Below are 144,179 nucleotides of genomic sequence, written 5' to 3'. Positions count from 1 at the left end.
GTTGTTTTTTTTTTGTTTTTTTTGACATAAAATTAAATACAGGTTGCTAAGAACTTTCACAACTTTTTGCACAGTCCTTTACTCACAAATTCATTTTCTGTTGCAAGGGTTTTTTTTTCTTTTTCTTTTTTTTATTTCATTACTTAATCAGTGACTTTTCAGTGAGTTTTTTGTGGTTCCTAGAAGATCAAAATTCTTCTGACAAAACAATAAAAAGCACAAAATAAAATAAAATACAAAATGACATCGTCTAGTTCATCATCTAGTTCTTTTTCTGGAAAAAAAGTTTACTTCCCTTTTCACAATTTTAAAGAAAATATTTTTGGATCAACACCAAAGAGAATGAATGATTGCCCACATTCCACCTCTCTTTTTTTTTTTTTTTTTTTTGCCTGTCCCGTTTGGTTCTTTTGCCATCAGAGTTATTGTCTAAAGGTGAGGAAAGATGCCCAACGGATTTACTTTACCAAATTGACCATCCCAGCCTTGCCGTAATGGTCTATTTGATTCACCTTTTATTGTTTATTTATTTATTTATTTTTATTTTCACTTGCTAGATACGGGACAGACTTGAATGAGGAAAAGAAAAGGGAGAAAGGAAGAGGGGGGAAAACAGCGGAGAAGAGGGACGGGGATAAAGGGCAAAAAAAACAAAAACCAACTAAATAAGCAGACAAAAAAAACATATATCAATCACCTGGATCACCTGTTGAGTACCACCACATTCCACCTCTCAACAAAAAAGGGGGACATCTGCTATCCAAATATGGTTGGGTAATTTTTGCATATTCTTAATGACAACTAAGTGATAATCATTAATGATCACATTCTTCCATCTTGGTTCTTAATCTATTTAAATATTTATTCAGTTAAATCTCAACCACTTTCTTATTTTATTACATTGTTTAAAATAAGACTTTGAATGCTGTTTAGTAGCTCACAATATGAACTTAATTATAGCTGAGTGACTTCATCATAATACACTTTGAATTACATTCAGCATAAATACGGAGTCCTGCTGTGGAATAGGACCTGATCATCTTGATCGGAATAGGTTCATTTTTAAACTGCTACCTTGGGTTTACTTGTGCCTCTATAAGGTATTTAGGTTTGTCAAGCACAACCCTAAAGAACAGTCACTTTGTGTATCCAATCAGTTCTCACTCCAACTTGTCACATACTAATGCGTGCACAGGACCCAGAGGCAACACATTTGAACACACTGGGTATGCCTTTAGCTTCATTTTTCACTTCGCAGGGTAGGCAAATAGACTTGAATAGCTCCCACAATGTCTAAAATAGATGCCACGAGACAGGAGGCAAATGTGCTCGGCTGGTGTTGTCACGTTGGCTCGATGTATATCTGTGTTACAAAGGAAGTAGTGAAAAAGCCTGCCTTGTAATATGTGTTTTGTATAGTGAGAGGGTGTATTTTCACACAAACTGTGATCTTTCCATAGGCTTAGCCATGTAGATAGGGTACCTGATAACAACGCTCGAATAAAAGATTTATATAGAAGCTGCGTAACTACTTGAAGAATATTTTGGTGATTAATAAATAAATGTAAACATGACATGATCATGTGCGCTGTAACATTAAATTATTAAGTTAATGTTAATTAAGGTTCACATTCATGTTTTACGGAGCCCCGCAGGGGACATGGGAGAAAAAAAAATTAAGATGGACTTTTGCGAGATCTCGCAAAACAAACTCGGGATCTCGCAAAACTTTTGCGAGATCCCGAGTTTGTTTTGCTCAACCTTAGGACCTCAACCATACAAAACACATATTGTATGGTTAGTGTTTATTTTAACATAAACACTAACCATTTTCTGGAAGATCAATGCTGATCGTAGTTACCAGAAGTTACATGTGTGTTTGGCCCCATCTCATCTTAAAAAAATGTTAAAAATTTAGGGTAGAGGAAAAAATAGCAGACAGATATAGGACTGGGTACTGCTAGATTTGGTATTATAACATGTTACTTGCTCTCTGCACACTTTTTTGAGGTGGGGCAAATATAATCGCAACATTGTAGGCGTGAGACTCCTGAAGGTGAAATAAATGAATATTTCATCCAAAGCATTCCATCAAAAAACAAACAGGTTGCATTGGAATTGATTAGGTTTGAAACATTTATACTGATGCAATACTTTATCTACACCTTTGCTAAAGGGATTTGAATTTTCCGTAACTGGAGTTATACTACTTTTGAAAACCTGTTAGATGCAGGCATTGCCATCATTCTCAAACAGCTTGTGTTCATTTTTATTGGAAGTGATAAGAGAAGCCCAGAAACACGATACTAGTCTTTTGAAAAGTAAAGTCACCGTATAGAAGTCAGTGTGATTCATTTCCACAGCAATTTGAGTGGAATCTTTGTTATGTTGGGTGTCTGCTCTTTAGTGCAACGCTGTCTGCTATTTATTTTGCTTTCACTTGTGTACATGTCAATGGATTATGTCTGTTTTCCACAAGCCTTGGGATACAGTTTATTCACTTAGGCTTGCTCTAACTGCCGATGAAGGGCTTTTGATTCAACTGCACTCTCTTGCTACACCCCACAAGCTGTTTGCTATGGTTCATTAGCTTTCTGTTGAGTTGACTGCTAACAGTTGATATTGTTGCAGGCTGTTCATTCCACAAATTTCCTGCCCACTAGCAGAGAATGATTGGAAAAAGAGAGTGCCTGCCATTAAAATGGGACAAATGTTGTATATAAAGTGCCAACAGAGCCAACAGTTCATCATGATGAGTGTTTTTAGTTTGGCTGATTGAGTATTCTGGTTTAAGATGGTCCACGAATCACAGATGAAACTGTACTAACCAGATGTTAGCAAAAGAATAGCTCTTGAAACATTATTTTTAAAATAAACAAGTGTACCCTAACTGTATAATTATAGAAGAATACCCTTGTTAGATGTGATAAGCCACAGATCTTGATAAGTCTATTAGGACTCTTTCTTTGTTTTTTTTAAAGCTCCACTGGCAGTTAGATGGATTGATTAATCTAAGGAAGAAGACACTGCTAGCAATGCTTTAAAATGCTATTGTAGAATAATTTGCATGTAACAAAGAAAACTGCCTTGGCCTCTGTTATATTAGGCTTAATATTTCATGAAAGTTAAAATATCAAACCAGCCTGCCTTTCTTAGTTGCCACAAAGGGTGAATGAGAATGTATTGCAGTGTGTGTGAGCTCAAACTGCTGATTTAACAACAGGAAATGCCCAGAATACAACACGTCACCTAGCAAACTGTGGTTAGGCAGCGGCATATGGACATCAGCGGCACCAGGAACAGATATCTGACCTGGCACCAGACGTAAACACACACAGGGAGGACAGTTGGATGGATCAATACGGTTTCTCGGAATAAGAAGTCCCGGGCTTTTAAAACAGATTGCACTCCTAAATGGATGTGAATGCCTGCTCAAATGCCTTCCAGTGTTAGTCAGCTTAGTTGGAATCAGAGCTGGGAGGGTGTTTTTTTGTGATTTCTTTTCTTTGCCATTATCTCTGACTTGTATTAAATCCTCACTACTATACTGCCCCTCAGGTGCATTAATATTTGGGATAAACAGATAAAATTGTCTCATTTTACTAATATGAGTTTGAAAAACAAAACAAAATTGGAGTTTTAATTTTTGTTTTTAAGCCAAATCTCTTTGTTTTTTTCAGCCAAGTCTTTTGTTTAAAACACATTATACCCCTCTAACCTGTTTATGTATCTGGCTTTAACTGACTGCAGTTCAGCTGTGTGTGAGTCAGTGATGGGAGAGGTTGGAGTATCAGTATCCCTTTTTTTTCTGCAATTCCTGTGATCAGTTTCTCTGCAGACTTAGGAGCGTTCACCTTAAAAAGAGAAAAGACAAACACCAGTCACAGTAGAATGAAAAGAGAGAAAAAACACTGTAAAGTTAAAACAGGATGTATTGCAAATGTTTTAATGAGTCTGCTCTTAATTAGTGCCACACGAAATCGATGGTTAGCCCAAATGCTTGTCATTAACAAACCAGCAGACAGCTAACCCGTGGGACCTGTGCTGAATAACTTTTTCTGTCACGTGCTGCAGCTGAGGACCAGAAGGAAAGTGGAATTGTCGGTAAGTGTGTGCATGCTTGTGCTTATGTGCCGAATGCCTGCTGAGTGAAGCAGAGCATTGACGTTTCTAATAGCTTGAGGTGACAGAAGAATAGTTGATGTATTTTAGCCAAAGACCTATAGTGAATTTTACTTGACTCATCATTTCTGGTTCAAGCTGAAATTTGTGTATCTCTGATTTTTTTTTTTTACTATCCGGTTACAATTTATCCCTAAACAAAAGAACAATGGATCCTTTGTTTTTAACCCCAGGCTATATCAAATCAAACACACCTAAAAATGAGGAAAACTTACTTTAGTTGTTTCAAAAATACTTTAGCTCCAAAAATGTGTCACTTACACTTCAACACATCATTCAGAGTAGAGGTTCATTCATTCAGAGGTTCATGAATTACAGTTTTACTTGTTAATTGCTGAGTTACATTTTTCTCCATTTGTATTTTTCACAACTTCTGTCCAGCTTTGTCCTGGCTGTTAATTCTCATTTGACAGGAAATTTCCCATTTTTTAATACTTAATGTCTGAAATAATTACATGATGTTAAATGCTCATTCACAGTGCTCCTGGGTCTTTTCCATGCTGTGTTGCAAATCCATAGAACACAGTGATTTTAAGCAGCCTTTGAATATGTAATGTGTTCACACTGGGCAAGTCACAAAATGAAATATACAGTATGCATACTGAATACAATACATTTCTGAGTATGCAGTTCGTGTACCCTACTGTCTGAAAGGTTTTAGACAAAGAAAATCTGTTTTCCACAGCTGGAAAACAAATAAAATAAAATGTATGAAATGAGCGATGAACCAGTCAGTAAAAAGTCAATTACTGATTAATTGTAGTTGTTCCAGAAATACGTTCAATCACAATAGATAACGATAGGTTAATGGAAAGCATACTGGGGATACTGCTTTAATAAATAATGAAGTAATTATTCATTCAGAAATATCTGAGATGACATACAGACTACTTTTTTTCCTGACAAAGTCTGTTTAAAGCAGCAATTTACTTTAGTATACAAAAAGTAACTAATCTAAAATAATTTGTTACTGTAAAAAAGAATGACATCACAGCATGCTTACAGAAACTGTGATATAATAGTCAAACTGAACGACAGAAGATATTTGTTGTGCCTTAAATCAAAGCTCTTGAGACATGGAAAGCATCTTAACTTTTTTATTTAGGGATATTAAACCAGCAACGAAAACTGCATTACGCTATAGGAGCGCTTTGAAGATTAAACTTAACTGTCGTCTCATTCGACATTACAGTAGGTACTCCCGTGCTCCGAGACAGCATAATATATTTTCATCAGGATCTGTCAGCGTCAGTCGCAGGAGGAGTATGGCCTCTGTTTGTGATGGCTTTGACACGCTGAGCGTTTGATTGGAACACACAAGTTTTAAAAGGGGGACAAGACCTCTGACTTTGATGGATTTCCGGGCAATATTAGTCAGCGAGCATGTATCCCCCTAAGCTGTGGTGGAACTGATCGAGGTTGACCAAATAATCTGCCAATTCCCTCCCAAGAAATGCAGAGACGACAAAAAAAAACGTCTAAGTCTCTCAAGCTCTCATCCCCGAGAGCTGGATCAGCAGTTGTGTCAAAAACTCCCGTTAAGAGCACTACATTTCAACTTTAGAGAAGGTGGTGGGAGGACTTGCAATTTCATGGCTTCACTTTTAATCCGTGTTTAATCACACAATCATTTACGGTATCACAGAGTGAGTACCGATGGGGTGTGACAGTATCTTTAAAAGAATCGTGATCAAATGTCACAGCATCGGTATTGTTATGCAGCCTGAAATTAACTGTCACAACATTCCCTTAAACCTCTTATTTATTTCTCAGGTAATGAGTCAATACGTGATAAGATTTCAGTGTTTGTCTGTTTGTGAGTCGTGTCAGGGGATGGCCTTGAAACTCCCAGCACTCTCTCATTCATCTCACTTCATAAAGCTTCAGGCTTCCGAGCCCCATAAGTGCTGGAATAGATTGTGTCAGTCTGTGTGTGTGTGTGTGTGTGTTTTCTTTTCTTTTTTTTTCCAGGCAATATAGTCAGTATGGTTTATGAAGCTGAGGTCTCCCCAGGTCACATGAGAGCAGGACATGAAAGCCAAGCGCTCTGCCTCCACTTCACAAACAAGCTGTCCCTACTTCAAACGGGTGGCAAAGCTGCCCCACATTTCTTCTCTTTTCACTTCCAATAGCCAGCGCTGCTAATGGCCGGCGGCTCTCTCCATCTCCCCTTTCCACCTGGCAACAGCAATGTGCTCGCAGCCACGGCCAAAGGTAGCCTGAACCGTGACAGCACATGGCAGAGCAAAGAGCATTTAATCCCAGCGCTGTGAACACCCAAGTAAAAATTAGGGTCATTGTTATTATTTCCTTATTTTTTGAGTGTTAAAAAATATCACAGGTTGTTTTTATTCATGTTTTCTCACTCAATCATCTCTTTTTTTTCTCCTTGCTGATAAAGCACCGTATGCAACAAACCAAGTCAGAAGGCATTACGCTAACAGAAAGTGAAGAGAGAGATTCAACTATAATTAAACCACTATTGATTTTTTTTTCACTCAGGTCCAAAATTGGTCATTCAGGTTTAAAAATAATGGAAAAGAAAATCTGATAAGGCCTTGTTTTTCTATCTACTAATTCAGTACTTTTTACTGCATTTTCTATTCATCCTACCATTTTTGCCATTACCCAGTGTCTCTCTCTCTCACACCTTTTTTTTTTTTTGCATCTCAGGAATGTGTTTCATTTGGTCTTCAAACACATTTTCTTCATTTTCAAGGGAAATACACAAAAATGTCTCTGCGGAGAAAGGTGCCAAAACATGTAGCACGGACCTGCACACCTATATACAGCACCCGACTGTTTCATGTAATACCTGGTTGTAAAATGTCCTTATATTAATTAGCATTTAAGGGAAATATTTCAAATTAGTGAAATCATTGCTTATATGAAAATGAATTCCTCATTTTCTCTTCCTCACACTGGGTTGAGTTATTTCACTGTCCTAATATTGTCTTTGTTTACTTTATTTTGAGACTGCTAAATGTCATGCTGCCTCATTGTGCCATGTAGAGTTTAGTGTGGATAGAACATGAGAATAACACTTATTTTAATGGCTGTACATATGACATTTTCTAATTCTATGCGGACCAGACATTTGTATTTTTGTTTTTTTACTCCAGACTAACTAACACTACCAAATCTTCTTTTTTTTCCTGATTACAATTCCCCAGAAGAAACAAACAAGCACAGGAGAACAGGCTGTTTTTGCTCCTCTAGTCAACTGACAGTGTAGCTGGTCAGTGAGGACAGAAAGCACATTTGCCAGGTTCATCATTTTAAGAGTTAGTAAGTCACAATAGCAGGAAAATAGTAGAATTTTTAGAAGATAATGTGGCTTTTTGTACTTTCCCACATTTCTTTTATTTTCTTTTTTTTGAGTAAAAGACATTCAACTGTCATTAAACCATATTTTCTTGGATTTGTGACATTTGGGCCCCTAATCCTTAAACAGATTTCAACTGATAACCCTGGATTATATACTCCTCCATAGCTAATAATCAAAATGATTAACTAATGCACCTTCTTTCGGTGGTCTGTGTGTGTGAGAAAGAACAGGTAACATGTACCTAAAATATACTGTACTTGTTTGCTTTCACAGCAGATTGACAGTTTGCTGCCTCACTAATGTGACACTGTCCACATCTATGTGTATGCAAAAACTATTTATGAATTGCTTTCTGCTCATTTGCCAGAGGAGCACACAGGCACCGTGTCTCCCCTGCATGTCTGCAAGCCCAGTCATCTCCACTGACCCCCCCTCACACCCAACTTCCCCACTTCAGCCCGGTGATTTGGACCCCTCCCTCCACCCCCACCTTGCTGCCAATTTGACTGGAACAGCGAGTGCGGGCTGGGCAGCCTTCCAGGAGCCTTTCTAAAGCAGCTGAATATTCATCTTCATTAGGGGGTATCACCACCCCCGCTCCGTCCAGGGTTGGATCCTTTTAACAAGGAGCAAGTGCTCTAAATGCACTTGGGGAAGGGTTGGGGGGTTAGGCGGCAAGGGGTTGGTGAGATGTGAAGACAAGTTTTTTCCTTCTTTATTTTTTGTCTGGAGGCTGTGTGGGCAGTCTGCCCTTGTCAACATATTTTTAGTATTTTCCCAGTCTTGTTGTTTTGACACAGCAGGTAGAAGACTGGGAACAAGATGGCTGCAAATAGTTTTGGAGCTGGTGCCACTGATTTGTCACTGCCTGTTGAACATCAACAAGAGAACATATACAGAAACATCAAAGATCTGACAAATCCTCCATAGATGTTCCATTTAAATTACAAATTCCATGGTTTAGGTGCAGAATTCAAAATCCATGTTTGTCTCCAAAAAAGCAGATTGCTTAGCATTCTGGTTAGGCACAATACTTTCTTTATTTTTCAGTTTGTTATTGGTTGATTTGTTTGTTTGTTTTTTCTCGGTAGGGGTTCTGATTTCAGATGGACATGGAAATCTATATGAAAAGGGCAAAACACCACTTGAATTGCTGCACATGTTACCTGCAGTCAACTAATTATCTTTTTAGTGCATACCTGCAGGAAGAGACATCTGACCTATTATTTATCATTCCCAGTTACTGCTATGGAAATGTCTGCCTTGTGAGCATGCATGGGTAAAATTTGCAGCTATAAAAGCTTTGATTTTTTTAATGTAAAGTTGGAGATGACATCTAAACTTTTATTTAACTTTTATTATACATTTTTGCAAGCTAGTGAAATCAGTTGTCATTTTGTCTAGTTTTTTAGTATAGTTTTTCTTTTTATTGTATTGTTTTCTTCTCACTTCATAGCCTTCTATAAGTCTGGAATAGATCCCCAGAGTTCTTCACATGGTTCTGTGGTTTTCTGAAGATATGTGGAGATAAGACCGTGCAACTTTTGTTGCACCATAAACAAATTGCTCCAGGTGTAGTGAAGTGCAAGTTTTATTTGTGTAAAAAAGGTAACAGATTTGTCCAAATATGTTCAGAGCTGCTCTCTATTATTTTAAAATATGGTCTTTCTGATAACTTCCAAGTATTAAAAGTGATATATTCAGCCACTAACAGTTCTGCAACTGATTGCCTGAAATGAATAATCTTGGGCTCTCGGGGGAATTCTGATAAATTACTTTTAGTTCCGTCACACTGCCAGTTTGAGATTTGACATTTTTACTTCTGTCCCACCAAATCTGTAAGTTAGAGATGGTTAAACACACATATAACAAACAGTAAAGTAAAGACTGCATTTTGACAACTCAGCCAAGTCAACAGAAAAGGGTGCGCTTGCACAATGCCATGTCAATATGAGTCATAGCGCATTAGTGCATCATTTCCCCCCCCCCCCCCCCCAAGATTCAATGTTTTTTCTTTCTTTATTTCATTTCAAATGATTAAAATTTCAAGAAAACAAACACAGGAAAAGGAAAACATACATAAAAAATGTCCAACAAAATGGTCGGTACAACAAAAACAAAAAGTGTGCGAAAGGGAGCAGGAAGAAGCCGTGGATTATCCAGTGCTGTTGCCTACAAATTCTTAATCAAAATGGTAATGGTTCATATATATATATATATATATATATATATATATATATATATATATATATATATACACACCATATATATATACACACATTGATGGCAAAGCAACATGTAATGTAACGTTAATGTAAATGTATGTAGGGGTTAATTTCTGCCCTTTGGTGCAGTATAAATAGCTATGTATTATTATTATTATTATTATTATTATTATTATTAATATTTACCATCTTGCTTTATCTTTCAAAAAAAATGGTTCAGAAAATCAAAAACTGGAGAACTTCAGTATGTTATTCATCCATCGTTAATTTTAATTATCCATACATCCATCCATACATACATACATCCATTCGCTTCCACTTGTTCGTTTCAGGGTCTCGAGGGGCACTGGAGCCTATCCCAGCTGTCTTAGAGTGAGAGGCAGTGTACGCCCTGGACAGGCCGCCAGTCTGTCGCAGGGCTTAATTTTAATTATCAAGAGCTCAAATTTAATTAGGAATGTTTTTTGTTTACAAAAAATATTTAGTATTAAATTTGATGTGGACACTCCTCCAAACTACCCAGTGATACCTGCTAAGTTATGGATTTCATTTCTTGGGTGGGGTGATATAGTGTCTAAAGTTTGGAAGCTTGTGCATCAAACTTTTCTGTTGTTTTCCCTTTTTTTACAATCAGAAGAAAGGTATTCGTCTATTTTCATACAGCTTGACAAGAAAAGAGAAAATAATGACAGAAGAGTAGCATTCTTTTCTACCGGGAGCACGTCAAGAGTTGGATCATTTTCAGCTCTGGGGTGCTTCCTCAAAACTGCCAGAAGCAGGTGAATGCACAGTGCCTGTGGTGCAAACCAGGATGCTATGTTTCAAATTCAATAGAAAAAATATTACTGCACAAAAAAGGGTGCATAGCTCTACATAAAATGTCTCATGTGTGATCATGTCAACCCCTTTAAAACAATGCGACAATAGAGCATTCACAATAAGAGTGATGCACTGAATAACGTAAGCAGTGGGCTGCCACTAAGCTACCAGGCAAAAATGGTTAAAACATATAGGAGTAGTTGTCTTTTCAGTATGGTATCTCGTAAGGCTCATCTTGGACCTGAGGGCAAAGAGCCTCATGCACACGGTAGAGTTCCAGAGTTTGGGTGATTTCTTAGTTATTGCAGTATGTGTATATATTTTACTCTTTTGCCAAAGTGAATGAAGAACTTCTGCAGAACACAAAGCTTCAGACCCAAGACATTTTCTGCCAATTACATCATTTATTTCTCCCAGTTCTGAGTCTAAAAGGGATTTGCCAATTTTTGCTGCAATTCCCTGATGCTTGTCAGATTGTGCGTTGAGTCCCTGCCTAAACCCTTCCACCAAACACTAAAATATGCATTACTGCTTTGTTTAGGATTTGTTTTACCTACCTGCCAATTACGCACATGATATGTCTAGCTATGATGTTTTATTGATACTTCTAAGCTTTGTTTGTCTTCCTACTACTGAATGTGCTACACGATTACAGGTGAAATGTAAAAATGATTTGGAATCACTTGCAGCTTATGACATTTATATGTCGTATTTTAGTTTTATATAATCCAGGATGTATTTCTTTCTGTCCTCATGGGAGTAGCCACCTAACAATACATAAATCATAGAATTTAAGCAATCTAAACAAGTTCAGAATAGCTGCAGGTTATTAAATCTTTTTCCCCTTCTTTTTTTTCATTCTAACATGAAATAATTTGCTTTGATATTAAAAAAAGAAAAAGAAAAGTTACCTGAGCACTGAAGACCTTTGGGAAATCTAGAATATTCATGCCTTTTACAATTACTTACAAAATAGATCAGCATTAGTTGTGCCAAATTTTCTTCCAACTAAGACTTTACCTCCTCAAAGGGAATTTTCTACTCCGTGGTAAACAGTCTTTTTCTATAAAAGTATGATAGAAATTGTCTGTGACAACCGCCACTCAAACTGAGCGGCCCATAACGACAAGAGAGCCAAGAACAGGCTTAATACTATTTATAAATCTCTGAAATGGCAGGGTTTGCAGGAAAGTGTGAAGGAATAAGGGATGGAGGGTAGGAGGTGGTATTTTTTTTTTTTTTTTACCCCAAAGCTTCTTATGACCTTAGTGTTCCTCCAGTCTAAACATAGCCCCACTCTACACACAATAGAGCCTTCCAATCCAATGCACCCTTTAGACAAGCATGCATTTTAATCACCATCACTGCAACACTGCAACATTTCCGTTTTTGTTTATTGGGAATAATTTGAAATTGTTTTCTTTTCTATTTCAGTCCTTAATCATTTGGGGTTGTGATCATGTGTTAATCATCTGTACTCAGGCACAGACATTTTCTAGGTTTCTGAGGAGTATTAATTTTCCAAGTGAAATATTCTTAATACCAGAAATAGTTTTGTCCTGCACACCATAATTTCAACTCTTGACTCTAAGTCTCCTTACTTTTCCAAGAGCACAGCAAGTGTTCAGTCCTACAACATCCAGTTCTAAGAAGTCCCAAAGGATTAGCCAGATTATTGAATCACGGCTTTAGATAATACCATCAGTTACAGTTTACTTCTGAGAACAGATGCAAAAAGGGGCAATATGGCAATGTTGTGAATGTGCTAATGATAGCAGCAGACTTTTCCTCCAAATAAGCAGATGCAGCGAAGTTTGAACAGCTGTCAAACGTGATGAGCGTGACACAAGCGCCTGCAGTGGAAACTGTGGGACTTCCTATGATATAGCAGCCTACACACCGACAGAACATACCAGATGACAAATCACGCTATCTGTGAAACACCTGGCGCTTCTCTTTGAGAGAAGATTCAGAGTGCAGAGGAAATATAATTTAATCAAATGCAGCATGAACAGGTAAAGTAAGTATAACAACCCAAAGATTACTCAAAATGACACCACAAGAGCAAAGCATGTGCAGCTTTATGTCAGCTTACTATATATTGAGTAAGGAGTAGAAATTCTGTTATCGTTAGAAGCAAATCTGCAGTGCTCTACTGTACGAGAATACATTCACTGGCCTTCAAACTTGACAAATTTTATGAGACTGCTTTCATCTATTTACGTAATAGAAAACAACTGGTGCAATAATCAGTTTAACAAGTATCACTTACCCTTTGTGGTGTCTACACATGCCAATTATTTTGGTTTTGTGTCCTATTTGTGTGTGTGTGTGTGTGCATGTGTGGTACGACAGTGGTACTTACACTGCCCAAAGTCATGGGAAATTACATTTAAAAGACAATCTGTCCTCATAGCAACATTGGTCCGTTTACTCAAGGTAACCCATGGAGGACAAGTTTTCAGGTGGAACTAGTTCCCCCCTTCCAAGAAGCTGCTCCTTTCACTTACCTTGAGCCTTACAAACTGTGTTATAACAAAACTTTTTTTGCATTTGCAATTTAAATGTACATATACATATGAGCTACTGTTCTAGAACATAAAAAAATCCAGTTTGTTATTTCAGAAGACCATTTCACTGGATTTTTTCCAAGGTAGCCAAAAATCTGTGATTTTGAGGTCTGAAATCTGCAATATCATCTGTTGCAGAACAAATGCTTCAAGCTTTTGGACATTAGTGTAGGAAATTTTGCTAAAATAATTGTAAGCAGCTAGACTCTATAATATTGTGATTTTAGCATCTGGCTTTCAAAAAATCAACATACTTAAGCATGTTATACTAACAAAACAATACCAGTTAGATGTCATCTGCAACCTTGGAATGTCAGTGCTGAAGCAAAAAAGAAAGCGAAATGTCGTTAGAATGACAGAATGTTTGTTTTGTTTTCCCAAATCTTTTGAAGCTAATTTATTTTACATTTTGCCACTGTGAGAGGCCTGTGGCTTGCCACAAGAATACTTTTGGAACTAAATCTTGTTGGTGTTCATGAAGAATTGATTAATTCTATGTTTTTCCAGTGTGATTGCTACATACACCAGCCTCCTTTTAAATATAGAATAGGAGCATTATGCTGTCTCATAAAAATAAATAAGCACCCCAGGCATCTTTGCAATGAAATTTCACCTGTGGTAGTCATCCTCATGACAAATAGTTAAATAAATTATCATATGGGTCAGTGTTCATGATTTAACAATAAGAAGGATACCAGGTAAAGTTCCAAGGTGAAAACCACAGCTGACTAAAATGAACATAATGGCTCGTTTCACATGTGCCAAAAAAAAATCAAAAAAAAATCTTGATGATCCCCAAGACTTTTGGGAAAATATTCTGTCGACTGACAAGATAAAAGGTGAACTTTCTGAAAGATTTGATTCCCATTATATCTGGCATAAAACTAACATAGCAATTCATAAAAAGAACATCACACAAAGAGTCACACATGATGAAGTATGTATTTCTTTTATTTTTCTACGATCAGCACAAGTGATGCACCCCAACTAATACTTATATGTTCCTTAGCAAATTGCACCCTACCAGACACTTTTGTTACCCATCGACGAGAATCAGGCATAATTTTGGCTGGATGATTGAACACTGTTCTTGGTAGAATTAAAGTTCTACCAAGTAAATTTAAATTAACTGCTTTTCTTGCATAGACCCAGCTTTTAAGCATAGTTATCCAGTGTCCATGTTTTCCAAAAAGAATTTTACATTTTTCATGTGGCCACTTTGGCCGAGAGAAAGTGATGGGATTTTTCAAACATATTCACATATGGCTTCTTCTTTGCATGATGGAGCTTATATCCAATTACATAGCTTACCTGAACTAATTAGTTGCAAAAGGTTCCTATTTTTTTTAGCCTTTTGTTGCCATCCCAACTTTCTTGTAAAATGTTGTTTTCATCAAATTTAAATTTGATTTTTTTTATGAAATAGTATATACCAATCTAGTACAACATTATGACTGACTGTCAAATATTTTGAGAGTCTCTAGCAAAACAGCAAAACAGCTCTGAGGCACGGATTCATCTAGACTTGTCTAGAGGTATCCGGCACCAAGATGTAGACAAAAGATCCTTTACATCTTCTAAGTTGTGTGATCTCCATGGATCAGGCTTGTTTGTCCAGCACATCCCACAAATGCTTGATTGGACTGAGAATTTGGGAATGGAGGCCAAGTCAACACCTCAAACATGGTACTCCTAAACCATCATTAAACCATTGCTGCTTTGTGGTAGGGCACATCATCTTGCTGAAAGAGACCACAGCCATAGGGCAATGCCATTTCTATGGAAGCTTTTACACAGCCTGCAACAAGCTTAGTTAGTTGGTAAATGTCAAAGTGACATCCACATTGTTGGCAGTACCCAAGATTTCACTGCAGAATATTGCCCATAGCATCGCACTGTCCCTGCCAATTTCCCTTCTTTCCATCCTGTGCCAGATGTTTCCCTGGCAAGTGATGCATTGTACCTGGCCATCCTCTTGATGTAAACAAATGTGATTCATCAGGCCAGGCCACCTTCTTCCTTTGCTCGGTGGTCCAGTTCTAATCCTCACATGGGTGTACCTGCCTGTCATATAAGCTCAATAGTAATTGTCCATGTACCTTCCTTTATAACCAAAGTGTACACATTTTCAGATAGTTCCTTTCAGCAGGATAGAAAATCATTTCACAAAGCTCAAATTATCTCAAACCCATTCACTGTACTTAAATGGCCTCACAATCATAAGATTTCCATGTAACAGAGCACCTTTGGGTTGTATTGTAATGGGAGATTCACATAATGAATGTGCAATCAATAGATGTGCAACTGTATGACATTATCGTGTCAATACGAAACAAAATCTCTGAGCAAAGTGTCAGCACTAAATCTGTCTTTTTAGACTATCTTGGAATTAAGTTAGTTCCAAAACCAAAAGTGGGTACCATATTTCTTGCACCGGATTATAAGGCACACTGTCGATGAACTGGGATGTTTTCATATACAAGGCGCACTGGATTATAAGGCGCATTAAGCGAAACAAAACAGTCAGAAAAGTGTAACTTTACTTCTGTACCATGGCTTCATTAATGTTGAATTCTCTTGCAGCTGCTCTATTACCGTGTTGTTGCAGTATATTAATGACTAACCTCATATTGTGGATAGATTATCTCAGTTGTTCTCCTGACTGAAGTTTGGTCCGTTTACATCATCCTGCATTGCCATTGCATTTGTCCCTAACCATTGGCAAACCTCCCGTTAACAGTAGAAAAAACTTAGCATTCATCCTCCAGCTTCACTGTGTTTATGTTATGCTAACATAGCTGTGTCGGTAGCAATCACGTAGCACATCATTATATACCAGCTAGTCCAACTTCAGTAACCCTGCAAAAGTCACTGCTGTTCAGTTTTGTCTTTATTTATGTTGGAAGTGATAGCACAGCTATACCTTTTATTTTTCTCAGAAATCCCTTAATCAGAACATGGTATATCATGTATATCATGTTTAGGTGGAAACTAGCGAGCTAACTTATGCTAACTCTAACTCCATTAAATTTAATAAATTCTGTTTTCATGGATGCCTGGATGTTAAACTTAATTGTTACACCTGGTAAAACAGCAACACTGATCATTTTATTAAAGATGGTATGGTAGAGTAATGCTCCCACAATCATTCAAGCGGTCCGGCTTTGTAGCTTACCAAAGTCATACTCAAACATTTTTTGACAGATTTTTGAGCGCCGGGTATCATATAAAATCGGTTTGAGGTTAGTAAGCACAACTAGAATTCATATGTAAGGCACACTGGATTATAAAGCGCACTGTCAATTTTTGAGAAAATTAAAGGATTTTAACTGCTCCTTATAGTGCAGAAAATACCATATAAAAATAGTGTCCATTGAGTGTATCTTTCTCTGGTCAAAACAAACTAATTCATGTTTTAAACCTATGTAGGTAGAACTGGTTTGTGATGCTATGCACTACTTTTAGAAATTTTATGGACAAAGCATTTAGTTTAATACTGCATAACTGTCAGTTAAATGCAGTCTTATATATGAATATTTCATCAGTAATGTGTTAAATTCTTTGTGATCAATTTAGAGAATGACTAAATCTCCTTCACCTCACTCTCCCCACTTGACAAGCTGCCACCACTGCCTACACTTCTCTGTTCTGTTACAATTACAAGATTAATGGACAGGGTGGATTTTGGTTCACAGGAATTAATTGTGTCTCATTTTATTCCCATGCCCCGACAGACGAAACAATCAGGGCAGTAAACCTGGTGGTGATTCTTGTCAACACGAGCGCAGATGCAAATTAATAGATGCTCAACAGGCCATAACTTCCCACAGCAGTCTGGGCAGGTTCAGGATATAGTGGATGTACAAAAACGCTCTTGGCGTGACACCACTAAAACATTGTTTTGGTGGTTTTCTCCTTCAACTGTTCTCTCAGCTAGGGTCAAAATGTTGTGTACAGCTCATGCATCAACTAAATATTTCTATTTAAACTGTAACCTCTAAAAACTATTCTGGCCATTCATTTCAATAAAACATTTACTGCTGAATCTGTAAATGTTAACACATGTTTTTGGATTAGACACCATACACTAGACACAAGCCTTTAATCCAGTGACTACTTATTTAACTTACGTTGACTTTAACCTGGCAGATCATTTGAAATGTGATGCTTAGTAGTAGATTTCTTGTAAGTAATGATTACATTTTTTTTCTTTCCTTCTTCTTCTTTTTTTTCCGTTTTTACAAAGTCCCAAAAGAAAAATAAAAAATAAAACATAATAATATAGACAGACATGCACTTAAATATATAGTATAGTGAATGTTTTCCAGAGAAGAAAAAAAATATTGTGACATTCAGGCGGCCCACTGTTAAACATGCTCTGCATGACTGATTTTTCTTCCCCCAAAAGGAGGGAGTATGTAATCGGTTTGTTTGTCCGTCTGCCTTTTTGTTAACAGCCTAGTGTCCACAGTTTTCAGGACATCATTTTCAAACGTTGCGCGATAGAGGATACCAATAAGAGCTTGAGCTTTTATTTTTTGTCATAAATTGGTCAAGGTCAAACTCGCATCAAATGTGAAAAATCAGTAAAAACTATATTAGCCACAATTTTTTACGGAACATTTTCAAACTTCACATTAGTTAATAAGCTGGCCTAAGTATTTGACCATGACTTTCATTGTTAGTGTTACATGTCAAAATTGACCTTGGAAAGAAAAATTCAAGAAACCATATTGAGTTATATATCATATAAAAGGGAAAGGAGAGAGCTGTAAAACACCCAGTTTTATTTCTCAATATGACACCCTATGATTTGAAAATGATGCTGTGAAGTTTCACAAAGTCACACACTGGAAAAATACATCTTAGAGTCTTTAGTTTTTACAGCTTACACAAGCCAGAGCTTTCAGTCAGTTTTGCTTCAATCATAAAGATAATCAAAAGCTCAATTTTAGTATGCATTCTTTCAAGGTTATAGGTCAAAGTTCAGGGTCACACAATGTTGGAAAAAGTTCTCTTTTCCATTGGATCATCTCCAAACTTTAAAGTGATCTATTAATAATTGGGGAAATGAGCACTTTCTTTGTTTAGTGCTTTAAAAACATTTTTTTTAATATGTCTGCACAATGACACAAAGACACTAATATGCTACACTAGACGCTAGGGATGGAAATAGACCCTGTACATGAGAAAATGATCAATTTTGACATTTGAAGAGTGTAGATCGATTGGTTGTTTACATCACTCAACACAAGCAGAACTGCGTTACAAAATTAGAAGACACATCGTCCACATTCAGAAGCACATCTCTGTATAGTGATAGTTCTCGTGATTTAAAAAGGCAAATGTTCAGCATTCAAACTACAGGTGAACAATAGTCAAAGCCAGATGTTTCATCCGTTATATCAATATCAGCTAGTCAACAAACTGTGAAATAAAAGCCAGAAAAAAATGAATGAATGATTGCTGGTAAGGGTCTCGATATATAAAAGGTATATAAAGTATATAAAGTTTTGAACTTTGAGAGTGTTTAAACAAGAGAGTAAAGTGTGGAAATGTCCATGCCTGTCTGAGAAAAGTGTATAAAGTGTGTAGTGAGGGGTTTTACAGCCTTAAAACATTTATAATAACTGTAAAAAATAAAGTTGGCTACTTAGCGGATTTTACCTATCGCTGGTTATTCTTAGAACGTAACTCCCGCGATAAACGAGGGACCACTGTATACGAATTACTGAGAAATATATATTTTGAATCCTTTCTCTCTTTTGCTCTGAGGTGTGGGGGAAAAAATATCGACAAGTCGATGAACATTATCTACAGATATATTTGGTAAATGCCCAAGACATCTTGAGAAATGTAAATCGCCACTTGATTCATCCATTTGGTTGACTTGTTTTGGAATACCTGACTGTAAACAAGGAGCGAATATCACACGGGAAACGAAGCGCTATACAGTAGTTTCCCCACTGGAAGTAGCATATGCTAACGCACACATAGTCTATAGATTAGATTCTTTATTGATTCTCTTATCGATTGTTATTGGGTCCTCATTGGCTCTGTTTCAAGAGTCACCACCATTGCCAAGCAGCAATAAAGAAATTAGATTAATGCAAATGAATTGTATGCGGTGGGTCAAATGTTTGTGCATGTCTACTGAGATATTTCCCCACTTTGTTGTCATCAGTATTGGAGTCATTACTCAAAAAAGTAATTATTACACATATTACACAAAGAACCTTTCTTAAAAGTAATGCAGTAATTTATTATACTACTCATTACATTACTTTAATGTTACTCTGTAAAATAGCTGAAAAACATTGTCTCATAATCAACATTTAACAAGGGCTACAACCCCACACACCATCACAAATCCCTAACGATGACACACATCTCTAAGATCTTTCTCTTAGTAGAATACAAAGCTGACAGCACAAAGCAAAGACGAAAACCAGCACAAAAAGGCAATCGCCACGGTGATTCTGCTTCCAGAACATGAACAGGTAGAAAGGGAGGCTGCAGCCTGACTGCTCATCTGCTTGTTACCTGGTGAAGTTAAGGCTCTGGCTGCTAGGGTTGGCGTTCACTCAGTTTTCAATCTGGATTCTTGCTAGCTTAGTGTTAGCATGTCGTCTAGCAGCATAATACAGTTGTTTCTGTCCCGGATGCAGTTTTCCGCTTTACCATTCATCTTGTCCTGTTGTCCAATAAAAATAAATGTCCATATCCATGCTCCAGACAACGTAGGTTTTTTTTTTTTCTCCTTTGACACTCGAACTGAAAACAGCTGATTGTAGTGTGAGTTCAAGAACCAATAACCAGGATCGACAGGCAGGCAGACTAATAATTCCAAGGAATTGGGCTACTGAGAACCAGTTTTCAATAAGAACCGGTTCTTGATTCCCATCCCTACTAGACTGCTTGCCCCCTTATAGGGGATTTATGGTTCAGCAGGAAATCTTTGTCACAACTACACTAACGTTTATGCTGTAACCTACAGCTATTGTGACTGGCCTGTTCAGTACTATCCATTGCCGCGTCTTCTTTTTCATTTTATAAGTGAGATTATATTATATACAACATACAGTAATCAACACATAACCTACATTGACCACCTATGGGGGTTATGTTGTAGATGCTACAAACATTCCCAGGAGTCTAAATCAGGTCTAAGGAATCGAGTACTGGGCTGAACACTTGAAATATCAAATCTGTGGGATATAACTTGTTGGCAGCAGGCGGGGCTTACAGGTAAGCTAAAACAAACAAAAAGAGAAAAACATGTAGGGTATATTTAATGGTGCACTGACTCTCTCTCTCTGTTTTATCTTCACAAAGAATGGTGTGCAGTCTTTCAGTCAGTGTGACGTCTAAAACAATTCCTTTTCACACAGAGAATCTCAACTTGGCCTATTACTGGCTCTACAGTGTTGAAGAATGTCAAGGATCCTTTGAGCCATTGTGAGTTGCCAGTGATAGATATTGGCAAACAGCTTGCCTATGTGAGTAAGGATAACCTTCCATTTGATCAATTTTGCACCCGTCTCTAAGACTATACCCTCCAATAAATCAATAGCCTAGATGTGTTTGTCCTGGTGCTTTTCATTCTCCTCAAGCCCCTTGCATACGCTCCTGTCCTGAAGTACCTTTCTTCCCCTTTGCTACTCTCAACACACTGCCTTTGATATCCGTTTCCCTTTGTTCTTTTGCATCTTGGTTTTAAGCTTATTTGTTAGATGTGATCTAGAAGCTGTTGCAAATTCCATTTTCGTGATTTGCCATGATACAGTATTTCACAGTATTTCCCACTGTTTGTCATCAAACAGTACTTCAGACTTAGCTGCTTGTTTTGGTTATTTTTTTAGGGAACAAAGGAAACTTTCTGTAAGCTGCAGCAAAGGAGAAGGAGTTTTGGACTGAGAAAGCAACAAACAGAAGGAATTAGATTGAGAGTCAGGACAAGTGACAATTTATTATCAAACAATCAAGTAAGGCACTGAAAACAACAAGACTTGGGGTGTTAGTGTATTAATATGAGTCATTATTTTTGTAATAGTCACAGGAACAAGTTTGTAGATGCTGCAATTACATTTCCCGAACAAAATACTCAGCCATGCAATTCCCCCAGGATGTCTCGTCCCTTTTTTATCTCTACTGAGATTCCAAAGAAGGGGGTGTTGTCTAATGACTTCAAATAATCTCATAGAGCTTCAGCCACATATACCAATTATTAATTAGAAACTAGAAGCTCCACTGGGAGCTTTCCTTGTTGAAAGTAAAGAAAACAAAAAAAAGACAAACGAGGCGTACATCGTCCAATAGTTCAAACTTCAAGTCATTTAAATGTAAGATGTACAAGAGGTGTATAGCTAGATAAATTAAGGCATCTTCACTCAGATTGTGTAGTGTCTTACAGTGACACAATTTCATGAGATTCTTGTCCTGTGTTTCAGTAGCGTCTTATTTAAATGCTTATTACTGCATTTGTATATATATTAAAAATCCACTTTAAAAATGTAAGTGCTTTGAGAGCATGAATCAGTACGTATATTAACAGGACATTTCCCAATGAAGTTAATAAACACACAAACAGTACTAAGTAATGTACAAAACAATTTTTTCAATATATCTTGTGTTTTGGCATGTATTGTTGCAGATTAGCAATTTGGGAGATCAAAGGATGTAATTAACATTTTGCGGGGGGAGGGGGGGGGATCCGACATGCCCTAAAAACCTAGTAGTTGCCCTTATCAGATGACTAAATAGCCTCCTGGCACCTTTCAATGTGCAGGAATAGTGGTTTTACTCTGAGTCCCTCTCTATGACCAACTCTTCCCCCTAAACCGAAAGGCGGGTCCAGTTAACCTTCACAGGAAGCTAATTTCCACTGTTTGTATCAGCAGTTTCATTCTTTTGGGTACTACCCAGTGCTTGTGGCCATATAGATCAAATATAGGAAGAACTTGTCAATTGTTCTTTTTTTCTCCATAGGGTTTTTCTGAATTACTCGTTGTCTGGCCCCTTACCCAGTACCAATTTGTCTCGAGAGTCCCTACCAGGAGCAAACCCCTTAACTACAGTCGCTTGCAAAATTACTTTTGCACATGTTGTCACATAACAGCCACAAACATGAATCAATTTTATTGGAATTCCACGTGAAAGACCAACACAAAGTGGTGTACACTTGAGAAGTGGAATGAAAATCATACATGATTCCAAACATTTTTTACAAATAAATAACTGCAAAGTGGGGTGTGTGTAATTATTCAGCCCCCTTTGGTCTGAGTGCAGTCAGTTGCCCATAGACATTGCCTGATGAGTGCTAATGACTAAATAGAGTGCACCTGTGTGTAATCTAATGTCAGTACAAATACAGCTGCTCTGTGACGGCCTCAGAGGTTGTCTAAGAGAATATTGGGAGCAACAACACCATAAAGTCCAAAGAACACACCAGACAGGTCAGGGATGAAGTTACTGAGAAATTTAAAGCAGGCTTAGGCTACAAAACGATTTCCCAAGTCTTGAACATCCCACGGAGCACTGTTCAAGCCATCATTCAGAAATGGAAGGAGTATGGCACAACTGTAAACCTACCAAGACAAGGCCGTCCACCTAAACTCACAGGCCGAACAAGGAGAGCGCTGATCAGAAGAGTGAGTGGCAAGAAGAAAGCCATTGTTAACAGAAAACCATAAGAAGTCCCGTTTGCAGTTTGCCACAAGCCATGTGGGGGACACAGCAAACATGTGAAGAAGCTGCTCTGGTCAGATGAGACCAAAATGGAACTTTTTGGCCAAAATGCAAAACGCTATGTGTGGCGGAAAACTAACACTGCACATCACTCTGAACACACCATCCCCACTGTCAAATATGGTGGTGGCAGCATCATGCTCTGGGGGTGCTTCTCTTCAGCAGGGACGGGAAAGCTGGTCAGAGTTGATGGGAAGATGGATGGAGCCAAATACAGGGCAACCTTGGAAGAAAACCTCTTGGAGTCTGCAAAAGACTTGAGACTGGGGCGGAGGTTCACCTTCCAGCAGGACAACGACCCTAAACATAAAGCCAGGGCAACAATGGAATGGTTTAAAACAAAACATATCCATGTGTTAGAATGGCCCAGTCAAAGTCCAGATCTAAATCCAATCTGTGGCAAGATCTGAAAACTGCTGTTCACAAACGCTGTCCATCTAATCTGACTGAGCTGGAGCTGTTTTGCAAAGAATGGGCAAAGATTTCAGTCTCTAGATGTGCAAAGCTGGTAGAGACAGACCCTAAAAGACTGGCAGCTGTAATTGCAGCAAAAGGTGGTTCTACAAAGTATTGACTCAGGGGGCTGAATAATTACGCACACCCCACTTTTCAGTTATTTTTTGTAAAAAATGTTTGGAATCATGTATGATTTTTGTTCCACTTCTCACGTGTACACCACTTTGTGTTGGTCTTTCACGTGGAATTCCTATAAAATTGATTCATGTTTGTGGCTGTAATGTGACAAAATGTGGAAAAGTTCAAGGGGAACGAATACTTTTGCAGGCCACTGTACTTCAACACACAACCCTCTCACAGAGGCTTAGATTTGTGATGTAATGAAAGTTTTAATTTTGCTGCTAACCCGTAATTATTGAGCATCATTGTAATGAAAGAAGCATGTACTCTGATAATTCCAGTTAAATACTGTACCTACTACTACACCATTGTAGCTGTTGACCGTTTGTTTGCAGTTTGGCTAACACATTTTATTCACCACAAATCAAACTAATTATATAGCCAAAAATATTAGCTCATCTTTCTTCATGCACATATGAACTTGAGTGACGTTCCATTCTCAACTCATGGGGTTTAATGTGGTGTTGACTCACCCTTTGCAGGTATAACAGCTTTAAGTCTTATGGGAAGCCTTTCCACAATGTTTAGAAAAGTGTTTACAGGATTTTTTGACCATTCTTTCAGAACTATATTTGTGAGGTCAGACACTGATGTTAATGGCAAGACCTGGCTCACAGCTCATTAGTAAGTGAAAGTTGGCGACCTCTTCTTAGTATTTGTCCAAGCAACCAGTGACTCCACTTTGGGATTTTACGTGGCCTACTTCTTGGCTGAGTGGCTGTCATTCCCAGTCACTTCCACTTTTTAATACTACCATTAACAGTCTGCTTGCCGAGGTGTTTAACTTTCTGTATCTGAAATCTTTAACTATGGAAGCGATTAGAAAACCTGAATTCAATGATTTGGGTGGGTGAGTGAATACTTTTGGCAATATGTTGTATTTTAAATGAAGCCCTACGAACACATAGTTTCAGCTACATGTATGAAATCTGACACACATGTGTACCATGCCAAGATGAACAAAAAAGTCTGTGGGCCCATTGACGCAAACCCAACAGGAAGTCCGCAATTTAGAAGTGAATGTGACATTTTGGCTCTAATTTTGCCAATCTAATTTGTCCTCCTTGGGATTTGGTCGTATAAGCTTCATATTTGGTCAGTGTCAACTACACACCCGGGCCATGTTAAATTGCGGAGCTTTTGACTTTTCGCGATACGGTGAGGCCGTGGCGCCATGGCGAATTTCGACGACTCGCCATGATCTTATCTTATTCTTATAAGATAAGATCATGGCATTATCTTATTGCCTCTCATTCCCTCATACATTGTCCGACCTTGACTAAAGTGGACACATATGATAAGGCTCCAGCCCTGAACATATTTCAACTGCCGCATTTGACATCAGGGAGAGCGCCACCTAGTGGGAACAGGAAATGTCATGTTTTACATTTTGGGGTACAGTATTGTGATGGGTGACATCTGCAGCCTCAGATTTCTCCAGGAAAGCCTTAAGGAGTTGGTCTTGGGTTACAGTGAAGACTGTGACTTTTCGCAAAAGGGTGTGACCACAGCAGCATGGCGAATATTGATGTCTCGCCATGAAGAAACAAATTAGTATAACTCAATGAAATCCAGTCTGATCAGTACGAGACTTTACAGGCATGATGTCATACCTTCCCTGAACACATTGATATGCCCATTGTCAGGAATATGCAGAGCGAACAGGAAATGTCATATCGTTCACTTTGTTGTACAGATTTTCACACGTTCATCATGGCCACCTCAATATATATATATATATAGATAGATAGATAGATATATAAGCAAACAGTTCTGCCGATATTTTATCTATATATGCTTGAAATTAGACAGCGGTTGCTGTAATTTATTCAATTTTTAATCGTTGTTGATCTCATATCAGTTTTGTACAAAAAGAATCAGGTTCAGGTATGTATTCTGCTGAAAAGAGAATTCAAATCATTACTGCTACCATTAACCAGAGAGAAAATTAAAGAAAAAAAAATGTGGGTTGCAAGAACTATTTACTAACGGCTGCACCAGCAATAGACACAGACAGAAGCAGGAAAGCCAGGCTGCAGGAAAGGGACGGAGATCTGAAGAAGTTCCCAATTTATCATTCACTACGACTGCCAAAAGTTCATAAACAAAAAGTGCATATTTCAAAATATGAACCACATATGTAGAATAGTAGATTTAAAATTACAAAGGAATAAATGGTTAAGATTGCGTTTAATAAATGATATAGCCGCTGGTGAGGAAAGTAAGTTGTTTCAAAGGACTTCATAAATTTGGATTTGTTTATTCAAGATGTGGACAGAACTGCGCAGCAGGCTATCTCTGACTGAGTATTGTTGTTTAATGAGAAGGAATGAAATAAGCATATATAGCTCTCACGAAAGAATAAAATCTAAATCATTTGTATTTGTGCTACAGCCACATATGAGACACTATTACTATGTTGTAAATAGTGCAAATATAGTATAGTCAGACAAAAGCCTGCTGTACTGTGAACACATGCAGACTAAGTTGGACAACAGTTCCAGTTTTTTGGAAGAAAGAATGTGATTTTTGACATTTCTTACATCAATTTGTTTCCTAAGTTTGGCTCAGTGTAGATGTTTGAGTGTATACCACAGCCCAGTCTGTGTAGAATCTCAGTCATCCAGCTCATGGTAGTCTGCGCATATGAAATGAAAAACCTGCATTTCATTTCAGTTTATAAAGATGTTTCACCTCTCATCCAATAGGTTTCTTCAGTTTTGCACAAAGAAGTACAGTTGCTGTCATTTCAGCTGCTTAAAACCACAAACTGGGCCCTATTGAAATTTTTCTAGACCAGAAAATGCTTGCATTTGACTACAAGAGCCTTCTCATCTCTGTTATTATCCCTCAAAAAATTCATAGTACCTGTGTCCATGATCTTCTTCTGTACAGGGCCTGATGACAAATGGCAAAGTGCATCTCTCATTCTTGTTAACCAAGTGGCTAGTGCTCTTAATGAGAACTATTAAAGGTAAAGTGTCATTACTGGAGTACTGTGTCTATTCATTACAGCCATCAATGTCTATTGATGTCTTTCTTCATCTAATCATAGAACTTGTCTGTGAGCACTTGTCTTCATCTATAACCTCTGCCTCACATAACTCCAGATTAATGTCAAATGACTTCCTTTTTCCTGCATTTAGTTTTGCGAGCACTGTGCTCGCAAAACATGACTGTTAGACGAGCTAGACAGATGGAAAGATACTCATGTTAATAACCTGAGATGGTTTACATGAAGTTCTGATACAACTTTCTCTTGAAAGTTCTGTCGCTAACGCCTCTAAGGTCAACTGAGAAAAGAGATACTTAGAACTACCTCTTTTCTCAGTTGACTACAACTATATATCAGGTTAATACAACTATACACATGCTCTGTATGCTCACATTGAGTGTGAATACACACATTAGCCAGACCACTGAAACCACAGCAACACTAAATGATGAAATGAGCATCTTATAACAAAGTGTGTATAACAATGCAATGTTCTCTTGGAAAACTTGGTAGTGACATTCATGTAAATGTTACCTTGACAATACCACTTATGTAAAGATTTCTTGCAAACAGAGCACACTGAAGAAGTCACTTGGATGAGTGACAAAACATTTCTCCAACTAAAAACACTATGCCCAGATGAACAGAATCAACTTTTTGGGAAAGCACACCACACCATAGCAACACTCATGTTGTCAGTAGCAGCATGGCTTCATCAGTGTCCCCCAATCAGTCAAATCAAACATCCACATAGGCACCAAACTGCAACATGCAAGACTCCACTGCCAACCTGGTGCCATATACTGCTTGTATGATAAACCACAAGGACCTACGCAATATTAGGCAAGTGGTTTCAATGTTGTTGCAGAACTAGTTTGAAATAAAACCAATTTCCTAGACATGCTTTAAGCCTAGACCAGCAGAAACATGTATGGCATTATGTCCATCTATTCATCCATCCATTTTCTTAAATGAAACTCAGGTCACAGTGGAGCTGGAAGGGTTCCAGCTATATCTTCAACCATTTTAGATAGCAAGGCGATTGCACAGATCAACTGGTGGGAGATGACCTGTCTCCAAACAATCTCAATGCGAGGAGAATCCTTGGAGAGATTGGTGAAGGTTTGCCCTCTCTCTCTCTATCTCTCTCTCTCTCTCTCTCTCTCTCTATATATATATATATATATATATATATATATATATATATATATATATATGTATATATATATATATATATATATATATATATATATATATATATAGGTCTGCATTTCTGATTCCAAGCAGTATTCCCCAGTGCAGAAATGTTTGTACGGCTGTGTTGAGGATACTTGCATAGCTCTAACTGTCTAACTGTGCATGCCCCTCTCTAAACTCGACAAAATACTTCCCTGAGAACCCTTGCAGGTCAAGTGCAATTTGTCAGCCACACCCCTTAACAGCAGTTCTCCTCAGTATGCTTGCTCTTGGTAATTTGGATGGTTACTACTTCATTGGCCAGGAAAATAATAGGCCCCAAGAGATCTGCTAATTTTTAAGGGCTTGAGTGACTGGTAACAACCATGGAAGGCACAAACTATTACCTTTAGTGTTACACAAAGAGTTCGATTCTTCAGCTGTAGTTGTCCACTCACACATGGGAAACTAGAGGAAGAACCCCAAACCTTCTTTTATATCCTTTTCGTGGGCCCATGCCATACTCTGTCCCTCTCTTAAGTAAGTGGAAGATATAGCCTACTTCCTATGAGGAGGTTACTATGCCAGTGCCCACTCCTATATGTTGTTAATGAATTAAATCAGATTTTTCTATCAAGGTATGTTTAAAGTTGAAATTACTCAATAATCAATGTATATTTATGAGTATAACATTAATATTTCTGATTAATAACCTAAAAAAAATACTTACTGTACCTTTAAAAAAAGAAAAATAAATAAGTAGCATGTTCTTGAGCACCACAGGCTTTTTATGGTTGTTTTCAATGTTCTTTTCTGTGTAATCATAGTTCATTTCATTTATGTTAATCTGTTTGGCAAGGACCTTGGGCAAGATTTAGAAACCATAAAAGTGTGGCACTGTCATGAGTAACACATCTGTGCTGTTTCGCCCTGAATAATGATGAATACTAATGACTTCAGAGACTAATGTCTTTTTATTTTGGCTAATGTAATGATATGGTGCCGTCAAAAAGTGATTCACAATGCTGCATGGACCATACGGCAGCAACAGTATATTAGGAGCCCCTCAAGAGAAAATAAACGTATTGCCTTTGTTCACAGTAAAATATAAAACACGGTGACCTCATTAGTGATTTCATAGAATGCAACGAAGCCACTGAGTTATTTGTTATTAAGATGGCTAAAATGAATTGCAGGTCCTTGTCTGTTAAAGAATAAATATTTACAACTTAAAAATGAAATTCCAGTTTAATCTGGACTTTCCAACAGTTGTATAGTGGCAAATGAAAGGTAGTATAGTGGAAAACAGCTATGTACTACTGATTGAATCACCTTGCGATTTTAATTATGTATGGTGTAGGCTGTTGGATGATGTGGAGTTAATTTATTTGCATTAGTAGAGATAAAAGTTGAGCCTCCTCCTTACACATGTCATTACCCCCTCCAGTAGGCGCAGTATATATAGATATGCAGTGTTGGGGAGTAACGGAATACATGTGCCGCCGTTACGTATTTAAAATACAAAATATGAGTAACTGTATTCCGTTACAGTTACCGTTTAAAAAGGTGGTATTTAGAATACAGTTACTTTGTTGAAATAAATGGATTACACGGCGCTACTTCCCTGTTTCATATTGTGGCGGGTCAGGACTGTTTGGGTTTTGTTTGACAGCTACGTTCTGTTGTTCCAGGCGGCAGCGTTACGGTTGCCATGGTTACATGGTGATGCTCTCTCTCTGCGTGTTTCCTGGGTGAGAGAGGCCTTTTTGTTGTTGTTGTGCTAAGCTAATAGGCAGAATGCTACCGGTATAGCTCTAAAGAATGTAGCATCATAGGCAGTGTAGTCCGTGCTGCAGGGAGAATGGACTGCCATACTCGTTATGTGTCTGTGAGCGAGGGAGGGAGAAAAAGGAAAAGTACGAGCTGTCATCGAGCAAAAACGGGAGCTGGAAGCATGTAAATATAATAATAACCACTGCAGCCAAGAAGAGTGCCTGACGAGCCCAGTTGTAAGTAAGCTATTAAGACTCGACTGTACACCGTGTTCGTGTTTTCCTCTGAAACAATAAGTTCCGTTGGAGCAGCCTTTCAACGCCTCTCTCTGTCTCTCGCTAGCAAAGTTGACCCAGAAAACAAAGTAAAGCTAGTTTTCGGCTACGAGCCCGACACAGAACCCACCGTATTAGTCAGAGGTCCCTTTACTACGGTTCGGAGCCGCGGACCTTCAGTAACAGTAATAAATCACAGCAATAGTACATTCACGTAGTTGTAAACAGCATGATAATATATTAAGTAATCCAAAGTATTCAGAATACGTTACTCTCATCGAGTAACGTAACGGAATACGTTACAGAATACATTTTGGGGCATGTATTCTGTAATCTGTAGTGGAATACATTTTAAAAGTAACCTGAGTAACACTGTAGATATGTGACTATTAAGGCAATCTATCAGTCATTGCAGATGCTTTGGATTCTTGTTGTCTACTGCTTTTCAACCTTGGATGCTCATTTGTCCCTCCATCCCCTCGGCGTCCTATTACATGCATCCTCTAATGAAGCAGGAATGGAATCACTGTTTGTTATATCAGCAGGGGTCTGAGGACTGTCCTGCATAATTGGGAAGTAAGTGGAATAGATATGTGAATATGAATAAATAAGCCCAATGTAATTAATGAGGACCAATGATTCGACCGGTGATAATTAAATCTGCCGTGTTTTTCAATTTGCATGATTAAGATGTTAGTTAACGTTATGTTGTACCCACACGTTACAGGTTGTTCATTCTCAAAATGTCAACATATCAGAATTCTCAGCACTGCACTTAATTATCTTCAGGAGCTTTAAAACTATCAGCTAAATCAATTAACTTTAATCTGTAACCAATTAAAGTGTGACTTTTAGGAATGCTAATGCGCCACATGTTGTACTTACAGTATGTATCGGTCTGCTCGAGCACATACATCGCCAACAAATTTTGCAGTGACTTGAAGCGTGGGGGACTGGTTGCTTACTGCTCACTGAGTGTTTAAGCAAGAGACGTATTTTTTTTCAGATGTTTTTCTCATACTCAAATTTAAGTTGGATTTTTATGCTGTGTTTTATGATTCAAAAGAGGTCAGAAGTGATTTGCATATTTTGACATTTTAAACAATTCACGGTAGCTGTAAAAAGGATTTTAAAAAACTGCCTGAAATGAGCCAGAGTGGTTTTGAAGGAGTCGAATGGAAGGAACCAGCCTGAGTACTCAATTGTGCTGTTAATATCATACTGTCAAATGGAGAGGGCAGCACTTGACAATGAAGAACAATGAGTATTTCCAAGCCTTTCATGTCTACCCGCCACATGCCTATTGAGTCGAGCTCTTTTACTGATATGCTATTTTAATGTTCCATTGACCAAGACAGCAAGAGAAGGTGAAGAGGAGGAAGAAGAGGAAGAAATAAAGGAGAAGAAAATGTTGTCACTTTTAATGCAGAGTTCTTCCACCCACTGCCATTTTGCAGACCAGCCCAGCTTCCAGAGTGCATTGTAACACACTGATATCCTATTGTAACCCTTCTATTAGCCTACAGGTTGTGTAAATAGCACAAAGATTAGCTAGAAAAGTTTGTGACTGAAGGAAAACCATGGTACTTTTGATCTTTCAATCATTTGGGAAATCCTGGGAGGAGAGTGATTAAGCACTGGTCCCAATAGTCCCACTTCCTTTAAAGCTTTTTTTTTTTTTTTTTTTTACAGTAAAATAGTACCGTGTCTTTTTCACTGTTTACAAACTTAACATGACCATTGCAGTGTTGATACCTTAGTAACTGAAGTGACAGTGACTTACAGGGTTCACTTTAAACTTTATTTATATAAGAACTACAAAAAAATGACCTAATCTGATAATCAGTTAATAGTAGGAATAATTTTCTAAGCTAAATGCCTTAAATTGTTTCACTCTAGTTTCTGTAATGTGTGGATTTACTGCCTTTCTCTGTTGTATTTAGTTAAAATGAAAATCACACATACACAAACTCCTAGACCCACACAGGTACATACGCACATTTCCAGATGTACATTTTTGGTACAGTATATAAGTACAAAAGTACAAGAGTTTATACAGTGCTAATAAGTTTAAAAGTACATTTATTTGAGTGTCTTCATAAGTTTATTTTAAGATACACACATTTTTAAAAACTGCAGCAAAAACAAAAATAGATATTATTGTGCACAATTTGCAAAAAAAACAGCATGTGCAACAAAATAAACTATTTTCAAAAGTATAATCAAAGTTCTAAGTGTCTCAGGAACTATATAGAACGGCACAAAGTCAAACATGACTTTCAATAGCACCAGTGGAGCTTTGAAAGGCCCCAGAGAAAACTGTATTTCCAGCGAAAATGGCATCACTTCTGGTTTCCGCAGGTAATGGCGCACATTAAACCATGTGATAGTTTGTGTTGATAAGGTGATGACATTTATTCCAACACAGGAAGTCCTATGAAATTGAATGCATGATATATAAGTAAAGCTCCTCCCTTTTCACATGCAAAAAGAATTATTGCTCTAACTTATTTAGTTGCCATTCTACTGGGAATTTAAAAAATATATATATATGCAAATGGGATTGTGGGGGCTCCCTTCAACTTTTAAGGGTTAAGCAAGCTTTCTTTAAGTAGTTTCTTTTAGTAGTCTTCAGGAATAGTCCATGGCCAGGCTTCTTGGAGGTCATTTAAAAGGTCTTCTTTGGCTTCCCTTTGTTCCATTTTTTTTAAGATGATCTCACATTGATTCAGTACTGATGAGGTCCTAGATCTTATAGGAGGCCAATCGATAGTTAAAAGTGTTCCATGATTGCTAGGATTTTCTTTTTGCCCCTTTGTTTCCTTTGTTTTTTTAATACAGGTGTGTTTCACTGCATTGGCGATGTGTTTTGGATTACAGTAATGCTGCAAAATGAGGCTGTTATCAGTCAGAGGATTTCCACATGGTATTGCGTAATGGATTCGAATCAGACTCTACTTTTCTATGTTAATAATTCAATTAATTCCCCAACACTGTTGGCTGAAATGTAGCCACAAACTATGGCAGAGCCTCCACTGTGTTTTATTATTGGCTGTGAGCACTCACTGTAGTCTCCTGGCTGCATAGAGAGGAGCTAGAAACAATGTGGAAGGAGAAAACAACAATGGTTACCATGGTAATCAGACAACTCAGTGCACTGACCCTCAAATTTGATGAGTAGCTCCAACAGACCCCAGAAATGACATCAGATATCGCTATCCAGAAAAACCCAGTCCTAGGGACCGCACAGATATTACAGAGGAACCTCAAGCTCCCAGGCCTCTGGTAGAGGACCCAAACTTGAAGGATAAAGACTGCCCACAGAGCAAGTGGGGACGTGTGTTTGAGTCATCATTGCAAGGCACAACAATAGTGATCAAAGTACTAAGTAAAATGTAGGATGATCAGGTGATCAGGATCATATTTTTATCAGGACGATTACAATTTTCAAGAGATAACACAGCAGGGAACATAGAGGTTCACTTAGAAGCTATTAGCAATAACACCAATAAAGTCGAGCAGAGCACAGGAGGGATGTCAAGCTAATGGGCTAGTTTAAAGTTTCTAGTTATCTCAATCTTAGCCCAGTGCTGTTTCAAGGCTCACTGCTTATTAAAATGAGTTCTAGGTGTTGGGTTGGAGACTCTGTGAAATTAGTGGGGGCAGCAAAATTATGCCTACTCATGAACTCCTAAACAGAGAATACCCTGGAATGACTATCCATAAGTGTGGACAAGCTTGTGCTTTAGATGTCGAACAGTCAAGAAATAGCAGAAGAAAACAAACAACAAACTTTATATATGCTAACAATCCCTGTGGTGATGACTTGTTATGTGGAGTCTGAGACGTGGAAATGTGGCACACGCTGCAACAGCTCTGTGATTAATAGTACTGACAAAGCAGTAACTAATGATCGATTGAGGATGCTTGGGTTCCAAAGACCATTTCCCCTTCACTTACTTTGCCTTTTTCAAAGCCATCTGATATTTTGATCACTGGCAGGGGCCATGTCAGTGGAATTAATCACTAATTTAAAGCTGAAACCTTCTAATTTGCACAAAACGCTGCTCACAGAAGACGATTTTTGAATGATTAGTTCGTTTCAGATTCACCTGATGTCAGTGGAGCTGTTACCCTACGTTTGAAAGAACGTGCAATGAATAACGACAATGCAAGTTTTATGAAAGTGTATATTCTTGTATTAAACATGAATTAGGGCTTGCGCTTTGAAGTTTGACATCTTGTGTTAGGCAGTGTTTGTGTGTGTGTGTGTGCGTGTGTGTGACAGAGAGAGGAAGATTAGACTGCATCTAAGAAATATTAGCTTCAGCTACTGTAATATGCCTTTTGGCTGTTTTATTTACTTTGGAGTATTTCTCTGTTTTTTAAATGCACAGCCCCTCCCAAGCAGTCATTCTTATACATTTATCTCTGTCCACACATATCTGCCACGCTTCAAGTGTCAGTCGGTGAAATCTTCATTCATATCGAGAAAGGGTAACATAGCTCAAGATTTACAGCCTTATGCATTATGCAGTAGGAGCTTTTAAAAAAGATGATTGGAGAATTCCCATCTGAAATGCAGCTGCAACATCAAAGCACGAGTGGGAGGGAAATTAAATGGTACAAAAAATATATAATGGTAGACTTGATGTCTTTGCTAATTGGGATGTCTGGCACTTGGGTCAAAAGGGCTCCACCAGGAAAAACCTAAGAGGAACAACTCTCGTGTGTTAGGGTAGTAAGGTGCAACAACTTCTTGTGTTGAAGTGATGGGAACGTGACTTATCATTGCAACAAAGAGAAGGCAAATAAGTACTCGGTGCTCAGTGGAAGGGAGTGAGTTTCACAAAGAGATTCGGGGGAAAAGACAGCAAGAACGACAGTATGCTGACATTCTTTTCCCGCTGCGCTAATGAAGCCCCCCACCCCCCGTGACTGCTGCTAAGTAGCTATACAAACACTAGAGGGCTCTCTATGTGGACAGCAGCACGGGCCTCTGTTGTCACTCATGCACTTTTCTGCACTCACACACACGCGCATTCAGGCATGCAATGATGAGCGTAACCTTTTCACTAACAGTCTTAATAAAGACCTGTTTAACCTCTTCCTTTCTCCTTGTTTTCTAAAACTCTGGGATTTACGCCCTTTTTTTATGCTTTTCGTTTCCTTTCTTCTTCTTTTTTTTTTACACAAACTTTAGTTTCGAAAAATGTAAATAAATGTGACCATTGTATTCTGTGTTCTTTGCTTACCATTGCTTTCCATGGTAGCCCCGCAGTGTGTGTGTCCATCTGTTTATTGTTTAACCATATCAAATGGCATTGTAAATGAGCAACTCGGCTTCGTTTCACCCATCGTCTGGCCTATTTAATTTCATTATTAACCCGGAGAACCGAAGGCCAACGCATGCGTCACTTACTAAAAGAAAAAAAAAAAGAGAGAGTAGAGAAAACACACACACTGCGATAAGAACCGTTTTACCTGCACACATCTAGATAATACCTACAGCTGCAGCCGGCAATGTGAGACGATAACCTTTGCGCGTCCGTGCCTGGGCAGAGCGGCATGCATTCATTTGTGCGCCTGTTGACCCGACTCCTCATCAACCCAATGAGCGCAGTGGAGGGGAGGCTCTCTTCGCCACCGTGCATCTCTCCTCCATCTCTTCCTCACTTTTCCAGTCGGCCAGCAAGCCTGTAGGAGCTCTTAACTACAACACCAACACTGTCACTCCGCACTGACAAACTGCGGGAAGGATTTCTAGCCGTTTGACTCTCCGGCTTTTGCTTATTTATCCACCGCCTCGAATGAAACGCATTGGAGTTTTTGGCGTTTTAAGGGGAGAAATAATGCAGCAGTGGAAAAGGATGCAAGTCTCACTAGTAAGTACAGCCCACCACCATAATATATAAACCTAACAGGTATTATTGAGGTAAATTGGTGTTTTGTGGAGAGGTTGAACAGGACTTCTTATAACCCCTTTTCTCCAACGTGGCTTCAGCGCATTTTGCCGGGCTCGTTTACAGGAGCGAGGTGACTCGGAGCGACAGAGCAAGTCTACAGAGAGCTCAGCAACTTAGACTACCTCTTTTGTAATTCATGCTTCCGTCACCAGTATAAGCCGGTCGTGTATGTCTGAATGCTTTTTTTGTTTTGATTTTTTGAATTATGCACGTTTAATGCAATGACACGGAGTGACTGTCTCCTCAAAGGGTAAAACTTCAGATAGAGAGCAAATTTGGGTGATCGGGATACTGCCTCAGACTATTTTAGAGCCATGAAAGGCGAGTAGTAAGCTCAAACTTTGGGGGTTTATCCTTTCATTTTGCTCGTTGACTAGCAATTAAAATCTCCCTATGTGGGAATTTCCTACCTTGGACAGCTCTTCTTCTTCTTCGCCGCTCTGTTCGCGGCTGAGCTGTCTGGACCGGCTGCTTTCTGGCGGGGAGCTGTTCCGTCTTCGTGGTGCTGAAATCGCTTGCTCTGTCACGCACCACAGAGATTTAAAATGCCGAAGAAATGATGTCAGTGATTTAATGTGACTGACTCGGAGAGAAGATTTTTAAGTTGGCTACGATTTGGCATTTTACCAGTTTCACTTGCTCTCTCATCTGTATGCAATTCCGTTTTTCTTCTTCTTCTTCTTCTTCTTTAATCTTTTTTTTCCTTAACCTGGTCCTGGATCTTTTAGTCTCCGGGTCGGTGTCACAGTAATTCGGATCTCTTCACACTTTGTTATAGTGCAGCTTCAGGTGGAATTCATCGTTACTGTCCTTCGGAATGCGACGCTGTAATCACGCAGCATATGACCACAGTGACATTCGGTGTAAAGTAAAAGTTACCAAAACTAAGACTGAAACCGCGCTGAAAGTAAGCCGTTCTGTGCTCCGGTAGCATCTCCACCTCCATCAGTTTTAGCTGAGGACAACTCAAAGCCAACCCTTTGTACCTATGCCTGTTTTACCCTCTGATTTTGCATTCAGCTGATCACTGCCCGTCAGACTGAGCGAAGCATTTAAAGAGCCGAAACTGTTCTTGATTGAAGGGCAAAATTTACATTAATTTACTCCGGAAACATCAGTCTGTTGTATCCAATTTTGCGTGTTTGTGTTCCTGTGTTTACGGAAACAACTTTATGTTCACGCTTATCAGAAAACAGCAGTTCAAGTGTAATATTACGCATTTGTTTCAGTGAGTAAACATGGCTTTAAATACCACAGCAATTATTTCATCTGGATTACTTGGATATCAGTGAGCTGCAGTGCTGTTGACATGGCTCACCTGCTGCCAGCTTCTCTATTTAAACCTGGTGCTATTGCATGCATGCACGCACCAATATCTAAGGAATATGACCGCAGGCTCTAACAATGCTTAACCCGAAATGTATTGTCAAAACATTAATCACAAGGAACGTGTAATTTCTCAAAATCTATCAGGATAATCCCCAGAACAACAGATTAAAGCAAAGCAATCTGATATTTCAGGATGAATAGCCTCAGAGTGGAGACATAGCCATTTGTTCTGTTGTAGCAGAATAATATGAAAACAAGATTGGAGCAAAGGGTCAGGCTGCTACAGATAGATCATTTGTAAAGATGAAGTGACATCCAGACTTCTTATCCTAAAATGAGAATTTATTTTCGTATTAAAAACATCTTTGTTGTATCATTTTGCTACTCTAGAAACATTTTTTCTTGCCTCTCGTGCTATCTGTGTCATCTGATTTCTTCAAATGTTAATTTGACTCTGTTTTTTAGTTTGTTTTTGTTTTTGTTTTTTTCTGCCTCTCTCTGCCTTCATCATCTTCTGACAGCTCCCCACAAAACCAAGAGACAACTAACAAACTGTGATTCCTTCGTTGCAGGTCCCCCCCTCGGAATAATGCCAAATGGATGCTGTGCTAAGAGAGTTACCCCCTCACCAAATGCTATGGAGGTATGCCAAGGTGTGCAAGTGACCTTTACCACACCATGAATGCAAGCAGTGCTGTTAAAGGAGGACACAAGTAACCTTTTCTTGTTATCTAAGAAGGAGCGGTTGATCTGAAGAGAGGAGGGGGCAAACAAGGCGGAGAGAAGAATCCCGTAAAACAAACAAACAAGCAAACAAACAAACAAAACACACAGCGACAGGATGCCAAAGCGGTCTGAGGAGATGCTCACGGATCTGTGGCTGTCCTTGCTGCTGGTGTGGATTACTTGTGTTCTGTCCGTGTCTATGACTCCTATCATAGGCCAGTCCAAAAGTACACAAACTGGTGGGTCCGCAGTGGTGGCGAGCGGTGTTGGCGAAGGACAAAGATTACTAAGCCGCGCCAAGAGAGGATGGGTTTGGAATCAAATGTTTGTGCTGGAGGAATTTTCTGGACCAGATCCAATTCTAGTTGGCAGGGTGAGTGCTGTGATTGTCAGCATTATATTAAGCTCGCTTATCGTGTGGAAACATTAATTCGGCCATTTGAATGCTCCCTCCATTTTTTTTGTTCTTCCCATGGGCAGTGGGAGGGTTGTGGTTGTCAAGGGGAAGCAGAGATATGGGGACGAGAGCGGAAGGCAGCGAGAGAGGGTCAGAAAATGCTTATGGAAATAATTAAGCTCCCATCAAATAATGGTGGCACATTTCTTGCTTTTACATTTGGATGTTCTTGCAACTCAAGTTAGTCAGAAACAGAGAAACAAACACAACTGTTAGTTCTTAACTTTTACTCTTTTTTGCAAAAAGTAAAGGTACACGATGAGGTTGCAGTCCCTGATTTTTTTCTTTTCATTTTAAAATGTTAGTATTGTATTTTGTCATGTAAATGCATTCTTTAGACACAGTTTATAGCATCGATAAAATCCTTTGAAATGATAGGTCTGTTTTAGCACCATTGCGGCTGTGTAATGGACAGAATTGCAGGCTAATCCTGCAGCTAAAGGCCACCTGCTCCCTGGCCTGTGTGGAAGTGTCAGGCAGGTTTCAGGGGAGGGGAAGGCTGCTGGCCAGCCCAGCCAAAGCAGCTTGTTCACAGCTCATTGCTGGGATTCACCTGGGGAGAGTAAGGCTGGCAGCCACGCTCACATCCCTCCCTCAGAATATCACCCAGCCACTCTGGCATGGGCAGGGATTCAGGCCATCAAGCATAATATTTGATCTTGTTCAGTCGTAGTTTTTGCAAACAGTTTATCACAGCTAATATTTGATAATTGGTTAGTATGTCTTTTTTGTTTGACTTTTTGCCGTTGCAGTGAGTTTAAGTCTTTTTTTCACTCCTTCTGTTATAACTGATGGCTGGACTGATGCAAAAAAAGTTGTTTCTATTTTTTTTTGTTTAAAAGAACAAACAAAAAAAAACAAGGCAAGTGCATCATTTTATTCTCACTTTCCATCTTTTTTTTGGTCTTTGTTTATGCTGAGCGTAGTCATATGGCTGCATCAATTAAACATTTACCACCATGCGGGATTTGCACCTGTGTTTTCTAAATACCATGCTAACACAAAAACGCTGTTAAGTGATGCATTAATCTTTCAACCGTATCAATTAGGCAGCCACTGCTGAATTTAACAATGGCTGCTCATCAGAATTCTGAAACAAACAAACCGTCACCAGATCCACATTTTTCATTCTTGAGCCTGGATCTCACAGGCTAAGATGTTCAGTAGTTCACAGCTGCACTTGAACATTTCACACATCATCACCCAGACAGTTATATATCCACAGATATTTAGCCACATAAAAAAAAAAGTTTCTAAAAACAGAATAAAGTCAGCGCCCTTTAATAAAGATAAATATGTGGATAACACGGTTGTGATTTCAGCTCCAAGCTTACACGCACTTTTGCTTTGAATACTGCGCTGTGTGCCCCTGGCCAGTGTCAAATGTTCTGCACATTGTCAGCAGAGAATCGGTGGCGCAAAATCAAGTTATGTTCTCGGTCATGAAGGATGCGTTCTCTCAAGGCCTCAGTTAATGCTTGCAAAGTTGACTGTAGGATAGGTTAGTCATAGATATAAGCATCTTCCTGTTGAAGGACAGTGCAAGGATTGGGGTAGGGTTGGGGGGCAGCTCTGGGCAGAGAAAAAGGCAGCTAGCCTTTTTTTTTTTTTGTAAAGCGATGATGATGGGTAGCGTTCACTGCAAGGTTAAGTGCTCATGAGTATGCCTGGCAGAGCTAAGATAAGTCCTGCGTTAGACCAAGATGGCACTGCATCCCTTTAAGACTATAAATCTCTCTTCCTTTCTGTCTCCTTTTCTTCCCCTTTCCCAGTGTTTCTCGTGCTTAATTAAAAAATGAATCAAATGGGTGGGAGGTGTGATTCAAATGGGTCACAAAGCTCTCTGTGTATTTTGCACAATTTTCTCTGCTGTGTGAGGCCGCCTGTGTCTGCAATTGTGGGATGGTTGTCAGGGAAGTCCAGGCCAAGACTGGACTCTTTCCATCCTATAGCTTTTTTTTTTTTTTTTTTGCTGGTGCACTCTGATGACTCTACAAATGCTGGTAACAAGAGTAAGAGATTGTATTTGAGAGAAATTGTGCCATTGATTTTTAACTGTGTGTCAGCCACGGTGCTCTCTCCCAGCAGAGACTATTAGCATAAATGCAGGGAAGGAGGGGGAGGACAGGGAGGTGTGGAAGAGTGAGAAGGACGGCCATAAGGCGTGACAGCCCCCTTCCCTTTCGGTGTTCTTCTTCAGCGCATCGTTTCTCGACATTGTGATTCACTGAGCGGCGTGCTCGTCAACCCCCGTCAGTCTCGCTTGTGTCGCGGAGGCAGACATGCAGTACCTGTTAAAGTGAAGTCGGGGAGACAGCTGTGAAATCTTGTTGCTGTAGCTTAAAACGAACAGCGTTGGAAGGGATTTTAGGATTACTCATCATCAGCTAGGATGGTCCAGAAATATCCCATCATTAAGAACAGAGAGCTAGTTCATATGGACACATGTTTGCTCATCGATGATACCAATACCACTTGAGCGAGTAAAGACTCTTATGGAGACCACTGGAAACCAGGCACAGGGTAATTTTAGGCAAAGCAGCTCTCGATTCACCATTGCATTATCACAGTGGTGAAAAATAGCTTTTACTTTAGTATAAAAAAGAGTTTTGTAGTCGAATTTAGGACTTTTTTTTTCTGCGTTTCTGTACAATGCCTGGCGAGGCATTAGCCATGTTTACCAACCATTTTGCATCTTTAATCAGAGCAATTTCAATTATTCAAACATACAACAAAGAAACTCAATTACACCAGGCCATTAAAGGCAAAACATTGCCTTAGAACAGAAGACAAACACTGAACAAATTGCTGTGTTTGCACCAAAGAGATATCAGAATGGGTTTTTCTTTGTAGTGCAAGGCAGATTGATGGCAGTTTATGAAGGGAAATCTCACAGTCTCCGATTTAACTCTTAGCTTTACTTCCAGGCAATCATTTAGCATGTGGTGTGTTAGTATTGCTAATGATGGATTCCAGGGTTGAGTTGTACTCAAAACGTGTTAAACTGAGTGATCCCTCATCCTATTGTCTAGCAATTTTATTCACCACAGGACTGAATGCGTTTTGTGTTTTTTTTCACAAAGAGAATAATGGCCCATTAATATTCATCAATTCAGGTGAAACTATACGATCGCAAAGAGTGACAGTGATGCAGAAAGAAAAATCTGGCTTTGATTACCGATTCGGCAAAGACAACAGATGAATCTCTACAAAAAAAAAAAAAAAAGAAGAAGAAAAGAAAATGCTTTGTCTTTCTTCACATAGGTTCTTGAGGAAGAAAATGTGAGCTTTATTCTTCCAAACAAGCTGTTTGACAGAACTCCCAACGAGAAGAGCCAGAACACTATCAGATCGGTGGTGTAATATAAGTCTGCTGGGTGTTTTGCTGGAAGCAAAGGTGATATTCTGTAGCTCTGTTCCCCCCCTAAAATTGAAGACCTTTTTTTCTTGTACCGACTTGTGTGAAATGGTTCAATCTTCCGTTCTTGTTTTCCCCTTCAGATGTACGTTCAGGTGAAACTGATAAAAGATCACAGCTTGAACCCATCCGCGTGTTCCTTGGAAAAATATGTGTCCCTAGTATGTGTTTATTTATTTATTGAATTTTGTATTTGAAAAGGTTAAATTCCCATCACTTCACATGGTGTCTCAGTCTGGACCTGAATAGATTCCGATTAGCTTAGCACAGTTTTTCAAATTCGATTCAGATCCTTTTGTTACTTTCTGTGCTTTGGACTGCTAGTACAAGATGTGGGATATCACTCTATAAATACTGATGCAAGCTACTTTTGCTCAGCTGGATTGCCTCTCTCAGTCTCTGTCCCCCACTTCTACCTCCACCTCTTTCTCCTTTTTTCTCTCTGTGAAGGGGTGATTATGTAGAGAGTGGCTCTTGAGCCCAAGTAAGCTTGCCTCTGGGGCTGATGGGGTGTGGTACAATGACATTGTTAAAATTTCTCAGAGTGTTTGGCTTTGGCGATGTGAAGCAGCGAGGCAAAGCTAAGGCGAGATTGAGTCCTGAATACAGCTGCCAGAGAAGCCTCAGACTCCCCGGTCCCGCTAAAGGCGCCGCTGTTGCCGCTCGAGCAGATCAAAGGTTGAGCTTGCTCCTTGACTCGGCAGTGCCGATTTGGCCTGACGTTAATGAGGATCGCCCACCTTTATCTGAATTTACTCTGGCTCCAACAGTCGAACGGATATCTGGCTATGTCCTTGATTGATGGATGAGGAGTGGGAGTTAATGAGAATATTAGCCGATTTATTGCCAGTGATTGATAGCCATTATGACACATAAATTATAAGCATTGGCTCAGATATAATTAATTCTGAAATATAGCCTAAATTAGACACAGGTTCCAGTGCCATAGAGAGAGGGTTGAATAAAAAAAGCTGTCATCAAATCCAGAAAAGGAAAGCCCATCAATGTTTGTTGGACTTCTTTCCATTCCATTTGGTTTCTCACACCCACAACAGCTCCTGGAATACAGCTCTGTAATCTCTCTTCAGGCAGCACCACACAGATCCATATTGAGCTACAGCTCCTCTGTCTTCCAGCTCTTAGATCTCCATTCCCTCTTCATTTGCAGTTTAGAGAAAAAAGCAACCCCCCATTCCCTTAAAAAACAAACAAACAAACAAACATTAAAAACACTCTAACATATCCCTGTCCACTACTTCCTGTACCTTCCCCTGCCCTGTTACCACACTCTCCTCTTTCCCTGTGTGCCTCACCTGTACAGTACATCACTAATGCCAGCAGGGCCATTATATCAATGGGCCATGGTCACATCCCCCCCCCTTCCTTTTTTCCAATCTCTCTCTCTGTCTGTCCCTCCCAGTCTGTAATAAAATACTGGGCCCAGTGATGGCTCTGATAGAGCTGTGGGATCACATTAGTGTTGCCCTCGAAGAGCTTGACAGGTTGTCTATGGCTTTGTATTGTCATCCTGGTTCCCATTAACAAGCTGCATATGTGTATGTGCATGCGCGTGTTGTACTCCGGTCCATTCAGGAGTGTTGAGACAGACTAAAATGAGATGAGCGGACACCAGCTTGGATGGAGTATATTTAGACATTAGGGCTATGTGTGAGTAAATACAGTGTGTCCATGAAGCTTTATAGCTGGTCTACCTCAGCAAACATTTGCTGGGTTTTCACTGTGGTCATATTTCTGAAAGATTTCTCTCTAAACTGCACGATATGTGCTTTGAGCAGAAATTGCAGGTTGAAATCGACAGTGTTTCAAATTTCCAGGTGATCTCATCCTCACTGGCTTGATTACGTTTCCAGCGTACCGACAGAGCTTGTAGCTTAAATGTTATCGCCAAGAATTTTATTTTTACCAGCATGTCATTTAGTATAAGTATGATATGCCATATTTAAAAATATCACTGATTTCATTTCCCCCTTTATGTGTTTTTAAACGCGCACACACACACACTCACAGCCAGACTTCCACAGATCACAATTTCCTGCTTCTCCACTCACACACAGCCACTGCCGGGGAATTACATACGATTACACACTATATTTCCTCCTCGTGTATTTTCTTATGGGAGCTGAAATAATGTTTCAGTTCAGTGTATCATAGGGGATGCACCTCGTCCGCCATCCCTGGAAGCTCTCTTGTGTACATGCATCAGCTGCAATAATAATTTAACAGGAAAGCACATCCATTCACGTGGCTTCAGAGTCCCTGAGCAAAGTAACAAGCTTGCTGCTATCACTCACATCTGTGGCTCAGCATGATTAAATCCATGTTGTACAGTGAGCAGCTCATGTGGGGGCCGCTTTCCCGAGCTTCTGCATCAGTACTAATTCATAACAAATGGTCCCTTTATGGTTTCACCTTGGACTGCATTGCTGCGATTAGCTCGCTCCCATGTCACTGTTTGTCAGTCAACAGTGTCGAAACTCTTCCGGCTATAATCCAGAGAAACACTATCCTCTCATTAAGTCCGAATCTTAACTACCCCAGCCCTCTCTTAACTGCCTTCCCTCCCCTCAGCTCTCATCTCCTCCCGCTTCCCTCGCTCTCCCTGGCTCACCGGGCTTGGCCTGTGCTGGCTGTGCGGAGGTGGAGCGCTTACTGGGCTAAATCATCTGGCACTCTGCCTTGAACTTTGCTCTAACTAATTTATAGGAATTAAAGCGGTTCACCTCACAGGCTTGGCTGATGCATTGTTTTGTCTAAATTAGCCATGTTTCTTTTCAAAATGGGCTCAATTTTGCTTTGTTTGATTCCATCTTTTTTGAGTTAAATTTAACAGACTCGATTATTTTTGTCTGTGCTGAAAAGTTTGTTGATTTCTTAGGCAAAATACTATGCGCAGCTAAATTAGGCAACAAGTTCTCGGAATGACGTCGGACATTCTGCTTGCTTATAAATATGGATTGTGTTTTCAAGTCAAATCGCTGGCCAAGCATTAGTAGCAGTAAATGAGGTTACAATTATTCAAATCTGATTTTTCAGATGGACAGATTATGAATATCTGAAACCTGCTAATTGGCCCTTGCCTCTGCCATAGTCTTTTGTGGGCATACGGCACAGAACCAGCAGTAGTAGCTAAAGATTCTTGCTTCCCGTGCCAGTGTGCTCTTGTGGGCTGGATGTTTGGCTCAACTCCCCAGGAAGCTCCTCTCCTATGGACAGATCCCAGCGTATGTGAAACGCTGCAGGCAGCTGCAGGCGGCTTATCCCCGCGCCTCTGCTCCCATGCACGTCCCATCAGCCAAACTGGGACTGCCGGAGTAATCTTGTTAAGAATGGATGTTGTTATTGTGTGACTGGCTGTGCATTTGGCTTCACGGTTTGCTGGGAGCACACGTGGGCTGGAGCAGGAGAGACAATGGGGAGGGAGTTCTGGATCAGTTGGAGGGTGAGTGCCTATTTCTGGCACTTAAAAGATGACAGTCCTCAACATTTTTCCTCTGCTTCCTTACTAGCACACCTTGGCTTCCCTCCTATTTCTTCCCCAGCTCGTCCCTAGCCCCCTCCTCACCTGCCTCATGCAATATAAAAACACAGTGGCCTTAGTAAACAGTGGGTGTGACATTTACTTGAAGATTGGTGTCTTCACCTATAACGGGTGTTAAAGATGATGATTATCATTACTGCTGAGTTGAAGGCTCGGGGTTGCTCACCTCAATCACGGACGCGACAATAAAAGAAAACACACACACATACATAAGGAGAATTGGCGGCGCCATCCTTTGTGCTTGCTTCTGTCTTAATGCAACCACTCCTGACTCGGGTATCTGGGTGCCAACAGACTGTGGCTTTGACCTTTCTCACAAATGAATTATTTTGGTTTAATGATCCTTTCTGCAGAAAGAACAAAAAGATAGCTGAAATAATAGCCGAGGGAGGCGACAGAGAACGTAAAAGGGCAGCACCCACACACCCGCCATACTTTACTACCCAACCTTACTTGCGTTCTACCTGTGAATACACCTGTATCCCTTTAATAATCCTTCTTCCTAGTGTTTGTGTCTCCAAGGTGCATGCGATACAGCCAGCCTGTGTCTTATAAATCAACTAACTTCAAGAAAAAAAAGCATCTGGGATGTAAGAAGCAGGTGGCGATGATGGAAAGACATGCGTCTTTGTGTGTGTGAAAGTGACACTTTGGATAGTTCCCCCTCCTCCGGTGTTTGATTAAGTCTTCTTTTTTCTGTCAGATCAGAAAAGGGGGTGGGATGTGAAGAGGAAGGGGGGATGGAGTGTGTGTGTGTGTGGGGGGGGGGGCTGCATGAAAAATTCAAAACGTTATAATATAAAATCCAGATGAATCATGAATGCTTAATGGGAATCAGGGCCGAGCGTGCAGGATGTTGAAAGTGTTCTCAAAGATTCCTGGTGTATGTGTGTCTGCTAGTGGCGCATGCACAACGAGGGACACGGCATGTTACGTTGCCTCTCTCAGCTGCTCTCTGCTCTCGATGGCAACAAAATGATGTGCTGAGGGACACCGAATAGAGGATGCCAGAAACATGTGAAAAGCTTTTAGGGGCTATAGGCCGTCTGTTACTGAAGTCTGGCTAATTGCCTTTATCCTAGCGGTAAATGCTTGTTGTTCTGCTTGTGGAGCGGACATGCACCAATGGTCTATCTGATGAAATATTAAAAAATCTTCACCAATGCGTGGTCTTCTCTATTGTGGTTTAATGAAATGCAGAGTTCCAAGAAAAACTGCTGCTATTATGAATAATAGAAGATCCAATTAGTGTAACATCGTCGTAAATGAGTTTGATGAAAGACTGGACTTGTGTAATGTTGGAGGAGGGTGAACATTTAGTTAAGTTATCAAAGCGTTTAAATGTAGTATCATTGCAGAGGTTACTTATGGCTTAATGGTGATGTCATACACGAATAAACAGGAGGATTTCTTTTGGTTAAAGCTAACAAGGATGATTTCACAGACAAATAGTCAATATGACTTAAGGGGAACAGATTTCTTTAAAAAAAACAAGATAAGGACAAATATAAAGCAGAGATGTGTTTCTGTTAGAGGAGTTAACCTGTGGAATAGTTATGACAGTGATTTAAAAAGGTGTAGTTCATTTTCCTTGTTTAAAAATATGTTTAAAAATAGAGTATTAGAAAAATATATATATCAAGAATGAAAAGAGCAAAAAAAACAAAACAAAAAAACCTCTTGATTCTTTTGCTTTGATGTAGTTACTTACTAAGGTGGAAAGTTTTTTGTTTTTTTGTTTTTTTCTTGTTTGTTTGTTTGTTTGTTTTGTTTTTGCTTTGTTTGCCTTCTCTCACCCCAACCGGTCGCAGCAGATGGCCGCCCCTCCCTGAGCCTGGTTCTGCCGGAGGTTTCTTCCTGTTAAAAGGGAGTTTTTCCTTCCCACTGTCGCCAAAGTGCTTGCTCATAGGGGGTCATATGATTGTTGGGCTTTTCTCTGTATCTATGAAGCGCCTTGAGGCGACATTTGTTGTGATTTGGCGCTATATAAATGAAATTGAATTGAATTGAATTTTATTATTTGCTTCGAGCCCTGTGTACAGGAGCTGCATGCTAAAAGATCTTTTGTTAAAAGGGTTGGCGTAATAAGCAAATGCTTCAGCCAATACCTTTTGATTAGCCTTGTCTCATGCTTTCTTGCTTTGTGGTAAATCTTTGTTCTGTCTTCACTGAGATATTTGAATGCTAATCAATAAAAAACATATCACTTCACTTCACTTCACTTCACAAACTGATGTGTGAATTCTTTACTTTTGTTTTGTTGTTTGTTTTTTTGGTTTTACACAAAAAGGTTGGAACCATTTTTGTACATAAATGTAGAAACAGCACTGAGAGCCCAAGCACTTAAGGGATATCTGAAAGCCAGAGGTATTTTCCATGGTAAGCTAGTGATTGAAAAATGTTGTGTTACATGAATGTGGACACAAGACTCTCAAGAAGCTCTCAAAAGCCGGTTATCTGATATTGCCCCGAAGGCTGGACTACCAACTGGGTTATTGCCCTCAGCCTCCAGACCCAGAGCCCTGAGTTTAGTCTACTTCATTTATGTTTGTGTAATTTCTTTAACTGCAAGTTTGTTACAAATTTGTAACTTTGATGAAGAGTATGAACTATTACATCATCACAGACCTCGCGGCACCACTTGTACAATCGTGTTCAGATCGTGTTATTTACTTTATTTAGTAATGAACTCATTTGTCCTAATGATGTTTCAAATCAAATTGCTTTATTTTTTTTTCCTGTTTCTGCAATTAACACAAAGAAAACATCTCACAAGGTTACATTATTTCTTTATTGATGCATTGTATGCGTCTTGCACTTCTATGATGACATTAATCATTTTTAAAAATGCATTGTTCACTGTGTAAAATTAGTAATAAATGGCCTAATTTACATATTCAAGAAATCTGTCAAATGTTCGCAATTTGTGGCATTTTTAATTACTTGAAGTGGATGCATTACTTACCAAGTTGTTTCTTTGTCAGATCAAGAGTGCCGGTTGGTTTCTGGGTAACAGAGAAAAAAGATAAAGTGAAATAATTAGTAGTTTCAGCACAAACCAACAAGAATCTTTATGCCCTTGGGCACCTTAAGAGGTTAATTCAGCCATAGTTCCTTCTCATTCAGCATCACAGTAATATCATCAAGAAGATTGATTGTTTCACTCACTTCTTGATTAGATTTAGGCATCATGAGACACTTGAGAACAAAAATCATGGTTTTGGTAAATATTCACAATGTCACCCCTGAATGTTAAAAGGAAACTTCTGATTTAATGCCCAAGTGTGAGCATGTGATGAGCTCAAAGTAAGAGCAGCATTGTTTATCCCACATTATGCAAAGTGGGTGTCTTTAATATTTTGTCCTGTTACCTCAGTCGTACTGGCTGCATCAAAGGAGTCGGTGCTTTGATTTCTGCTTCCCGTGGTCTGCATGTCAGAGTCCTCGAATAAGATACATGATAAGGAAAGTGCTGCATGTATACAGTAAAAGTATTGTGTGTGTGTCCGTGTGTGTGTGAACAGGTGAATGTAGCTTGTAGTGTAAAGCAATTTGAGTAATCAATAAAGCCCTATATAGATGCAGTTATTTTTATTTGTACGTTACCCTGTAATTGAATCCTTACACAGAGGAACAAATGAAGTGTTCAAATGTCAAATAGCAGATGGGACTGAGAACTGGTAACAATTTCAGCCCACTAGCAGGGTTAGCAGACTGTGTGGTCAGTGAAAATTAGCTTTACTGGTCACCCACACAGAATTTGTACATATCAAATGACTGAATATTACAAAGCACAGCAAACAGTGCATGCACTCTGGAGACTTTGTTTGTCTGAAGGCAACAAAAGCATGCTATATTACCTAAATATTATATAAAGTAAAATTAAGGAAGTTAATATTTTATATTGAGTTCTTATTTACTTGTATTGTATACCAATGCAGAACCAATATGTCTTACAAACAGCTTGGAGCCATATGGGGCTTGGAGCCTGCCCCAGTACGCATTGGGCAAGAGGTGATAGTTTGGCACTATTACAGGTTGCCAATCCATCACAGTCGAACACACAAACTCTCTCACACACATAACACATTCACACCTACAGGCAATTTAGAATTTCCAGTTCACCCAACATACATCTGTGAGTGGAGCAAAGTCAAAGATGCATAGCAATTCAACTCCTGACGCTATCTTTTAGAATTACATTTTGGGAATTATAATTTACAACAAAAGAAAACGAAGAAGAAAAGAAAAGTAGAGAAGCTTTTTTTCACATTTGTCATTAAATATTGTATTTGAGTAATGCAGTGAACCAAATGCATCCAAAAAAAATGTAGCAGCGTCAATAACATAGTATGCTTTGTGGAAATTCTTTGCAAGTATTGAAGAGTGAGACTAGAAAGTGCAAAGATGCTTTAAAGGTAACAAAAACAAAGAGCTGTGTCTTAGAGGGAACCCCCCACCCCCCCTCCCTCCTGAGATGTCTCTCCTCGACACCAAGAAAAAGAACCCTTTGCCAAATGGCACAGTGCCCTTTTATGTTACTTTCTCTGCTTCATTCACGTCACGAAACCGCATTGCTGCTGTTAGCTGATGAAGACAATGAGCAGCTGTGGTGAAGCAGCGATATTTTAATGCCTCCACAGATCTTTGAATGGTTTGTCATTGGGGGAAACGACCTGGGCCAACCCCAAAATCATTGTAGCCTCCATCTGGATGGAAGCAGTCACACAGGTCCTCGTTTCTCTCCATCTCAATCTGTGCAGCCCTCTCAGTGTTTACAGAAGCTGGGCCTGCTTGAACCACCACTTGCCAAGACGTGGCATGTTTATCAGCGTCACTCTCTGCACACAGTTACATGCGGACACATAAACACAGATGCACATGCAAACACAAACACAAACACGCATTGTCTATGTGTCTCTTTGAGTGGCCAGATAAGAAAAACATGACATTATCTTTTTGGTGTACCAGTGCATGCCCACTCACACAAGCATGTTTCTGTCCATGTGTTAACACACTTAACGTGTATACTGTCAAAATGCTAATGCCATATCTGCCTTGATGACCTTCTCTTCTTTGTTGATGCCCAGTGTTTTTAGAAATACTGTGCTGATATCCTGGGATGTGTAATTACCGCACTGCAGCAACACACTGCCTCTTTATTAGTTTTCTGACAATGGCCTTCCTCATCACTGCTGAGCACTCTGGCTATGTGTGTGTGTTTTAGTGTGTGACAGGGTATTCTGTTGTCCTGTTTGCACAGCTGAATCCTATAGTACACTAGCAGTTCTCATGCTGCTGCTCTGTGGCTTAAGTGTGTGATGTTGCTTCTATTTATATGTCAGTGTATCTCAACAATAGTCATAATATCCATAATATCCCATTTCTTATCCAGTTATTCATCTACAGGAGCTTCTTAGAAATTATCTCTGGGGATTCATAAATGGATCATATCCAGTCCAACACACAGATGAAAATAGGATGGAGGGATTTAACCGAGCACATGTGTGAGTGCGCGGCATTGCTTCAACAAATACCACATCGGATCAAGATAGGATTCGGATCAGGTTTTATCAACGCAAAATGTGCGCTAACATTTACAATGCAAAAATAGAAGTGGGTTTCCTGTCTTTGTTGCATCACTGGTGCGTAGGGAAGATGCGTGTCAAAAAGGTCTATGTGAATACGTAATGGGATCTTGGTCTCCACTGGCTCGGCATTTGTCGATAAGGATCACACTCCCCAGGTTCGACCCAGGGGATTAGGGCAGAGGCCGTTTGATCTTAGCGGTTTTGCATAAAAATCACAAGTCTCCAGAATCCTGTAGCAAAGGAGCTGAGTTAGCTAATTGGGGGGGAGTGGGGTGCTGCTACATGCCGGGTTGGACTTCACGTGGTGTCCTCAAGATGCCTTTGACAATGCTGCAATTACAGTAAAGTCAGAGTGCTGTGTTAATGACGCTTTCAAAGTAGAGGAGACTAGGGGGTATTTTTGGTCGTGTGGCAATTTACACATTGTAACAATGCTTTTAAATATAGCTAACAAACTCTCTCAATACTGCGCATGTGTAAGCACAAATAACAACTTATCCCAATCAGACAGGAAACGAAACGTATCCATCATCAAATAAAAGCTGTGGTCAGCCGCAGCGTATCAGAGCGTATCCTGCTCTAAAACTGCATTCGGGGTCCCCTGCGTCCACATCGGATCCACGCGTGCCTAAGCAGCCAACACAGCAAAAGCAGAGGGGGTGTGCCAGTTACGGAACATAATTGCTACTAATGACCATTAGGAGTTTGGTTTTCATCCTCCGGGGACTGCAGAAAAGGCCTTCCGTCTTATCAGTTGATTAGAAACAAATAGAGGGGGCCGGATCCTGCATATTAAGTAAACAGGGGGCTAAAATGGTGTTACTCTATCAGGAGAAAGCCTAATGGAGTTGCTGGTAGCTCATCCTCTGCTAATGTGTCAGCAAATGGACAGCTACTCAGAAACCCCCGGTCCACTTGTCAAATATTGGTAGCAGTTTGGAGTTTTTTTTTTCTCCTGCCAGTTGAAACTGTATCTGAAAATAACTAAACAGCAACAAAAAAAAAAAAATCATTCCATCAGCCGCGGCCTTAGAGTTTAGTTTCCTGCTTCTAACAGTGAAATGCTGTAGACCTTTGCGCTGCTCTGTAGTAAAGACACTTATGTTTTTCCAGCAGCAGTGCTGGTATCCAACTGTCAGCGATGGCAGCAAAGTTGTTTTTTCCTCTCAGAGGATTCATTTGCATTATGCAAATGAACAATTGATATGGATCTTCTCCCCTCCGATGAACATTTTGCACAGCAATTTGCCAAGCAAGTAATTACTTATTGACAGAATGATATTACACAGGAAATTGTTGTATAAAATGGCAAAACTCATCTCATTGAAATGGTGGCAAAAATAATAAGAATAACAATAATAAAATTAGAAGTCATCAGTTAAATGGACATGAGTTATGGGGGCTTGCACTCATCACGACTCTTAGTGCGCTCACTTCACCGCCACCTGTGGTTGCACTCTGGGCTCGTGGCTTTGCATTTTAATTAATTCCAAACATTATTAAGGATACAAATTCACTGTCTCACTCGACTGCGCTACGCAATGTAGTTGAGCTGCAGGAATATCAGCAATTATCCATATAGTGATGGAATATTTATGCTGTGTTTGTGTACCCTGCGTGTCATATTGTGTTCTACCTGCTGATAACACTTTCTTTTTTACTTGTTGTAACATGCTAAAACTGGAGAAATGCAAAATATTTGAAAGTGAATAACAACTCTCAGAACGTGCATATGAAAAAGGGACTTTTCAACTCTTAGTAACACCTACCTCTTTTTTTGGCGGGGGGCATTTTCTCCTTTTAAAATATAAATCAAAGACTGGCTTCAAAAACGATGAATATGTCCATATATCTGATATTGTTTTTTAAGGTTAGTGCAATATCAGCTCCGAGGGAACGTCGTAGCATTCATCAACAGAGAGCATTTGAACACTGTGACCTTTGATAACCTTGGTTGAAAAAAAAAAAAACGCTTCACAAAGCGAGTAAAGGAGGCTCTCTGGTCAGCAGGACAAACTCAGACTTCTTTTTAATCACCTAATTCATAAGGACCATTTATATTTCCTTTTTTTTCTGTTTCCACCTTTGCCGCAGAAAGAAATTATTTTTTCAATGCGCCTGTGTCAGCGCCATTCCAGCTCTAATATCGAGCATCCCGAGAGATTGGCACCTGGAGGAAAACAGAGAGGGAAAACGAAAAAAAAGAGGGCCAGTGTGCAGCTGCATTTTCTTCCTCAGTAATCAAATCCCTCAAAAGGGGTCCATTTTTCTTCATCTCCCCAGGTCCATAGGACCTTTAAACAGAGCAAGGCACCAAAAGAAGGCGCCATAGAACACAATTATAATTCCAATATAGTCTTGTAAAGAAAATGTAAACAGATAGCCAGGCTGCAAAGCTGCCCCCATTTTCCCAGAAGACTGGTAATAAAGTAGAAAAGATGTAATACTGGAAGAGGCTTTTTACCCCCTGTCCTTTTCTCACTCCAGAAATTGAAAAGTGTGGCTCTCTGCAGTGGTGCTAGTAGAAGAAGGGATGCTCCGAGATTTATGAGAGATTTAAAGGGGAGACAGAACCCGGGTAGATTTTACCAGAGGCGTTAATGTGGTTTTGCAAATGAACTTTAATGCATGAGTATTGATAAGAATAAATGCTGCTATGCAGCACTAGCAGAATGGTTTTTTTCTAGTACAGTAACTGCATGTTTTGTCACAAGCTTAATTTCAGAACCCTCCAGACTCTGACAGGGGACACAAACAAGCCACCATCCCCTCAAGAAGTCTGAACAAGAGCAAATTGGTGGCAAATTTTGATTTGTAAGAGTGTGCAGCTTTCCTATTGGCAAATCTTGAATTCTCAGAGCGAGACATTTTTATCCCTTCCTATACAGTAGTTTCCCCCACTCGTGAATATTCTGTTTGTTGTGTGATGTCTTGGGGGTAGTGTTTGTTTTATGCCCGGTTTTGTTTTTTCTCCAGTTTATTCTCCAATCATTGGAATGCAGAGAAAAACAGCAATAGGCTACTTATGATAATTTCCTGGCAGCGGTTGCAACTGTTCTAATAATTATTACTGGTACTGGAAGCTGCTGGGGCACACGGCTCAGGGGTTTGTACATGTCTGTGCACGTACCGGGGACCAGTGTCTTTGTGTTGGACTCGTTCAGAGCGGTCCTCAAACTTGAAATCATCCATCATTTATACTTCAGTAACAGTCATGTAAGGTCAGGAATGTTCAGTCAGTAAAACGAGCTGGATGCTTAGACAGTGTTGCTGGATTTTCAGCTGTTTTAGGAAAAGTCTATTCTTATTATGCAAAAGAGGCGATGGCCGACATCTGCTGCCGCTCTTTGCCATATGGGCTGTTTGGTAAGATCCAGTGACGTGACCTTTAGCATTTCAGTGTGAATCCAGTCTTGTAGAGTTACTCACTTTGCCTGAGAGAAAAATAGGCTCCAAGAGTTGTTTAGTGGGATGAATGTGTGGCTATGCAGTTTCCCACCAAGTGTAAATCACAGAGAGAAAGAGAAAAGCATGGATGCTTGTTTTGTGAGAGTGTGCATGTATGAATATCCATGTATTTTCCTGTGTGTGTGTGTGTGTGTGTGTGTGTGTGTGTGTCTGTGCCGATCTCAGTCCGGGCCAAGAAGCAGTAAGGCCCGGCAGGCTGGGAACGAGTGGAGAAGGGGGGTGTGACAGTTTTGTGTGAGAAGGGGAAATGGCATGGTGCTAGTGAAGCTAGTCATCCGTCTGCTGTGACACCCAGCATGCATGGGAGATGTCCCCAGGCCTCGGCAAAGGCAGAGGAAGTGTGGTCTTACAGAAGAGTAGGAAGTGTCATTCTCTCTGTAAGTGTCAATGTCTCTGGTTCGTTGTCTTTCTGTTGCACATGGCCACCATATTCCCGATTAAGATCTGCTGTCACATTCTAAATGTCCAGACACCTTATTGTACAAACATTTGTATAACCTGCTGCACCCTGGAATACTCCCCAGGCCTATGAAATACATATCCATGAAATATATCAACAGAGTCTTATAAATGAAAGGACTGAAGGGTCCAGTTTGCTGCTTATTCTTAGATGTTAGGAACTATCATCACTTTTGCCACACCAGTTTTTCTTGCTGTGGGAAAATATACATATTTCTTGCTTATTATATGTCCAAACTTCTGATTTCTGTCTCCCGAGGACCCAACCAATTCTTTTAAGTGTTCTATTTCATTGGATTAAGGAAAAATATATTCCACAACAAATTAGCTCTTCATGACATTTAAAGTTGAATCTATCTCAATTCACATTTTCAGTAAACAGAACTTTTAATGGACTTTTATTTTTAATGATGGCAGCATTTTGAAGGGAGTATTCAATTGCTTGCGAATCCTTGTGAGGCAGTAAACACTACACAAACATGATCATCCCATCTATTGAAGAGTGAAGGATAGCTCACATTGAGAACACTTGTATAGATTAGTTTTTCAGATGAGAAACATAGGAAAGGAACAGAAGGATGAAGGTCCATGCTGGAAAAGCGTTGAGGATGTTGCCCTGTGTATCTGAGGACACTGCTCATAGAAATAAAGGTTTTACACTAATTGAATGTGCTTTTTATAAGGGGGTGGGGGTGTATTTGTATTTGTATTTGTTTTTTGTTCACTCATACGTCCGTGGGCTTCCAAAACACACTATATATGTATCACTAACAGAACAAATAAGATAACAAAAGAAAATAGTCTTAGGCCTTAGCACACAGAATAACTCATATGATCCGTAATAGGTCTTAAAATTAAGTACAACCTAATTTTTACCTTATAAGCACAACCTCGGATAACCGACACCATATGACATGTTACACTGTGCCATTATTTACTTAACAAAAATGATTAAGTGGCAGGCAGGTGCTGATAATCACATGCACTTCATTAACCAATAATCAGAGTGACCGCCTCTAGAAAAGCAGTAGTCGTTTGGAAAGATGGGAAATGATGTCAGCAATGATCTCAAAAAAGCAACTGTTGCTTCTCATCAATCTGGGAAGGGTTATAATACCATTTCCAAGTCCTTCATTCTACAGAGAGATTATTCACAAGTGGAAAATGTTTAGGACAGCTATCAATCTTCCAAGGAGTGGATAACGCAGCAGATTGAGCCCTGAGCATGCAGAAAACCTCCAAAAAACCACAAGAGCTAAATCTCAGGGTCTACAGGCCTCAATTAGCATGTTACATATTGAAGTCCATGATAGTAAAAATAGAAATTAATGAAGAATAATAGCTTATTTGGAAAAGTTGCCAGGATAAATTCTCTTTTCTCTGAAAAGAACATGGCAGCACAGGCTAGCTTTGCAAAATTGCATCTAAACAAACAAAGACTTTCGATGTTCTTTGGACAGATCAGAGCAGAGTGGTGATGTTTGGCTGTAATGCACAGTGCCATGACATATCAGCACAAACACAAACGCCTCATTGCAGCTGTAAGCACAGTGGTGGGGGATGACGGTTTGGGCTTGTTTTGTAGCCACGGGACCTTTGCACCTTGCAGTCATTGAGTTGACCACGAACTGCTCTGTGTATCAAAGTATTCTAGAGTCAGATGTGAAACCAAATCAACAACAGAATGACTGGATGGAAAAAAGAAAAGAATCGTAGTTTTGCAATGACCCCGTCAAAGTCCAGACCTCGAGCTGATTGAAATGCTACGCCAGGAGACACCACTAACACCACTAACTGCTAGCGACAAGATTATTTGCATTTACTTTATTTATTTACTTTTAGTTCATGTGTGCTTTCTTTTTACCTTCATTGTATATATTTGGAAATCAATACTTGTTTATTTATGCACTTTACCATTGCAGTCATGGATATAGTTATAGACAAAAGTCTTTAAAAACCACGAGAGACCAGTGTCAGGTACAAAAAAAATCTTAAAAATAGAAGTCCTGCCTTTAAAAAATACACCAGTACTGGTGGAAAAATGCAGTTGAGGAATTAAAATAATTAATTTTGAAGATTTAAGTAGATCTGGTATATACATATACACACAAATATTATATATACACAAATATTTAAATAGTAATACTGAATACACTCGAATCTATCAGAAGAGATACAGGTTGCACTTGTTCTTTCAGTAATGATCTGCTTGGTTCAAGATAAATAATTCTTCTTCTATGAATAATTTTAACTCATTTAATGTTTTTAGAAGAACAACCCATTACCTTCAGCATCACGTTTCTCGCAGGGCTGACCCAGTTGGGAGAGCGAGGGAGACAAAGAGAGACGGTGGGATTGAGAGGGGGGCCAAGGTCGCTGGGATTTTAATGGCTCCTGTCTGCCAAGTGTGGTCACGAGCCTCCAGTGCACAGACAAGTCCTAATCAAAAGTCTCATACTGCGTGAGTGACAGCATCAAAGTGCATCTGCACACTGAAGTGAATTCACCCAACTTTCTGATTTCTTCACAATTAAAGTGTATACACGAATGGAAACGCACGCTGTGATGATTTCTTCCGCCTTATTTTTTTTCAACCCTCTCTTTCTATTTCCTCTATCGTATCGTAAACAACTCAAGCGCTTCTCTCGTTTGCCTGCTATGTTTGTGTACATTATTTCCCAACCCTCAGGAGGCCCAGGGGAGGAGATGGAGAATTAAAAAGGGAGAGGAAGAGCTGAGGGGTGAAAATGCAGAAAAGACACGCAGAGAAACTGAGAGGAAGACGAAGAGAGGCAGTCAAAGCTAAGAGAATGTGAGAGGGCTGTATTTTCACACCATTACTGTTTGAAGAACATTTTAGCACCCTGAGAAACTACGTTACATCCCAAAGAAAAAAAAGATGTGCTACTGCATAAAAACATCTTTCTGGAAGACAACAGTGTGACCACAGCAACAACAGTTGACCAACAAACTATAAACAGAACTTGAATAATTTCCCATCTCAAAGACACGACGCAGTAGCTTCTCTTTGTTCAGTGGTGTTCAGATTTTCCTCTGCTATTGCACAGTTTGCCATAAATATTTCAGGCAATACAAGTTCATCTAAAACATTTCTTTGAGTGGTAGGAAGCAAAAACTTCCACGGTATAAAATTTAGTTGTCAGGTTTCTATTTTATATCTCTATTTCCCAACCTCGCATTAGTGGATTGGCTACTTAAGTGCTGCTTCCTATCAAGGGAACAACAAAACCGCACAAACTAGAACGATGAAAATTACTTTCCTGGCTTCTATTTTTCTCTATGGCAACCGTAACATGCCTGGAGTGTATTTCAAATGTAATTGAGTTTGGTTCGTTCACAAAGGCGTAATAGTGTGCTTGTGAAAATATGCACGTTATTTCACTTTTGGATATGCTGCCAAACTTTAACCCAAGTATATTTGCCTCCTTCCAAGATCCACCTGGGACTCGTTGACACTGTCATGCGGCTGGTTTTGTTTCATACCTGTGTCCTTTAGACCTTTCAGTCCACCCTAATCTCTTCTTCCAAAGTGACTCCAAACCTCTTCTGGTTGGCTTTGATGTCATTACATGAAAAGACCTCAGGTAGCAGTGGTTATGCTGGCTCTTGCTCACAGCATCGCACTTGACAGCAGCCTTTGGGAACACACCAAATTCAATTTCTTTTACTGCCAGCCTAATGACGATGACGACCTCACAGAGTAACTGCAAAGTTAAACTTTTATTTATTACAGACTCTTAGAGATTATCCCCGATGCTGTGACATCCTTTGTTTTTTCATCCACCCGTACTGAGAGTGCAGGTCAATAGGTTTGGCCACCCTGTTTCTGTGTATGTAAGCATTTTTGCCAGCATCTGGAGCGACTAAATGGATATTGGAAGCTGTTGCCGGAGCCGAAAGAATGTTGGACAATGGTTGAGATTGATGAGTGTTTGGGCGCTTTCCCTGTGACCCCACCGCATCTGGCAGGAACAAAGTCAGGCAGGTGTGACAGCCAGCATCCATCTACTAGTCAGCTGTAATAGGGAGGGGGGAATTTGTACAGGGACACACACATACAAATACACACAAACTAATATGCACACTACAGGCTGTGTTTTCCACACAGTTTAGCAAGCAAGGATGCACACACTTATGTCTCTGTCTCTCTCACTCACGCACGCACACACGCATAAAAAAAAACAGAAAACAAACAAAAAGAAAGAACGGTAAATTGTGCACACATTTATTTAAGCACACATGCACACTCAGAGTGACTCACTGAGGGGGGAAAAAAAAAGCCTTCCTGGCAAGCTTCACTGTGTGTCTTTCCAGGAAGGAGTTGTTTTGCAGTGCTGAGTTTCTTCAAATGTCTGCGAGCTCTCATGTCTTATTACGGGAGACAAATGGCATGTCGTACCAACGGCGCATCCCAACTGGTTAGCTCCGGACATGACAACCATCGCAACACATTTCACTTCGCTGTGTGCGCTGAAGCAGTCAGACAGAACACATGTTGGGATTCGACATGTAATCACTGAAATATATGCAGCTTATTTGGGGTTTCGGTTAATTAATAGACAATAGCACGTAGGATATTATTGCTGCTTAAACAGAGGTCTTGAACCCAAGTTGCATTACATAAAATGTGACTGAAATGATCACAATTCAGTTATGTTTTTTTTTTTCCTGGAAATAAGGAGGAATAGATCATATTTATTCTGAAGTTCACATAACAGTCATCAATTCTGATTTTTTTTTAGTACAATGTACACATTTTTTTAATATATACATTTTTGTAATTATTAGAATGATAGGTTCAAAAGGTTATCATAGTGATAGCAACTGAAATATAAGTCCCTTACAGCTTAAATAGCACTGTTATTTAGCTGTATTAAAATGAGGAAATGTGGCTCCACACTGCTGTATTCTACACATTTTCCTAATAAGGAAAAGAGCCCCAGTTTGATCCTGGGAGGAGACACAAATCCCGTGAGTGTTGTGTCAGGAAGGGCATCTAGCGTAAAAATCTGCCAAATCACATATGTGGCGCTACCTGCTGTGACAACCCCTCGTGAACAAGGGAGCAGCTGAAAGTAGCTCATTAAGAGTAGGAAATCATTTTGAAAGCGATAGCATTCTCTAATCCTTTGCCTAAAGTCATATTATGCCACCGCAAGAGTTTGGGGTTGCACTCACTTATGGATCCTAGTCTATTATACGTGTCATGATTTCCCTCAAAAAATGCAAAGAATATAGCAAAATTAAAATTCCTGCCAGTGGTTTATACAGAAATAAATTCAGAAATGACTTAGAGATGCAGTCCACAGATAAGGTCCATTATGATATTCTTTTTACAGAGCTTACTCCATGTAATAGAATATAACATTCAGTTTCAGGCTGGCTGTCTTAGCGCACAAAAGCAGAATCAGCTCCCCACCAGCACTAGCAGTAAAACTAGGCATCCGTGTAAAGAGGTTACTTTAATTTTGCTCATAAAACACAACATTATGTAAGCTTTTCTTAATATTGGAATCAAAGTAATACGACTTTCCAATTTTGTTATATTTTCATGATTCAATTAAGACCTGGAAAAAAACTGACATAAACAATTCTGTAAAGCCTTATGGCAAAAGCGAGAAAGTGTAAATAGAATACAATGAGAAAATAGGCAGAACTATGTGAGACAGTGCTACACTTAGTTAGTGAAAACCCCTAACAACCACCTTGGACGCATCGGTTTGCACGTGTTGCAGTTATTCTTACAGGCACGACAGTGGGTGCAGTAAATGGAGTATCGAGACTCGTCTAGCATGGGGCCCGGATTTAGTGCGGCGCCACTTCGTTGATAGATATGATTACAGGTGTTCTACAAAATGTTTTCTCCATCTTTTTATTGAAGTGCTGAGACGTAACAATCAAACTATAATCCAGTTCTTCATCTTACCCAATTTAACAGACACAAAAACGCAGCAGGCATGAAACCACAACACACAGTTAATTTCATCCCAGAGGATCCACAGTGTCTGTGACTGGCTGGTGCGAGTTAGTATTCTGCTCACCTTATACCAAGTCTTTCACTGAAGGGGCATGTTTGGAAATCCAAAACTGTGCTCAGTATCTAATCCCTACTTTCTACCTCAGATTTTAATTTACACATTAATTGCTAAATAATCGCAGTATTATTGGTTTGGTGGAGTGTTTACCATGCCACCATATGGCTAAAACCATTAAAAAAAATGCTGTGCAGATTTTTTCTGTTTTATCTTTTGAATATATAAAAAAATGGTCTACATATGAGGTAAAAACATAAATTCAAGCCATCGGAAACACAGTATATACTGATTATATGCTGGAAATAACTCAGTCAGCCCTGTGTGCTGTATAGGGAGAATGGTGACATTTAAGGAGGAAGGCCTGAATGCAGTCATGCTGGTTCCCTTTGCAGTAAAAGCATCTCTCAGCCGGGTGGTCGACGCCACTATTGTTAGAGTGCCTTACTGCGTCAAGCCCCAGGGTACTGGCTCCATTCACCCCCACCTCCTACTTACCCTCCACCACCATCACCGTCACAGCTCCCATCTCTCTGCTGGCATGGAAAATCCCCCATGAGCCTCTTCTCTGATGTAAATCACAGGTAGGGGAAATGTGAGCCTGGCTGATGCACCGGCACTGTGCCGTGAAATCTCTGTTGACATTACCGACGGGCGATTCCAGAAAAAGACACAGTGCGAGAGCAGGAGAGGAGGAAGAGAGCGATAAAGACGGGGAAGGAGCGAAGGAGAGAGAGATGTGAGGAGACGTGAGCATTTCAGAGAGTCACTTTTGACTTTCTTACTTTTTGACTCACTGTCTTGCCCACGTCTCCAAGATGATGGACTGAACTCAGTAGGCTGCGTGCTGTCAACCCCAATCTTGCATTGTGATTTGGCATCTTTAATGATTTTTACCTTACTCTCTATAAGCTGACAGAGAGAAACTGCCATTTTTTTTTTTGGCTCTTAAAAAAGCTTCTTTAATTCAACTGCATCTTACTGTTATAATACCCTTAAGGCCTAACCTGCTTTCTTACTTTTTGCTAGGCAACCTTTTAACAGACAAAGATTGATTCCTTTTTCTTTTTTTTCCAGAGATGGTATCTTTGTTATATGATAGCAAGTAGTAGAAAGATGACGATAACTTGGAAATGAAGTGAAGCCAACAAGGGAATCAGGGAAATGGGTTATGAGAGGCAATTTTCATGCCCACTCCCATCCTGTGTGCAGCGAAGGGAAGAATAATTGACTTTTACTTTACTGCATAAAAATATTTAGTCGTACTTCATCGCAAGTGCAGCATTCTAGGAGAACCTTTGATATAATTTTTCTTTCTAGTTTGTGTTTTTGGCAGGTTGCAACTGGAAGCAAAAGTTGCCCCCTTTTTAGCCAAAAGATTTTATGTAAGCGAAAGTCCTTAGTTGTTTGTTGTGGCAGATTAAGTTCGGGGATTTTGTCCCTGAGCGATGTGGCAATGCACTCGATGGTTGTTCGGTTAGATGAGTTAAGGCATAAAAAGAATGTCATTGCAATGAGCCATGTAAGACAACAGAAATGACTCTGTCTCCTTTCTCTTGTCTACTTTTTCTCTGTTCCTTGTGCCTTTTGTTCTTCTTTCTCTCCCTCCCTCCCCACTCTATGTCTCTGGGTCTGTGTTCCAGACAGAGTGTGAAACACGTATAGTGGCATCATGACACACAGAAGGAGTGCTTGTTCTTGTAGCAGCCGTCCACTCCAAGGTGATCTGACATCTTAAAGCAATGCTCTGTGCAATTGCACATTCACTCAGACAAGCGTGTTGACATTGCTGCCTAGCCAAAAGACCCCTCCTGTCCTCCCTTACCAATCTGAAGCTGGCTGCCAAGTGCTTCCGCGAAGAGGATGGCTTAATTGTTTCTGCCACAGCCATGCCTCTTCTTCATTTTTCTCTCTTTCCTTCCTAATCCCACGGACGGGAAAATGGAGCTGTTATTTGCATGTCTAATGATACTCGATATCACAGGCCTCTCAAAGGAGAAGGCACAGATGATTATTAATATAGCCAACGAAGCCCTCATTTATACTGCCTTTTGTTCTTAGGTCTGTGCAAATACTGCTTTCCGGTACCTGCATTTTTAAAGCCGTAACCCATAGAGAGAGACGCTAGCTTTGAATATGGTAAAACTACAGCTGATAAGTGCAAAGCCTGTTTGTGAGTCTATGAGTTTGGACTTTGTGGATCTCTTTGTAAACCTGCCATAGATTACTGATAAAAAAAAAAGTTGCAGCTGCAATATTGATCCTGCTGGACATGAGATCGATGTTCCTATCCGTAGATGTTTTTTTTATGCATGCATGATATAATTTTTCTTTTTTGGCAACAGTTACTTGTAAAACCTATTCTGACTTTATGGGAAGATTTTTGGCATTCAAAGAAGATTAGAGTAATTTCTTGCATTTATCATCATTAACAAATAATCAATCCATAGTCTGTGTCTGTTTTAAGAAAGAATAACGATGAAATGAAAGCAGAACTTTGCTCCAAGTCAAAAAGGTGGTTAGCCAAGGCTGTCAGAACCCATTATTCAAAGTTGCATAAAGATAATGTATTGAATGCGATACCTGCAGGAATATTCAACACCAGCAATGCATGCCTTTCCAGCAGTGGCAGCTGGCATTGAAACTGGCTAATTTGCAAGACTTCTCAGGTTGAGAACAATGACTTTGACAGCTCGAACAGGCACTGTGGAGCACATCTGCATTTTTCCACAGGAATAAGCCCAAAAGAAAGCTCCGACTCTGCGTGCCTTCCAATTATGGAAATCTGAGCATATCTACATATGCTATACATGAAACACATTTGAAACTATGTTTTCAAAATGAAAACTTTGATAATTGCCCATTGCAGGTTTTTCCACTAATTTATCTAACAATTTATGGCTTTATTTATTTCTTTATTTATCAAATATTCATAATCACGCTTATACAATCCTTAATCTGAATATAACTTGCCACCGTTAGGAGAAGTAAGTTTGTTTTAGTGTTTTTGGTTAAAAGATTGTACAAAAATGTTGAGGTTTTTCTTTTTTAAACCATCTTGTTATTTTAGTTATTTACCTGAAATGATGGATATCCGAACACTGATACATTTGAACTGTTTCTACAGGGTTAGTAACAATTCTATAGAAATCTTTTTAAATAGTTTACCACATGACATAAGGAAGGCTATATTGTCAGTTTATACAGATCGCTTTTTCCTGCTTTGCTTTCCAACAATTGAGCTCCAAGATCTCTTCCATAAAACTCACCAGCCGGCATGTGTTGTTTGTGACATTTAACAAGATCAGAGGATCACAAGCTTGACAGATGAGTTTATGATACTTATCCACATCAGTACACATTTACTTGGTTGTTAAACGACGAGCAAGAATCAGAAAAAAAAAGAGAGTGAAAGAGAGAGAGGGTGGAAGGAAGAAAGAGAGAGGGAGGAAGGGGGGAGTAAAATGTTGAAATATGAATTACAAACCCGAGCAGCACCATCTGGACCGAGAAAACACACATCATAGTGGAGAGCCGGCACATTGAATTAGACTTGCTACGGGATCCATCTGCACCTCGTGAAATCAATCTCATTCCTTGATTTGATTAGGTGGGCCACACAGAAGAAAGAGAAAACTGTTGTGGTCCTTGATTAAGCTTGTTTTGTTTAGCACCTCTCCACACCCACCCATTTTCGGCATGCTGTGTATACCGATAAGTTTGCGGCCCACAGGTAGGGTAACGGCAGCAGTCGAGGTTAATGTTAAAAAAATCCCCCTCTATTTAACACTCGGCATGTGTGCCGTAGCCCTGTAGCTGAGCTCATTTACACTTTTTCACACACTGTCTCTTTATCGTTCGCAATATTTATTCCTCGTTTTTTGTTTGTTTGCTTTTTTTTTTGCAAATCACAGGTTTTTTCTCACAAAGGCTTAAATGTGACTGCTGAGCTCTTCAGGGGCCACATGTGGAGCAGCCATGAATTGGACAAATGTGTTAAATCAGAAGTCGTGTTGCTTTAATTTACCTTTGTTTTCTGGTTATATCAAGCACACACCAACCAACAAACTGATTGTCCAGTTCTCTCTTGTTCTAACGCCAGGATGTAATGAGCAGGCTGTAAAAATCTATACTGAAGATTACTTGCATACAACGGGTCTTTCTTGAACTGAGAGCCGATATGGCCGACAGCCTGAATGCATAATGCGCCATTGTTTTTATTTTCCTGTTTCCCATTCTCATTGCGGTGACACTGTACCCCGCTATGATTAAAATGCATCCTCCAATGTATCAACATTCACAAACAAAAGGCTTTTCATGGGTGGCTTAATCTAATTGCGTCGCCCTCTTTTACTAAAGGTAGCTGCTTTGACTTTGACTTATTCTCCAGAAGCAATAAAGTGCCAGTGGCGGCGAATGGAACACATGTGCCATTGCTCAAAGTGCATGGATAGACATGAAACACATTAGCCCTGATTGACCTTGGTACAGACTGCGCACAAATGCAGTACAAATTGTTGCCTTTTTTGTTTGTCTCATTAATTCATTGTTGTCTGGGAGAAAAATGGAAGCAGAACGAAAGCAAAAGGTGATAGCTTGCTGACAATTCATTTCTGTGCATGTGTGTGGAGGAGGTATAACACTGGGAGACTCTTTACTGATTGTAATTACTCTACCTTTTCTGTGTGGAGTTGGCTTCAATTACAGACCATCACCTTTCCCTGTATATGGGTCGTGACACCATCTCTCTCTCATTGTCTCAATAAAGCAAGAGTGTCAGCGGTAATAATAAATGAAGAGGAAAATATGTGAGGCACTCTTCTCTCTTTTTGGCCTCCGTGAATACTGTGATTGACCTCTGAAAAAAAGCAATATTGATTATTGTTATATGGCAACCAATGGCTACAAATCCCAAAGGAATCAGTTCCTTTGTGTCATGTGCAAGGGAGCAGCAGTAGATAACGGATCCTTTAAAACAGTTGATCTTGATCGGGGTATGTAAAAAAATCTATATTTGCTCACCACAGAAGTAAAAACGACTGAGTCACATAGCATCTGAACGCATTTACTTAACGCCTTTATATTTGGCCTCATTTGTGGTGTAAAGAATCGAAGAGCTGACAGCATTTGACGTTATGATATTTCTGAATTAAACTTTCTATTTCCAATACCCCAGCATCACAGAGCTTCACTATATGATTTCCTCCAATAAAGTCTTTTGTGGTTCACACCAGAAGGGAACTTTTCTGTCCAATTTGATAAACCGCTACGTGCCATGAGACAGACTGGAGGGAAAATGTTTCCAAGAATAGCTAAGTGTATCATATATCATGCATCGCGCCATCTGTTCCGTACATTCAAAATGTTATTGCAATATTTAGAATTACAGATTATTCATGTAGGTGTAATTAACAGAGTCAAAATCCAACAAATGGGAGGAAGCTACAATTAATTCCAGACATGTTTGAGTAGAATCTATCTGGAGTAACTATTTAGGCTACAGTTGCCTGAGGGTGTACAGATGGAACAAAAAAGCTCTAATTTTATCAGTGGCAATGAATTACCCTCTATTGATCCCTCATTGCAGTATGGGGCCCTCTCAAATTAATTCTTTGGATTTCTTCTGTGAGATGGCATTACACTGAGCAGATGAGGAGAACTGGGCCATATTAACTGACTGAGCTGGATAGAAAAAGGTCAACATCTGGCTCTTACAAAAGGTGCTATGTGAACTAGTTCATGCAGTGCACGGCCTTGAGGGGTTCGTATACATTTTACATAACAACATGCCGTCGTCTCCATATTTAATGGCTAACATGGCATTTCTACTCCACATTATCGGCCGGTCAGACCACGCATCCTCAGCTAAACAAACCCACATCGGGATTGTGCTAAACATGACATTTAGAGTCAACACAGTGATGCATTATACAGCACTTCTTCATGCTGCCCTGCACTTTTGGCAGTGTGCTACATTAAATGTGTTCAGAATGCTTGTATTATGTAATGACAGTGGAAAGAATCTAAGTGCTTTTCCTGAGTTAGTGGGTAATTTGGGGTAGTAGTACTGTATTGGTAGATCTTTCTGATTCTTGGAGTTTCCACTCTTTGATATTTTAGAAAGGAGTGTGTAGTTTTGAATAGCACAGTATTTGAACTGTTACTATAGCTCTTATAGATGGATTACTTTTCAGCTTTTCAGCAAACTGTAGCTACATACATTTGTTTTTCAGCAGTGGCAAAACATGAATCTTCTGTTCAGATTGTTTGCAACTGTTTAATGGCTGTAAGGAATAAAATTATATATTTATAAATATATATATATATATGTATATATATATATATATATATATATATATATATATATATATATATATATATATACATATATATATTTATAAATAAATAAATTATATATATATATATATATATATATATATATATATATATATATATATATATATATAATTTATATATATATATATATAATATTTACTATATATGTGTGTGTATATATATATATATATATATATATATATATATATATATTGTTTTTTGTTTTTTTGTTTTTTTGTTTTTTTTAAACTACCCAGTATAATAAGACAAAATTGTGTGTTTGTCAGTAACAGAATGTAGTTAGTATTTGGTATCATATGATAATTTGTTAAATATCATTCATTCTTTTTTTGGCAGAAATTTTTTTTTTTACTTTTCCTGCTTTTGTATATTTTGCTGGAACATTGTGATTCCATGTATAATATTAACTGCAGACCTGGAACATTTTTACATTTTTGTACACAAAAGTAATGGATCTGACTTCTTCCATCACTGATAAAAAATCCAACACGGTTGCAGATCGAATTCATCAACCTCTCAACCTTACTCCAACTGAAGTAGACTTTGCAGAAAGCAATCCGACGTACTGTGTGAAGTCTGTTCTTGCAGACGGTAGCTGACAAGCATCACAGTGACAGTATCTCCTCCCTTTCCCTCTTTGCGTCAGTCTTCCTCTCTCCCTCTACAGTCCTACTGGTACATACATAGGAGGAGAACATGTCCTATCTACCATTTGGCCTGACAACTAGGGAAATCATTAGTTCCTTCTGTAGGGCTACACTTAAGCATCAGGAGCCCAGGCCCATGGCGGGGGTGGGGGCGGGCGATATGTGGGAGTAGAATCTGTAGAATCGTCCTCATTAGGACACAGTGATTGTTCAAGTGATTGCCATAAAAGCTCATCTTCAGCAGGGACTGACATGTTTCCTCCTCCGCTGACAGGATAAGCAGTCCCATGCAGCCCCTGATTGGGAGTTGCGGTTGGCAAATGGAGGTGTGCAGTACTCTATGTTTATGTGTGTGTGTGTGTTTGTGTGTGTGTATACTGGCAGACATCAGAGCACACAAGGAAAATATCTTCTGTCAACCAAGTCTTTTTTTCTGAACTGGAGCTTCAAAACATATGGATGTCTGTCTTTTCAACCACCTGACCTACAGCAGCTAAAGCCAGAGATATAATAACCTCCAGAGCCTGGATGCACTTGCTGCACATACAGACAACGTTATTTCTTCTTTGTGATAGATTTAGTCAACGTTCATGGAATAATGCAGTCGATGCTCACTTTAGTTATGAGAAGACTGGACATACACATGAGAGCAGTAGTATTATTTGAGTTTTGACTCGATACCAAGACAGATGCTAATATCGTCAATGGCATTCTTACTAAGCCAAGACATAATCAACACAGACACAACAGACATCGTGGTGTAAGCTTTCCTCACCCTGTGCTCAGAATACTTGTTTTCTGACACCAGTGCAGCACATAATCATCACAACTACAGTGTTGTTATCCATTATCTGTTAGTTTCCCAAATGCCACAGTCAATGTCACTGATTGTCGGTGCTGTTTTAGTTGCCCAGGCAACTCAGTTAATGACAGGACCTGTGACAGACTTTTTTTTTCCACGTAATTGTACTCTTTGATGAGAATTTGTGCACTCTAGTGTGAAGGCTGTGTACGAAGTGGGTTCCCAGGGCATTTAGAGGAGACGGTTTTGAGGATCGTTGTTGGTTATAGCTAGCTCAACTCAACCCTTCGTGGATTTAAAGTCAAAAGTGGCAGCTTCTGGGAAAATGACTGAATGTGGGACTTTTCTTTTTCAAAAGAAACACAGCATGCCTTTCTATAAAGCTTTTATTCGTCTTCTGAATTTTTGTTAGGTGTCTGTGACAAGGCAACATTGCTCTACCTTGAAGCTATACAATGGTTTAATGTCATTTTTAAAAAAAAAGAAGAGAAGAAAAAATGCTTATAGAAGCTAAGAGACAAAAGATTTAACCCCATCTTAGCTCAAAATGTGTTTTAATCAGTGGTACTCATCTTTAGTGGGCATTAATTTTTTTCTAATTTTTTTTTTTCAGATTATTCAGCTTCAAAACTGTCTTTGCTATCTTATGTTTGCTGGGGTTAGGTGTTTGACATAGTCTATTTAATTTAGCATCTTAATTTTAATATTTTTCATTACGTTTGGTTTCTTGGTTAATTAATGAGGAAAAACAATCTGACATGCCATGTCTGAAGCATCCATGTGTACAAGGTGTTGTGGCACATCCTGACCAGTACATGAGAAACACAGACAGGCACCAATAATCATACATAGAATAGAATAATCCTTTAATTGTCCCACAAGGGGAAATGTGGTTGTAACAGCAGCCAAAAAGACAAATATACAAACAAACAGGACACAGGACACGGAACAGAAACATACACAATTTTTCTTACATATTTGCATTAAGGACAATGGTTACTATAAACAGAGAGAACTGTACAGTTATTAAATTAAATAAAAATAATTACAGGTAAGAGGCAAACCAGGTTGTAGTGCGAATTGGTTAATTAACTAACTTATTGCAGTTACAGCATTGATGTAAACATCATACATATGATAAAATTAAATTTAAAATCAGCTTTTCTGATTTAACTGAATGTGAGAAAACCACAGCATCTTATTTCGTCACATGATAATACTGTAAGTCGTTTCCAGCATGCGATGAGTTTATAGCATACAACCATGGATAAGCATTTCAGAGAGCAAGAATTAATCTCCACACTCATCACATATTAAGCCAGTACTGGGACCATAATACAATACAAACCTGTTTATTTTTAAATAAATATTTATTTATTTAAATATTTATTTATTTTTACTTAGGTTCTATTCACTTGTTTATTCAAACTATTTAAGTGTCATGAGGTTGTAGTAATTATAGCACTTCGCAGTGTGATTTTTATGGTGTGTTTTTTTTATTAAAATATTTTGATTGCTTTATAAGTTGCATGTTTTGTTGTTGTTCTTTAGAGTAGATTTTTAGACACTTTTTAATGCATTTTTGTTTTTGAAAATGTTTAAAATTTCTTAAATACAACTCCACAAAATTATCTACACCTGTGCGAGTCCTCTGGGTTTAATAGGAGAACAGGCACAGCACAGATGTACATGGCAGTGTGACTCAGTGGAGCGACCTCCAGCTTGGAATAAACATGGGCCGTAATTTTATTTGGATTTTATTTGGGGCAAGCGGGCAACAGTGGGCTTGATTTTTAAGACTCTCAGACACTGAGATGGAGGCAGGGGAAGACAGACACGAAAAGTGGTCCAGTCCTCAAGACAAAACTAGCAGACAAGCTAGATTCAGCTTGCCTCAAGGCCAAATTATGGTTCAGCGGTAGTAGCACATTTGAAGTCCCTAAGCAGTGTGTGAGCAGCTATGGACAGCTTTCTATCTGGAGAGAGCAGGTAGTGGGGCAAATGGGGTATTATTAAAATATGTGGGGGAAGTGTCAAAAATATACAGCCAGTCTTTGGGCTACTCTTCTTTAAACTGTTTTTGGTCCATCAGCCAGCCGCAGAGAAGAGTGGGATTATAGCAGAGACAGTACTGAAGTGAAACAGAGTGTTAAAAACAATAAAAAAGTGTCCACTGCAGCCCCTGCCTGTACTTTTATATAGAGGAAAGTGCAGTTGGATGACAGCACAGAAGCACGTTTGCGTTGGTTGAAAACGTCTCTCTGTAAGCTCTCTGTGGGCATTACATATGGAAACAGACACAATCACAGTACTATAAAATCGCAGTACTGCTCTGCACCTGATCAAAAAGGTTTTCTTTTTCTCTTTCTTTTCTTTACATAAGTACCGAGTGAAGGAGTGGAGCGTCACATCGAAACAAACCAGGATTAAATCCAGGATGCTTACCTAAAAATATTTACGATTAATGAATAAACCAAAACCAATATGCTGCTAAAATAGTCAGTTTGCCTCCCGTTGCGGGAAGCACCAACATGCAGTCATATATGCTGAGCTGCAGGCTTTAGACTTCACACAAGTAGTCATGCATTGGATTTAAAAAAACCAAAAAAAACCAATGACAGACCATCATTAATTTGAGCTCATTTAAAGAGTTTCTCAGTGTGCAGGATGTTGCGAGGCATTTGTGTTAATGAGCTACATCATTCATGTGAAATGATGGCACAATTAGGAAAACAAAAGTGCAAGGTGTGACAATTTAAGCGAATGTGCTTTGTCAGTGTCTGCAAACAACACCTCGGAGACAGTATATGCATAAAAGCCAGGTTCTGAAAACATTGCAGGGGGTTTAGGGGTCTGTAGTCACCAACGCATTTCTACCTTGCTATTCTATACCCTGAGTGTGCTCCCACAGGAACCTCTGCTGAAACGCCGTGGCAGGGGATGAAATTAAAGCTGCTGAATACAGATGTTTTGATGTATGACTGTGTACTTGGTCATTTTTAAGAGACGCATAAGTTGACAAAAATACAAACTGAAAAGAAGAGTGCTGCCAGCCATGTTGGATTTGTAAATGTTGCTTCTCCTCCCTTCTGAAACTCACTTTAGGAATCAAGAGGCTTATATGAAAGGTGACTTTCAAGTACAGGAAATGCTCTGTCTCTTTATAGGAGCAAAAATTAAATTCTTTGCTTCTTTTGAGTCAAAAGGCGGCTCTTTCTCTTCTTCCCTGACCTCTTTGTGTCCGTACCATTGTATCCTGTGCCCTTTCCGTTGACCCTTTTAACTTGAAACAGCCGAATATTTTTGCCTGCTCTTCTCAGCGCAGATATTCGAACAGCTTCATGCCGCATCGTCAAATTCATTAGTTATACTCAGCCCGTGCAATGAGTGGGATCCAACCACTCAGCCGGGCATGCGGTTCTAGTGAACTAATGAAACGGTAATTACAAAAATAATGAGAAATATGAACCGTCGTCCAGTATCTTTGGGGCTAGTTTGAGAGAATGCATCATTGTGTGCAGAGTTTCCTGTTGAATTTTTAATGGATTTCTTATTTTTTTCCAGTGTAGTACGATGAACATTGAAAGGACATCTAACGTCTTTGTCCGGTAAATTTCACACTGTAGGGAGCAATATACCCCATAACACATGTTTGTGTGATGTATTTGTGATGTATAACGAGGAACAACCTAGACTAAGGTCCATTTCCTGTGCAACTTATGAAGTTATCGTCCCCAGCGGGCCTCATTTAGCAAAGTGTAGGCTATGCTGAGCCACGTTTAGTATCTAGTTTCCACAGAGTACAGCAGTGCAAACAGCGCATTATGGTCATACTGTATGCTTAGCTGCATTTATGTGGTGAGAACTTGTAGAATCTGCTGAGCATATCAGCTTGCATTCATTAAAAGCTCTTCACACCCGGCTCCCTGAGTTTGTCTTTACACTCTGGGAAAAAAACGGAGAAGTTTGCAACAAAATTGAACTCATCCTTTATTTTTCTTCTCTTTTTAATTGCAGCTTCACACAGACAAGGTGGAAAATGACACAGCCAGATACAGCCTTGCAGGTGAGGGGGCAGGCACCATCTTCGCCATCAATGAGAAGACAGGTGACATCCACGCGATGAAGAGGTTGGACCGCGAGGAGAAGGCTGAATACACACTAACCGCCAAAGTCACTAATGGTATTACAGGCCAGCTTCTGGAGCCCATGACTGAGTTCATCATCAAAGTCCAGGACATAAATGACAATGCACCAAAGTTCACTGAAGGCCCGTATCATGCCGCTGTTGAAGAAATGTCTGCTGTTGGTAAGTCACAATACAGACAGAGCTCATTTCTGCTCCCTGCCTCACACGGCAGCCTAATCAGTCTGTGAGATTTCCGAGACGGCTGATCTCTAATGGGCTATTGCATAAAAATAATGAGTGAATAAGAACAAGAGGAAATGAGTATGCCTATTTACACGCTTGCCTGCTATGAGTATTTTTCCACAAATGAAAATACAAGAATGATAAATCAAATCAAATCACTAGGACTTCACCCATAGCTCAGTGCTGTGACTGAACATCGAGCGTCGACGCACACTTAGGGAAGGCTCTCAACAAACAGCTCACTTACAAAGAACTAACAATATGGAAACATGAGCCAGACGTTCGATTGCAAAATTAAATAACTCACCACATGTGGCAAGCATTTGGTGAGTTATTAAAATTGTCATGCACAATCAAAATTCTGCACGAGCTGAAAGGCACCAGTGGCACATTTCGGACATGCTACAGCAGCATATGTAGATATCGCCTTAGGGCGTAAATCTGCTATTCTCCACTTTGTGTAGGTCAGGGGCCATTTTGGGTTAGTTTTTTTTTGTGGGGGGCGGGGGTATTGCACTTTCCGTCAGTTACTGTAAAATTATTATAGCACGCTTTAATAGATGTTTATCCAAGGATTTAAAAGTGCAGAATATAATACTGATTGATGTTGAAAACAATGGCAAAGAGATTAAGAGGGTGAACCTCTGTGGGCTGCGTTATTTTGTGTTAAAAGCATTTACAATTAGTCGTTTTTTCCCCATCTTTCACAACAGTTAAGCCTAACAGTCCTCAAAGTAGGAAAGGCTTGATATGGACGACTGTTACTTCAAGATTTAAGCTTTATAATAATATCATGGTTGAGAAACATGTTTGCATGTGCACCCATAAACTGGTAACGGTAAAAATGGCCTGTATTTATATAACGCTTTACTAGTCCCTAAGGACCCCAAAGCGCTTTACATATCCAGTCATCCACCCATTCACACACACATTCACACACTGGTGATGGCACAGCCACCCTGGGGCGCACTGACAGAGGCGAGGCTGCCAGACACTGGCGCCACCGGGCCCTCTGACCACCACCAGTAGGCAACGGGTGAAGTGTCTTGCCCAAGGACACAATGACCGAGACTGTCCAAGCCGGGGCTCGAACCGGCAACCGATTACAAGGCGAACTCCCAACTCTTGAGCCACGATCGCCCCAGTTAGCTCGACAATACTGACGGACGCTAATTGCAAGCTACTATTCCTCAAGCCCCCTCAAATTGGTACGCAAAACTTTTGCCCTTGCACTGTGTGCTAATGTATTCATATATTCTCCTTCTTATTTCATCCATGCATTTAAATGACCACTGCATGATGTGATAATGCAGCTCATCTAGGACAGACAGAAGCCTGTAAGTGGATTGTTACACTGTTTTGAGAGCCTCACTACTAACCCCGGCGCAGCTGGAGTCTTGTAGAAAAAAATGCTTCCATCAGTAGCAGGAAGGACATCAGAGTGTGTCTTTATGCTGTGTTAACATTGCAGGAGTTCAGCAAGGATGCCGGGGTCCGTTGTTGGGTGGTATACACTTGTTATTGTGTTTCCTCAATGAGCTTCCTCTTGTTATCTGTCACAAAGCTGACATAACTCGCCAGGACAGACGGTGTTAGGAGTGTAATGGAGTCTATTTGGTACATCCCATAGGATGCAGTCTTTGCATCGGTTCTCAGAGGGAAAGCTATATAAATATATATTTCTGTGCAGCTTCTCATGATAACTGTATCTGACTCTTATTAGCTGCTGCTGTGGAAGCAAAAAGGAACAAAACACAATGCAAAAGTATCCATGTAAACACAAAGTAACAGTGAACTGTTCTTGTCTGAACTCTGTTACTTGATCCCTGCTGCTCAGCTTTGGATCTCAAATGAAATGTACTGTAGCTCTCCAAGGGTTTTGTCAGCGGAGTGCGGTAACAACCATAGTGATAGGGTAGAGAGCAAAGTGGTAGTTGACAGCACTCTGTGATTTGCCAGTGGGAATAATGCATAAGAAATGGAAATCGGCATCTCTTTGTTGATTGTTGTTCCCTTTTGTCACTACTGATTAATTAAACATTCATGAAGGCTCAGTTGTTAGCTTGAAAGGCTTTTCTTTTAGCAACTGGTTTCCTTCTTGTTAAGTTTTCATGCGCTGTGGTGTTATGGGGAGAGTTAGGCTCTCTGGACAAACAAACAATAAGTCGTTCATCTCGCTCGCCTCATATTCATAAATCACCGGATTCTTTACAGTAAATTAAAATTTGCACAGGACTCGGTGGATTCCTGCGTTTTGAGTGGCGCATAACTAATGAAGTCCACGGGAAAGAGATGAAGCAGAACGGAGATGAAGATGGTGAGAGCAAATCTTCACAGTGACAAGAAACTGGAAAACATTAAAATGCAATATTGCACATGCTAAAAAACGTTGCATTGCATTTGGTACTAAGCTGAGACAATGCTGAGTGTGCTGATGAATTTCTGCTTAGCGCGAGCCCACCTGTGTCAAATAATCAAAATGTAATCCAGACCGTAACAGCCTGCTTCTCCTGACGATGTTATCCACTTACAGAGCTTGTCAGTTCCACTTCAGACTTCATCAATGTCTTAGCCGCTCCTTGCTTATCGGGAGTGTATCCACACAGTATCAGCGAGACCAGGGACAAATATCAACACCTACCTTTTATCCGTCAAGGACTATGGCTAGATAGAGAATCCTCGAACTGAATGTCACCATCCCCATAGGAAACGGTCCCCACAGCCACATGAGATATGTGACACGGGTCACCGAGGTCGCCATGTATCCTGTGTGCGCAGGAGCATAGAGGTTAATGGGAAATGAAGGAGAAATACCTTTTGTTCTTCCTTTAAAAAGGGCCAGTCGGATAAGACGTGTGGCTTTCTGTGACTTTTGTCTGACTTTCATTTTCCTGAATAGCTGAAAATGGAGGTGACTCACATTTTAATTGTTTAGTGAATTGTCTCTGTAGGTACAGTGGAACAATACGATGAAGGGGAAAGCAAAGGTTTTAACTTCACTAAATCTGCCAAATCTGTCAGAACACATTTGAAACCATTAGCATAAGCTGCTAGAACTTCTGTGAGTGCATTACATTGAATTGTTTTCTAGGGGTAAAATGCTTCTACAAAATTTCTTCAAAACTGTGTTAACTGATTTTTTATTTTTCTGGGCTGCTCAAACCCTTTATGAATAATTCCACTTCATTTCCCATTAGTGTGGCTCATGCTCGCTATGAACTCTCCACCTAAAATGGATAGATTTATGATTAAGCACAATAAAAAGTGAATATCTGAGCAAATTACGTACAGCTTTCTGAAAATTAGATTTTTCCTAAACTCATGGTAAAGTTGGCAGATCACAAGAAATGGGCCACTTTCAAAACTCAATTTGCTTTCGGTATCATCTTTTCTTTTCTTTTGTCCGTTCCTCTGCGTTCTGGTTTGAATGGGATCGGTTGTCAACAGTGTTGATCAAGTTACTTGAAAATAGTAATCAGTAACTAATTACTGATTACTTCCCAAAAAAAGTAATCCCGTTACTTTACTGATTACTTATTTTCAAAAGTAATTAATTACTTAGTTACTTAGTTACTTTTTAAAAACACGATTTACAACCTGAATAGGTGATAAAGCGATAGATCTTTCAGCCCAATTCTACTTTTTCTACATAATCCATCATACAAAATGTAATCAAATGGAAAAGTCCCTTTTTAAAACTTGTTTTATTAGTTTTAATCTTTTAACTTTATGCATCAAGCAAAAATGTAATTATACGCAACATTCTCTGACTGGAAGAAATTTGTTTCATATTTAAACCTATTTTCTGCACATTCCAGCACTATATATATATATATATATATATATATATATATATATATATATATATATATATATATAGGGGGTACTTGTAACGCGTTACAAGTACAAGTAACGCGTTACTGCCCATCTCTGGTTGTCAACAATAAAACGATTGCACCTGAAAGACCCCCTCCCTCAAATTTCACCTCTACCTACTGTGAACATTGTCTTATGTGGTGTCCCCTGAAAACTTTATTGTAATTCAGTTGTCTTGCGCATGACTTGTAGTCTTCCTATATTTTTGCATTTTTATTTACTTCGACATATGTGCCATATGTTACAAAATTCTTGTTTATTTCTTAATATTGTATCTTGTTGCTTGTAATTCCTTTAGGGACTATTGCTTCAACATTGTGAGCAATCTCAGTTCATCACTATGAGAAACCATACCCAGAATACTCATGCTAATAAATTATTTTATAGATTTAAAAAAATGTTAATAATTGCAGTTTTAATAATGGACACTAAATATAATCTGGACAATTCTGTTTTTTATGTTTTTATAATATCCTCTAATCCTCAGACAAATAGGGTGCAAATTATTATCCACTCATTTGATCAAATGAACCATATACGTAGGTATACTACCTCAGTTTCTTCATTACATTGTAACTTTTTTAGTGTCACTTGAGGGAATTAGCTGCTTATTTGTGCAAGCCAGTCCATGATTAGAATTTTAATTCTTTCACATGGATTGCAAAGAGCTCACAAGATTAACAGATCTTGTTCTCCTGTTAATGGGGTCTTCAACTTTAAGGCCAGTACAAGCTGACAAATTCCCTTGTATGTCTGTCGACCATATGCTGGAATTATGAGGCTCTGCCACCCGTCTGCAGCTAACAAGGGGGTTGTGATGTAGTTGGAAATTACAAAATCTGCTTGAAGTGACACAACAGGTAATTAGGAGGAGGTTGCTAGACCCTCCTTCCTGTGCTAAGGGGGGTGCAAATGACAATAATTGGCCACATTGTGAAACAAACTTGCTGAAAGTTGTTTTGCCGGTTGGAACTCATGTGGGAGTTGCCCCAGGAGTGTTGGGCTGTGAGTTCGCTTCATTATCAGGGCGATTAATAAACGGGCACGTAGACAGATGGCCCATCTCCTCTTTGCATGGGCCATGCTCTGTGAAACCTCAGCAAAATGAATACCTGTATGAGAGCACAGATCCCTGCCAAATGTGTCAAGATCGGCTAAATTGGAGTGTAGACATAAAATTGAAGTGACATTAATAGATTACCTGGAGTTGATTTGCATTTTCAGAGTTATTATGGGTGCGGATAAAAGGACTAACAGGCACAGCCATCTATGTAGGACCTAATGATGTTTCTGATTACGCTCTCATCACCATCGGCAGCTGGGAAAATAAGTAAAGGCTTGTCATCTCAGATTTGGACGATAAATGAGCAGACTTGATCAAGGGGAGACATATGGAAATGAGCAGTATGCAGACCTTTATCAGAGCTGATCGTCTCATGCTTCCAACATACAGGAGTAGACTGTGATCACAGCTGATTTAATACGCTTGCAGTTTTCAAAGTGATCCATAGATACATAACCTCAACGAAGCGTAACAAAATTAAATACTGCTGTATATTTTGTCATAGCTTGTGCCTTTCTGTGTGTTCGAGCATATCTTTCTATCTAGCTATCTAGCTATCTATTCTTTCGTCTCATGAATTTTTCTGCACATTGCAGTTGGTCAGATCAATACAGGGACAGCTGAGATATTTTCAGACCATTTCATGCTTCACTTGGGCCAGATGTTCTATAAAAATCCTCTTTCTCGATATACCAAAAATATCATTGTTCTGTGCTGATCTTGCAGAAAATCTTGAACATATCTTGCTCTTGGAAAGTATGGCTCTGAATGCATTAAAAACAGCTTAACTTGAATAAACTCTAACAGTATTTCAGGGTCACAGCAACCCACATAAGCAAAAGAAGCCCATTTATAGTGCATCTTTTATCTGGCATTTCTCAGTTGAGCTTTGAGCTGAGAGCTGAGAAAGAGGGTGTCTGGTGTTTGTGTCTCTCTTCTCTGATCCTAGGCTCTGGTCTGCAGCTTGGCAGATGGGCTGAGTGGCAGGGGGCCCCTGGCCCTTTAACATAGTGGGCAGCTGGGCCAGAGCTAGGCCAGGGCCGGGCTTGGGCACATCTGACGAGCAGGCTCCTGGGCTGGACAGGGATGCGGCAGACCGGGACCGTGATGATGGTGGTGGGTGGCTCACAGGCTGAACTGGGGTGAGAAGGGGTCAGAGCAGTGAACCTGGCCAAGGCTCTGACTCTCTCAGGCCTGTCTAACTGCCAGGAAGCGTCCGTGCCAGCCTGCCCTTTTTGTGGCCATGCTAAATGGGAATAGGACAGGCCTCTGAGGCAGAAAGGATTTAACTGACATGGAGGAGTTTGTCTGTAAATAACCTGCTACGACTATCTATCTCACCTCATTTGGCACTAGCATTCTGCATATCTGAGTGTATTTACATGCTTGATTTGGTTATTTGTGATACCAGTTAATTGCCCGGTCACTTCTTTTTTCCTTTTACTGCTTTTCTTTCATTCTTTTTACATTCGCTTGTATGTTATCAACTTAGATTTCTTTGTTTCAGACTAAGCTGCAAATCACATGGTATTCAAGAGTTAAAATAAAACAAAACATATAGCTGTACAAATGTGTATTACTAATTCATCAAATATTGTTTATTATCCAATGCACCTCTGAATTATGCATGTAACATCATCAGTCATTGGTCCAGATACAGTAATATGAGCCTTTTAAAGCCCCCTGGGGTATGTTCTCTTTTTTGAGAATACACAAAGGCGTCCACGCACATACACACATACTAAACTGTGTGTTTCACACGCACATACATCTCTAACATGCATCTCTGTTAGCATGAACCCACAGTGCAGATGTAAAGATGGTGTTGTTCAGGTGTAATTTGTCCCTTCTCCCCTGTGTAGCCTGCAGAGATGCACTCTATTTGCAACCCTCTGCACATATTTTTCCTCCTGTTCTGTACCTCTGCCACCCTCGCACTCTCTCCCTTTTGCTCGCCATTGCTTTCCTTTGCTAAGCTAATGCTCTCCTTCACTCTTCCCTCGAGGGAGAACAAAAAGTAGCTGGCTTCTAGGTAATGAAGCCCTTCAATGTGATCTGCATAAGATTGCCTCCCTTGCTGGACTGGCTGCCTTGCCCCAATGAATAGCAAGAGGCTCTCAATGAGAATAAGGACAAAAAGCTGCCTTCTCTTTAGCCACAGCATCATTCCTCAAACAAAGTCCGACTTCTTTTTTTTTTTCTTTTTCCTATGGAGTAGAAAGAGAAGAAAAATGAAAGGCAAGAAGGATAAATAACCAACAAAGTTCATGAAAGGGAAGGTAAATGAGAGAGAGAGTGCATGTTTATTTATGTGTGAGAGCATGTGCGTTGGCTCTTGTGTGCATCTTTTTGTAATGACGAGGAGACGGATGTGAATAACTGAGGCTGTCATGAGTGTCGCTGTCTGTGTTGTCGCACTGAGTGGATGTGATTAAATGAATTTCATGCAACAGGGTCGACAGTAGTACAATGGGACATGAGAAAATCAGAGGTTAAATTTTAAATTTGTTTGTCTGAATGCTCTTTTTTAAAATATTTATAAGGCTGCGGTATTAACCTGAATAATAATTAGGAAAAAGTTTAATCACATACAACTAACCTGTCACATTTCCAGGTTTCTTGCTATTCAATTAAGTATTAGTCATGAAAGTTTTGTTGCTTTGAAATTCGTGTAAGGATGATTTGTGGTTGTCACAATATAACACACTGCTGTTCATTATTTCAAGGTCAGCTAATTATTCTGAGAACAGAAACAAGGACGCAGCATCCTCAATTCAGCATCAGTGCAGAGTAGGAGAGGGGCTGATTCAGTTCAGTGTGTCATCTAAAGATAGTGTAATGCCTTCTAATGGCCACTGGTGGGCATGCAGACTAACTGTGAATGTTGCATCTTACAGATTAATGCAATAAAACTTACACAAACTGATGCACCAGTAACTAAGGGTCAAAAATATTAGTTAATTATTCAATGAGAAGAAAATGAATCAGTAACTAATCTGGTAGTGGTAGTTTTTTATTATTGTTTAAGCCACTCCTTATTGTATGACCAAATTTTTAATCGATTAATGGATTTTTTAGGAGAATAAACAGATGATGAATCAGTGATGAAATTGCTAGCTGCAGTAGTAACTCTAACCATCGCTGTCCTTTACTTGGATGGTTAAGCCTTTGTCATGCATCAGCTTTGAATTGGCATGCTTCTGATGCCAGCATTAGAGACGGCTTATGCACAATGAAAGACTCATTTAATACTGTGAATGAAACACTTATTGAGATGGATACTTCTCATTATAAAAGGCTACTACAGCCATGTAGTTGGCCTTCCTGTCATTTCCCTGGAGTTGGAGATTTAAAGACAGCAAAATAATAAAAAAAAATAATCAGAAGGAGGGCGAAATATCCTAAATACTGTCTAAAAAGAAACAAAAACCCCGGATCCAAAAATTCCCATAATCTCACTTCATGCAGTTGCTGGTTCACCGGAAGTTTTCTTGCACGACAACACATAGAATGCATGCATTTTTATTAGTTTTGAGCTCGATCAGCACTTACAGTACACAATGCTAATCATGTGTAGCCCACAGTGCATCCTGTTGCAAGCATGTCCACAAATGTAAGAAGATGTGTGCAAGACTGTGTGCAGACTTCAACAGGCTGCCTGGATAAAATCCCAAATCAGTATCACATGACATATTAATTTAATTTAACAAAACTATATCTTTCATGTAAAAAAAAAAGACCATATCCAATAGGGTGTGATGGTCGAATAATGCTAAAACAGTAGCTTTAGTAGTAAAACAGTAGCTTTAGTCTGTCATATTCACAGCTATGCCAATCCATGTACTTTTCAAGGTCATTCTCCCTGTTGTCATCATTTTGTTAGAGTAATTTTGGTAAAACAGTGCTTAAGTTCAACATTTATTAGCTGTAAATCCCACGCGATTTATCCAGTTCATTTGAAAGGCATCTGAAACACTCTTAAGTCTAACACTGCATTATAAAACCATCACTGCCTCCTAGGCTTTTGGAGGTTTAATTACGAAACACATTAATGTATATCTGTGGGGAAAATGACAATTCCCTTGCAGATGACTTGTAATTTCACATAAGTCATGTAAAACCTCAGTCACATACACCTAAAGACCAGTTGGCAACCCCCTGGCAACTTCTGGTCGCTAGGGAAAAATGTGTATTCCCTGTCCAGTTGTAAATGGGCTTGCAACCTTCACCTGGCAGCAGCCAGCTGGAGGCTGCTGGATGCTGCCAGGTTAAATCAGTCATCAAGAGGGTGTTTATACAAAAACCTCAGTGTGATTGCTTTGCTAGCAGATTGCCACAGTTGTCAGAAGCTTATATGGGAGATGTCAACTGGTGCTCTGCAAACACACACTGTTTACTCTGTCAGCTGTACTAAAATTTGAAAACGTATGACACAAAATATAAATGGTAGTGATGGATACACCTTTTCCCCTCACAACCACTAATTGCCAGATGCCAACAAAAAGCGTTTCGGCCTGTGCGACCAGGGCGCAGTCATTGTTTAATTCGGCACATACATTAAAACATTAATTAGAGCAAGGTTTAAAAACACATCTGATCAAATATTCTTAGAAAGAAAATATAACTGTCCCAAAAAGAGGAAATTTGAATCGGCCAAGTAAGCGTTCAGTTAGTGCATGTGCCTGTTTTTTTGTAGACTGATAGAGTAATACTTTAAATAACACTATAATTACTGTTAATGTAAAGGGGAATAGTTCCATTGATTAGATCAATCAACTACTTACTGTATCAGCTTATATTCAATCTGTTGTCACTGATGCTGCATTGAAAGCAATAGATGTGATTGTCGAGGAAGATTTGTAGCATGGCGATCAATCTTTAATTACTCTTTAATGGACGTAACCTATTTAATGTAAGTGTTCTTTGTGTATGTGTTTTACAAGTTTGTTACAACACATCTGCAGAGGGTGGCCTTCTGCTATTGTGCATATCAACTCTAGCGATGCCACGCAGGACTTTGGCACAGCCTTGAGTGTGTTATTGCTTCACGCAGTACTCAAGCACGTAATATTATATTTAACCTTTTGTACCACAATATTGCAGTGTATTTAAAACTATGGAGGGTTTTTTTTTTTGTTAGTTTTTTTGCCATTTTAGCCTCTTACTAAATACACTAAAGCCTGTACTCAGTAACAGGGAACCAACTAATATTAAGCTAAAAAAATATATACCTTCAAAAAGTAGTACTGCAAAATAGTGCTTTTTACAGCAACGGATCTTCAAGAAAGCAATAGCATCTTTTGTGTGTGAAAGAGAGAGCGAAAAATAGGGAGATCTGATTAATGATTGATAACTTGATGAGTGTATTTCAGAGAAAGACCTGAATAAATTGTAAAACTCAAAATGAGTCCTGTAAGCACCTTGAATGAATTCTGTGTATGGGAGAGATAGCAGGAGTATGATAAATGACTGATCAGATAATCAGCGTCTTCTAGATAAAGATAGAATTGAAAACTGTACAGCCACACAAAAAGCTGACTGCCCCATTTTGGGTTTTTCTTTTTGTTTTTTGTTTTTTGCTAGACTCCCACAGAGAGCTGTAGCATAATCAATAAACAAATCAACTAATAATTCAAACAGAAAATGCTGCTATCTGACTTACTAGTAATGCCGGAGGTGATTTCCAATGGGACATGCTATCAGAAAGGAAAGCTCCTTCATTAGGGGGCTTCTCCCCTCAGCTTCTGCAAATTTGTGCAACAATAAACATAGAAAAACTATTTTTACATTAAAACAGACAATTGTCAAGTGTCGTTTTGCACCCATTTGTGGTAAATGTTTCATTAAACACAGTTTCTCTGGTTCTCTTTTGGACTATGTCTACTTTGTTACTGACTATTTTTGCTGTTAAAATATGGTCCAAATGTGCAGGGGTTTAGAGAAATAATTGGGCACACAACATGTTAAGTTATCCATCCATCCAACCAGATTCTTCAGCTTATTTAGTTTTGGTGGTCTAGGCAGCCTATCCCAGCTGTAATGGGAAAAAGAGACAGGGTACAACCCAGACTGGTTGCAAATCTATTACAGGGCTAACACAGAGAGACACGGACAACTTTTCACACTCACTGTCACATTCACACCCACAAACAATTTAGAATCATCAATAAACCTAACATGCTTGTGTTTGGACTGTGGAAGGAAGCCTGAAGTACCTGAAGAAAAATCACCCAGACATGAGGAAAACATACAGTCCTAACCACTGCACTACTGTGGTACTGATGTAAAGCAAATTTCTTAAAGGAATCATTGCACTACGCTAACTGTTTTTAGATGTAGTTTGGCCCTACCTCACTGGCTATTCCAGCCCTGAAGAAAGAAAGAAACTCAGTGGCATCATCCTTGAATCAACAGGTGTAGCTGACAGTACTAGAATTCACATCTTCATCCGAGATCTGTGAAGTCTGCTGTGGATGCCATCAGCTACATTTATTAAGCAGGTCACATCTTACTGGAAATAGATCTGGTGTAGCTCAGCTGAAACAGTCATTGTCTTACACAGCCAATCCTGTACTTGCTCACTAATTGCCTACAGGCCCCCTGCTCTGCAGATAACAGACTGAGATGTGACCATTTGCTGCACATTCTCTGCTACGCCGAACTGTACAATATGTTCTTATTTATAATTTTACACAGATTACACGTTCGTTTTGGTTTTGATATCTCTTCACTTATAAAAGCATAAACACAGTGGGGAAAAGTTGATTATTAGCATGTAGATGTAGATTTCCTTCCCTTTTTAAAGTTTAGATCTGTTAATTCTTCAATATCACACTTCAAAAGTTAATTTTCAGATATTTTTGATGAAATTTAAATACTTTGTGAATGTGTGTATGGGTGTGTGTGCATGTACCATGTTTACATATCTTTGTGGGGACCAGCAGTCCTTACGGGGACACATCCCCGTCCCCAAGAGTTTGAAGGCATTTTTTAGGCTCAAAATGCAGTTTTAGTGCCAGAGTTACAATTAGGTTGTGGTTAAGTTTAGGCTAAGGGTTAGAGTTAAGCATTGATTTTTTATTGTTAGTGTTAGGCTAAGCAGCTAGGGAAAGCATTATGTCAGTTAGATGTCCTCACTAAGATATGAAAACAAGTGTGTGTGTGTGTGTGTGTTTGATACATAACAGCTGAAATAGACTGTTTGAAGTCATGCTGGTGAGTGAAGGGTCCTTTCTACATTACTGCTATAGCATGCAAACTGAGGATGGTTCCAGATCGCACCAATTTTTCAAGAAGAATGTTGTGGATTTTTAATGTATTGTTGTAGGGCCTTTTTTTTTTGGTGCAATTTTCCTGTGGTGTGTTCAGTCCTCTTTGCTCCTTTGCGTCTATTTCCTGCTGCATCTGGCACTGCGTCCGTCAATCCCACTTACTTTTGTTGCTTCAAAAACAGCAAGGATTTTGCTCACTGGTTTTCCACTCAACATAGCGTGTGCAGGTGTGCGTGTGTGTGAGTTAGTTGTTGTGTGTGCATGTTTTTTTTTTTACATCTAATTTTACAGTGATGAAAAGAAAGAAAAGAATCCCCACACTCTCATCCCTCCACGTCTGCATTATTAATTGTCTGAGCTATCAACTATAGCTATTTGGACCCCGCAGGCACCCAACAGTCAGTACCTAAAATTAAAAGCAGCAATTGCTTCCCAGTGAATGCCATAATAACACTCTTTAAAGTTACATTTTGCTCCCACAAAAGAGCGTAGACTTAATTTAACTGCAGAAGAAATAAAGCAGAAACTGCATAAAGAAAGACAAAAAAGGAGGTCTTAACAAAAATCTTTATTAGCTGTTTGTGCGTGTGTGAGTGTTCGTGTGTGTTAAGATTTGTGCAGCCTACTGTAGCTTGTAGTGGAGAGGGATTGGTCAATGCAACATAAATGAGGGTGGAACACATTCATCAAGGTGGCAGAGATTTGAGACTAGAGAGTCCCATCCAATCACTGGCAGAGAATAAAGGGGAGAGGCATAAAAGTCTGTACAGCAAGGTCATTTGAAAAAGAAGCTGATAAGACGAAAGGATCAAATCTCCAGTGCGGGCGAGGCCTTACTCTTGATGTCTCTCCCCATTAACTAAAGCCCTGGCTTGGCACATAGAGTCGTTGCCACGGCTCAGCTGTCTGATACAATGACGAGAAAGTAGAACGTTAAATAAATCAAGTAAGTCTTTGCAGTGTTTGTCATCAAAACGTATATCCCTGAAAATTCATATTTCAGTTTTTATTTTATATATTTTTTTCACGGATGACTTTAAATGATGAATCTTTATTGTGTTTTTTTGCAAAGTGATACAAAATTCCACTTGTGTTACTGTGTGTTTTACCCGCCTGTCTTACTATCACACGGGCTGCTGATTTTTGGCATCAGGCAACCTTGTTGAGCTCTACCTTTTTGTGTTTTGGAGCATTGGCAGCTGTATTGCTCTCAACACTGCAGTATGGATTTAGTCAGTTTGTAGTTTTACCACAGTCACAGTCTGGTGTCTACACGAGTATGCACACGCACACACGCACAGACACGCACAACCAAATACACAGCCAATCCTACAGCAGGTTTGCTATGTCACACTGGGGGCTGCTGTGTAATTGGGTGAATCTGCTCTCCAGCACGCAACAGAGATAGCCCTTTAAAATTTCACTTCACTTCTGGGAGTGTAAACAAACCTTGGGATTACTAGGAGTGTAAATCCACATTCCACCTTCTTCTCTTCAGTCATCCCCCCCCCCCCCCCCCCCCTTTTTGTTTGTTGGCCACGTCCTTTCGAGAGTTTATTGCTGTGCTGGATGTTTGCTCAGTATTTGGAGAGGGTTTCTGTGTGCGTCACTGTGACTTGTGACATGTTAACAAGCATGATAACAAGTGCACATCTGTGTGCCTACGTCCATTATAGATCTGCATGCACATCTGTGTCGGCACGAGTCAGCAGGCGTGCACTCTAGGCGTGTATTTTAGCATGTCTTATGTGCGGACACTTTATGTGGCTGCGTGCAGCTTTCTGTCTGTGTGTTCTCTGTGATGGATTGCTTGTCAGATGCCAGCATAGCACCGCTCTTACCGGCTGACGGAGACATTAAGTCACCAGTCACGTAGATGTAGTACGTTTCAAGATTCCTCAGGGAAAATGCTTTAACCCTTCCCGCTCCAGGACGGCTGTCAGACGACAGTATATGTTACTTAGAAGGTGCTCCCTGCTAAGACCCACAGTACGGCTGGATTCAGTTGAGTTTGGTGTCTTAATGCAGTTGTGTGGGAGGTGGAAGACCTCTGTCACACATTACTTTTAGATGGGCCAATTGCTAGAGTTATGGGCTGCAGACTGTGCACTATGACTGTCTCTGAGAGGCTTGAATTTTTATTTTATTTTATTTACCTCTGCAAGCTATACGAATAGAAAATATGTAATCGACAGAGAACACCTTCTAGTAGTGGCAGCCTGAGGGAGTCGTTGCGGAGGGAGGGATTTTAATGCCCCCCCCCCCAGTTCTGTCCTTTGTTTTTAATGCTATATTATTATCACTGCTGCTGCTCTCCCTAGAATATGAAAATAACACACTCTGAATGAACGTCAATGTTCACGCTGGCAACTAAAGCAAATCCATTTTTTTTATTTGAAAAATCTAAACTAAGTCTATTCATTTGCGAAGGCTATTGTCGATCAGTATACTATCCAGTTTTACAAGGACTCAAGTGTTATTTTAAAATGTATTAATGCATATAAAGATCTACTTTTTGAAATATTTATTTTTTTGCTTTTCGATTAAATTTAGCCTTTTACTTACTTTTAAGAACATTTGAAAGATTCACCATCATGTGATTGACAGAGGCCTGGTAAGATAATCAAACAACCTGTGAACTGTCATCCCAGTCGCATTTAAATAAATAAATCTGTTGTAATCATTATAACTGACCCCCACTTGCTTCAAAACACAGATAAGAGGACAGAAACACACACACACAGAGACACTCAGAAATATCTCAGTGAAAATAACCCAAACAGTTGGACTTCTTTATGTTTATCTAGACTAGGACTTCAAAACTCGTAATAAAAAGCTTGCGAGAAAATTGTTCCAGAGCCGTTAAGCATAACCACAACTGAACATTAAGAGACATAACTCATTGAAGGAAAAAAAAATCTCCTTTTCAAGTTCCTCTGGCTTGATAGTGCTTTTTCCTTCTATTGAATCAGCAAGTCTTCTTCATGTCTGCACAGTACTGTCTATTTTCTTGTCTGGGTTTCAAGGGAACCTTGCTGAGTTATCTGCTGCTCTTTTTCTCCCCACTGATGTGGCCTGATGTTTTTCTGGAAGATTTGATCCTGAGGACATTTGCTGTTAATGCACTGCGAGGAGCTTGAACTTGATCAGTAGGGAAACCGCACAGTTTGTGTTTAAACAAGGATTGTGAAATAGGATGTTAGACTGTGCAATATCATGCATATATATATACAAATATACCATATCCCAATAACTGTGTTATTCTACTGTGGCTTTCAATTGATAGGATGCTTATAATATTATCCGTGCGAGCATGCACAGAATAAATCAGCGTACACACAGGGATTTGTCTTCCCCGGTGTTCTCATGACCACTGAGCAGCTCAGCTGGAACAGTACAGGGCTACATACACTGTTAAGGGTATTTTAGGCGCAATGTACACAAGCAATTCATTTCTGATATTAAGTAATAAATTTGATCTTCGGTTTCCGCACTCAGGAGCTGGTGGTAAAAATATTAACCGCAAGTTCATTTCCTACCTCAGTTTTGCATTGTGCTGAAACATGTTTTTTTTTTCTTTCATTCTTCCATTGAGGAAGAATAATTCACATTAAACACCGTCGCCCCTGTGGCAGAGTTCCCAAATTAAGCAACATTTTGTTCATTTACCCATGATAAAGTTGTTCATTAGACAATATACTTTGCCTTATTCTTTGTTATTACCTTGCCATTGTAAATGCCTTGGGAGCAATTAAATATGTGAAGTGCCCAATTTTCCGTCCTCGACTTCCAGTCCTGAACTCTATCTGCATGTTGCACACATTTCCTATGAACTAATTAAAGTGAATCAATGACACAACCCTTTAAAATGGCGGCATATGTCAGGGCCATCAGTGGGGAACAAAAGACCCTCTTAATTATTTTGTTCCTGCCGTTCCTGTAAATGGCTTGTCAAGGCAGCAGACTCAGTAGCCGACTACTTGAAAAGGAGATGTCATGTACACACAGAGACACACGTACCGGCACATAAACACACACACAAACGCCGGCTCCGGTTTCTCTGTGACGGCTCCCTCTCTGTCTTATAAAAGACTAGTAATTGTACTACAACAATGACAATGTAAGTGCTTAAGTGTAACGGTCCCCATACTCTTCAAAGGTGCAGCATCCCTTATCCATCATTGGCTCTGGGGAACTATTTCTTGGATGCTGACAACCATATCTTATCTTGAAAAAAAAAGAAACAAAAAAACAATCTCACCCCTCAGGGAGAATCTGCTGAAGCCACTCTTCCAGTTTCAGGATACCCAGGTACTTCTAGCTGTCCCGTATATCTGCTATTCTGCCTTCTGGAAACTCCACTCGTTCAGTCCCAATCGCTTTCCCCCGTGTTTGCCGTTCAGCCAAACCAGAGTGATATCATGACATCCTCATCATGGATCACTGTGAGATGATATCTCGTTCACTCTTGGCATACAGGTTGATGATCACTCCATTTCTAAATCTATATCTGTATTCGCTCTTAGTGATAAGATGGCGACTTGTGTCATTGCCTTGGAGTTGGCCTCCAGTGTTGCCTTCCGCAGTCCTGCTGAGTTTATGATGATACGGCTGGAAACTGTAGTGGCAGCATCACTGTTTTTGCAACATTAGGTCAGGGTTTGAATCCCAGTCAGGGCATGCACACTAGATACCCAATGCTACCCAAGCCTACCGACAAAGACAAATAATTATAGCCATTACATTTTTTTAAAGGAAAAATCTGGTGCAAGTTGTTCCTTGCTGTTCCTCATTCGTTTAACCTGTTCTTCACCTGCATGCTGAAGCCCTGCCTAAATATGCAGCTTACCATGAGTATGCGTTAATTCTGTTATAAACACTGATGTGTTCTTTGTTTCTTCCCCTTTTCCCCTGCTTTGCAATTATTAACCTCACCATCCTGCCTTGTAAAATACTTACATCTGCCTCATATTAATGTAAATCATCTTAGTGAAGATGTCTGGGCTGTAGATGAGTGAAAATGGTGACAAATGAAAGCACGGGAGGTGTGAGGCTGCACTGGTAAATGAGAAAAATTCTCACATGCCAGGTGTTTATGAGCATGCTTATTTGTTTAAGGGTTTTTCTTAATGCCCATCTGCATTGTTGCCATAAATGCCCATCTGTAGCCCAGGAATCTCAAAGTGGCTTTGACTACTGTCAGAAAATCAACTGGCAGTGCTCCAAGTATGTCATCTTCTCCTCTGAGAGAATAAATGGACGGGGATGGTTGGATGGATGAAAGGATGCCTCGACACGCTTGTTTTCTCCACCTCGTTACAACCGTTTTCTGTGTTATCAAGAGCTTTGGCCTGCCACACTACAGTACCGCGCTACACTTTGTGTTTGACAATACTCTGTCTCGCAGTGCTAATCGCCTCTTAATTCTTGCATTACTCCCCATCCGTGAACATGAATTTCAATTGCATAGGTGGTACCGTCCAAAAATAGTGCTCGCAGCACTGCCTGGAGAGACGGGCTGTCAGTCTACCTGTCTGATCATGAGCTATTATCCTCTCTGCCCACAGACAGGAGGGAGAGCTACACCAGTGTCTATGTGATCATGATCAATACATAATCACTTTCCTGTCACTGCAATGGTGCTATCGGGGGACAGTCCAGCCTCATAGACAAGCCATCTCACAAAAAGGGATTTGGCAGACCATCGTTTTGACCTAGAAAAAAGGTTCGGTTGGTTTGTGTGTGTGTGTGTGATGGTGATGGGGGTCACAGTGGTTGAGGCTAGGTCGGATGGCTAAGTGAGGGCTGGATTCATTTAATCAGTAAATACTATGTAGTAAGTACCAGTAAGAGTATTACATGGTCAGTATGCTTGGATAAATTGCACAAGTTTCATGCTTATGAGACTTTAAACATAGTTTCTGAAAAAGACAGCGTCAATAAAGATATTTACAGCTACAGTAAACATGCAGTTGACAGTTGTCACCAGTTACTCCATTTGTTGTTTCCCTATTTCAGAATAGATTTTAATTCATTTAATCTGCACTCCATAGCTGGAAGTGTATTGCTGATAGTGAAATAATCCCTGGCAGCAAGCTGGAAAAAAAAGAAATTTCTGTGAAGATTTTTCCAATACGCTGTCAAATTGACCTTAGGACATGAAATATCACAATACCAGTTAGACTCAAAAGTCCCTCTGGATTTTTTAAAACTATTATAATGTTGCAATTTATGAAAAACTAGCACATCGTCATATAGCAGCCCGTTCTCACTCCCGAGGCGTAACATGCCGACGTTTTGTCACGTCCCGTGGCATTCCTCAGGAACGCGAAAGGAGACCTTCGGCGTTCTTATGGAATGTGGCGGGTTATGGCTGAAATCCAGTGCAATGACGCTCCCGCGGTAATAGACGTTCCAGCCCTGTATTCCAGCCCTAAACCTAACCTTATCCCTAGCCCTAACCATAACCTTTTTCCCGAGCTTAACCAGGACTTTAATGATGTTAAATAGCGTGTTTCTAAGCAATTTGAAGAAAAAGAGCGAACATGTGTAGATTGAGTCCATACGGTTCTCATATTTCCTCATTTTTCCGAGGTCGTCATTTAGGAAGTGGTGGGTAGCCGAAAACGTAATATGTTGACGATTTGTCACCTAGCGTAAAATGTGACGCTTTGGGCGTGAGAACATGTTGCAGCATATAGCTGAGGGAAACAAAGGGATTTAAAACATGATGTAAGATTCAGAAAATATTTTGTAAACATTATCTCATTCTTGTTTGGAAACACACACACACACACATATATATCTGTACACATACTGATTTAGTTACGTGATTACATTACTTTTTACATTACAATTTTACTTTCGCACTGTCCAGAGCAGCACATTGATTAGATTCTGTGCTGGTACAGCTGGCATCAGTCTGCTGATGTAAGTATACGGGGTGTAATGTTAAATACAACAGTACTTCAATGAATTGAAGTATCCCTTTCACATTTTTCTTAATCGTGTGCACTGAAGTGACTGATAGTTCTGCTTGCTGCAAACATATAATACAGTAAAATATAGACAAAAACCACACATCAGCAGTTGTGTTTCAGATGAGAAGATGAATGCATGTCCAGTATTGAGTCTTGTTTAAGCTCTACTTTACTCCACTATGGTCACCACCTGATTGGCAGCTTTGAGTTTGTGCTTTTTGGTGCTGGGCAAGATTTATTTATTCATTGATTGATTTAGTTTCATTTTGATAAAATTAGTTAGTTGAGCAGATAGCTAAAGAAAATCAGACAGCTTTATAGCAAACACACTATAGTCATTGGGAGTTAACAAAATCTTTGTTATTAAAATTTCAAATATGACTTTTTAATTTTTCTCCTCAGAAAAAGGCTGTTTTAATAGAATTAAATTTTGTTTTATCAATTTTTTTTCCTCAAAGAAAATATTGTAATATCAGTGTGTAATCTGCATATTAAGCAACAAACTATTTAATCTTCTGTGCACCTATGTCTACACTGCTCATCTTCTTTTCTATCCATCCTGTTTTCTCTCTCTGTCTTTCAACACCCACAGTGTAAAGCCAGTCAGACATAAACAGTATTGTTTTACCCGGGTAGGGCTCACAGCAGGGCACTGTTAGCACCACGCCTCATGCAGCCCACAGCTCTCCCCATGCCTCAGTGATATCCCTTCTCCATGGCTCAGTGCTTGCATACATATGAATGCCCCCTGTCTTCTACCCTTCACGGTTCTGAGCTGGTCCAAGCTGAGAAGAGCTGAGATGCTACACAGCTGCCATGCTTGTTGGACAGACAGATGTGGAGGAGAATTGTAGCATTCCAGTGTTAGTAAATGAACTGTAATGACACATTCTTTGGAGTGATTATAGGTGTGATGGTACTTGAACTCAGGAGTGCTTTCCTGCGGTGCGATTTGCTGAATTGTACTAAGCATGCTGAGGGTGAATTTGGGGCAATACAGGAAAAAGAGGAGTTTGTCAGTTAGAAAATGCAACCAGTATGTGTATGCAGTAAACATTATAATGAAGACTTAGTGCAGTGTCAGAAACTGGGCAAAGGTTTTTGTACAGCAGCTGATCCTACAGTATATCCTAGTTGTGGAAAATGAGCATAATAATGGAACTTTCACATTTCTGGACACTTAATAATGCTTTCTTTTTCACAGAAATCTTGTGGTTTAAAAATGAAGATTCTGCTGACAGGTAAAATAAAAATCTCGATTCGAAGATAAAGCTTCAGAAGATTTTAATGCTAAAACTTTTTTCCCTTGTTCTGCACAGCAAGTTTTACTACTTTGCTCTGTTTGATTATACTTATATTTCTTCTAAGGAAATAAGCAGACTATACAGCTCAAGCTGTGTTACAGCACAATGTGTTATTGAAAGTAAGCCGCAGCGTCCTTCCGCAGCCATTGTGTGTCACACTGGGCTGCATCTCCCAATTTATCCCCTCTCTGGTTCAAGAAAGATTCCTATTGATTTCCTATCACCGAGCCAGTGTACAGAGTAAATAGGAAGTGTGAGCCCTATTATTTCTGTCGCTTGGTAAAACATAAGGATAGACCCCCGCGTCTTTATCACGAGGAACCTTTTAGCCGCCGCATGCCCTTCAACCAAAACACTACGGCTGTAAATTTTCACACACTGTACAGTAATGACGTCCTTTGAGGACGAGTTTGTGTTTAAATTATTGGTGTGGTATTAAATCCTGTGAACTTCAGAACATGATTAATGAGATTACACTTAATGTGGGAAAACACCCGTAAATGCAGGCTGTATTTTCATACAGGCTTAATGTGCTTTCCCCTGCGGGCCACTGCCCAAACCAATACAGGGAGATTTGCTTTCCCGGGAGAAGCTTCTCTGCACTCTTTCTGTGTCTTTGCATGTGCTAAGCAGTAGGAAACAGGTGAGACAAATCCCTTTAGACACCAAATAGCGCAATTACACGTTTCTTCCATATATGTAACAGGTCTGACCAAGAATATGCAACACTTTTGAGGAAGAAAGATGTGCGCGAGACATTCCGCCGAATAGTTTTCATATTCCATCGTAGGCTTTTTACATCCTTAATCCGTTCCTGCATGTTTTTTGTTTTTAGCAACCATTCATATTTTTCATCCCTGGACATTTATACTGTAGGTGTTGTGTTGCTATTATTGTAGTCGCCACAATGCTACAGGCTTCAAATAAAAGCCAGAGACAATATTCCTCCTACAATTGAGTTTCTGTGCCCATTGCCTGGCCTACAGCTGCATCCATTTCTGCAGTGTCCCTGAATTCTCTGTGCATTATCAAGGGGAAGGACGAGCTAATCTGCACTGATTTGAAACAGGACCAAAACACTGGCTTTCCTAATCCCTCATTTTTTTTATCAGGGGTAGTGAGGAGCATTTTACCCCTGTGGGAGGGAAAGAAAGAGGGAGCTATTTCATGCCTCACTGGTTCCACTGTTTTTATGAAGATTTTTTTTCCTGCCCCTACTTCCCTACTTCAATCCATAGTGTAACTGAATTTCTAAAGCCTGTTTGCAATAGTCAGACACCTTTTAGAAGTACGAAGGTACTTTTCATAATTAGGGATGTGTAGATGGCTGCCTCCTCCCTCTGCAGTAGTAGTAATTTAACTTTAAGGCAGATAAGGCTCTGTATCTCTGAAAAAGGGAGGTGCAATTTCCTTGCTGTCTTTCATTTTATTCATTTGACAATTGGCAAACACCTATGGCACACAGGATATAATTTGCTTCCTGAAAATACAGCGCGAGCGCTCCAATTTGGATTAATGCACACATCTGTGAGATATAATTCAAATAATTACGTTTCCTTAAATTCTGTCAACCAATTTATGTAATACTTCATTCACTTATGTAGCACGTTTGTTGGAAATTTCCACTTTACATCAGGCGCTCTGGCAGGGCTGTCACATGGAGGCTCTCATACTGATTCTTCTTCAGTGCACATGCAGTTTCTGTAGAGTTTGCAGCATTAATAGATACTGAAATGTGAAAATTTTCTATTTAATGTGGACTGAGAACAGTTCATGTGAATGACAGTTTAAGCAGATAAAAGCAATGCATCTATTTAAGCGTATTAGCAGCTGAAGCTCAAGTTGCGCTGGGTGTTGTTGTTTTTTTGTTTTGCTTCTTTTCTTCTTCTGTTTCTTTTTTTTTTGTCAGTGCTAGTGCAGTGAGCAGAAACACAGAAAAAGAGCTCATTGATCTGCTATGATCTAAACACTGCAAAAGGCATGGGGTGTAACAAGCTCAGGAAATTTACAAGGTAAGCCTTGGCAACACAACAGCACGGGTCATCATAAGACTATGAATTACTGGAACACCTCAGTCTCAGAGGACCACTTGAGGTTCTCTCACTGTGAAATAATTGGGTTGCAACAGTGAAACTGCTACACCAGTTAGAGTGCAAAGGGGGCTTTTGCTTTGTTTTGCTGTTACAAGACCGCAGACACGGCTGTGACTATTAATCAGCAGGTGACACGTGTAGCTGACGGCATAAAACGGGAGATAAGATCAAAAACGGCACCACACGGATGCGAAAATCATCTTATTTGTAATTGTTTTAACCCGTTTTATTTTGCAGTCGGTAAACACTACTGAAGCTATTTGATCTGAATATTAAACATGTATTTTCAGATTGCTTGAGTCGTTATTGGTTAGAAGTAGTAAGTCATTACTGTGGTGCACACTGGTGAGCAGGCTTGATGAAAATTGTTTCGGTGCTTGTAGAAATAGCAGAAGATGATACACCAACAGAATACAGATGTCTGATTTGCGGGTTACACTTTGTAAACTATGGGAACAACTGCTCATATCACATCTGGCAAATTTATTTTCTTTTTTTAATTTATTTTTCGTTATTTAATCCATAGCCGAACATCTGAATCAGAGTTCTGGAGCCAGAGCAGTTAACTTGTCACAGGTCTTTGCGCAACAAGCATTTTCAGTTGCAGTGGACAGATTTAGGTGCCTGTGGCAGGACCTCCGCCGTCTGTGACTGGGGACATCTCACTTTGTTGTCAGAACACCTCTAAACATCTTTCACAGAAACAATTACCATACCATCTGTAGCTTTCTGCCAGCATGTTGCTCACTGTCAGCACGTCGGCTTCGTTTCTCTTTTTTCTTCTCAAATGTTCTCCCACACCCGGAGACTCATGAGGAGCTAGGTCACTTTGGATTAAAATGGATGATTTTAATTACGCGAATTGCCTCTTTATATTAATATTTTCAGTGCTCGTTTTGTCCCGATACCTTTTAATGGACAGGCGAATGGTGGATTGAATTGCCACTAATGTATTTCCTGATTTGAGCATTTGACTGACTTGGAATATTGATGAAAGTCCTTGGATACATTTTACTTATAAAGACCTCATAAAGCTGGTGTAAAAAAGAAGTTTATTTATGTTTGAATACTGATGTGTGAAGGTAATTCTTAATTGCTGTAATTGATAGAGAATGCTTGATATCCCATAAGAATTTAAAAATACACCAGCCAACACTTACACCAACACAGCCTTTAATTTTAAACTTAAAAACTTAAACTTAATAAACACGCTCCTTTAATAGAAGAAGTGTTTTCTTTGTGGTTACATCCAAATATCAAATAACCATCAACAGAGTAATACTTATGCTTTCTGCTGTTCTGAAAGATCAAAAGCTGTGAAAAAAGTAGTCTAATTTGTCCATACATGTCTGCATTTGCTTTACCTGCTATATTAATATCTAACACACAAATATCTGTCACTGACACACTAGATGCCACAGAAAGGACAATTAATTAACAATTAAATAACGTCTTTGCACACTTAACTGAAACTTTCATTATAAAATCTTCAGCTCCATTTTCATGCCATATTTACCACAAGTCAGTAGACACTCCTGAACTATAAATTAAAGATATGCATCAACACATGACCAATGCAACGTTTAACTACTTAGGTCTCCATCACAAAGTCACATAAGTAACCCACTGGCAGTGTTGGGGAGTAACGGAATACATGTACCACCGTTACGTATTTAAAATACAAAATATGAGTAACTGTATTCCGTTACAGTTACTGTTTAAAAAGGTGGTATTTAGAATACAGTTACTTTGTTGAAATGAATGGATTACATGGCGGTATTTTCCTGTTTCATAAGGCTATGCCCTCTTTATTTAACAAAACACGCATTAAAAGCCTCTAATGTCTGTGTCTCAATCTCGCGGCCCATGTCACCTCTACTTGCAGCCCGCATGATGACATGAAGAAATATTAAAAAAAAAATATTCACAAAAATGATTTAATATGAAGGCAATAGCAGAGTGTTACAGGCATAGCCCTAAAGAATGTAGCATCATAGGCAGTGTAGTCTGTGCTGCAGGGAGAATGGACTGCCATACCCGTTATGTGTCTGTGAATGAGGGAGAGAGAAAAAGTCGGAAAGTACGAGCTGTCACTGAGCAAAAACGGGAGCTGGAAGCATGTAAATATAATAATAACCACTGCAGCCAAGAAGAGAGCCTGACGAGCCCAGTTGTAAGTAAGCTATTAAGATTCGACTGTACACCGTGTTCGTGTTTTCCTCCGAAACAATAAGTTTCATTGGAGCAGCCTTTCAACTTCTCTCTCTGTCTCTCGCCCACAGAACAAAGTAAAGCTAGTTTTCAGCTATGAGCCCGACACAAACCCGACGTATTAGCCAGAGGTCCCTTTACTACGGTTCGGAGCCGCGGACCTGTTTTACATACGCGCGAAATAGTTTTCTATACGAGATCGCTGCAAAAAGTGCAGCCTTACCTAATGTCCACCCTACTGTTACTCATTTTATATTAAGATTTAAAAATCTAGTTGGTATTGCTATGGCGAATAACCTTCAGTAAAAATAATAAATCACACAGCAATAGTACATTCATGTAGTTGTAAACAGCATGATAATATATTAAGTAATCCGAAGTATTCAGAATACGTTACTATCATTGAGTAACGCAACGGAATACTTTACATCTGTAGTGGAATACATTTTAAAAGTAACCTTCCCAACACTGCCCACTGGCAGCCTCTGGTCAAAACAGAAAAATGTTTCTGTTCGGCAAGTAGTAGCTGGAGGTTCCTGGTTGTTGCCATGTGAAATCGCCCACAAATTGGGTGCTGCACCAAACACTTCCTTGTGATTGCTTTTCCTGCTAACAGATTGCTGCGGTTACCCATAGTTTGAATGGAATACACTGACATGTCTGCACACACTCATCCAATCCGGCAAGAGAATGTTTGCTTCCAAAACAGGAATTTCACACTTTAAAATGTATTGGTCGCAGTAGTAAGACAGAACAAATGTTATTTCCAGTTTGTATTGCAGTTTTCAATACTTGGCCAGTAGTGTCTGCAGACTAGTCGGTGTTTTTCATGTAAATTTTCCATGTAAATGACCACTTCAGAAAACAGCTACAATGACCAATTTTATGACAACAAGCAACCTCAACTAGGCTCAACTAGGCTAATGGTTGCAGAATACACACTTATATCTTGCAAAAGGTGGTTACTAGGATTGTTCTCCAGGCCTCCACGAATGGGCCTTTAGCAATTGATTTTACAGCAACTGTCAGCAACCTTGCATTCACTAGGCTGGTCTCTAGGCCTGTGTGATTGGGGCCTTACGTGGAACATGATGGGATAAATGGGACTAGAGTCTCATCTGGATTCACTCAGCACTTAGAATTTTAGTTTACAGAGACATGGAGATCATTTCCTGTAGGGATGTTTATACATTTGTCTTTCTGCACCACAGGTACCTCAGTTATCACCGTAACAGCTACAGATGCCGATGATCCGGTGTACGGAAACAGCGCTAAGCTAGTCTACAGCATACTGGAGGGACAACCATATTTCTCTGTTGACCCCAACTCAGGTAAGTCTAATTTCTTGATAATTGCTGAATTGTAGGCTTAAGCTAAAGTATTAGTTTGATCAAATACTCCATTGCGTTCATGAAGGAAAAGCTGATTAAACCTCAGATTCCAAGTCTTGTGTGAGTTAACAATCATATGGGTTAAAAAAGTCATGCATTTAAAATAGTTGCACATGCAAACTAGGAAATTTATTTTCAAATTTGGTCCTTTGGTTTTAAGAGCCATCTGTGCAGGATGCCATTTAATTGCATATTAAGTAAAAAAACAAAAGGAAAAAAAAGGAAACATGCAATAGTTTATAGGTCTTGTGTAATCAGAGTGATTTTAAATAAGGAGAAAAAAAATGGAGGGCACCTTTATGGGGCAGGCAAAGCCCTTTGTGCTGTTATTCATTGTTTGCTTGACAAAGCCTGACGAAGATTTCTGTGAGATCAAAACGTTGCTTCATTAAATTTAATGGGAGCTAATACAATGTGCAAGTCCTTTGTCTGCTTCTAACCAATGGAGAGCATAATGTATTACAAAATGCAATGAATGAACACGGCGTTCATAACGGGACAAAAAGGAAAGAAATAGGTTTTACAGAGAGATGGTGATTCCATCTAAGGATTATTTCATAAGTCTTTTTCTTCTAGACAAGGCCATGCACATCAGGCCAGAACCTTTTAGTATTTAAACACTGTCCTTTTTCATTACCTGCTTTGAGTTAGATAAATGAGCTTACAATGTCATCTCAGGTCAAGTTGTGGTCTATCGCTATGTGGACAAGTCTCTGGTTAAGTATGTCCAAATGACAGGAATAACTTTACCCAGGTCAAGCTTATACATAAATCTAAGTATTTTAAGGACACACCTGAACTATAGAGACCGCTTTAAGCTGTATGGACCCAACTCTGTATCTGATCAGCTATCAAAAAGATTGAAAGTTTAAACAGTAACTGAAACATTTCAAAAGTTATCTCACTAAATAGCTGATAATATTTTAGAGTTTTTAGGGTTACGCAGCACAAATTGCATTAATACTTGACTGGATTTTTTAAGCCCTTTATAGTCACAAGGCTTAATTGTTTTCCCATTTAAAATCACTATAATAAAACACTGGTGCATACTATGAGTTGATACTGAACCCACTGCAAACCAGTGGCTGACTTGAAGTGGAGTTTTTTTGCAGTAAGGTCCATTCATGATATGAATTACTGTGAGGAACCTCCCCTTTATTATGCTATTTAGGCTGTATACTTATCCACTTTAAAATATATTTTAATGGAAGTTTAGTTTAGTTTGGAACCGCTCATTTCTAATGTAGTCGACTTTCTGGTACCTCATGTCTATGTGCTGCCAATACTTGGGATTCAAATACAAAATAAATACTAACAGAAGAGCTGAGAGTGATATCCTGCTTTTAACACTGCTAGCAGGTGCTACAGGTTGTACTAATTCCAACAGGTGGAGATGCAACAGCTTCCCCACCTGCTTGCCCACCTGAGGTGATAGCAGTCTGTTGCATTGCATTTATGCATAAAGTGCAAACACCTTCTGTAAGGACTAAACGAGGATATAGTCTGACACTTAACTATTATAACAAACGCTGTATGTCTGCATTATCATGCAACTTCAACTCTATTCAGCAAAGCTTTAAGGGACAAAATTACATGTCTGTAAATTGTGGCCTGACAATGTAATAGTTTGAAAAGTTGTGTAAAAACATCAGTTCTGCAGGTAACTCAGACCATCTGTTTTTTTATGCTTGTGGATTATTGCTGCATGGGGCTGTTGTTAAATGCGGCTTCTTGGCTCACTCCCTTTTGCTACAATTCCCCTCTACAGCTGTTCATTCGTGTACGTTTATGTTTCAATATTTAAACCATACGCAGTGGCAAACACGTTTTTTCCTGGGAGCACTGTAACTGTTCCATGGGGTGTACAGATTTGATTGAAACAATAGATATGAATGTAATGGAGCAACTTGATAAAAATGAATGAAACACAAATACAGTCCACAGACACTGGTTCATAATATATTGCATAACATATCATTTTGATTTAACAAAAAGACTATCCAAGTATGCAAAACTATTTTCATGAAATAAAAATAAAATATTGTATATTTGCAGTATTAATTAAGGGGGTTCTTTATAATAAATTTACTAACCATGGCTTTTGTACTCAGTCACTCGGGATGGCACTGAACAATACTAAATGGACCTTATACATTCATAACCTTTTATAAAAGGAAGGATAGAATTTGCATGAATGTTCAATTCAATTAAATCTCATTTCATTTATACAGCACCAAATCACAACAACATTTCCCTCAAGGTGCTTAATATTGTAAGGTACAGATCCTACCATATTATAAAGAAAACAGAGAAAACCCCAACAATCATATGACCCGCTATCAACAAGTGTTTTGGCCACAGTGGGAATGTATGTGGCTAAAGATACAATTCCAACTTTTTTCAGTGGATAACTCAAGCAATGAGGTTTAACTTGGATAAGTAATGTCAACGCATTTGAACAGTGAACAGTACTGTACAGTTCCACAACGAGTTCCGTGGAATTCATTATTGAAACCCAAATGAGATTTATATGAGAGCTTTGCATCGGTGAGTTGCATGTTTTGCTCAGCTGACTTCAAGTCCTAAGTACTAAATGGGGCAGCACTCCTATGATGCTGTGGTCCATAACATCACTGGGTTATGAATTCCAAATTATGGCAATGCTAATAATTACTTCTTCCTTTCACAAGGCAGACTCCTCAGCAGCGTCATGATGCATAAAGTTATCTCAAAACATATTCTAGATTGGATCTTTAATTGCTTTTTCAGCTGACTTTTTAACATGTGTCTGTAAGCAATATGATTAAATAATGGTGAAATTACATTAATAAGAAATGAGATGGAAATTGACGGCTCACAATTTGGAAAACAACACACAATAAACAAGCTTCAAGAAAGGAGGACTCGAAATTTATGTACATAATTAGAAGGAACATTCATAATTTCAACACATAAAAACCGGGCTCGTCCTCACTGGTATAGGTGTCGTAATCTCGAAGCCTCTACAGCTGGACCGTGGCTGTCGAGAAGGGGCTGAATGGACAGTTTAAGGATTAACATTCATGCTTTGTGTGATCACTGTGCACATGCAGATGGCTCATTCAAGTGAGCCAGATGTTTTAATGAATGTTAATGAAAAATAAAAGGTAAGGGGAAAACAACCATTAGGATGCATTTGACACTTACAACACCACACTGGAAATGAAAAGCATTCAATAAATAAATAAACATCATGCCCCAATTCATCACTTGGTTAATGGTCGATGAAAAAAAAAAAAGTTGAAACAAATATCTATGGAAATGAGTGTTTGTCTATCTTCCCTTTTCAGTGATTAGGAATTAATTTGAATAATTAACGATGATCAACAGAGATGACGGTGTTGCTTGTAGCAGGATGACGGAAGAGTGTGTGTGTGTGTGTGTGTGTGTGTGTGTGTGGAGGAAAAGTAACTTGTTTGTGTAGCTCTTTTTCCTTATTGATTTGTTTGTTTGCATTCCGGGTGGTAGGTCTACCTTGTTATTGCACATCAGAGCTCAGAGCTAAAATTAGAGAGAAGTAATTTAAAATCCTATTTCTCTATATAATATCTGCCTATTCATTAAAACTGCAATGACTTGGTGATGCTGATGAAATGCTGGTTTTACACACTTCATCTTTGAGGCCATCTAAGGGTGTTCCATGTAAGAGAGAGTATATACATGTAACACAAGAGCTGTGTTGTTGTGTTACTTTTTAAAAAAAAAAAAAATCAAATAGATTTTCTGTAATTATTCTTTCAAATAATATCACAAGTGTGTCCTTGGTGTAATCATCTATAGCTCTATTCATATCATTCTACTTCACTGATTTAAAAAAAAAAAAAGGGAAAAAAAGGATTCTCGAATGTTTTCAAGCTTATTTTGTTGACGTGACACTACATGCGGTTCACTAAGGCTACGTTCACACTGCAGGCGAAAGCGCATCAAATCAGATTTTTTTGACCCTATGCGACCCATATCCGATCATGCTGTGACAGTGTGAACGGCACAAATCCGATATTTTCAAATCCGATCTGGGTCACTTTCGTATGTGGTACTGAATCCGATACATATCTGATGTTTTAGAAAGCAACTGCTGTTTGATGGTCAAGTCGCATTAAATCCGTCTTTTACGTCACCGACACAAGACAGACGCCAATTATCAGTGCCGGAGAAGACATCGCGAACGCTTCCTGACCATCCCGTGTAGATGTCAGTGAAACTGTTGGGAAGACAACGTTGGAGAAACGTGAACATTTTATTTGTACTGTATAATCTGCCGATTCTGACAGAAATCTGCAACTATCCTTTGAAGCACCGCTCCTCTCTTAAACAGCAATAAGGATCATTATTAGGTTATCTACATTATTATGTAAATAACAAAATAACTTAAAGCAAAAATTGGGAAACGTAAAGTCCGAAGTCTTTATATTAAGGGCCATCAGTCAAACTATACTGTTTGCTCTGGGTCTAAACAGAGCGCGTTGTGTGTGACATCTTCTTTTGCGCATGCGGGCCGCTTTGAGCGTTCACACTAGAGCGCATTTGCTGTCGCATTTTATTTGTAGTGTGAACAAGCAGACAAAAAAAATCGGATTTGATCAAAAAATCGGAATTGAGCTTTAAGACCTGCAGTGTGAACGTAGCCTAAATGTACAAACATGTAGAAGTTTGGTTTTACCCAAGATGCTTCCTCAATAATTTTATGGATAGCATGTTTTTAACCAGTATGTAACAAAAATAATAAACAATGGCCAAATCAGAAGAGTTCAGGAACGTCACGAGCCAAGAGGAACACAACCATATAGACAATGAAGCAATGCTTAAGTTGTATTAGAAATTTTTTGTGCACTGTATTACAACTAACAACAATAACCAAAATAGTGTGCGCACACAGAGACCCCCAAAAAATAAAGAAAAGAAAGTTTGACCCGGGTCTTTTAAATTGTCAGTGTGATCCAGTTCAGGCCTGTTAGGTGATCTGGGCAGTTTATTGGTGTGAGCTCAATCCGATGATATGATTTGCACAGTTTGTCCTACCACAATTCAGGCAACCAGACTGCAAGATTCAGTTCCATATGGGCTGTGGCTTGCCATCCATTGCAATGGAAGATCATTCTTCTTCTATGGATTTCCAGAAGGTCTGTAATTCGAAGCTCTCTGTAGATTCTCAGCTCCTTGATCTCCAAATCAAAAAACCTGACCTAAGAGTGAGGTCAGAGTTACTCCAAATGAACATTGTACACACTTAACTAACAATTATCCATAAACATTTCTGCTTACGGAAAAAAGCATGAACAAAATCTAACGCGTTGTACAACTATCAAATTCAAAATGTTTTGCGTTACGTGGCAATGTAGTTATCACCAATCATAAAACTAAAATTAATCAGGTCCATAGATCTAATCCACACTGCTCCTAGCAGCAGAATCAATATACTCTCCTCATTGTTAATTAACAACAATGGTGAATAAAAATAACACAACAAAACATTTCAACACAACAGGTATGCATGCTGTTTTTCCTAACCTACAATAGCTAATAAGTTCTCAGATAATAGTTAACAAACAGGATTGTGAGTTTAGATAGTACCCGCTAGCTACTTGCGCAGGACCTTCACCGTTAGCATTTGTTTCCCAAGCGAACGACATCAACATTTCAGCAAGCCGATCAGCGGCTATAACAGTTTAGTTACTCACCAGTGCAAAGCACTGTGTATTCATAAAAACAGCTTCGGGTCTCCAAATCAGAAACCACGTTCCTCTTACTGGTGCAGCTATGGCGGGTGTGGGCTAAGCAGCCATACTAGCGTAACCAAACAGGAACAGTCAAGGCGGGAAAAACAATCCCATTGGTTAAGGACTGACATTGTGCATCCAGGTCAGAAAATAACCTTTGTTAAACAAAAATTTAATAAATAACAAAAATAAAGTACATTGAACCCTTCAATACAAAATAACTAAATTTTATACAATTGTTTAATTAGAAAATGAGTTAATTTGAAATGTAAGTTTTATACTTTCAGCTGTTTGTAGAAGCAGGAAAAAAAGTCAAGCAGAATTACTGCTAAGAAAACAAAAGAGCAAAAATCAAGACAGAAAAATCTCGTTGAAGGTTAGAACATGGGAGTAGTAATCAATTACCTCAGTGTTATCAACTGGTCCAAGTCACATTGGTCTTTCCACCCCACAGTCACTAAATGTAATTTTTTCTTGTGAAAATAATAAAAACATAGTTGAAAAAGACTTCCTTTAATAATAATAAACTTATTTATTTATAAAGCACACTTAAAATAAATTACTCGAACAACAAGGGCATTGTTTTTTTTCAGTACAGTCTTACTGAAGAGGTGTCCAACTCTTGTCCTTCATTTGTCCTTCACGTCCGTGTCGTGTGTGACCTCCAAAAGCACAACTGACCCTGAAATTTCTCTGAGGAAAAATCTATCTGTAGAATAAAATGCAGACACAGACAACATTCTAACCCCTCCCATGTTTCCCATCATAGCCAAGCATATTATCATTGTCTGAGGCAGCTCAGGACCAAGGCAGGGTGTCATGCCAAAGCCTGGCTTTTATGAGGGGTTTTATATTCATTTGATGATCCTGCGGGCCTCTGTTTCCTGAGTGGATTATCCGTATATGCCGGTGCTGAGCCCTTTTTATATTCAGTGCTGCGGCAGAGTCAATAAGGTCCATTCTGCATACAATATTCAAGATTATACAAGACAGACAGCATAATTCACACTCAATCAGAATACAAATGACTTCAGACGGTGGAACAACACATTCAAAAACAAACACAGCTGATTCTCAGTGCTGCGACTGGCTCAGTCGTGGGCACCTCACTACATTCACTCAGACGGTGATTTTTCTGAGACTAAGCCTGCAGGGAAATCTTTAACCCTGCTGGGTATGGTGTTCATGTTTAGTAAGGTCATGGTCTAAAATAATGCATGTTATAAACTGGGGAATAATGTGAGCATGAAGGTGACTGCATGCCTTTTTTTCCTTGCGCTTCCTTACGTTTGCTCACATGAGCATCATTACAATTATGTGCAGAGTATATCAGTCATATTTATAATTGGGTGAATGTGTTATGAACTGTTTCCACCTCCAGCAACCATAAGAATTGCTCTGCATGGGATGGATCGTGAGATGAGAGAGGATTATCAGGTGGTCATTCAAGCTAAAGACATGGGAGGTCACATGGGTGGTTTGTCTGGAACGACTACTGTCAGCATCACACTACAAGACATCAATGACAATCCACCAAAGTTCTCTAAAAGTAAGTAACTTCATAACCTTACCCATCCCAAATTGAATAAAGAGGGGAAAAGAAATTACTGCCGCTCTAAATGAGCAATTCTCTGATTGGTAATAATTAGGAAAAATAAATGTTATTTTGTAAATTTCATCAAACGTGCTCCTCAGAAACTAATTCCTCTAACTGTGAAATGTCTAATGATGATGCAGTAGTGTAATATGCTTCCGTAATTGTGCTTAATTTGATCAACGTTTCTAGAAACCAAAAAAGCTGTGTCTGTTCATCCTCAGGTTTGTATGAGTTTGTGATCCCTGAAGACCTACCATTAGGGAAAGAGGGTGGCAAGGTGAAAGCAAATGACCGCGACATCGGTGAGAATGCCAAGTCGACGTACAGCATCATCGAAGGAGACGACCAAGGCGTGTTTGAGATTATTACGAACGCAACGACACAAGAAGGGATTCTACAGCTCAGAAAAGTAAGACCTAGACGATGTCAGGATAAGAGCTAATTGGCTTTTTTCTGTCTCTTTCTTTTCAGTTTCTATAATCAATTTAAGTAAAGCAGTTATTTTACTTCCCATACATATACGTCAATACAGTATAAAGATTGATGTTTAAATCCCCTTCTCAGTAGGTCTCGTTCTTCTTCTTCTTCTAGCAATTTTTTCTTCATATATATGCTTTTAGAGAAGGCAGTACTCAACAGTACACCATCAAATATTAAACATCGAAGCCTTCCCCCTGAGTAGCTTGGAGGCTAAAGGAGCATTTTTTTTAATACATTTCTAAAACCTACTTTTCTTTTATTCAGAAAAATCTATGAAAGAAGATAAATAGTAGGAATAAGTTTAAAGGTAATTTTTAACAATATTGTTTTTGCCAGAAGTAATGCAGACTGTGTGTGAATTGACATTAAGTTGGAGAATACGTTGGATTAAGAGTTGAGAGAAGACGCTTTTATTTTGCATTGCAGTCCATTCAGTTGTATTTTTCTTAGCTCAAGGTAAACTGGTACATATTGTAAATTTGTTCTTCCCACATTCAAAGTTTGCTCGAATTCAGCTTTTCTGGCATCATCACCATAAGAGCAGATGGACTGAACACAAAACTGCAGTGCGAAAGTAACTTTAGTAAAACAGTTGCTTGTTAATCGCCTTGTTCAAAGGTACAGTTGCAATATTTTAGAGAAGAAAAGACAATGCTCATTGTTCATCAAGATGTTTTCAGATGTATGGTTTTGAGAAAAATCAAAGAATATTATTTCTGTCACAAAATGTAACCTTTCACCTCGAGGCAGTACATCAGGCCAACAGTACAGCATATAAGACCGTGCTGCTAGTAGAACAAGTATCCAAGAATCCCAGCAATTTTCATACATTATTATACATTATTGTACATTTTTAGCCACGGAATATCAATATTTTTTCTTCCAGGTTCAGAGCTTGAGAAGTTTAGATGTCATCACTTGCCTGTAAACACTTAGAGCACCTCCTCCCATACCGAGCTTAATACCGAAGTATACTAAATTCAAATTTGAAAAGTACAATGCATTTTAATAACCTGCAGGAAAATCTGGATGCACCTGTATCAGAAGGACATCTGTAGAAAATCAAACTGAGATTTCAAAAATATCAAACATACCACAGCACATGCTATTTATATATCTATTATATATGTATGTATTCTATATATTCAAAGTCCACAGAAGCTCAGCTCGGTAGAAGATATTTACATAGACTGAATCACACACATGATTGATGGAGGGGGTTTTATAAGTCTTAAGTCATGGTTGGTTCAGTGTCTGCTGAGGACCACATATCATTCAAATGCACAATGCTTTTGCGTTGTGATGTAAAATGACATTACCCCAAGGACATGTGGTGTGACTTTGTCAAAGTGTGAACAATGAACTGTGTGGGGGGTGGAATGTATAAGAGCTAAGGCAATCTGCTGGGACTACAATTCATTGCCACTAAAGAAAACATCAGCGCTGCAGAACAAACTTGACACAAAGTCATAAAATCTCTAACTGTTGACAAAGCAAATGTCAAATGTGTTAGTCTTTTAGGCAACCTCCACTTCCATGTCCCACAGAGACACTCAGTCTTCCCGTGTCTACTCAGTTTTCTCTCTGTGGCCCTGAGTTGGCTGCCTACATAACTGAAGCAAGATAGATGATAATGCACTGGGAAAGTAGCAAGACATTTGCACACTTACTGTTTTCTCATCCCTCCAGATGACAGTGTCTCGAGTTGAAAGGAATTTACAAAGCAGTTGTTTCACTTTTCTTCTTCTATTCTGTACCTTCACCAGTTATCCACCATCCAGTGCGACAGATTAAACCTTTAACATAACGGTTTTTTCCCAAACACGCCTAGTCTCTGTCAACAAGGGAACACGTCTATGAACTCCCATCTAATGCAGAATTAAAATTATTAAAGATACTTTGCGGCAAGGTTAAATCATATTGATCTGAGGCTGGAGAGGCACAAACCAGGAGAGAGATTCTTTTCTGTTTGAGTTTTAAGCTTTTTATCTACTAGCCCCCAGGCCTGTCGAGAGATGTTAGCGGGATGCTGAGCTTTCACCCCTGCAGCCAGTGCTGAACTTTGAAGTCTCTAAATGGCCTGTGTGTACATACTGATTCGATGCTAACGCTCGAGTGAGAAAGAAGAATGACACGGCGGGGTGGGACACGACAGCAAAGATGGTGTTAACACTGAAAAAACAGGAACGATTCTTCTTTTGCTGTTTGTGCCTTTTCTTTATCTGTTTTAAATACTTGCAGATGTTCAATTAAGCCATGTTGTTTGGTGGGAACATTGGAGAATATAGCTCGACTATGCAAAGTTTGCTGCGTAATGTCTCGTAGTTCTACTCATTTGATTTTGCACTCGTGAATCTCTCAACACTAGCTCTATAACAGTACCGCCATGCATGCTAATAAAAATCAAAGTGGCTCTCCCTGGACTATTCAGTGAAAGCACTCTGTTCGTTTATTGAATTAATAATTTGAACTGGTCATAATATGCCCTGCATTCTGTTTTCATGCTATTAAATAGTTTTAAAATAGAAGTTTGAATAGATGCTTTATTTGATTTTGCAATTTGTATCAAAAAATAATTAAAATTACTTAGTAGCAAGGGTAATTAAAGAAGCTGTTTACAACTATGTTTTCCTTAAAGTGGATTTGGTATAATTAAATATGCCTCAAAGCGTCTCTCTTCCCCTTTGCTGTTAGGACACTGGGAACAAATGTAATGAGTTCTTTCTACATAATATCACATGGGAGTTATACTGAAATATGTTAATAAGAGAAAAGCAAACCCATGTGAGTAGTAGTGAGTAACTATATTGTAAAGAAAGAAAATTGCTGTACTTATACCAAGTTCACTTTAATCTCAGACTGCAGCCTTATTTTTTGGTTTCCTAGCAAAATTAAAAGTAGAATGAGAGGCAGACACATAAACTGTCAGGCCATTATACTGTGGAACCAGCTTCCAGTTTGGATTCAGGAGGCAGACACCCTCTGTATTATTAAGATTAGGCTGAAAACGTTCCTTTTTCATGAAGCTGACAGTTAGTTCTTGAGCAGGTAACCCTGAACTCTTCCTTAGTTATGCTAATTATGCTCATGTCCCAGATTGCACTGGATGTTTCCTTTTCACTCATTTTTTTTCTTTTTCTTTTTTTAAACATTAGCAATTGCTCAACTCTCTCTCCTAAATTTGCCTCTTGTCCTGTCTCTCTCTGCCACCTCCTCTTTCCCCTCACCCCCAATTGTTTACAATAATGCGGCAGATAACTGCCTCTCCTTGTGCCCGTTTCTGCTGGACGTCTCGTCTTTTTAAATGGGAGTTTTTCCTTTCCACTACCCTTGCTCATAGAGAGTTGTGTGATTGTTGGGATCTCTTTGTAAGCTTGTTGGATCATAAGCTTGTAATATTAAGTGCCACTGGTGCTATATAAATAAGAAGCAGCTCAGAAATGTACTTTTAAGCCTGCAATAATCACCATCTTTATAATATGGAATTGGTTTCTCAAAGTTAGACTCATATCATGTTTTTAACCTCAACAAAACTCAACAAAACACCTGCTAACGCATAGAGTAGCCATTTGCTAAAACATCATTTAATTACATATATCTGTGTTAAAATGAAACCACAGCTTTAATGGGTCAAAATGTTTGCTGAGATGATAGTGATATACAGATGAAATGCCATTCCAAAAATAATTAATATTAAAATTTAGGTCTTCCCCATTTCTTCATTTCCATAGAATCGTTTCAAGTGTCCAGCCAAACATTATACAAGCTCTTACTCTCCACTACCTCTGAATTAAAGCGTAATCCATTGGCTCAAGATCCAGCCACACTCTGTACTTTCTCAGCACAGAAGGCAGGATCAGTGAGAGAGAAAAAGAAGGGATGACAGAAGAGGGTGGGTGTCAAGTGAGGAGGAGGGTGAGGAGGAAAAGAAGAGGAGGTTAATAATGAGTGTTCCAAAGAGCTCCTCCGACCGTGGAGAGGCCTCGGAGCCTTTGGTCTACTAGTGTCCTGATGACAGAAATGTAGAAGTGTGGAAGTCAGAGCCTCAGGTCACTTCCAGCGTCCCTCCGGCTCTTGCTGGTGTCTCAAAGCTGGGCCCCAAGACACCCCTCCACCCACCTGCCCATTCTGGCCCCTGATCTCTCAGCACTGGCCCTCTAGGAGCTCAGGGGCAATTCCTCTTGCTCACTCCTACCTTCTCTAACTGAATACATTTCTCGTTTTGTTCATCTCTCTCTTCCAAGTCCTTCTCTCTCCCCCAAGCCAGCTCTTGTCCCCTCAAGCGGCAAGGCCCAGTTTTGATTTCCCTATAAATCCTGGTTATGGAGCGTGGAAGTGACTTGATCCCATTATTCTAGTAGTATGAGAGCGACCAGAGGTGATTCAGAATGAAATTGTGACAGTCTGGGGTGCCCTCAGAGATGCCAAGAGAGTAAAATTGTTACTATCCTCTTTCTTTGAAATATTAATGATGGGCCATCAATTGAGGAAAAAAAAAAAAGATTAAATAGATATTCGAGTCACACAATGAGATGTTCCTGTACAAAGTGTTTTTATTTCCCTTTGTAAAATTACTCCTTTCATTGGTAGTCTTCTATAAACACCTGTCTCATTTACGTTCTGTGAGCTGGTTGTGATAGCAGTATGAAAGTGCCAATAATCTACTCTAACTGAAAGCTTTAGCGGTGAGATTTGTGTTCTTTCATGTTGATAATGGTTGAAAAATATTTTCAGGTTATATAACTCTGAAAATTGCACAGTGACTAATTGATGTGTTGTGATGTTGAAGTAAATTCTGGCCAAATAAAATGGCTTGCTAGAATATAAAAATAGCTTAGACATGATCATAGGCAGTCACAATAGCCATCTCTTCAAAAATAATGTCTGTGTGCAATATGAATATGCTTAGAGCTGGTTAAAGCACGTGTCTTTTTGAGTACGGTAAGTTTTTACACGCTGAGACTTTGAGTGTGATTTGCTGGTCTCGGCACAGATGTTTCCAGGGGTTTGGGGACACGTAAAACTTTGGTTCTCGCCACTTTAATGCTAGATAAATAGATTTTTTTTTTGATATTGTGTGTGATTGATGAGATATGTGCGAGCCATTTTATTTACATTTTAATAATTTAATGATAACATTATTCGATTTTTTTGATTGAATGATTGGTACCTTACACCAAATACATTATTATTAATAATAATAATATTATTAATTTTAACATATTTTTTAAAATAATGTATTATTATAAATTATTTAATTATTTAAAATTTTACATTTAAGAACATTAATAATAATAATGTTGCAGCCACAGCTGGCCTGGGACAGACTGACAGAGGCGAGGCTGCCATATCGCGCCATCGGCCCCCCTGGCCATCACCAGTAGGCGAAGTGTCTTACCCAAGGACACAACGACCGAGACTGTCCGAGCCGGGCCTCTAACCGGCAACCTTCCGGTTACACGACGAACTGCCAACGCTTTGAGCCACGATTGCCCCATTAGAGAAATATACCTAATTATCAAACATTTCAACAATTATCAAAGTTGTAGTAAACACTTTTAGACTCTTTTTATGTTTTTATAACCTGGCAGAGTTCGAGGTAATATTAATTGGATTGTATATAGTTAATTAGATTAAAAGGGTAAATGTAGGTTCCCTATACTCCAGCTCCAAAAACACAGGCTCTTACATGTCACGTAATAAAACCCACCATTGTCTTTCCTTACTGCATAGTGAACATCCATACCTTTCAAACACCAGCTGCAATTAAAAATTTTTTTTCAAAAGCTTCAAACATTATCTGAAGACATAATATAACACCACGTGTCTTGATCATATGTCAAGGGTGTTCAGTTTTGCGTTGAATGACAATCAGTTTTAAAGTTATCAATGCCGAGGATATACAATCCTTAAACACTTGCACTCCACTCTACTTTTTACCCCTGGACTGTACATTACATTTTGGTGCAGGGTTAGTTAATTAAAATAAAACATCTGTTTCATCTTTTCATTTACAGCCTTTAGACTATGAGAGCAAGAGAAACTACACGCTCAAAGTTGAAGCTACCAACATCCGCTCAGAACCCAGGAGTAATGGGCCCTTTAAGGACACAGCAACAGTGAAAATTGTGGTTGAAGACTCAGATGAGCCTCCTGTTTTCTCCAAACCTATGTACTTATTAGAAGTGGATGAGAACGCGCCCATCAACAAGATCATAGGCACAGTCACTGCCAGGGACCCGGATGCTACTGGGAGCCCTATCAGGTAAGATGCAGTTAACATTAAGCCTGTGACAGAACTTCCACCTTTGCCTCAAAACTATTTGCTGTTAGCTGACCACAGCAGAATGGTAGCAAAATCTGCACACACACAAAAAAAGTACATTGACTTCAAACAGTGGAGAGAAGGTTAACAAAATGAACCTTTTCAGGCTATAATGACTTGTTTTAATAAAATGGTTGACAGTGAGCCATGCAATTAAACCTCCTCATGTCTTTGACCTTTGGAGAATGTGCCAGTGTCTTCTGCAGTGAGGAAGGGACTCAATGATTGTTCTTATTTCCGCAAATGTAAAGAAAAAAAAGTAGATTATGAGTTGAAGGCCGCACAACTTTACCTTTCATTGTATGACCAGGCCTGCTGTACTCTCTTCTAGTGTGACTTAGTCTTGGAAATACCACAAGGGCACCTTGAGGATAGGTTATACAGGCAATTTCTCTCCCTCCATCTTGGCATTTCATTAATTCTCCAGTGACTTGCTGACCGCATTCCCGGGACAACACTCAACAGGTTGTGTGTAATTGCATGGTAGAGAGCAGGCTGGGTTTCGTAGATTGGCTGAGGTTATAGAGCAGTGGCCGTTCGTTCTATTTTTTTTTTCTTTTCTGGTGTCATCCTCATGTTTAGTGATGAGATTGCCGGGAGGAATTGAACCCCACAGATGCATGCCGCTTCCCTGGTAAATAGAGAAGGATATTTCATATATAATGACATCCTTGGCCTTAAAACTGAGTTTTACGTCACGGTGCTCTTATGTTTGTTAGTGAAAGTCTGTGTTGGGTAGTGTGACAAGGTAGTCTATAAATTAGTGAAATTATATTCTAAGTGTGTGAAAGTCCACTTCATAATTAAATACAATAATCTCATAATTGCATTTTATTCTGAAGTGGGTGTAGCTTTAATAGCTAGTTGTGTTCACATACTTTTGCTATTTGCTCTCTTCAGTGGATCATTATTGAAAGAAAAAGTAATTAAATATCGAATGAGTGTGGCTGCAGATGGCAGAACCCTGCTGACATGATCTCTTTGGCCATTTGCTGCAATGGAACTGTCCACATATCAACACATTCTTGGCACATTTTAACTATTTTGAACATGAGACAGTGAAAATTGAGTGACTGACTGCCATATCACTGCACCAGATCATTTCTATATTTGCAATTCATATTTTATTTTTCTTTCTTTATTAGTTGAACTTATTGCAGAAAAATCTCCAAGCTCTTAATCACTAATTTAATAATTTTGCAGTGAAACGGTTGCATTGCTTCAAGATTTTTTTTTTAATAAAGCTAATTTTAATCTAAAATAGAAAGCAGAAGAAATGGTGACCAGGTCATAGAATGCAGAAAAAAAAACTTTGTGTGTCATTCTTCATGGGAAACAAAATACAAACAAACACCAGGTTGCATTTTGCCAGAACAATTTGCTTTAAACTAGCACTTTAAGGTGATCTGTCTTGGTCAAGTTACTTGAAAAAAGTAATCAGTAACTAATTACTGATTACTTCCCCAAAAAAGTAATCCCGCTACTTCACTGATTACTTATTTTCAAAAGTAATTAATTACTTAGTTACTTAGTTACTTTTAAAAACACGATTTACAACCTGAATAGGTGATAAAGTGATAGATCTTTCAGCCCAATTCTGCTTTTTCTATATAATCCATCATACAAAATGTAATCAAATGGAAAAGTCTCTTTTTAAAACTTGTTTTATTAGTTTTAATCTTTTGACTATATGCATCAAGCAAAAATTTAATTATATGCAACATTCTCTGACTGGAAGAAATTAGTTTAATATTTAAACCTATTTTCTGCACATTCCAGCACATAAAATATTTTTTTGTGTGTTTACACTCAGTCTTTCAAATAGATGCAAGTAAAACACAGCAGAAAATAAATAAAATCAAAGACTAGCGGTCCTTTGGCTCTATTTTCACCTGTAAAGCAGGAGTGGGGTAGGCGGAGGTTTACCCTGGTGCAGGTGTGCCGCAGCGGTCAGTGGAAGAATCCGCGAGTTTCTCTGTGAGTTTCCCATTACGTCATAGCGCACTCGGCGCTTGCTTGGAAGTTTAGGGGTTTTTTTGCTGTAAAAAGAAGTTTTCTTCCCACGCACAACAGACACTAATGTTTTTGTCACTTTTTATGGAATCAAACTTAAAGTAAGGTCAGTACTTCCAAGCTTTAAACGCTGCACGCTCATACTCTCTCCTGCACTCGATATATGATCCACTGTTGATCTGCACACAGCTGTTGTCACGAACGTCGCACTCGCTTACGTCACTGTCATGAGACATTCTCGCAAAAAAATCACGGTTTTAGTAACGCAGTAACGCAGCGTTCCTACGGGAAAGTAACGGTAATCTAATTACCGTTTTTGCAATAGTAATCCCTTACTTTACTCGTTACTTGAAAAAAGTAATCGGATTACGCGTTACTGCCCATCTCTGGGTGAGATGGAGCAAATTATTGTCGTGGGGGTCTCAGTATGTTGCACCACTCTTACTAAAGACCACTGGATTTCACTTCCAGCTCTGGAGTTTGGTGTTAGCATGTATTGTGACTCTGAGCATTTTTCTGAGAAAATAATTCAGTGAGTTTTTGGTCCTTGTAAATATATTGGCTGACAGAAGATTATAGCTTCATGCCTCATAAGCGATCCCAAGTCTCTTCTACAGTACAGAAAATCTAAACAAAGACTTATCATACAACAAGTCAAACATTGAGTCGTCATTCGGTCTCAAGAATATCATAGAAATCATAAAAAATGTTAGAGGTGTCTTTCTCAAATGATTTACTTTGTCCAATAAAACCAAATGAAAGCTCAGTGACTCACAATGATAGAAAACTGAACCAAAGTAGAACATTTACAATCCACAGAAGCCATGTTTTGAAACTGGAATGATTGATAAACATTAAATGTGCAGTATGCAATTTCTTCACAGTATCCAATTTCTTCTGCTGGGGTCCTCTCAATCAAAATAATAAAATAGATAATTTAATGATGTTTTCAAGTAGTGTGAGAATATTGCCAATTAAAATCTGTCATACCTCAGGCAGAAATCATGTTCATGAACAGGGTGATATATTGGTTTAACACACATTGTGTTTGGTGACACATACACCCACACATTTTTAGTTGGGGCAGCTGAGTGGTCAAAGCAATAAAAAAAGAACTAAAAACGAAAATTGAATGAACTAAATCTTAATGAACATGTTGAACATTGTTGTACAACTGGAACGTGACAACCATTGTTTCCATGAAAGTAGAAACTAGAAGTTAAAATTTATTTATACAGCACGTTTTAAACAACCTCTGTTGACCAAAGTGCTGTACAAGTTATACAAAATATACACTAAATAGAAAGAGTCACTAAATACAAAACAAATATATGCTAAGTAATATTCATAAATGTGGCTTCAGCCCAACTGTAAGTTGACTGCAGTCAAACACACTATTCGTATTGGTGAAAATGTAAGTTTTTTTGTGTTTTTCTTGAAAATTCAAAAAGTTCAGGATAATCTAAATTCCAAAGTCACCCTGATTATTTAGTCTAAGCTCATCTTCTCAAAGAAATGGCCTTGACACAGAAACACTCTCTACTTGCAAGATTAGGTTTAAAACTTCTATTTTTGACAAAGCATATAGTTATGTCTGGATCAGGTGATTCCAATGCTGCAATAGGCATAAAATGCTGGGGGCCTCCCATGATGCATGGAGTGTTTCTGCTTCAGTCACATTTTTTCACTCATTACGCCCAGTTAATCATTAGTTCTGTCCTGTCTTTTGGCCTGTCTTCTTCCTCTCACCCCAACCACTCGCGACAGATAGCCGCCCCTCCCTGAGTCTGGTTCTGCCAGAGACTTTTTCCTGTTAAAACAGAGTTTTTCCTTCCCACTGTTGCCAAGTTCTTGCTCATAGGGGCTCATCTTATTGCTGGTGTTTTCTCTGTATTATTGTAGGGTGTTTATCTTACAATATAAAGCGGCTTGAGGCAACAGTTGTTTTGATTTGGGGCTATCCATCCATTCATATCCGCTTATCAGGCTTGTCACAACTTGTCAGGCTTGTGGGTGTGCTGGAGACTGTCCCAGCTGTCTTAATGCAAGAGGCTGGACAGGTTGCCAGTCTAACACATAGGGACAGACAACCATCCACACTTATATTCACACCTATGGACAATCTAGACTTACCAACTGTGGGGCGATCGTGGCTCAAGAGTTGGGAGTTCGCCTTGTAATCGGAAGGTTGCCGGTTCGAGCCCCGGCTTGGACAGTCTCGGTCGTTGTGTCCTTGGTCAAGACACTTCACCCGTTGCCTACTGGTGGTGGTCAGAGGGCCCGGTGGCGCCAGTGTCCGGCAGCCTCGCCTCTGTCAGTGCGCCCCAGGGTGGCTGATGGCTACAATGTAGCTGCCATCACCAGTGTGTGAATGGGTGGATGACTGGATATGTAAAGCGCTTTGGGGTCCTTAGGGACTAGTAAAGCGCTATATAAATACAGGTTATGTATTATTTGGGCATAATACATACCATTTACCATTTACCAATTAACCTATCCCCACTAACTGCATGTCTTAGAATGTGGGAGGAAGCCATAGTACCTGGGGAGAACCCACACAAACACAGGGAGAACATGCAAAATCCACACAGAAAGACACCAGCCTGATGGTGGAACTGAATTCAGGACCTTCTTGCTGTGAGGCAACAGTGCTAACCACTGTGTTACTGTACCACTGTGATTTGGGGCAATATAAATAAAACTGAAGTGAATTGAACTGAATCCACAGCAGTCAACTCTGATAACAAATGAGGCTTCATGCCATCCATTGACGATGGCCTATTCAAGTAGATTTTGGTGCTTTCTTTATAACATGAGAAACTGAGAGGTCATCCTTCCATGGTACAGTAAGGTCCAGCTGGCGAGATGTTTTTAGTAACCATGTCCTGACTGCCACACTTCTGGAAAGAGAGACTTTCTTCTAACACTGACTCGAACGCCTCAGTCAAAAGTTTGGTGCAGCGTAGAGGAAAAATACTTGGCTGTTGTTCTTGCCTTTGCAGTCTTGTTTACGATTGGTAGGACTTAATGTTTATTACCTTTGACCCTGTGGAAGTCTGTATATTTATATATATATATATATATATATATTACTGCAAGGACCTTATTGTGACCCCACCTGTAACAGCCGTCTCCCAGAGCTTTGAGGCAGCCAGTTAATATATGATTAAAACACTGGTTTAAAATACACACTTTATTAATCTGTGTTTTCCTTTGTTCTTATCTCTTTGTTTTTCTCTTCTTAGTCTCTTAATTTCTTCGGTTTTCTAAAAGAACAGGTTCCTACAAAAGAAAGCTGTCGTTAGTCAAGTCGGATCTATAGCTGTGGAGTGGCAGCAGTAATAGCAGCTTTAGTTAGATGCTCTCCTGCCATCATCTGAACAAGCTCCCGATTCGACACCTCTGATTAGAATCACTTTCTGTCTTAATCCCCCCCTGCCAGACCAGACCAAACCAGTTTGAGTCAAAACCACTCGAGGCGAGTGCTCTGGTGGGCTGCCATGTCCTCTGCACTCAGGAGACAAACTACCCCTTAGCTGTACTTAATGCATCCAACCAATAACATTTCAGGTGCACTCCATGAAATACTTCCTTAGTACAGCTTTTCTCTGGAGCCTGTGCTCTGTCGTTTTCTACCTGACTGATCACAAATAAAAAGCAATGTGACATCTGGCAGTCACTAAGGTTGTCTGACACAAACTGTTGGATTTCATATACTATGTGTAGTTTATATCGGAAATATTGATACAGGGACAAGCATTGGCAAAAGATTTTAAACATGTTTGATTTTCATCTTTTTGTTCATTCTTGTTTAGTTTTTTCTACTTTTGCTTTCACTTTGAAGTAATTTACAGGAGCATAATGGAATTCTAAAGAATGTTTGTTTATGCCGGCTCAATATGTTATGGCACAGCTGACAGCTGGCATACTATGTATGGTAATACAAGTAGTCAAGCAAAGGAGATGGTTTTGAAACAAATGGAAATGTAATGTCACTAAAGAAAACACCTTCTACTTCACAGGGATATTTTCCTATATTTTTAATGTTTTGTTATTTATACTATATATTATTTCTAACTCTCAAGCAAATCAACATCTCCATTAAAAGAGCTTGGAAATGAAACTAAATAAGATGTTGTGTTCAAACATAAATGGTCAGCATTTAAGAGTCGGGAAAACTAATTTTACTCCTGTGATCCTCCCGGGGGAATAACTGACCTAATAGCAAGCAGGATTATCAGGGGCATTTTGTTTGCTGCCGACAAAATAAATAAATAAATATTCTCAATCTTTTCACCTTATAGTCTTCCACCTTGTACAGGCGCTCAGTCACTCACATTCACACTGTAATGGAGATAAAACCCCAGCCAGTCAGGGGTGTGAAAAAACACAAATGGACATAGAAACCTTTCCATGGCTGCTTAGCCTATAACAGATAACCACAGGTAGACATATCCGCAGCACATGTTGTGTAGCATGCTTATATGATACATCGGACGCTTGCATAACGATACATCAAACAATTAGCGGTAACAGTTAAGTGGGAGGCATCACTATCATGCCTAGTTTGGCCACAGTAAACCACTCATGTATGTCTTTCATTTTGAAATAAGAGGAATAAGAATTCTCCCATAACGACTAAGGCTACGTTCACACTGCAGGCGAAAGCGCATCAAATCCGACTTTTCTGACCCTATGCGACCCATATCCGATCATGGTATGACAGTGTGAACAGCACAAATCCGATATTTTCAAATCCGATCTGGGTCACTTTCGTATGTGGTACTGAATCCGATACATATCTGATGTTTTAGAAAGCGACTGCTGTTTGAACGGTCAAGTCGCATTAAATCCGTCTTTTACGTCACTGACACAAGACAGACACCAATTATCAGCGCCGGAGAAGACATCGCGAACGCTTCCTGGCCATCCGGTGAAACTGTTGGGAAGACAACGTTGGAGAAACGTGAACATTTTATTTGTACTGTATAATCTGCAGATTCTGACAGAAATCTGCAACTATCCTTTGAAGCACTGCTCCTCTAAAACAGCAATAAGGATAATTATTAGGTTATCTACATTATTATGTAAATAACAAAATAACTTAAAGCAAAAATTGGGAAACGTGAAGTCCGAAGTCTTTATATTAAGGGCCATCAGTCAAACAATATTGTTTGCTCTGGGTCTAAACAGAGCGCGTTGTGTGTGACATCTTCTTTTGCGCATGCGGGCCGCTTTGAGCGTTCACACTAGAGCGCGTTTGCTGTCGCATTTTATTTGTAGTGTGAACAAGCAGACAAAAAAATCGGATTTGATCAAAAAATCGGAATTAAGCTTTAAGACCTGCAGTGTGAACGTAGCCTAAATAACTTTTTTGAACTTTTAAGTCTAACCGATTTGAACTAATGAAAACTACAAATGTTTCATTTATTATTATCATAACATTTTCTCTAGGTTTTTCATTGTGTTTGAATATTTTAATTCAGCGTACTTTATAAAACTCCCTCCAACATTGCCAAAGCCATATGTAAAATTGTTTAATTTAAATTTTTTTAGGAAATGCTTCTGTTTTATGTGAACATTTTTTTCCACAGAGAGATAAAATTGGTTATAGAGAAACTGAATTAGAGCCTAATTTTGGGAAAGGAAAAAAAAACCCATAATATACTCATTTTTTAATAGACTCATTAGTGTCATCTTAATGATTCATTTTGCACTTTATGAGTAGGCCCACTGCACAGCAATGTGAACAAAAGCAAACTTGACTTTTTTGTTCCTTTAACACATAGAGAATTTTTTAAATAATATATAATATGTAATTAGGTTTTGTTCCTAGTCTATGTTATTGACTGAAGAAAATTTTGTGACAGAAAAGAGACATCACTGTGAATAGTAAGCATGACCAGTGATAGCTAGCATGGCAAAAAGGGGCCATCCTCATAAACTGTCCCATCCTGTCCACACTGTTTGATAGATGACACTCTGTGGAAAATGCAGTGCACATCAAAGTTCTAATTCCAAAAAAACAAACAAAAACAGTCTAATTATAGCTTGTAGCTATTTTGCTATTTGAGCTTAAGTTCCACTAATGTATGATGATGATGTTTATAGTGATTCTGAATATTTTTTGGATGTCAGCTGCAGCACTTATAAAATATTTGGCACAAACAACCTCAACATGATGGATAACTGTTTGACCTAGGCCCGTCCAGAGCCTTGGAAAAAACAAATCTTCTGAAACATAAAGCAAAGCTGAAATGATGCGATAGAAATACACGGACGCGTGAATACATTTGCACCTGTTCTCACATCACACTCGGGAAAGCTGCGAACGTATAATGTTGGAGATCATTTTTTTTTATTTGCTTTTAATTCTTTTCACATCACATTGTCAGTTTGAGTGACAGGTGGCAGAACATTTCAGGGTCTGTCTCCTCTCTTCCACGTGAGGCTGTCAGACTTTGACTGGGATCCACTCAGTCTGCAGGAGAGAGGCTGCTCCCAGGTGGGTTGCTGCTGTCTGCCTGTCTTGAAAGTGCTTTGCGTCTGCAGGCCAAGAGAGAAAGAGAAGGAGCGGTGGGGTGTTGGTAGTGGGGGGGTGGGGTCCTTATGGACCTCTTCCAGCCTGGCGTCTAGAGGATTTTACACCATTTCATCTCAAAAATGGAAATGTCACGGCTCGGTACATCTCCCCAACAATTGGAATCTGGGCCAGTGGTTTATTTATTTCATTCCCTACCATTCTTGTATAAGCAGCAACCTTCTTCATATAAATAGTTATTGTGACTTTGTCTTTGCCATTTTCTGGTGCTCTTTTTCAGTTTTTTTCTTTCCTTTCCTCTGCATTCCTTTCCATTCTGTCTTTTCATTCATTCTCTCACATAAATACTAGAGACTCCCTGCCAACAGGTCTACAGTGATAGGGATGAGCAGTTCCAGTGTGAGACAGAATGAGACCCAGGGTGAGGAAGGAGGAGAGACAGGGTGAGCAGTGTGCCTGATGGCCGGGATGTCTGTGTGGGGAAGGGGGTTTGCTCAGAATTGGATAGGGGGATTGGATTAGTAAGAGCTTGTGACCCAGCTGGATAGAAAAGGAAGAAAAAAATATATACTTTTGCGATATTGTGGGTGGGTAGGTGGGGTACTGTGAGGAAACAGAGAGAAAGTAACAGGGACAATGTGTCCTGGAGGTATGGAAACCCTTGTGCTGTGCAGTACATGTAATTAGTTCACGTGAATCACTGCAGCCTTGTGTTTTGGGTGAGTAGGATGTTTATGACAGTCACACATAATGGCAAATGAAATGTGTGAAACCAAAGATGACCCATAATGACAGATTCTTTTTTAGTCAGTTTTGTGTGGGCTTGTCCCAAGAATTGGCGCTGTGCGTGCTGCAACATGAAAGAGCGATTTCACAGCTTCAAGTGGCATCAGAAAATTCTCTTTTATGTGCATTCCAGTGCTTCTGCTTTTTTTTATTTTGGGGGGTGGGGAGTTTTATGTGTTGCACTTTTCTTTTTTTTTTTAAACTGGAAGACTTTACAAGTCTCAGTCAGTGTGTCACGGGCAGGGTCATAGATTAATTTCAGTCTGAAAAAGGACAGCTCGACAAAAATACGTAAATAAAAAATGAATAAAGCATCTCCTTCTACTAGTTTAAAAAGAAAAATAAATAATTTGCTGAAATCGGACAAGGGTTCTCTTAATAGGCAGGTCACTGTTTAACTCCTGTTATAGTCATTACCTCCCCACCCCCATGCCTCTCTGTTGTTGGTGTTGTATGTGACACAATGCTGTCCTAACTCATTAATGCAAAGCCTTTGGGAGCCATTGAGTGTTGACAGATCCCAAACAGGGTTAACAGCACCACATCTCTTACCCTGACATAACATGTACTAATGGTCTTTTTTGCAGGAAGGAGGCATCGCCTAGATGGGGGGAAGGGCTTCTAGGCTGTAATGCCCCTTGCTGTTCATGAGAAGGCAATAATTATTCCTCAGATGATAATTATTGATTTCCAATTGTTTTTAAATGAATATTGATGTACAGGTTTCTCCTGTTAGGCACAACACCCCAAGGATTAGAAAAGATGCTTCAGTGGTGCTGCCGCAACAGTGTTTTGGCTCAAATTTCTGGTGTTTGTTTATCTTGGTAGGTACTTCATTGATCGACACACAGATCTGGAGAGGCAGTTCAACATCAATGTGGACAATGGCAGGATCACGCTGGCCAAACCATTGGACAGAGAGACAGACATGTGGCACAATATTACAGTAACAGCCACAGAAGTCAGTAAGTAACATTTGCTGGCTCTGTTCTCCCCTGCTGTGCACAATGTCCGTAACGATTTACCCCCAAAGCTTTAGAAAATAAAGCTTTGGGGTTTTTTTTTTTTGGTTTTTAATGGGTAACAGCAGAAACACATGTATGCTATCTTACTCCTTTGAACAACTTTATGGGTGTTCTCAGTCAAAGGAATCACTGACCTGCTTCACAAAGTTCCCCATTCAACAGAATAGAGCTGCTTTCTAAACCAGCACTTTTAATCGCTCCGAGAGTATGGCACAAACAATTAGCATTTGAATCCACAGAGGCATTAAATACGTTAATTTGCTGAGTTTTGATTGAATTAAACAGCTCAGTAGTCAATTTGTGAAAGTGCAAGAACATTAAGACGTATCAAATAAACAGTTTTAAAGACATGCTCCAGAGTGGATTGCTCCAACGCCAGCATCCATTACAGATTAGAGAACATCTGCGAACCGCAAAACTCACTGACTACGTAGAAAATCTTGCCGGCAGAGCTACAAACAGCTCCAACCATATGTAAGGCTTTATTTGCATACAGATTGTTTCAGGGGGGCTGTATGTTGTGATAAAGCTTAATGTACCCCTTTAAGCTATTGGAATAGAAATTTACACAGCTTGTAACTTTTTTCTGTCTGATTCTTCTCTTCTATCTCTTCCTCCTCTCTATGTCTCATCATCTATCTGTCGCTTTCTTTCTTTAATCAAAGAAAACACATATTAATTGTCAGAAAATAGAAAGAAAGAAAAGTCCGTACACTGTCGCAATGTTTTGGCCATGCGGTAAAGACAAATCCCGCCGTCGCAGCAGCCTATTGGAGAAACTGAATGTGTCTCATTTGATAAGCTGGTTCCCTTGTCATGTCGTGCACCCTTACATTGAAAGCACATTTTCATGCCTCTTGGCAAAGTAACTGTGGCTTGAGATAGTGGCATCTCTGAGAACACCTAATAGGAATTTGCCAAAATAAATACAGCAGTTTTGCTATTCTTCACGGATGGGGAGGAGAAGCCGGTGTCTTCTCTGGCGTGAAAAGCAATAGATGTGTTCCCAGTTCTATCCCGATGCCATTTGCCACCCAAACTGAGGAACGTTCTGCTGCCTCGCACCAGTTGACATCTGACTAATCAGATTCTATTCCCTGTCTGCTACTAGGGGGAAATCGCTTGCGAGGGGAGGGCACACTGTCTCCCCTCCCTCTGCTCTAATCCATCTATCACTGTCTATCAGACTGTCAATTTCCACTCACCTCGCTGCTTACCTCTTTTTCAATTCATCTCCTGGAAAGGCTGAAGGCCCTGAGTTTCTACTGCTTCATTTTAAGGTTTTACCTGAAATTATGAAAGAGAAAAAAACTAATGCTTTTATGCAAATAATTTGGTATTCCATGCTCAGAAATGTATATTCATGTAATCCTCTGTGACAGTGGTTTAATTTCTTCATATAAATGTGACAGTGTAACTTAAAGACAACAGCTGTTGGAAAGGCGGGAATTATTCTAGTACATAAGCAGTGAAAGGCAGTCTGGCACTTTTCACGGCACTCAGGATTTCTGCTGCTGCAGCTTCACTCTGTCTGGTGTGGCCCGATGTTTATAGCAGATGAAATCTGAGAACTCTGGGAAAATGCGATCACATATTCTGACTTTATGATGTGGTACCTGGTATACAGCATAAAGTATGTTGTATATAAGCATGTCCTCAATGTAGCTAATCTGTAAAAATGAAAGAAAATTACAAAAACACACGCATGGTTCAAGAACATCTAAAATAACATTGCAAAGCATTCTCTTAAATATTTAATTTCCCAAATCAATAAAAATAATTTAAACAAAAATCACTATTGTCACTGGCCACGGTGACACAACCCTCTCGGGTCCACATTAATAGATAATTGCTTTTAAAGTTGGCATTTGCACCACTGATTAATAAATACACCATTCACAGAGACTCTCGAAAGCGACTGTCAATTACCAGTGATGAATAATTCCAATCAAAATCTAATCTAATTAAACTGCCTTTTATTGTCTTTTTAGACTTCAGTTACCAATGACTCATTAATATGCATGTTTTAACCCTCATGTTTTAAACATTACAGTGTACAGGGGATTTTCAAAAGCACTTTGAATAGGATTTTTTTTCCATTTCTGTTGCCTAGAATCCTGTTTTGCATCGTTGATACTGGCTGAAATTTAGATTGATGTGGCTTATCATCTGTCCTCCCATCAGCCCAGGAAATGAAGGGAGAATAAAGATGGAAAATAAAGGAAATTAAAACTAGGTCACAGAATTTACCTGGGATTTCAAGTATAACATTTTTCCATCACTGTCTCTTCTTATTTATTCATCTCCACTTTTCCTCTACATCTTTTGATTCCTTATGATTCTATCTATCTATCTATCTATCTATCTATCTATCTATCTATCTATCTATCTATCTATCTATCTATCAGGAAATCACAGTCAGATATCAAGGGCAGTTGTGGCCATCAGAGTAATGGACATTAACGACAATGCACCCGAATTTGCCACCGAATACGAGGCCTTTTTATGTGAAAATGGAAAGCCTGGACAGGTAAGGAAAGAAGACGCTCATTCATCAAAGCAGTTATCTATCAATTTCTTACTCTCTGTCCTGTTCTTTCTCTTTTTCCTCCTTTGTAATGATTGGCCGCAGTGAATTATAGGCTATTTATTTCAGTGGGAAACTACAGAGGTGGGAGTACGGTCCTTTTTCTCCACAACAGTCCTCCCTCCACACAGTGTGCGCTGAGCAAAGGGGAAATGAGAGCAGTCAGGATTGATCAGAGTGGATCATAATTCAAGACTGTCTTTCATGTCCTCCTCCAGATGGCACAATGCTTCCCCCAGCCAAAAATCGTGGACAAGTACTTAGCATTCTCCTTTTCATCAATCGACCTCATTCACGGGACCTGTGTATATACCATAGGGAGTTTTATTGAAAGGAGGAGAGAGAAAAAAAAAAAGTAAACAGAGAAAAGATGAAACTGTCCTGCCGGGCCTGAATTCTAATTTCCAATAAATCATAAAGACATACAGTGTGATAAGACCTATGATGACAGATTAACAGATAGAGCCAGGAGCCTGAAAGTGTGCCAGACTAGACAGGACCTCATTGATAATAATCTCAAACTCCAGGAATGAATAGGGCACATATTTCATCAGGTATGATCCAGCCACTATTACACTGAGGCAATCTGCGGTGGCAAAAACAGAGTAATGAATAAGCTGCCTCCTCTAATGGCTTTGAGCCCTCCTCTGTAAATCTGCTTTTCTATCTGTTTTCAACACAGGTGATCCAGACTGTCAGTGCGGTGGACAAAGATGACCCAATCCAGGGCCATTACTTTGACTATCGTTTAGTCCCTGAGATGCTAAACAACCCCAATTTTACCATCAAAAACAACCAAGGTGAGAAGCAGGTGACATCAGAGAAAAATGAGTCTTTTGTGGCAGAATGACTGAAGTTTCTGCAAATTTTTTCAATGGCTTTCCAGTCTAATCTCTAACCCGCGGCACGTTAGCCATACTGGAGACGAAATCTGGTGGATCAGTGTAGCTCACAATTAGCAGATGTGAAATTGTCTGGACACCAGCTTCTTTTTACTCCCCAGCGCGTTTTGAGGGAAACTAAATGAATAGGATCCAAATGGCTTTTCCTGGTATTCTTTCAGCTAAATGTAGGGTGACTTCCTAGGAGCTGTCGCAGTGTGGCAGATGGTACTACATTTATTTGCTAAATACTCTGAATGGTTTATTTGCCATTTTCTCGTGTTTTTTTATACCATTCCTCTTCTCTTGCCTTTCCTTCATTACCGACTCTGAACCGACTGTGTTCACCGTGAGTTGTGTAATAGTTTCAGCTTGGGGCACAAAGATCTTCATATGGTACTAGCCTTCTGTTTCTATGTGGAAGCTGTAGGCAAAGTTACTGCTACCTCTCTTTGATGCAAGATGAGTTTGTATAAATCAGGTCAAGTGGGGTACCTTTTTTTTTTTTATTATAATATTTTTTAACAAACCTTGCGCTTCCGAACAGCAGTGGCAGGATATGTGCATAACATCCCAACGTGTTATGAATAAAAGGCTGCACCAGCACAGACTTAGTCTTAACTCTGGATCAACTTCAAAGTTTATAAAACATGCATGCTCCTGAATCGTGTCCTTTAGTGCAGAGGAAATTTATTAGTTTCTTAAGATGATGTAACAGATAAAACCTCCACTAGAAGTGATTCACCTCTAAAAGCACAGCTCTGTGTTTGACCAGTGAACAAAAAGCCTCCTCTCTTCCTCAAATGCCTGAAACAAAAGTAAATATGTGTTGTGGTTTGGCTCCATATATTACATACCACACCACAGCAGCCACTTGTCTATGGTAATGTTAATTCTAAACAGAAAAAAAGCCCATTGCACCATATTCCTCTGCACTTGAGTGACTATTTCTATCTGAGGCGGCAGCTGTGGGAGACACTTCAGTGAAGAGCGTCGGGCTCCTGTGAGCCTCTGTGTGCTGCTTTTGTTTGTGATGATGAGTCTAATTGTAGGGAATGCACAGTGAAGAGGTTAGGGGTAGCCTGCCATGGGGAAAATGGCGAAGGTTCTGACCAGCTATATAGAAGATACTGAGCGTCCTCACAACTGAGTATTCAGTAGGCGGGATGCAACAGAGCAGGGCTTCCCATCCTTAGCTGAGACAACATACTCACCACGATGCAAAACATGTAATTCTGCTGATAGACATTATTTTCACACTAACGTTTGTATGAGGAAATAACACAATGTTCCTTTTACAAATGCAGTGTTCAACACATTAGGAATAAAATGTACTATTGCTAAATTCATTATGCTCAAGGGTTTTACCGCTACAGTTTCTGGTGGCTAATGTCAAACAATCTTTGACAGGAACTGCTTTATCGTCATTAATAGTACAGAATCATCTCCTTTCAATTCTACATCACCTTTTAGCATTATCTTTATACTTGTGACTATTCAGAGTGATCCTTGTTTATTCAAAAAATAAAGGGTCCATCAAAAATTTAATTCCTACTTGGCAACACTTTTTTTTCCTGGGTGCCTCCAATATTTGAGGTTCATCTCTAGGTGCCCTCCTATTTCCATGACCATCAAGGTATATTATGAATAAATGTCATACATGCATGCACCGTGCATGTGTTTATCTGCGTTTGATTGCCAGAGTGCCTGCTGCACACAATCTACATATGAAATCCACACAGGATATCCAATTTTAAACTGCAACCTTGTAATCCAGGACCTAATACAGTTAGACAGACAGTTAGATGCTGAATAATTTTCTCTAAAATTGCTCCTTCACTTTACCTCTACTTAAAACCAGGTTGCCTCTTTTTTAGCATCATTGTGAGCGGGACAAGTAGCACTGGCCAGTAACTGCAACAGTCCATATTGCAGTTACTGGTTATGATAAATTGCTGATAAATCGTCTCTTAAAAATTGAAATATAAACAGACTTTTCAAATAAGAGTGTAACTATTCAGACTGCCCAAAGTTTTGTCATTATGCCCCCTCTTTCCTCCTACAACACCAAAGAATTGTGTCTTGCACCCCAACTTGCTGAACCAGCTACAAGACAAAGGTTAGCAAAGGAAAAGTGCTTGCTAATGTCATTTTGCAGGCTAATTAGCCAATTAGCTGTACACCGAACAGCTTCAAACTTTACCTGCAAGTGTCAGTCAGTTAAATCTGACATCACCACTGCTGAATGAGCCTTTACTGCATGTTAACACAAAATTGTCTCCGGCTCTATAAACAACATTTACTGCTGCAAGTTAATTTTGTTAATGTTGTGATGCTGAAAGATTGTCAGTGAAACATGTAGTCTTACACTCAGATTTAAGGAAAGGCTTTTTTAGGGACTAATTATTAGTGTCTGTGATTATACAGCATACAATGACGTGCCAATAATGAGGACACAATACAACTGTGACACAAACTGACACCCTAAGCATTTTGTATATTTATTTCTAGGCAAATTTGGCCCTACCAATATGACCTCTTTCACTTCTTAGATCCTTTCATGTTAGGTTATAAAACATTTAATTTATGTAGGTTGCAAAACTTCAGAGGCATCGGGAATTTGAAAGTGTTTAGACCGTTGGTGTCACTTTTGCTGTCACTGCTGTCATTTGTAGCCTCCCACATAATACGTTATTTATAGCAAATCTTAATTTAAATAAGGCTTTGCTTTTGTCATAGTGACAATTAATATTTCAATGTACACAGTGTTCATCAGAACGCTAACAGTCAGTAGATGAAACACTGTTCAAGCGGCCTAATATATAAAAGGTAATAAAAACAGCATTGTTGTAAACCTAGTGAGTTCAGTCTGTTTGAAGGTTATGTGCACAGCTGTCTTTCTCTTTGAGTAGAAACTCCGTCTGTCGATTGGCGATTCTATTTTTTACCATCAATAGTTGCTAGGAAAATGCAAATCATCTGCATATCAGAACATGCCCCAATGGTTTACTTCACTATAGTTTATACTTCTTACTATGCCGTGCTCAATGATCTAAATAAAAAGGGACATGTCGGTGCTCACAAAGCAGAGTGTATCACTTTGTGGCAGCACTCATAAGAAAATAAATCTGAGCATATGTTCACATCAATTACAGATTGTGCAAAGCAAATAATTCTATCATGAAGTCTTCCATCGTATGATTAAGTTTGCTCTGTCAACACGAATGTTTCAACTTGGCCCTTCACTCTGTATCACCAGATCTGTTTTCCCCCCTCTCTTCCGCATACCCTCAAGCTGCGAGGCAAAGGTTAGACTATCAGAAATCTTGTATGTTTTCCATAAGATCAGCAGGAGTAGGTTCTTATGGGACTGCAAGTGTTTGATAATGTGAGGAGGCTAAGGAGTGCCATCTAATGAGCAGACAGCTTCACAGAAGTGCCATCAAAGAGCAGCTGGCACCTTTCTGGGTCGACATGTGCCATCTTCTTAGCCAGTGTCGCCTGCCGTGGTCCCTTCATTTCCTCCACTTTCAAAGAGGGACGGCGAATTCAGGTTCACCTTTCTTCACAATCCTCAAATTGGACTGTAGAGAAACGAAGGAAGGTGGTTGGAATCTATCTACAGCATTGGGATGTGAGAATGCTAAAAAGCCTAATGGCGATTGATGTGAAATTAGTTTACCCTCATGCTGCACTGATCTTCACACAATTTAATAATTGAACTTCAGTCTGTCACCACCATGAATAATAATGGGTTTTTCTCACGCCCTTGCAAAAATTCATCTCTGGCTTTACATCTCTCTGACAGACAATTCAATCAGTGTTCTAGCCAAGCATGATACCTTCCGACGACAGAAACAGGAGATGTACTTCCTGCCAATCATTGTGACGGACAATGGGAATCCACCGATGAGCAGCACCAACACCTTGACGATCAGAGTCTGCGGGTGCAGTAAGGATGGCATTGTCCAGTCTTGCAACGTGGAGGCGTATGTCTTACCCATTGGACTTAGTATGGGGGCTTTAATTGCCATCCTTGCCTGCATTATACTACTGCTAGGTGAGGTATCCGTTCTGTTGTGCATCATTCCATTGAAGTTTAATGGATGTTGTAGACTTCATAGATTTTTTTCCTCCATAAAAAATGTACTTGTACTAACACAAAATCCACTTGACCAATCCTAACCTAGTTTTCCGTGTATTTTTCTACCTATTTTCCAATCTTTCTTTCTGACAGTAATAGTAGTACTATTCGTGACCTTGAGGAGACACAAGAACGAGCCTCTGATTATCAAGGATGACGAAGATGTGAGGGAGAATATTATCCGTTACGACGATGAAGGAGGAGGTGAGGAGGACACCGAAGCATTTGACATTGCCACGCTGCAGAACCCGGATGGCATCAATGGGTACCTGCCACGCAAGGATATCAAGCCTGACCTGCAGTTTATGCCACGGGCAGGTCAACATTCGGGTCCAAATGGTGTTGATGTAGATGAATTCATCAACGTACGGCTCCACGAGGCAGACAATGATCCAACAGCACCACCTTACGACTCCATCCAGATCTATGGATACGAGGGCCGGGGATCCATTGCTGGCTCCCTCAGCTCACTGGAGACAGCGTCATCAGACTCTGACCAGAACTATGACTATCTCAGAGAATGGGGTCCACGCTTCAGAAGACTTGGGGAGCTCTACTCTGTGGGTGAGAGTGACCGTGAGACCTGACCTTTGATTTCTTAAAAACAAAAAACAAAAAAAAAGACTTAAGAGTTTTTTTTCTGTCCACATACTTGTGTATTGAACGCTAGCGGGTTTGTTGGCTTTTAGAAACTGGTGTTTAAAAAGAAAAAAAAAACAGTTAATAACAAGGGAGGCCACCTTTTTGTAATCTTTTTAGAGTGAGGTATAGCAGTTGTCATCTACTATGTCAAACGCATTATAATTGTTCAGCCAAACAATGTCTTTATTAGGAGATCTATGATTCTTGTGGAGTGTAACTTAGATTCCGTTGTGGAGTGTCTAGCAGTATTTTGGGTGTTAGTCATTTACTGTGACTACCAGTAGCAGAAAAACCCTGGCATTGCTGGTAGTTGCTCAGTGAACAGATATTTTTGGGTTCTCTGAAGCTTGAGCGGACACCATGCTCGATGCTCCGTGGACAACAAGCTGGACTACAGAAGGTGGAGAGGGTTTCCTGTCTCCCTAAGCCACCCAGCTGATGGTGACCGCAAGGAACAAGACAATGACAAAGCAATATATGGTCTTCATTACAATGATGAATGTATGTATGATTTGAAAAAAGCAAAAAGACAAACCAGTATTGGCTTTAAGGTGAATTTGTTATCATTTGATATGTTCTCTGGTGGCCACATTTATAAACTATCTAAAGCCCAGAAAGGCTTGCTTTATACAACTCTTTGTATTTACATGCTACAGGTGTGGGTTGCAAGCGTTACTAGCCTATAAAAGACTGAAGTGAAGACAAAAAAGAGAAATGTAGAAACTCTGAGGCCTTCTTTTTACAGAAGCAACATTAAATACAATTGTAATCTACTGTTTTTGACAAGAGATGTGTTGATTCTTCATTATTGTTCTGAGTTTTTGTATATCTGCTCCTAAGTCTTTTTTTTTTTCTGTGCTGACTATTTGAAGTGAGTGTGTTCAGATTATTTCACATTCAACAGTTTTTTTTCTAACCACTCAAACACTATTTCATAACAGCCAAACCGTATCATAAACCTATTGCAGTTGACGATGTAGATTAGATTTAAGCAGGCAAACAAGACCTCTAGGTTACTGTAGCAATGCAGATGAATTCATTAATTGGGACTTCAGAAACGGGATCTTTCTGACACATGCTAATTCTGTGTAAAATATATTTCGTAATATATTCCGAGGTGCAGCGTCTGAGCACAATAGTCCAATTGAGAACTAAGTGACTCTTTTTAAACATCAAATCTCATTTAGGAAACACAGATTGTGTTAGCCCAAGAAAAATGAATTTGCGGATCGAGACCATGTGCATATTGTGCTTACACTGTATGATATCAATAAAAAGACTTGTACTGTACATAGAGTTACTGCTAACGTCATTAGCTTTCAATGAGGTGGTAGGTTTTGTCTCTGCACGTTAGCTCTTGCACATTATGAGAATTTCAATGGCACTACAGCTGCGTGCATACTCAGTTTGTACTGATACAGTATTATGGCAGTTCTCGGTAGACTAAACAATATATATGGAATAGTCCTACATGCAGATCATATTTTCTACTGTGCTTTAATGCTTATAAATGTGTATGTTCAATTATTTACTCCCTGTACTGTAATCTAAGATACCCTGTATTGTTTCCTACTTTGTGAAATATATTTTTATAAATATTGCCGAATGAGTGTGCTTTTCTTATACAGGCTGGAGGTCAACACTACGAAACGTTGAAGACAGTGCTATGAGGATAATTTTCAGGTCAGCTTAGTGACACAAAGCACAGAGTCATCCTTGGCAAATATTTGAAAAAGTAACCCTGATGACATCATGCCAGTGTCATCAAGGTCATCCTTGCCTGGAGACTACAAATAGTATAGCAGAAAGCATGTTTTACAGACATAACAAAACAGGACCACGGCCATCAAGTACTGATATTCTCTTTGGTGTCACAGGCATTGCTAAGATACGTTAGACACAAGTTGTACACTACTGATGGACTGCCCCACCACTGGACTTTGAGAGCTAATTTGCCATTTTTAAAGAACAAGAACGTGTACATTTGATTGCGATATTGTAGAACAGAGACAAAGCTGGGGAGACAAAGTGAGGGAATGACATGCAGCAAATGGCCGGGGGGTGACTGAAACCCAGGCAGCTACAGCAACAACTAGGCAGCTCTGTCAGGTATGCTACAGGGGTAGCCCCACCACCTATGGTTTTCAATGGGACTCCTTCACCAACCTCTATATGTGATAAGTTGGGAGTGAGAGACCAATCTGTAAGCTACAAGCAGTGTTGGGAAGGTTACTTTTAAAATGTATTCCATTACAGATTACAGAATACATGCCCCAAAATGTATTCTGTAACGTATTCCGTTATACTGAATACTTTGGATTACTTAATATATTATCATGCTGTTTACAACTACATGAATGTACTATTGCTGTGATTTATTACTGTTACTGAACCGTAGTAAAGGGACCTCTGGCTAATACGGTGGGTTCTGTGTCGGCTCGTAGCCGAAAAATAGCTTTACTTTGTTGTCTGGGTCAACTTTGCTAGCAGAGACAGAGAGAGGCATTGAAAAGCTGCTCCAACGGAACTTATTGTTTCAGAGGAAAACACGAACACGATGTACAGTCGAGTCTTAATAGCTTACTTACAACTGGGCTCATCAGGCTCTCTTCTTGGCTGCAGTGGTTATTATTATATTTACATGCTTCCAGCTCCCGTTTTTGCTCGATGACAGCTCGTACTTTTCCTTTTTCTCCCTCCCTCGCTCACAGACACATAACGTGTATGGCAGTCCATTCTCCCTGCAGCACGGACTACACTGCCTATGATGCTACATTCTTTAGAGCTATACCTGTAGCATTCTGCCTATTAGCTTAGCACAACAACAACAAAAAGGCCTCTCTCACCCAGGAAACACGCAGAGAGAAAGAGTCACCCTGTAACCATGGCAACCGTAACAACAGAACGTAGCTGTCAAACAAAACCCAAACAGTCCTGACCCGCGACAATATGAAACAGGGAAGTACCGCCGTGTAATCCATTTATTTCAACAAAGTAACTGTATTCTAAATACCACCTTTTTAAACGGTAACTGTAACGGAATACAGTTACTCATATTTTGTATTTTAAATACGTAACGGCGGTACATGTATTCCGTTACTCCCCAACACTGGATACAAGGAGCTTTGACAAAATGTCAGTAAGACATCTGAGAACAGGCCAACTTGGCTGACTACTGAAATATTAGGCTACCACTGTTGTTTAAGCTATGTTCACTACCTTGTGCCTGCAAGTTCCTAAACTTCCTGAAAGTAAGATTCAAGTATATAAGTTGAAGAAGACCAATTTAAAAAAGCAAAATCATTTACATTTTCACACAAAAGTGCACTCAGATTTAAAGGAAATACACCAGAAGGGATACTGCAAGACATCAGCACAAAAGAGCTCCTGCAATGTTTTGGATGTTCAAGAAACAGACAAATACAAAAGAACAGAATCTAAGATCAGCAGACACAAGTGGACCCATTCTCCAAACAACGGGATGGCTGTGCTGGTTCTCTAAAAATGCTTCTGGCAAGTTTGTGCATCATCAGACAGCATGATAAAGACAGAAGATATTTCCCACACCGTTCTTCACTTAGTCACCTAGCATACTTTGGCCCTGCGCTGCTTGAATGCTATAAAAGTCAGTTTTGCTGTGTTGTTGATGTTGCTTTGGAAAGCAAAAATGGACTTCTAACCCACTTGAGTTAGTATTCTGTTAAAACAGCCTAAGACTAAACCTGCATCCTAAAAGCAGCATCAAGATAGGGAAATACATCAATAGAGAGAAAGAATGTCAGTGTTTATCATTTTCCCCTTTCCCAGCCAGTTTACTTGCCTTGAAAACAGCTGTCATGTTGAAGGTAACCTTTCATCCTTAAAAGTTGCCACTTACTTGAAGAAATTGTGCTGTCTTAAGAATTTGGTTTATCATTTTGACATTATGAAGATGGAACAGTTCTAGTTTTGTGAGAATGTAGCCAACAGTGCAGCAGGACTGAACTTTGTACTGCTTTGTCATGCAGATTGGAACACAGCAGTCATTTATGGTTGCAGAGTCAGTGAGGGAAAGAAGGATAGAATCGAGACGCATTACACATGCTGTGTGCATTTTTACACATTTGTCAATATCTAAAACATTTTGTTAGTCTTAGCATTTAAACTGTGCCATATCAAGATACCATTGTGTATTAAACCTGATTTATTACTCCTCTCGGATACCAGAGAGATTCTATTGTGTTACATTAAAGCTCATCTGACCATGCTATTTATTTATCTGTTTTTGGAGGAATATCTCCTGTTTCCTGGCCTTTATAGCGTTATTTCTTAACGATATTTCCTTTTCTTGATGTCTTCTTTCTGTTAATCTTGTTGGAAGATTAGAATTTTTACAGGTTAATCTTATATCAAGGTTTCTCATAAATACAAAAATCTTTGATAGTATCAAATATAGACACTGCCTCACTGAACTGAAAGACAAAAAAATCATGCTAATCTGCTTACACATATGCCTACAGCATATAAAGAGTGCACATGCACAGCTAATACTGCTGCGATGAAAACAATACAAATACTAGTTATAGTGATTAGTTTATTAGTTTATTTAAATTACAAACCAAAAAAAAAGTGATTCTACGCACTATTATTCACCATTTAGTTTTCCAAACTTGCCAGAGTGGTCTTAGTTTTTCAGATGCTATTGGCCTCTGGGTTTGGATATAATGTTAAGCCTGAAGGCTGTTATCTTTATGCACCTGAACCATTAGTCAAAATCAGCCATGGAACACATTTTAGCAACTGATATCTTCAGCTAAATGATAGCACAAATTGTTTTTTGGAATGTGCGACCCCGGCAGGTCAGCAAACTCATTTGTAGTCAATCTTCATGCTCCCTCCACTGCTGTGTATGGCTGCAGGTTTGACAGAAGTTGCCTAACTAAAGAGTAAATCAAATTACCTTCTCACTTTTGTCACGTAATAGGAGTGTCCCTCGGGTGACAACTTTGCGCTCGTTGTTCCCTGCTGATATGTGCCAGATTTTATATGGCAGCCCTGTGGCTTCCACTCGTGTGGTGTAGAAACTGTAATTACTGTTGCCTGGCAGAGATGCCCCCAATTATAAACAAACTTTGGTGCATACAAATTAAGAAAGCTGCTTTCTATTCTGGCTTTGAGCTACAGATATCACATTTTTTTCTTCTTGTGTTTTTTTTTTTTATTTGTTTTTGTGTGTGCGTGTTTAGTTTTTTGTGTTTTTTTATTTATTTATTTCATATTCACCTTGGCTTTATTAATATTTACTGGTAGTGTTGGAACGGGTGAGGACCACTGATGGGGGATTTGGGAAAATTGGAGGTGGTTTCCACTGATCTAATTTTAAAAGTGTCAGAGAATAGAGGGATGAGAAGTACGGTAGCAAAATGATTGGCAGCAGTCTGAATGGGAGGAATTCCTTCAGTGAGCTGAAGTCTTGAGTTAGGAATCATCTTGCTAATTCAAGATCATGTCTAACACTAAGCTTCATGATAAAGCAATTAACCAAAGAGCTAATGAGCTTGAAAAGAACAAAGCTTGATTGAAACATGCTATACTGCTGTAGAACACTATTCATCCTATCAGCTATTCCTATTTTATAAAAGTGATATAGTTTAGAATTTCAGTAATGACAATTAAAAACTTTAACAAATCAAATGTAACACATCTCTGAAGACCAACACAGAGAGACTGAGGAGACGCTTCTTCCCGCAGGCGATACGGTCTCGCAATCACACCACCACATAGTACTAACCCACACATATGGTTTTTACACACACACTGGAGATTCTGGACATTTGTTTACACTAGTGGCCACTGCACAACTACACTGCGTGGTCATCTAATCAAATCACTCTATCACAAGTCACTTAAATAAATCACTTTTAAGCATATTTGCACTGCACAAGACACTTAAATATGTGGATACAACCCTGGACATTACATTTCTTTCATTACCATTTATTACTCGTACAGCTGCTCTTATTGTTCTATATTTCTTCATATATTCTTATATATTTTCTATATTGTGTATTTTGTGTAATGTGTATTTTGTTGTACAGTTATTTTATTTTTAAAATTTATTTTATTCTTTCCTAGTTAAATTTACCCTTCATTTAAATTTTCATATTTATTTCCTATCCTATTCATAGTCTTTTATTTTAGGTCACGAGCAGTTGTCTAAGCATTTCACTGCATATCGTACTGTGTACGACTGTGTATGTGACAAATAAAATTTGAATTTGAATTTGAATATAAGTAATATATAAATGTATCCTAATGTTCTCAACATTTTAGCTGCAGATTTAGTTCCCAAAGTTAAATTAACAATGACCAACCGAAAGACAATAATTGTGCAGCTTTTAGTAGGACTTTCATTTGCCTATTAGTACATAATAATAACAATAACAATAACAACAACAACAACAACAACAATGATAATAATAATAATAATAATAATAATAATAATAATAATAATAATAATAATAATAATAATAAATGGTAAATGGCCTGTATTTATATAGCGCTTTACTAGTCCCTAAGGACCCCAAAGCGCTTTACACAACCAGTCATCCACCCATTCACACACACATTCACACACTGGTGATGGCAGCTACATTGTAGCCACAGCCACCCTGGGGCGCACTGACAGAGGCGAGGCTGCCGGACACTGGCGCCACCGGGCCCTCTGACCACCACCAGTAGGCAACGGGTGAAGTGTCTTGCCCAAGGACACAATGACCGAGACTGTCCAAGCCGGGGCTCGAACCGGCAACCTTCTGATTACAAGGCGAACTCCCAACTCTTGATCGATCACAATAATAATAATAATACCTCTCCGACCTTTTACACCTTTATGTTCCATCTCGTGCTCTACAATCTCAGCACTCAAGTTCCTAGAGACAGAAAAAAGACAATTGGAGAGCGTGCTTTTTCTTTTTGTGCCCTGTTTCTGTGGAACAACCTCCCTCGAGATATTCGGCAGGCATGCTCTGTAGAGGTTTTTTTAAACTAAGTTGAAGACACATTTGTTCACCCTATCCTACTTGTCTTAATTCTATGGCTTTTAGTTTTTAAATTTTTATTGTTTTTAATTTGTATTGTGTCTTTTACCTGTATTGCTATGTATCGCTTTTATTCTATTTATCTCTTAGTTGTACAGCACTTTGTTTGAAAGCGCTTTATGAATAAAGTTATTATTATTAGTAGTAGTAGTATTAGTAGTACATACATTCCCTGTCTTAGGATTGAAAATAACTCAAAAATTAAATATTTGTAATCTAACTCACTGAGCTGCTCATAAACATATTGCTAAAAGAAATCATTAGCCTTCCAAATACATACTGTACATAGTATGAAAAACTAAGCCCTGTACAGTTTCTCTTAAATACTTTTCTTACCTTTTCTCTCAATAAAATCCCAACAGAATTCACAAATAAACCTGTTTCTTTAGTCTATGAATTTATTCCTTCATTATGATTGAACTTATTCAGAGAGGATAACCTTAAAAGTAACTTTTTAATTATGTTCCATCAAACAGTGTTTACATATCTAATTTAGTCCACTTTGATCTTCACTACAAAAGAAAATCAAAGTAAAAACTGGATTCAGGTACAGCGATAATGGGATACATGGATGTTTCTACACAAATGATAATAGCAAAAAACAAAAAACAGAAAAGAAAACACCCAACATTAAAGAAAAACTGTCTCTAGGCTTGTTTCCAGAATGGAAAGCAATTTGAAGGGATTACATCTTACCAGGAAAAGAATCATGAGAATGGTCTAACTAATCTTGTGTTTTCACCACTGGTCACTGAACCGCCAAACCACACAAACACCATATGGTCCCAGCTGCTGGACTAATTCATTCTCCTAGCACTGTTCAAAGTTTTCCTGACATGCAAGACTGTGTGACCAAATCTCAGTCAGCAAACTTTGACTTTCAGTTAAGCTACAGTTGGAACTTCCATTCCTTCTGGTTTGTTGATTTGTGTCAGCCGGTAACTAAAAAAAATATATAAATAAATTTTGTGTTCCAAGAATGCAAAACAAAAAAAAGCTACAGCAGAAATCCAGTCACAAAAAACATTGAATTCATTCATTCAGACTCTTTATTTTCTTTTTTCAGTATTCTCAGCTACAAGCAGGCAAACATACACGAAACTAAATTTTTCTTTATGTACATTTATTGTTCTGTTTTAATCAGAAATGTATTCACAAATCCAAGTATCTGTTAAATTATGGTTTTCAGCTGTAATCTATCTTTCAAAAATATTCTGGTCATTCCTTGGAAAAACATAAAGTCTCTCTTATTATACCTTTAATTCAGCACCAATATGTTTTTTTTTTCTTTGTTTTTTAGGTGTGTGTTTGTGTGTGGGCTCCAGTTTTAGCAGCAGAGAGGATAGCTGTTGTTTTGATTCATTGGTCGCTAACACGGTGGTCCTAATCATGCACCATGGAGTGTATAATTGACCCCTCTTGCAATTAGCATTAATTAGCACCTCTGTTGGTGGATAGCACAGCCAGCAGAAATGCACCATAACTGTCCTGCCGTTTCTGTCATGCACCGTTTTCTCAGCTTCAGCCAAAAACCTGCTGGAATCCAAATTGGTTCCTGAGCAGATCGGAACCCTCACAGCTGCTCTTGGGATGGAAGAAACTTGGTCCTGCTGGAGTTCAGTTCAGGTTTTATGAGCAGACACGTAGAGCTGGTTAGACACTGCGCTATTGAGAGTTACAGCTGCTCATACCTACATCTTGACATCTATTGTTGTTGTTTTAATTTGGTTTCTTTACAATAAAAGCTACATAAAACTAATAAGCAACCAGAACGGTAAATGACAATTAAAAATATGGGCTGAAATATGTATTTTTCAATGCTTTCCATAATGTCCAAATGGAAAACAAGTTTAGTCTATGCACCCCTGTATTTAGTACTCTAAATCAGCAATTACCATAAACTTAAATATTTAACACAACTCAGCTCTTTCTACACAATGACCAACCAGTACAGCACCAGCAGTAATGAACTAATCCATCTTTCACTTTCTTGTTCCACTCTCCATTCACTTGTGAACAAGGCCCCAGATACTTAAGCGTCTGTTTATTAAGCTTTGTCTAAAGGGTGGATAGGTTCTCCCTTAAAGATAAGGTGAGGATCACAGTCATTCAGGAGAAGCTCAAAGCAGAATCGCATCTCCTTATCACTGAGGTGGTTTGGACATCTAACTAGGATGCCTCCTGGGTGCCTCCCAGGTGAGGTTTACAAGCATATCCTAGCAGAGGCCCCTGGGCAGATCCAGGACATGTTGCAGAAATTGAGTTTTGAACTCAGTTCCTGGCTCCTGGTCTCTGTTTTCATGTCTGGTGTGAGTCCATCTCACATTCCCATCTCCATGTTTAGTGTGTCTTTTGAGTTGCTCCATTTTTTTTTACTGAGTTTTAGTTCATCTCTTGCATAGGTTAAAATAAATAAATAAAACAACTCATATTTTGTTATACAATCAGCCTGCAGTCACCCACATTTGGTTCATCTCCTCTTCCTGAAATCATATTATTCTTAATAGATGACAGCAGCAGTAGATTAGGGGCATGGAGTAGTTTACATATATATGTTTTGTAAATTCCAAATGTTTTTCCTTACTTTTAACAAAATAAGACTGTGACATAAATGATTCTTATATGCTGATTTTTTAGTTGATAGCATTAAATACTAAATAAAATTTAGAAACAAATAAGTATTGTTCACACCCTATTTAAGGGCACGTAAAAGCAGTATTGTACCTATTGTATTGACATAAACTGCACCATTTTAAAGAATGTAAAAAATCTAATCTGAACATAAAGAAGTAATGATTAGTTATTTGCTATTTAAGCAGCAGATGCAGTGGTTATAATGTAGACATGGCATACATGAGTTAATCATTGTACACTGGTTCATTAAGGTCCACTGCAATGCTCTCCAGTAACATGGAAAATGTTTTAACTTTTGATGTAGTTAATTACCTGGCAATTAAACTTTCTTTATCAGCACTTTTTTCAATGATGTATTAGCCTGTGTGGTAAGAATAGAGCTGATATAATCAGGACAAAATGACTTACCACATTGTCACTTCAAGATGTGATGGAGGGAATTTATCTAGTTGTATCAAGAGACTCAAAACGCCTTTTTTGCCTTTTATGACAGATGGGTGCAATCTGCTATGTGCTGCAAGTTTTCCAGGTCGAGAAAGTTTAGACAATTCAAAGAAACTAATTTTTTTTCTCCATTATATATATACATATATATATATATATATATGCATATATATATATATATATATATATATATATATGCTGGGTGCACATATATGGTCCACAGGTGCGCATTCGCTGTCAAAATACAAGACGCGCACCAGATAAGAAGTTGCAACGCACGTTTGCGTACATATAAAAGGCACTGTTTTTGTCTGCTAGAGTGGGATTTTCACTGCATATTCTGCACCACCTCTCTGTGCGTTCATTCAATTCAATTCAATTCAATTTTATTTATATAGCGCCAAATCACAACAAAAGTCGCCTCAAGGCACTTCATAGATACAGAGAAAAGCCCAACAATCATATGACCCCCTATGAGCAAGCACTTTGGCGACAGTGGGAAGGAAAAACTCCCTTTTAACAGGAAGAAACCTCTGGCAGAACCAGGCTCAGGGAGGAGCGGGGCCATCTGCTGCGACCGGTTGGGGTGAGAGAAGGAAGACAGGATAAAGACATGCTGTGGAAGAGAGACAGAGATTAATAACAGATATGATTCAATACAGAGAGGTCTATGCTCATCATTTGTTTGAAGCCAGCTCACCTCCTGCAACCACTTTTCCGAGAATAAACGCTTCTTTTGCGGTTCGGACCCCTTCTGACATTTCTTTGGAGGTGGAGGAACACCAAAGTAATTGCTTAAAGGAGCTTGCTTGCTTGCTAGGAGATCTAAACAAATGTCTGTCCTCCTCCAGAAAATCATATGTACGCAAACGTGCGTTGCAACTTCTTATCTGGTGCGCGTCTTTTATTTTGACAGCGAATGTGCACCTGCGGACCACTTATATGCACCCCTGTGTATATATGTGTGTGTGTGTGTATGTAAGAGGAAAAAATCTGTGTACTGATGAGACAAAAGTTTAACTTTTAGGAAGGTGTTTGGGATGGAAGGTGCCTGTGGAATTCACAGGTCCCTGTAACTGTCCACAGTGTCTGCAATGTTGCCTACTAACTGCAGTCAGTTCTGACTACTGGCTACTCCCTCTTTTGTTACCATCTGTCTAAACGTCTCCAGTTCGAATAACATTGCGATGTTGTTGCTGTAGATCCTAGCGGAGTGGATCAGTGAATCAATGTCTTATTAAGTCCTGGCATACAGCTTGAAGTCATCCATGTAGAGGAGATAGCTAATGACTGGCCTATTCTGTAGTTGGTTTTTGTAGCCAGTCTTGTCAGTGATCTCACTGAAGGGGTTCAGGCCTATGTAGAACAGCAGTGGGGACAGAGCGTCTCCTTGCTAAATCTTGCACTTGATGGTAACTTGTGCTATGCTATGATGCCTGCCAGGAGATACCATGTCGTATTGAGGCAGGCTATTTGGAGGTAGTTGGACGGGCCCGGTCCATTTTGGGGATCATTGTGGATCGGGACTGTCCATTCAGGGTGAGTATTGTGCATAAGCAGCTTGTTTGTTTGTGCTCCTAGAGATTGATGAAGTGTAGTTAGCATCTTTAGCCAGTAGGTGTGAATCGCGTCAGGGCCTGGTACTGTCCAAGACCCTTTCTTTCTTAGCCTCTTTAGCCTCTTACTGTGCTCTTGGATCCATTAACTACTATATACATATATATGTACTCCATGGACGTATGATACCGGCATGAATTACTGCGCTAATCTGACTCTACATGCCCAACATTTTATTTGACCATTTATTTTGTTGAAAATGGTTTCACAGGTTATATGTATATATTGATGTTCCCTAGCTTGTAATCCTGTTGGTTCAAATGTAATATTCTTTCCCTCCAAATGTATTATTCATCCTGTGAGTTGTTTTGATGTGGGAAATAAAAGAGTTGGCATGCATGCCTCTCTATCCAAAGCCTCAGGTAAAAAAAAAAAGATGACTGCAGCTAATCTCCAGCTGGACTCTGTTACAAGCAATCAATACCATTATATTCAAATCAAAACCAAAGCCTCCAGATCACAGTATTCCATGAGTATGGTAAGTGCATTAATCCATTCTCTCTCTTTCA

The 144,179-nt window shown here is 39.3% G+C and overlaps 1 protein-coding gene across 2 annotated transcripts; it reads left to right on the top strand.

Annotated features, from left to right (window-relative positions):
• Positions 1-35,214: 35,214 nt before the first annotated feature.
• Positions 35,215-134,423, top strand: cdh8 (cadherin 8). 2 transcript variants are annotated; one of them, XM_085168417.1, is made up of 12 exons: positions 35,215-35,611; positions 37,594-38,120; positions 72,576-72,867; positions 98,940-99,059; positions 106,257-106,424; positions 106,694-106,881; positions 112,970-113,217; positions 123,446-123,582; positions 126,051-126,172; positions 126,912-127,029; positions 130,919-131,170; positions 131,354-134,423. In XM_085168417.1, exons 2-12 carry the CDS (start codon positions 37,863-37,865, stop codon positions 131,839-131,841), a joined length of 2,391 nt encoding a protein of 796 aa, XP_085024543.1. In that variant the 5' UTR covers positions 35,215-35,611; positions 37,594-37,862; the 3' UTR covers positions 131,842-134,423. The 2 variants fall into 2 exon arrangements, with proteins under 2 accessions (XP_085024543.1, XP_085024537.1); XM_085168411.1 differs by having other exon boundaries at positions 35,216-35,611; positions 131,348-134,423.
• Positions 134,424-144,179: the final 9,756 nt, after the last annotated feature.

This window comes from Neolamprologus multifasciatus, chromosome 1, assembly GCF_963576455.1.
Source record: "Neolamprologus multifasciatus chromosome 1, fNeoMul1.2, whole genome shotgun sequence".
Classification (NCBI taxonomy): Eukaryota; Metazoa; Chordata; class Actinopteri; order Cichliformes; family Cichlidae; genus Neolamprologus; species Neolamprologus multifasciatus.
The sequence above is the reverse complement of the archived record's forward strand: the minus strand, read 5'-3'. Positions and strand labels throughout refer to the sequence as shown.

What these genes read in the sequence shown, in the direction of transcription:
- cdh8 (XM_085168411.1), top strand. Translation starts at nt 37,863, where the DNA reads ATGCCAAAGCGGTCTGAGGAGATGCTCACGGATCTGTGGCTGTCCTTG. An exon ending in ATCCAATTCTAGTTGGCAGG is followed by an intron (nt 38,121 to 72,575) that starts GTGAGTGCTGTG and finishes TTTTAATTGCAG; the next exon opens with CTTCACACAGACAAGGTGGA. An exon ending in GGATTCTACAGCTCAGAAAA is followed by an intron (nt 106,882 to 112,969) that starts GTAAGACCTAGA and finishes TTTCATTTACAG; the next exon opens with CCTTTAGACTATGAGAGCAA.